The 144,179-nt window shown below is 38.2% G+C and overlaps 1 protein-coding gene and 1 pseudogene across 2 annotated transcripts; one reads left to right on the top strand and one right to left on the bottom strand.

Annotated features, from left to right (window-relative positions):
• Positions 1-36,353: 36,353 nt before the first annotated feature.
• On the bottom strand, positions 36,354-143,662 carry GRB14 (growth factor receptor bound protein 14). Of its 2 annotated transcripts, XM_070422851.1 has the most exons (14): positions 143,457-143,662; positions 142,112-142,244; positions 80,624-80,780; positions 64,877-64,998; positions 62,224-62,298; positions 59,415-59,552; positions 55,400-55,510; positions 55,101-55,196; positions 49,172-49,252; positions 40,998-41,114; positions 40,834-40,906; positions 40,609-40,696; positions 38,026-38,119; positions 36,354-36,540 (listed from the first exon to the last, which is right to left on the bottom strand). In XM_070422851.1, exons 1-14 carry the CDS (start codon positions 143,645-143,647, stop codon positions 36,394-36,396), a joined length of 1,623 nt encoding a protein of 540 aa, XP_070278952.1. In that variant the 5' UTR covers positions 143,648-143,662; the 3' UTR covers positions 36,354-36,393. The 2 variants fall into 2 exon arrangements, with proteins under 2 accessions (XP_070278952.1, XP_070278953.1); XM_070422852.1 differs by lacking the exons at positions 142,112-142,244; positions 143,457-143,662 and adding an exon at positions 96,686-96,865.
• LOC139015942 (U2 spliceosomal RNA) lies at positions 74,999-75,210 on the top strand (annotated as a pseudogene).
• Positions 143,663-144,179: the final 517 nt, after the last annotated feature.

The raw sequence follows: 144,179 nt of genomic DNA, 5'->3' as shown, positions 1-144,179 counted from the left end.
TGATCAACCGTTATATATACATATATGTGTATGTGTATATATATATATATATATGTGTGTGTGTGTGTATGTGTGTATATATATATACACACACATATGTATACACACTCATACACACACACACACACACACACATATTTTTTTCTTCTCTGTTCTCATAGTTACACTTGGAATCCACTAATGCTCTTTGCTATATTCCATGTGTCAGCATGGACGAAAGCCATCTCAAGGCTCTGGAAATGGCAGAAAGTGAATAATTAAGACCAGGCATCAAGACATTGACATGTCACTCACTGGTAACACGGAGGGACGGGATGCCAATAGTACTTTCTAAATATGCCATCAAGGGAGGGATTTCCTAGATCCTTAATAAAATTGGTCCCCATACATAATGGATACAACCAGTCAGTACCTGCTTTCCACTGCATAGCTTATGTCAAAATTATGAAGGGAGAAAAGAAGAAAAAGCTATTGTCCATTTGCTTATGGAATAGACAACTGTCTATTTTGTGAAATTTGAATGGAGTCAGGCAGAATCTGGCCAAAAGTATATCCCTCAATGCCTGTCATCCTGCCTGAAATCCCACCATTACTGACTCAGTCCTTTGTGTCTTGAATCTTTTTCAGGCCTTAAGCAAACCCATTAAAATGCATATATCCTTGAAAGGGCCACAGTCTTCTCACAGATTAGGCCCTTATTTAATGAGATCAGGATAAGCCAGGGATGAGGAGAGTGTTGGTAGAGGAGTGTTTTAAAAATAATATAATACAAATATATTTCTAGATATGGAAAATTTGCCTGGAGACATTTTATATATCAGAATGGTAAGTGGCACTATTCTGGTTGCCTCCAAATGGGAGCTAGGGTCCACATTTCAAAATAGCACACAAGAATTATTAAAGGAATCACGAACAATGGGGCCACACAAGGAACTACAGGAGTTTGGCACCCTTAACAAATAACTAAAACCTGGCTTTTGGAAGGGGGCCCAGAGCAGGTCCTTTATAAAACTTATACCCCTGCTTCCCCTTGCTGGTTGGGAAAAGGTCCTGTTTTAATTCATTCACTCATTCATTCATTCATTCTACATGAGTCCCTATCTGAGATCCACCAGTCAAATAGACTATGAGCTGGAAGCCCACTGTGTGTGGCAGGACAAGCCAAGATGAGTGTCCTCACATTGTACTGCATCTGTTCATTTGACCACCGGTAAGTGTGCAGGAAAAAGTCATCGAGATCCTTTGTAGGAAACCCAAATTATAATTGGATCAAACCTGGACTGGGTTGAGGACACCTCCCAGTATCACAGAGAGAATTGAGTAAATCATAAATGTAATAGGACCTAATATATACTGTTTCTGGCAAAACCCTGTCAGTTGGACTGAATTGTGATGCATCCCAGTAAGCAGCAGCTCACTTGAAAAAAAAAAGATGTTCTAGGACCCCCAAAGGAACAGCACTGCCCCCAGGGACAGATTCTACAAACCAAGACAGACAGAATGGAGAACGACTCTGCTCGTTCACTGGAATTTCCTGACACTTCCATAAATGTCAATAAACACTATATGATGTTTCGATATATTTTGGTATAAAAGTTGTAACCAGGAGTGTCTTCAAATAAAAGTACTGGAGGGAAATATGTGCCTCTGTTGAGAAAGGTTAGGCCATTCTCAAAGGCAGTATTTGACTGCCAAGGGGGGTTTAAATCCCTTGAAGCCAATCAAATAATCTGTTTCATTGATACAATTAATAAATCATTGATTAGTGTGCTGAGTGGTCTCTGTGGGTGGTCTTTATCACAGGTGAATTGTAGCCATCGCCAGCTGTTTCTTTGGCAAGTTCCTCAGCTACAGAAAAGCTGGCGTGGTGCCCAGATGCAGCCTGGGAGTCCCACTGCTTCAAAGTGTTTTCTCTTTCCCCAGCGAGTGCTTCCCCCTGTCATTACATGGTTTCCCTGAGCTCTCATCACTACAATAATGGACTCCATAACACCAAACACAGAAACAAAGGGAGAACTCATTGGCAACTAATGAAACACAGAAAGATTGTTCAAGTGGTATAAACGCAGAGGAACAAACTACTCATATTCCATTGCACCCTATGGTTAACGCAGGCGTGAAGGCAAGTGTCTCAGCTTCATAAAATTACACCATCTTTTCTTTGAGGTCTGCTCTCTTCTTGCTCCACATCTCAAACTCTTTTGGAGTGCTGCGCTGCTTTCTGTCCACTTGTCCAAATGCTATCCGTCTATCAAAGCTGGCTTATCTCTTAGCTTTTCTAAGAAAGTTTCCTGTTACAGGAAGCTCTGCTGAGCTTTCCTTTCTCTTCATGCCTCCAATGGTTTAGGTGTGTGTCACATATTTGGCCAGCAGGCGCTAGGGCAAGTATGGGACATTTCAAGAATCCATGCTACACCACAAACAGACCAACGCACTTCCCTCTGATCCCGGATGTGTACTCAGAACCTTTCTCAATCCAATTCCCTCCATCAATTACTCATCATTGGCAGCTGAGATGAAACCTGTTTGCCATCCCTAGTGCTGAGGAAAGAGGACAAACCTCAGCATCCGAGGAACCAGCATTCAAACCCGAAATCTAAAGTCCAGCATATGTGCAACGATGGATTTTGTGTTTCCTTTTAGTCCCCTGAGATTCAGTGTTTTAATCCAAGGGACAGAAATAACATGATCTTTTTCACCTGTGAGTTGTGCCCAGCAGCTGGCACATAGTAAACACATCAATACTAATAAAAGGGTAATATGCTAATTAGACCAGACATCCTTCCGGACAAAGCCACAGTGGCAGGGGCCAAGGCAGAGGGGGTTAGGGGTGATCAGGCAGTCAGGCAACCAGCGGTTAGGAGCCAGCAGTCCCGGATTGTGAGAGAGATGTCCGTCTGCCGGAATCTGCCCTAAACTGGCAGTCAGATATCCCCTGAGGGGTCCCGGATTGGAGAGGGTGCAGGCTGGGCTGAGGGATCCCCTGTGCACAAATTTCGTGCACCGGGCCTCTAGCAATACATAAACATGTCCTATAATTGTGCGCCTACCAAGGGCATTCATTACTGTGCACTGTTAATCAGGTCTTTGATAGTAAGTTCCTTGAGGAAAAGGCTACAGAAGGTTCTCTTCGCCAAGGCTAAGGCTGTATACATACATAGACTATAAATTTTTTTTACCTTTTCCCGAAAAAAATAGGTATAGGTTGGAAGAAATGTAGGTGACTTAATTAATGAAAATAGGGGATTAATGTGCTACCACTTTATCTCTAGATTCCATGATATAGAAACGTTATAGAATAAAATAAAGTCCTGCCCATTTTTGACCCGGAGTTATAACAATCTTAACAACCTGCTTGTAGATTCCTGTCTGAGAGAATTCTGATGCATTCTTTTAATGTCTCCATAGAGTCGGGAGATGAGCACCCCAGTTGTGTTAGGCACAGTATTGATAAGCAGCCAACCTATTAGCCGGAAGCATTCTGCCAAATTCTGTTTGAGAACCATTTTGAAAGAAGATTGGCGTTAGCACAGAAAGCAGGTTATTTTTCTGAGAGAAGAACTAACCTATCATGAATTTGAAACTGTACCTCTAACCAGGGCCAGCAGGATTTTTCATGCTTCCATGTCCTGCCCTTACAACATATCATTAAATGGGCAAGTTGCTATCTCTGGTGCAAACTATTAGAGGTCAATTTTTTAAATTCAAACATCTTTCTGTCTCTCTTTTGTAATCCAGCTGTGATGCAAATAAAATTTCAAATTTTCCAATTTCAAAGTCCCCATTGTTTCTGCATATAGTAAACGCAAAACCTCCAGCCACTGAGCAATAGATTAAGCAATCATAGAATCATATAGACTTGTCAGCGCTGGAATGGACCTTAGAGATCATGTACTAGTAGTCCAACCTCCTCATTTTAGCAGATGAGGAGACTGATGTCAGTGGAAGATTATGGCTTCAGGGGTAAACCCGAGTTCATTAACCCATCTTAGAAAAAACCTGTTTTGTTGTTAGAAAAAATGATTAAATGATTCCAATTTCATGCCATCTCCTTTATTCAGAAAGTTTACTGTTAGCCTTTTCCTTTTTGTCTGTGTAACCATGACAATTGCTGGAAATAATATAGCTTTCAGTATAAAAATAGCTTCATTAGCATCAACGAGGAGCTCACCAATCAGCTTGGACCTATTAAGGGCTGGATAGCCATCTTCCCTGCCTTAAAGTTTGCAACTCACATACTTTCCAGACTCCTCCCTTAGGCTGGCTCTTTCCTCTAAGGCTCTGTCCATCACATTTTGACAGCTGGGATTTACAAGTGGAATCCTACCTGAGGAAGCCCTGCTCTCAAGCAGGCTCAAATGGATCTCACCCTGGGATTTCTGTCCTGCCTCTGCTTTTGAGAGCCCCTAATGTCATATCTAAAGCAAAAGTGAATATTTTCCCTCTGTGTCTACAGTAGACAGACAAAAAATAGACATAATTTTAGAAATGGACACATTCATTAGCAGAATTTCTTTAGTGAGGGTTTGATGTTTATTTCGGCTCTTGATTTGATTTTTCCACTGCCACTACTTATCCCACCATGAGCAATTTGACAAGTTATGCCAATTTCTATGGGTTTGTAGGCAATAAAATACAGTTATTCAAGACATTCTCATCGCATCTGCACCCACCTCCCCAATAAGCACAAACCAAATAGAAATGAAAACTAGGAAACAAAACTGGCAAAAGGTAGAGAGAGATTTTTGACCCATTTTAAATTGGGTCAAAATTCACTTTGGGTAAATGTCACTGAAAGACAAAATTAAACTGAGTTGTCCAGTTGAGCTATATGGAAAGAGGGGGAGACTGATAGAATGGCACTCAGCAAACTGCCTTGAGAATTAAAAGATTTCAAAATGTACCACGGCCTTTAAAATAGATAAATGGATCAATGGAGCAGAATGGAGAGTCCAAAAATAGATCCACATACATATGATCAATTGATTTTTGACAAAGGTGCAAAGGCGATTCAATGCAGAAAGAATTGTGTTTTCAACAAATGGTACTGGGACAATTAAATATTCATACCCCAAAAGATGAGCATTGATCCATATCTTTCACCATATAAACATTTTTACTCAAAATGGGTCATAATTCTAAATATAAAACCTAAACCTATAAAACTCCCAGAGGAAGCAGAGAAAAAATTTGTAATCATGAATTAGGCAAAGATCCATAAAAGATAAAATTGATAAATTGGACTTCATCAAAATTAAGAATTTCCCTTGAAGGCGTCATAAAGACAATGAAAAGACAGTTACAGACAGGAAGAAAATATTTGCAAATCACATTTCTGAAACAGGATTTGTATCCAAAATATATAAGTAACTCTAAAAATTCAATAATAAAAAAACATAAAAGCCTAATATGCAAAGTTTCCCCTTGGGAATTCAACTGGGAGACGAGAGTTCGATCGCCTGCTATGATGTGCGCTGACCACCAGGGGGCAGTGTAGAAAGAAGGAAGGCTCTTGGGGGCAGCCAGAAGGCCCCAATCGGCCCTGATTGCTGGCCAGGCCTAGGGATGCTACCTGTGCACGAATTTCGTGCACTGGGCCTCTAGTCTAATATAAAAAGGGGAGCAAAATACTTTAATAGTCACTTCACCAAAAAAAGATATAAGGACATCAAAGGAACACAAGATAGTCATTAGGGAAATTAAAATCACAGTAAGATATCACTATATCACTCTTTGAATGGCTGAAACAACAAAGGTCTAACATATCCAGTACTGGTGAAAATATGGAGCAACTAGAACTCTCATACATTGATAAAAAGAATGTAAAATGTCATAACCACTTTGGAAGCAATTTAATAATTACTTAAAAAGTGAAACCTACTATAGGACTTAGTCATTTCACTTCTATTTCCCTCAGAAAAATGAAAGCATATGTCCATACAAAGACTTTTATTTAAATGTTCAAGGCATATTTATTTGTAGTAGCCCCAAACTAGAAACAAGTCAAATATCCCTCAATATGTAAATGGATAAATAAATTGTTATATCTATAAAATGAATACTACTCAGCAAGAAAAAGGAATAAATTATTGATACATGCAACAACATGGGTGCTGCTCAAGTATAAAATCTGCCTCTACTGGGGTCAAAATGTTGACTTTAAAAATAAAACTCAAAATAATTATGCTGAATGAAAGAAGACGTATCAAAACCACACACACACACACACACACACACACACACGAAAGAGTACATATTGTATTATTTCATTTACATAAAATTCTAAAAACTGCAAACTAATCTGTACTGACCAAAAGCAGATTCGTGGCTTTCTGGGGATGCAGAGGTAGTTTGTGGGAGTAGAAGATAGAAGGGTAAATGGAGAGATTGCAAAAGTTCTCAAGAAAACTTTGGGGGGTATGATAGACATGTTTATTATTATAATTGTGGCAAAGGTTTTATGGGCATAAATGTATCTCAAAACATCCAATTTTACAGTTGTTTTAAAAATGGAGGGGTAATAAAAAATAAATGCACCATGATCTAATTTATTGATATGATTCCCTTTGATGACTATAGAATGTCGCTTTTGAGGTATGGGTTTAAGTAGAAGTAAGGGAGGAATGACTAAAGAATATTTTTAAAAGGGTCATATAACATTACCAGCTTAGTTATGAAGTTCCTTATTTCAGCTTAATTTGGGATCATTAGAAACTGTACTCACTAGTTTAATAAGCAATATTTCCAATTGTTTCTTCTTTTAATTTATCCTCATCACTTCAAGTATTACTTGTCACTGAGCACTTCCTCTGTGCCTAACATCTTATCAAACACATTACATGTGTTTTCTCATTTAATCCTCCCAGAAAGTGTTATTGTACCCATTTTACAGATGAGGAAACTGGAGTTCAAAGAGTAAAATAAGGTGTGCAAAGTTATACGAACAGTAAATGACAGGCAGAACCAGGATTCATAAGCAAGCCTGACTGCAAAACCCCATGCTCTAACAAAATAAAGCAGAAATCATTATTCAATAATATTTTCTAAAAACACCCATGCTCTAAAATGTTTCGATGCATTAAGAAGATAGAAGGATTACAGATAGGTACTCAAGTAGGGTCTTATAGGCTATGCATAAGTTTAAATTTGCATAGCCTATAAGATCCTACCTACTTGATCTATCTTTATACTCAAATTTAACCTTATGCATAACCTCAAATTCTTTTGGCTTATTTATTCTAGCCCCTTGAAGGGGCTGCCCTGTCCCAGTACATAATCTCCTCTCCAGGCAGTTCAACTAAATGCAATTTACTCCAAAATTTTGAGTGGAATTTCCTCTTCAGGGCTGGGTGGACTAGGGGGAAGCCTGCTTCTCTTTGATGGTAGAACTTAAACTTTAGTGTTAAAGGCATATGCAATCACGGATGAAGGTCAGAAGAGGTAAGTTAGTACAGATAAATAAGATAAAGAGATGAGGCCCAGAGCCAGGAAAGGTTGTCACGTCATGTACGGCTGTGCAAATTGTTCACTGTGTGAGGGCAAGGGACTGAAAGGGTAAGAGGGGCTTTGCACCTGGACTTCATTCACCCAGCCTGAACCTGTGTCCTCGCCCAGGGCTTTGCTACTAGAGGGAAGGGCACTTAAAAAAAAAACTGCACAAAGCTACAACATGAGCTAAGAGTGGCCTTGATGAACAGATTTTCTTAGTTTGTCTTTTCTTCCTTTACAATCTTTCAAACTCATGGCATTACATTACTTGTCTGGAATTGGCATTATTCATGTCAAATCTGCTAAATAATATGTCCTAAAAGGCATGATCTTAGCCAAGGTAGCTCACATAAAAAAGAAAAAATAATGGCATAAATGATAAATGAAATAAAGATTTTTAAAGAAATTTTATGGTATTTAATTAATCTACCCGTTTTACTAAGTTGCTTTCAAGTGAAATGGCTCTTTACCAGTGCCTTTTGAAAAGGTTAGAAATGAATTCCCTGAGCTACAATCATTAGCATATAGATGTCTCTAAGTGTTAATTTCTGTTTTCACTGAATGAATGTAATTTAAAATGAGGCCCTTTCAAATCAGTTAACTTCGGCCATTTGAGAAAGATAAGAAAAATGGACTCCAGCATAAACCCCAGAAGAACCTGCTTCTTCAGGATAAGTACTGCATGCCACAGCCACGCGCTGCTTTGGGAAATTACAGACCTGCTTAGAAAGAGAAAGAGGGGTTGAGGTGAGCAGGTTAAAAGGACCCCAAACATTTGCTTTCGATTTAGTTAATCATGAAAAGGAAATTGACAATGAACGAAGAAATAAATTTTGAAAAATATGGCCCAGTAATGTTGTTGATGACACCCAGCAAAGCCAACTGCCTATTTCTGCACAGCGCTTGGCACATAGGGTACTTTTGCTGAGTTGCATTATCGTTAATGGAAATACATGTCTAATAGCATTCTCAAAGATCATGAAGCCTTTCGTTGTACTCATGCTCCACTGTTCATAGCAATAACGCTTTACAAATATAAACCGGATCCTGTCAATCCTATACTTACAGCATTTCATTGACTCCCCCTTGCTCTTTCTTAGAGTAACATTTAAACTCATGCATAGCCTGTACAACCCTACATGATCTATCTTTATGACCCCCTCTCACTCTCATCCCTACTGGTTTCTCCCAGTCTTACACACACACACACACACACACACACACACCCCTGCCCTACCTCCAGGACTTGCTTTTGCCCCTCTTTAAATGGAGGCTATTCCTGTAAGCTCTCCTCCAGGCAGCTCGTGGTCATCACTCAAGCCTCAGGTAAAATGCCACATGCTTAGGGATGCCTCTACTCACCAACCCAGTGTTTCTATGTTTCAATACTTTCCTGTCAATATATCTCTCAAAATCTGGCACTATAGTTTGTATTTAATGTCTTTTTCTCACATGAATGCAAGATCATTATGAGAACAGGGAGTTAGTCTCTACTTCACAGCACTATCCTTGGTGCCTAGCATACTAGTTACAGGGCCCAATACTGTGTAAAAGATTTCAAGAATATTTCCTGGCTGAATAACTAAAAGACAGACAGATGGATTTTCCAGTCCCCTCTAGAATTTTATGAGGTCACATAGACTTAAAGATGCATAAAGCCGCTTGCTTATACAGAAAAGATTAAGTTAGAGAGATACAGAACCACTGCTTTCAAAGTGCTATTTTTAAAAGACAAGTATTACCCCATAGTTTTTAACACACAGTGTCACAATTGCACTTAACACACAGTGTTGAACTGTCTACCACACTCACATCAGACTTATCTATGTATAGGATCACTCCCATACTCTAAATTATAATATGTGATAGGAAAGAGATCACATCTGATTTAGCTTTGTATCCCCCAGAGTTCCTTGCACATAGAAAACACACATTAAATATCATATAAGTCCCCACCTTCACCGGAGTTCAGACATACTGCCATCTGGAGTTCTTCTCTAAATTGACTTCCAGAACTCACTATTCTGTCATAGCAAGGAGAAAAAGACCAGTCTTAACTTGATGGATCCTCATAAACATATGAAGTTATTGGCTTGGGGTTCCAATTCATGTGACTGATTTACCTAATAGATCTCTATGAGACCAGGTTAGAACTATTGGTTCATTCACTCATTCTTCATTCAACAAATGCTATTGAACACCTACCCACACATTATGTTCTACACGGTAAGCCAAGTGTTGGCTACGCAGTGATAAACAAGGCAGAAATACAAGATCCTTCTTGGAGCTCACCATGTAACAGAGAAGAAAGGCCATACACAAGTGTAAACAAATGAACAAAAACTTATAATCCAAATTATGAAGTTTTATTAAGATATAAGTAGGTCTAATGATAGAGAATAAGATGCAGTTGGGTAAGGTGGGTGGGGAAGACTTTCTTGAGATACTATTTAAAAGGATTTCTTAAAGATGAGAATAAAACCATCCATGCATATATCTGGGGGGGTGCGGGGGTGTTCTGGGTAGAAGGATGTGGGAAAACTCCAGGTTCACTGGGGAAGTTAACAAGGCCCCTGGGTCTGGGAGGATCCCTAGAAGGGCTGTGGATGACACTTATAGGGGAAGCAGGGTCTGGAACATGGAAGACCTTGCAGGTCATAGCAGTAACCTTCTAGCCTATTCAAAGTGCAGTGGACAATGGAAACCATTGAAGAGGTTTAAACACAGGCACAATGGTCTGTATTCTCATTTTAACAGATTATTTTGATTGATAAGTGAAGAATTGATTGGTCATGGAGATTTATAAGTATCTCTTCTTCACATGCCAACATTATCTTGTATTGGACAAAATCTTTCCTTAAATAATGGGACCTCATTCAATACTCTCAGACAACTTCCCCGGAGGTCAGGGGAGGGGAGCGGTTGCCTCCCTTATCTGGATATCTGATCACACCATTGTACTCTCCACGTAGCCTGGGACATTGATGCTGAGCATACTGATGAGTCCCTTGTATTTTGACACTGGGTCTGTAATAGGTTTCCTCATGGACAGTGTCATTCTTTTGAGAGGAGATCGTTCCTTTTTGGCTTCTGTGCTTGCATATTTGTTTACACAGTTTCCAGTTTTATAACTTAAGGTCATAATTTTAAAAGCAAAAACTTCAGAACTATGACTCCTATGTCCCACTCTAGTGCTAAGCCAGCTCTTCAAAAAGTTATTGACAAACGTGATGCCTGGCCCACAACTCTGCACACATGGACACACACACAGTCACACTGGGGGCAATGGATAAAGAGAACCTAGTGTTGTTTTAGTTTTATTTTCCTTTTTTCTAGGCAAAACTAGAATAATACCTTGAAGGTCATGCAGCAACTCTGTGGCTCAGATCAACACTCTACTGTAGATCCTTCCCTCTATTTCAAGGAGCTACTTAAAGGCCTCAATTCTCTCAATGTCTATCCTTTCAGTTCAGAAAACATCTGTGCATTTAAAAAACCACATATCTATTCCCTATGTCCTAAATGATACCATAGGCAGCCTGAGTTTATATATCAACTAAGATAACAAATGCATTACCAAGCAGGACCCTAAGCAAGAGACAACTTAGCAAAGGAAGGGATATGTCTCTGTATTGAAGGTTAAGCTCCGAACTTCAGGAAACAACTGTGTCACCAGTTGGTAAATTCAGAATACAATCTGGCTCAACTGTGCCCTTCATAGCTCTATTTATGCAACAAATATTCATCTACCGCTATGGCATAATACATTCAGAAGATAAAGATAATAATTATTATAACAACTAACCCATCGTGAGCAACTATGTGCATAATACACTTAATCCTTCTAATATAACATTATGAGGAAGCAACTATTTTTATCCCCACTTTGCAGATGAGAAAAATTGAGCTCCAATAGGTTAAATACTTTTCCAAGGTCACATTTTGAGTAAGTGGTAGATTCAAATTTGGACATAGACACACACACACACACACACACACACACACGGTCGCACTGGGGGCAATGGATAAAGGAACTGTTACTTTTATATAAACTTCAATTTCTATGTAATGCTACCCATGCATTTGAGAAGCTCACAGTAGGAGAGCCAAATTGAAATCCACTAATATTCACCTTGGAAGAGGCTATACATAGGGGCTTCAAGAAGAGATTTCTTAGGTAGGAGAAGGGTTTTAAGAGCAAGTAAAGTATGAGCAGAACCTGTGCCAGGGTAGCATAGAGATTACAATATCCTGCATTGTAGATAGATTTTTTGAGTTTTAATTGGATCATCTGACTTAGTGTTCTTTTTTAAAATATACTTTTATTGATTTCAGAGAGGAGGAAGGGAGAGGGAGAGATAGAAACATCAATGATGAGAGAGAATCATTGATCAGCTGCGTCCTATACACCCCTCACTGAAGATGTGCCCTTGACCAGAATCGAACCAGGGACCCTTCATTCTGCAGGCTGACACTCTAACCACTGAGCCAAAGTGGCGAGGGCCTGACTTAGTGTTCTTGTTCAAGTTATTTAAGATGCCTGTGTCTCAGTTTTCCCATCTGTCAAACGGGAGTGAGAATATTATGTACTTTATCAGGTCAATATAAAAGTTTAATGAGTAAAGTGATGTCAATGCTTAGAACAGTATCATATAGTAAGTATGCAATGAATGTTACTAGTTCTTATGTTTATCAAAGAAAATGTAGGAGGTTAACAGCATGGATTAAGTGGTGGAGGTGATAGCATTTAAACTGGAAAAAAAAGCAAAAGCCTGTACAAGAAAGTGTAACAGAATCTAAGAATTTTGGGGCATTCTCTAGGCTGGAGTTCAGAAAGGAGGGATCACTACAAGACAGGAGAGGGGAAGCATACAACATGACATTAAAATAGTCTTGTATATAATTTTCGAATTAGAGATGAACTTTGTTCGCACCAGTAAAATGGAAAAGTTTGATTAAATGATAATATAACCCCTGGCAGCTCTAAATAATTAACAAAGCCTACAGTTCTTACAATATCCTTTGTAAAGTTCTTGTGGAATTTATTCTTGGGTCTTTTTTAATCTAGCTAGCCACCTGGCATTCTTATTATAGAACCCCTAATCAGCTGATGTAAATTCCTGACTTAACATTTAATGGCATCAAGTTTAGTAGTGCCTATACCTCTAAAATGACAAATCTTGAAATTTTGGTAACATTTTTATTTCGGTCAAATTTTTGATGGTTAACCTTTTCTCACTCAAATATTGCCAGGGAATACTTTTTTTAATCTGTGAAAAAACACATATATTCTCCAAAATAATCATAAGCGAAATACTGGTTACATAAAGGGCTAACATTAGTTAATGACACTCAGTAATGTTTACCTAACAAATATGGGCAGTGTACTTGAAATTTCCCCTGGTATCCACTTATTTTATTTAGTTATTCTTTCCACGCTAATGGCAGCACAAGTGCATTTAAATAGTAAATTTGCTTTGTGCCTAACTGTTTACATTAATAAAAACATAAACATTGTGTTTTAATACCTTGTTGACACATTTACTGAGATGGACCCAGAGTCCAATAGCCATCCAGAGGCCTGCTATTAGGGAAATCATTTGTTTCCAGCTAGTCCAATGCTGCAAAAAATAGGAGCTGCCATTGTGCTGTGGATCCGAGCGTTATGTTATTTATAAAGTGCTGCCGGGGAACAGAGCAATGCCGTCCATCAGTATCCAATCAGCGGTGACGCTGGCAGAGGCAACTGGGGTGTACAAGAATGCATTGGCACAGACCATTTAAACTGGCAGATTCCGAAGCTTGCATTTGGCAGTGGTTTTTAAAACTAATTTATTTGCTATTTGCAGGAAAGGGTTACCACTTTGAAATGCACTCCAAAAGTTTCCAATTTCAGGACATTGAAGAGTCAAACAATGTAACTAGCATCTTTCCAGGACCCCCTTCACCCTGTCCACAAATCTGATAAAATGTCATTTCATTCCCTGCCATGGTGATATTTTTTTTCTCATTTCTTATTTCTGTTTTTAAAAATCGAATCCTCTCCCAAATTCTTTTCCATTTTAAACACCACCTGCTCTTCTTTCTAAAGCACCTCTAACACAGGTTCACATCTCCTGAGAGTCCCATTCGATTATCATCAAAGACTGGAGTATGTATCAGTCTTTATTCAAGTGTATTATGTAGACAAAGTCACAATGCCATGGGCATCTATAAAGTCAATGCAATTCTGATCAAAGGCACAATAGGATGGTTCATACACTTTGACAAACTGATTCTTAAATCCATATAGGGAAGTATAGCTCTAAAACTAGCCAGACATGTTTGGGGAAGAAAAAAAAGAACAAGGTTAAAGATGGGCTCCGGTCAAGATGACAGAGTATGTGAATGTGGTACTCACATCCTCCCACAACCACATCAAAATAACAACCAAACTACAGAACAACCATCATTGAGAACCACCTGCAATCTAGCTGAACAGAAGTCCTGTAACTAAGGATATACAGAAAAAGCCACGTGAAGACTGGTAGGAGGAGCTGAGATATCTTAGCCGTGGAGGTCACCCTTGAAGAGCAAAGGGTCCCAGCCCCACAACAGCATCCCCAGCCCAGGGTTCCAGTGCTTGGAAGAGAATCCCCCATAACTCCTGGCTGTGAAAACCAGAGGGGATTGTGGTGGAGTGACACATAAGGCTGTTGGAGTCCCAAACATTTCACTTAAAGGATCTGCACACAGACTTACTCACTCTGAGTTCCAGCACTGAAAAGGCACAAGGAACATATGAGGAGGAACTGAGTTGTCCAGCCAGGGAAGGGACCAAGGCCATACAAGGAGGAACTGAATTGTTCAGCGAGGGCTGAGGGCTTTCTCACAGACAGAAGTGCTGGCAGAGTTCATTGTTCCTTTTCTGAGCTCTTTCCCCACAGAGTCAGCAGGAAGACACAATATCTGAGTCTCCATTGATCTTGCTAAAACTGTTGGCCCACCCTGGTGATTCCCTGAGACCCCATCCCACTCAACTTTTAGGCCAACCCAAGCTATTTCCAGTGGTCTTTCCATATAAATGGCCTGTCTTGCTTCATGCTTGAGACTTTTCTAAAATATCTCAAAAATTAATGAACTCCAAACAAGCAGCATCTGGTCTCTGCATACCCCATGCCTATTGCTAAGTGGCCCCAGGCCCAGCACAAGTGGCAGCCAATCATGGTTCAAAGCTTGGTCTCTCCTGGAACCTCCAAGCCCAGCACAAGTAGCAGCCACCTGAAGATGATATTGTAGCTCATGTCAGATGTCCCTGGGCAAGGCAAAGGCAGAGGCTGACCTTGTCCTTAACCGTCCTGGAGGCCGCATAGCCAGCACACCTGGAGGACAGCTTCAGACCATGCTGGAGCATGACACAACCTCCTCCAGGAGGGAAACACTCAAGAGGTAGACTGAGCGGCGCCAAAGCCCTTGTGAAGGGAATCTTGCTCTGTGGGGGACAACCCCTGCATAAATGATCCTCCTCTAATCCTTGCAGTGGATCACCCTGAGAACAAATCCCTTCCATTCATGTGTCAAGAGCAAGTGGGAGAAGCCCACAGGCTTCTCACCAACACACAGTCTTCTGGCCAGAACAAATCACAGGGTCCATTCAGCCCAGGAATTGGTCTTCTTTGTGCTTGGAAGGGGGAAAATGGATATTTGTGAGTCCTAGTAATGTCTAACCTGGTATAGTTTGGGTTGGAGCTGGGTAGCTAGAGAAGACATCCATAGAAGACAGTCAATGCAAAGTTGAAACAAGGGCTGAGAAGTACAGAAAGAGCAGATTTCTTAATTCCCGCCTAAAAGTATCCCTTATTTGATAGACATACAGAAATTAAGGGAAAAATCATTTCAGTCCAATGCTACTAATGTAGAATTCAGTGTAATAGTTACAATATGCCCTGAATCAGAGACACAGGACACACATTTTCAAGACTTTTTTCCCCCAGACAATTCAAGCCAGATATCTTTTATTCTGCTGATGACTACAATTGACAAGTAGATGCTAAATCTTCCATGGTTTGATATGTTTATGGGAAAACACAACAATCAAAGAATAGTCATTCATCCTCATTCTTTCATTTCTGTTTACTGGATCCAGTACAAGAAAATAAAAATTTGTTGAAGTCCAAAGAATACTCTGTGAAAAAATTTTTAAGGGGATTATGTTGTTTATCTTCAATGATGATAGGGTTTGTGCAATTATGCCTAAAACTAACCTCATTAGAATGAGTCTCTTTATCAAATTCATCTATTATCCTTTAGCCTCCATAATATATTTGATTCTCTTCTGGCCATAGCTCAATTGTAATCATCTATGCTGGCAGTTCTCTGTGTGAAGTTGCATACTAGGTATTTTTATGTCCAAGGCAATTTAATGCCTAAATGTATCCATGTTCTGTAACAAGGGATTCTAAACAAATTTAACAGAGCTTATCTGCTTCTTTTACCTTTTTGTAAAAACTATTGGTAGTTGCAAAAATAACATAATCTGTCTTTAATTATTGTATTTAATTATTCACTCATAATTTTATTAAGTTCAATGCAGCAACTATAATGAGTTTGTGTTCAGTTCTGCATTCAGAATCAAGATCTAGGGATTAAGTAATCGTCTTATATTTCTATTCATAACTAAAATCCAAAAACACTCTCTCAGTTTGATAAACTATAAAACCTCAAGGAAATTGCTGTGGCAATCTAGATATGTATTCTTAATTTTGATAATAGAGATAATATGATGACCATTTTTTAGGATTTTTTTTTCTTACATTTTATTTAGACCTACTACATTTCTTTGCAGATGTGTCCCTGGAAGTATTTTTTGGACTCATTTTTCGCTTTTGAAAAAGAAAAAAAATGTCAGGTAGCAATCCTTCTCCTAGAACAAGAGCAGCACAGCCTTTTAAAGGACCTTCATTACTTTATATGTGGTAAATGTTCACAGCTCTCAAATTTATTGGCATAGCTGTCAACATGTATATTCAGTTTGATAATAATGTTCCAGCTTAACAAGGCCTCTTGGAATTATTTATTATTAAATTTCATTACTTTCTGCAAATGTTCATGCTGATTAAGCCCACCCTTTCAGCCTCTACCTCATGTAGACCAATCACAGTGTGACGAGATGGTGAGATTTAAGCTAACATGCTTTCCACAGGACCTGTCTTGTCAAATCTTTAAATATAATTTAATGAAATGTCTGTTGACGTAACTATGGAAAGTGGAAAAACTCATTTATAAAATCAACCAACCATACCTGAAGAACATTTGCACTCTCTGACATGACAAGAATTACTTAAATATTTAGACTGCCTTTGTGAAGAAAAAGCTGCCACATGTGGCATTTGCCCAATATTCTGTCCATTGTACTGTGTTATGAACATGGTACATCTTTCCTAGAAAAATTACCCCCATGGCTCAGATCTCCATAAAAATGCCTTGAAGAGTATCAGGTGATATAGAAATATAATATGTTATTATCTTTACAGATGTTTACAGTAACAATAGATCTTGTCCATATTCTTGATGATCTTGTAAGGTAATAGCAAATGTCATCAGTCTATATGCCATATTATCAATATTGCCATCAGAGGAAATCTAGATGGTAGTTTCATGCATAAAATGGAGAAGGGCTGTGAAGGAAATATATAGTTGCACACGCATACATGCATATATTTGTAATTTCCAACATGGGATATAAGTGTTAAATTTTTCTGAAGTTAATTCGATAGGAAAAAGAAGTGAAGGGATATAGGAAAGGGTGTGGGCCCACTAAATCAAGATCCTCATGGGCAAGTTGTGAGATGATATTGAAATGTGAGGTTATATGAAATATGGAGTTCGGGGTGCAGACTTCTTCTCGTGGGTCCTTGTCTGATGAAGACGAAGAATAAATTTGTGGACTAACAGATTTGTTTAGTAAAAAATGTAGAAGTTTATTAGAATCATACACAAAGTCCATCTGGGCAGGGGTGTCCCCAAAGGCAAACCCCTGGGAAGGGGCCCCCAAATGAGCAAAACCTGTTCTCTCTCCTTCTCTTTAATGGGAAAAAACTCAAAATCCCCAAAAAAATCTGTGTCGTGCCTCTTTGTCTCTGGTTTATATATGCTGCTGCAGTTCTTTGTTTGAACCTGACCCTTTCTAATTGGACCCTTCCATAAATTAGGACCCCCGTGCTTTCCACATTGGTCATTCTGCTACATAGTATCAGTTTCAAAGCTCAAAGCCCATGTGGTGCCCCCACTTCTTTTTCTCCCCTTATCTTGCAACATTCCTCTATCCTCTGTGACAATATGTTTCCTTCTTCCCAATATCCTGTGACTTTCCTTTATCCTGAATGTGTGTCTTCCTCCCCCCTTATCCTGTGGCATTTCTCTATCCTCTGTACAAGCAATATAAGCATTTTGGCATCTCCAAGCCCCCATCTATGCAGTCCTCTCCCATGGGCCCTCTTTATTACCTAAAACTCCCTGTCCTGTCTCTAAAATTCCTTTCAATATCTTATTTTTAAAAGAGTGGTAGCTGAAAGCAGGTTGAATTTGCCCATTTTGTGTGTGCCCTTTATATTCTGAGTTCTATCACTGCACCAACCATAATTTTATACTTACTTGTTACTGGCTTTGTCCTCCTCCCTTTTCATGGTTCTTTGAGGACAGAAACCTTATGTTCTTTGTGTTTCATTTCCTTAGCACCTACAACAGTATCTAAGACATAGGAGATGATCAAAAGACATTAAAAAGATTCATTGGAGGTAGAGAAAATACTTATGGCCAAAACATTTTTTGAAAATTTTATTACCTACAAATGAGCTTAAAATTAGTTTCATATTCCTCAAAAAAAAAAAAAAAAAGAATAGAGGTACTGGTGATGGTGGAGAAATTTTTTTCTAAAATTCTGGAGAAAGATCTATAATAATAGAAGCGTAATATGCTAATTAGACCAGGTGTCCTTCTGGATGAAGCAAAGGCAGCCACCACAGTGGCAGTGGGGGCCGAGCCCCTTGCATGAATTTCATGCATCGGGCCTCTAGTTGTCTTATATTCTTTCTTTCTGATATGGTTTGGTTAGAAATGTATCTAGTAGTCAAATTAGCAAATATTTGAGTGCCTAACTTACTAGGAAGCATCCAGAGGATGGAAAGTAATACATGAAATACATTTCCATGTAGTGGGTTTCAAACGCATGCTAATTTCACAAAGTCTACTTCATTATAGCCTCAGAGATGTAAAAATTTGAAAGAACTGTGTGCTGTGTGAATCTAATATTTTTATCTTGGAAGGTCTCACGGAAAAGGTATATTTCAAGTTGTACTTTGAAGTACAGCGAGACAGTGAATAAGTGAAGACAGCCTTGGGTGAGAAAAAAGTCTACTTCTGGGGAAGTAGATGTAAAAAGGAGGGCATGAGAGCCGACAAAAAATAAAGAGGCAGTGATCAGCCAAAGTAGAACCCACAGAGGCTTTGGAAACAACAAGCTCATGTTGAAAACTATTTGGGAGGTAGAGCATTAGAAGATTATCCTATATAATAAAAGCCTAATATGCTAAGTGTCCAAACATTTGACCATTCAATCAGTCGCTATGACACACACTGACCACAAGGGGGAATATGCTCTGACCGGTAGGTTAGCTTGCTGCTGGGGTCTGGCAGATTGGGACTGAGAGAGATGGGCAGGACATGCCCTAGAGCCCTCCTGCAGTCCCTCCTGGGCCCCAATTGTGCACCAGTGGGGTCCCTCGGCCTGGCCTGAGCCCTCTCACAATCCGTGACTCCTCGGGGAATGCTGGAGAGCTGGTTTCAGCCTGATCCCCACAGGCCAGGCTAAGGGACCCCACCAGTGCACGAATCCATGCACCAGGCCTCTAGTGATAAGGACAAATGTAAAAAGCAATGGGTTTAAAAGTTATCCATATAATAGCAGTCATTTATCCTTTTAATCAAACCATGTTGAATGATTACTGTGTTCACATAGAGTAAGGAAAAAGGAAACAATTTTTAAAACAGCATTTATTGAGTGATTTTGTGCCAAGTCTTAGGCCTCATGGTTTATATATATTATCTCCATCCTTATGATAATAATTCCTTTTGTAAATGGTAAGTTAAGTACAGAGAAGCTATTTGTCCCCAAATCTCAGAGCTGTTAAGTGGATTTGAATCCCTGTTTTTCTGGACCCAAAGCTCATGGTTTTTTCACCCTCCACCTCCTGCATCTTACATATATACTGCCTCCCATAGGCCCCTTCCAACTGTACATCCAGTGGCGGGGTCCTCTACGCACAGGCTTTATAGTCTGGTTTGGAAAAACAAATGAGATATATAGATAGCTAGGTGTAGGTATAGATATAGATAGGTACATGATTACTAAATAGCAACTGAAAAGCAACACATATAAGCAACTGCAAAATAAAGTAGTTTTATCAAAATCCTGGGGAGGGGGGTATAACACAAACACTAAAATGTGAAGAAATGGGAAACAAATTATACCACCAACATACTTATATATACATATATGCTTCTAAAAATCCAGAACCTTTGTTTTTAATCATTTCACTTATTTTAAATCATTTCACAATTGCTATTTTATCGGCTCACAATGTTTACCCACAGATATAATTGTGTTGTGCTGAGTTTGGGATGACATTAGAGTACACAGTTAATGACAACCCCAATGAAAACTGGAGTTACAAAAGCAATCTTCAGAAAAATGTCTCCCACGGAGGTAGGATTGATCATCAGCCCCAAACAGGTGATGTCCAGGCCTAACAGGCAAAGAAATAGTAAATCCCAGCATTAAATCCAGGATCTTAAGATTGCCTTGAAGTTATTGTTTATCTTCTTCATGTTCTTGCCATCTCTAAGTTACGATGGAAAATTTCTTTAATATTCTTTTTCCTATAGCAATGTGCCAAACTTAATAATGTTCTACATGGCTCTGACTCCACAATCTCTGAAGTGTAAGTCACTGGACTCAATCCTTTGGGTGGGCACAGACCGAGCCCTCTTTGAAGGGCACTGGAGGAGGCTTGTCAAACATTTTCTGTCCAGGAACATTGTACGTGGGCATCAGTGGCACACACATTGCCAGTCCCTTCATCAATGTACTACCCATGGAACACATTAAAGTCAATGCTTGGGCAATGTTTGGCAATGCCTGGGTTTTAGAAAGCATGGCCACAGCAGTATCTACTGAAAAAGAGCCCTTGTGTGGAAGATCTTAGGCATTTCAGCCAGACACTCCAGGATTTAAAAGCAAGCTCCAGTATTTTATTTCTGTTTTCTATTCTGTGATATCAGAATAGCACAACATACCTTCTGAGATATTTTTCTAATGATGAAATGAAGTAAACCATGCGAAGACCCTATGATAGATAGTGCCTAACACTTAGCAGAGCCCCTAAATAATAGTTATCTCTTCCAATAATAGGTATTGTTTGATTCGCCCTATAATACAGCTAAGAAAGCAGAAGTATAATGAGTTTAAATGTTTTTTTCTGCTATCACACAATGGAAAGACCTGGACTGTCTCCAAATCTGTGCTCATAGCAAAAAAGAATCCATGATCTGGAGGAAAATGCATTTTAAAAACATGAATTTGAGGGTCAGAGTTGCAAGGGCAATTTCATAATTTTATAATTAACTAAAAATAGCTTTATTGTAAGCCAAGGGATCTCCACAGCAATCCCAATTTGATCTGGACATCTACGCTTCACTGCTTATACTTCACAACAAACCTTCAAATCAGAAAATTCACTGGAGTAATTAAGATTTTTAATTGGAAGAAAAAGTATACAATCCTCAAAATGTATTTAATTAGACCTCAGACCACTCACTGATCCAACACATAATTTCCAAAAACAATTGCAGAGTTCAATGCATAGTCTTTGCTAAAAAGGAATCACATTTTTAAAACAAAACAGCTAGAACTAACTTATAGGGTAAATGTGCCCTGATTGCATTATATTCTTACTTCTTGGCATTTAGCCCAATTGCCTTTAATATCTCATTTCTTTCTTTAATGCTTTCAAGCTTGTTTTTATTAATTATACAAATCATTAGTATTAAAAGGCAATACAATGGTTTCAAGAAATAGCTTCACAGACTATCTGCATATTTAATCAACTTCCTCTAAATTTTTAATGATTTGAGTCCAGGTTCTTGTCTTAAAGCTTAACTTGGTAACAAACCTACCAACTGGTAGAACTAATTGGTACAGAATCAGTCAATAATTTATAAGAAAGGAGGAAAAAATGGATGTTGCGAACGTATAAAACCACCAGCCTCAGTTATTTCTGAGAGGTAACAGCAAAAAACAAGGCTTGGTTCTACAAATCTGTGGCACACTGGTGACATCCACTGGCTGTCCCCTAGTAATGTTCAGATTCTTTAGATTTTCAGTGTGGCTTGTAAAACAAAAATTGCTGTGTTTTACACATTTACTCTTTCTTTAGTATTAACATTAGTTAGGTTAACCTATACATCAATTTAATGCATAATATATCTAATCTTTAAAAGCGTAAACCATTTTTGTATTATGAGTTAGACTCAGCAGTGGTTCTCAACCTTCCTAATGCCGCGACCCTTGAATACAGTTCCTCATGTGGTGGTGACCCCAACCATAAAATTATTTTCGTTGCTACTTCATAACTGTAATTTTGCTACTGTTATGAATCGTAATGTAAATATCTGATATGCAGGATGTATTTAGGCGACCCCTGTGAAAGGGTCGTTCGACCCCCAAAGGGGTCGCGACCCACAGGTTGAGAACCGCTGAGTTAGAGTGATTCAAATGAAGTTCTTCACCCCAGTGAGCTAAAAATAAAGGACAAACTGAAACATAGTGAGAAGAGAAAACATCTTCACTAGTTATGTGTTCAGTGAAAATCAATATTATCATTTTACAGTAGTGGGAATTTCGTGAATTGTCTTGTTGCTATAATTTTGGAAACAGAGACACATTTGGCATAGACTAGCACTGGGCAGGAATGGTCAAGTGCACTAAGATAGTGGCTCTGAAAGCTTAGTAACATCAGAATCTCTGGACTGCTTAATACAAATGCAGATTTCTGGGCTCTATCAGAATCACTGAGAGAAGTTTCTAATGCAGTTGGTTCACAAACCACACTTTGAGGAACAGTGCACTAAGGGAAAGAACCTCTTATCTTTAATTCACAAAACATGGAATTCCATACAGAATGCAGAAAATTTTAGACAATCTGTTGGAGGCAACATGGGGGAGAGGTTCATCTTTATAAGTGGAACAATTCTTTTAAATTGTCACTTCCCAAAATTTGATCATTAAATCATTCAAAAGTTATCAAAAATGAAAAAATACTCAAATCTTCTAGGCAGTGCACATAAGATAAAAATAATTTGATTGATTATAAATAAAAGTCCGACACCTGGAAAAAAATAATGTTAAATAGGCAGAGCATAACTCATGTGAAACACTCAAAGGCAATACATAACTTATACTCACCTATATCAATGTGTTAGCAGTATTTTGTTCTCTGGGGGTGGTAAAATTACAGGTAAACTTTTTTTTTTACTTGTGTCAGACTCTTCTGCAATGAAGATGTTCTATTTATGTAATTTTTTTTTTTACAAAAGCTAGGTAAACATACAGGTACCGGGGATGTCATGGTTATGCAGGAGGATTCTATGGTGCATTCAGCAGTCTTAATATTTAACCAGTCATCATCATCATTATTATCTTCCTCTTCCCTCTAAATCCCAAAACTAAGCCTTCAACCAACCAGAAGAGTTGTGGATGATTTCAAGAGCCAAGTTAATGCATGAAGAATTTGAGTATTTACTTGAAAGCTATGATTTAATGACTCTAAGTTAATAATTGTCACTTGGAGTAAAGGACACTTTTGAGAAGAACCAAAAAGGTAAGAGACATAAGGCCAAGAAAGCACAAAGGCTAAGCTATTTTCTGTGAGAAACCAAGGAAAATGTATCATAGAGATGGGGTTATAAAATGGGAAGGGCAGGAGAGACAGCATCTAGAACTTAGAGAAAGGAAAACTATTGTTTCCCACTTTTTGAAAGGATTGAAAATTAACCAGATAGAATACAATTCCAAGTAAGTTCTTCCTTTTACTGTAGTAAAATGTCACAGTGTTACAATGTAAGGCAGCAAAAAAGGGATGCCCTTTCAGAAAACATATTCAAACAACCCCCCGGCTCCCAAGGACCTGTGTAGGATTCACGCGTGTCTGGGATAATGTCGCTAGAAGAGGACTTGATAGTTTGAAGCTGACACTTTGTAATCTTTACATCTTTCAAAATAAAAGCTAAAGCTAGCCTAATATGAGAAGATTAAAAAAAGGTCTCTTCTCTTCAACTAGAAGGAAAAACAACAGCATTACGAGGCTCAGAGGAGGCGCAGTGTGGAAAATTTAAAGGTACGGTGGTGCAGTGGTGCGCGCGCAAAGCGGGCTGGTGGCTGAGGACGCGGTTGTCGTTTTCAATCAGGAGGGAGTCTCAGACTCTGGGCTACAGATCCGGGCGAGTCTCTAGGGACCCAGACTCAAACGGGAGAAGCGGGACTGTCTGGCTACGGTCCTTCCGAGGTTTGCAGCGGTTGCTGGGACAGAGAGGCAGAGCCCCTGGGGACGGACTGAGAGCAGCCATAGCTGCTCCCTTCCCCCGCCCTGTTGATCCCGCCCCGCCCAAGCCCTGCAAAGAGCCATTTGCCGGATCGCCTCAGGCAAAGGCTAGATTAGTACCTCCCCAGAGGACACAAGTTTTCCACACAGCTGATTCCTACAGCCAGTCGGCCTGGTGGTCAAATCCCTCTAGTATTAACTACAACAATTAAGGCTTAACTAGAACAAGACTGTGCACAAAGACCACAAGGGGGTGCACCAAGAAAGCATAAAAGATGCGGAGACAAAAAACATGACAGAAATGGAAGATATGGAGCTAAAAATCGCAATTTTGAGGGCTTGCTATAAACTTGAGCAGAGCCTCACGAAAACTAATGAGACCCTCGATGCTACGATAAAGAAATTAGAAAGTAAGCATACACAGACTGAAATAAAGAATATTATACCCAATAGCAGACCAGAGGAGCACAAGAATCAAACCAAAGATTTGACATTTGAAGAAGCAAAAAACACCCAACTGGAAAAGCAAAATGAAAAAAGAATCCGAAAGTGTGAAGATAGTGTAAGGAGCCTCTGGGACACCTTCAAGCGCACTAATATCAGAATTATAGGAGTGCCAGAAGATGAGAGACAGCAAGATATTGAAAACCTATTTCAAGAAATAATGGCAGAAAACTTCCCCCACCTGGTGAAAGAAATGGACTTACAGGTCCAAGAAGCGCAGAGAACCCCAAACAAAAGGAATCCAAAGAGGACCACACCAAGACACATCATAATTAAAATGCCAAGAGCAAAAGACAAAGAGAGAATCTTAAAAGCAGCAAGAGAAAGAGACTCAATTACCTACAAGGGAATACCCATACGACTGTCAGCTGATTTCTCAACAGAAACTTTGCAGGCCAGAAGGGAATGGCAAGAAATATTCAAAGTGATGAATACCAAGAACCTACAACCAAGATTACTTTATCTAGCAAAGCTATCATTCAGAATTGAAGGTCAGATAAAGAGCTTCACAGATAAGGAAAAGCTAAAGGAGTTCATCACCACTAAACCAGTATTATACGAAATGCTGAAAGGTATCCTTTAAGAAGAGGAAGAAGAAAAAGGTAAAGATACAAATTGTGAACAACAAACATGCATCTATCAACAAGTGAATCTAAGAATCAAGTGAATAAATAATCTGATGTACAGAATGAACTGGTGATTATAATGAATCAGGGACATAGAAAGGGAATGGACTGACTATTCTTGGGGGGAAAAGGGGTGTGGGAGATGCGGGAAGTGACTGGACAAAAATCATGCACCTATGGATGAGGACAGTGGGTGGGGAGTGAGGGCGGAGGGTGGGGCGGGAACTGGAAGGAGGGGAGTTATGGGGGGGGGGGGAAGAGGAACAAATGTAATCTGAACAATAAAAATTTAATTAAAAAAAAAAAAGGTCTCTTTTAATGAGAATTATCTAGTTTCTTTGAGTTACAAAGACCATAGCCTGAGAGGAGAGCCTAAATTTAGACTTCTTTCTTTAAGGAATTAGCAGGTGTCCTCCAAGATGCGTGTTCATTGCCCATTGAGAATTAATGGGAAATAACGAATCCACATGTTTTGGCAGAAGAATAGCATGCACAGATTGAAACAGTACATTGGAGGGACAAGACCTCCAATAATCCACATGTGTATTTTACTGGACCCTAATGCCAGTTCACAGTAAGAAATGGCAAACAATTGAAGGAGGCAAACAGAAAAGTAGAGAGTATAAAATGAATTAAACGATTCCCCCTGTGTAGATGTCTATCTTTTTTCTCTAAATTGAAAAGAAATTTATTTTTCTAATTATAAAACACATAACTATTCATAAAAAGCTATAAAAACACATAAAATTCCACTCATTTTATATTATAGGAAGGGCAGAGTCAACCACTTCTACTATCATTTTTGTGACCATCTTTCTCATATGTGCTTGCCAACAAGCACGTGCACATGTGTGCACATGCACACTTTTACTCAAAGATTGTGGATATTTTTTTCTTACAGATATATAATTCTCCATTATGATTATTATGATCAATCCCCTAGGTATTTTCTATTTCCATTTTTTTCACTATTATAAATAGTGCTGCAGCAAATACCTGCTCTTGCCCACTTCCAATCCATTATCCACAAAGCTTCAAGAGTGAGCTTGTTCAAATATAAATCCTATGTTATCACTTTTTGTTTCTTAAAAGGCCATCAGTGGCTTTCTATTACCCTCAAAATAAAACCTGAACTCCTTTTCATGGCCTAACAGGGCCTGTATGACCTGAATGTTACTTGTCTCTTCACTGTCATCTGTACTACTCCTTCCTCACACAACATGCCAACCATTCTGTTCCTCAAACATATAATGCTATTTTTCCCCTTGAGCTTTTGCACACGGTCCTTTTACTGGTTGGGAAGTCCTTCATCCACAGGGCTTTCACCTAACTCTCTTTTTATTGTTTGTCTCCCCTTAAATGACACTTCCCTAGGGAGGTCTTCTCTGGAGTTCTTATGTATTGTACATTACCTATTCTCTTATTCTTGTTAGTAGTTCCTTACAAGTAACTGGAAGCTATTTTTTAATTTGCTTTTCTGGTTTGTGTCTATATCCTTAGTCATAACATAAGCTTTACAAAATCGGTGGCCATTGTCTTTCCAGTGCACCCAGTTGTTCATAGTCAAGCCTGTGATGGGCACTAACAACATATCTGCTGCGTGAATGAGTACGTAAATGACTGAGAAAGTGAATTGATGAGTACATCTTGATGCACTTGACCAGTTTTCTCCTTAGACTAAATTACTAGAAACAGAGTTTCAAAATAAAAGGGAATTCACATTTTCTATTTTACATAAACATTGACAAATATTATCCAGCTATAAAAAATAAAACCTGCCCTAGCCAGCTTGGTTCAGTGGATAGAGTGTTGGTCTGCAGACCAAGGGTCCAGAGTTAGATTCTGGTCAAAGGCATGTACCTTGGTTGCAGGCTCCTCCCTGGCCCAGGTCCTGGTCAGGGTAAGTGCAGGAGGCAACCAATCTATGTGTTTCTCTCACATCACGGTTTCTCTCTGTCTTTCCCTTTCCACTCAACCTTTCCACTCTCCCTAAAAATCAATGGAAAATATCCTCCGGTGAGGATTAACTAACTAACTAACTAAATAAATAAATCCTGCTAATTGTGACAACATGAATGGACCTTGAAGGCATTATGCTAAGTGAAATAAGTCAGACAGAAAGAGACAAATACTGTTTCTTATATGTGAAATAAATTAAAAAAAAACAAAACACCAAAAACGTAAAATCATAGATGTAGAGAACAGACTTGTGGTTGCCAGAGGTGAAGGTTGGAAGGTGGGGGTGAAATAGGTGAAGGTGGTCAAAAGGTACAAGTTATAAGATAAATAAATCCTGGGGATGTAAGTTATAGTATGGTAACTATAGTGAACAATACTGTAACGTATATTTGAAAGTTACTAAAGGAGTTCTCATCACAAGAAAAAAAATGTAACTGTGTGGGGATGGATGTTAACTAGCTTATTGTGGTAATCATTTTGAAATATATAAATATATAAAATCACTATGTTGTACACCTAAAACTAATACAATGTTATATGTCAATTATATCTCAGTTTCTTAAAATGGCAAAAAATATTGCCCAACTGTTCTACCAAAAGTAGGCAACACTTGAAATTCCCACCAGGAACATTGTGGAGATGTTTGATTTTTCTCCCCAGATTCTTGACAATACTTAATACTAAATTATTAGGAAAATAAATAAATAATCAAATTTAAATTTTGATTGCTGAATATTAATGAGGCTAAACATCTTTTTATGGGTGTTTTTTTGGGGGGACTATATATTATTTTAATTACCGGTTCATTTCTTTGCCTTTTTCTATTGGAATGCATATCTTGCTTTTTGATATATAAAGGAATTTTGCATATTAAACTTATTTCTTATTAATAATGTTATAAATATTTTATCCATTTTTTGTTATTAAGCCTTATTTATAGTGGTAATTCCCTTTTGTCCAGATTTTAATTTTGTATGTTTCAAATCTTCTTTTATTTATAGCTTTAATATCATGATTAAATACAACCACAATTTTACATAAATGTTCGTATTAATTTTTCCAGTTTTTTATGACAATACTTTATGTTTAGGTTTTTGAACTATCTGAATTCTAGTATGGCATAGTGATATAGGAAGCTATAAGATAGTAGTTGTTCCATCAAACCTACAAACCTTAGAAATCACTTACTGATTTCTAAATCCATGCCTATTCTCGATTCTTTTACTGGTTTCTCTTTTCCCATTTAAAAGGAATATGAGCCAAGACCGGTTTGGCTCAGTGGATAGAGCGTCGGCCTGCGGACTGAAGGGTCCCGGGTTCGATTCCGGTCGGAGGCATGTACCTTGGTTGCGGGCACATCCCCAGTGGGGAGGGTACAGGAAGCAGCTAGTCGATGTTTCTCTCTCATCGATGTTTCTGACTCTCTGTCTCTCTCCCTTCCTCTCTGTAAAAAAATCAATAAAATATATTAAAAAAAAAAAAGGAATATGAATTTGCTCAATGACACTTACGTGCAACAAGTCTCACCTTCGTGGAAGTTCAAGGCATGGTCCCAGATAATGTGGGCCAGGGCTTGATCTTTCTCTTTGGCGATCAGCACCATGTGGTCCTTTTGCTAAGGAAGGTTGCTGCCATGGGTCTCCTGCCATCAGGTCACTGCTGGCGCTCTGGCCAGGCTACTTCTGACCACAGGTTCTGCCACAGAAGCCCTTGTCTCTAGTCTCAAAGATAATATACTTAAGAGTCTATTCTCGCAGGCATTCTCCAATCATTCACCTCTCCACAGAGCTGTGATAAGGTGGACACAGATTTCTGCTCCTCCAAACAACCCATTTGGCTTCTCAATTATGTCTGAGCTATATTTCTCTCTTCGGTTAGCCCATTTCTTCTTCATGCAACATAAAAATCCCTTTCCTCCTCTTTGAGTACCTTACCCTTTACTACCCTTCAATAGTCCTTAAACAAAAAAAAACCTACGAGGTCTTACCACCTCTTTTCAGATGTGTAGGATATGGATGTGTAAGGGCACCCAGATGTGCACAATCACAATGCTGGTCTCTGTTTCCTGAAGTAAAGAGAGGGAAAGGAGTAGCTTTCTTCTCTGGTGAGTTGTCAGCAACAACAACAAAAACAATTTTAAAATTATTTTAATCACTCTTACTTTACATTTTAATATGTGTGGTAGTAACATCCCACTGTTTTCTAAATGGTCTTGGCTGTTGTATGTTTATTCTTCCTGTCAATTTTAGAATTATTACATCAAGGGAAACAATCCAGTAGGATCTTGATGAGTGCTGAGATTCAGCAATTCAAAAAGTGAAATGGGAAAAATGCCATGCCACTGGCCCAGAAAAACAGATGGCGATTCTTGGACATTTTCGACTGAATTCAATATGAAACCAATTTTAAAATGAGTATAAATTTTCAATGAATTAAAACAAAATAAGGATGGAGACCAAAATGACTTCCAAGCGTAGGTAAATGACCACAGGGTATATCTGAATTCTGATGTTTATTGCATAATATCTGAAACCAGATAGATAGATACATAGCTAGATAGGCAGACTGATAGATAGATAGAAGTAGACAGATAAATTGATTTATATTTCCAGAGGTCTGGAATGATTTCCTCATGGATGTCCCACAGAAACTCCAGTTTTAGGAGTCCCAAAACTGACCTCATATTCTGCTCCTGTACACTGAATTGATTCAGTCAACAAATCGGCATTGAGCACCTAATACCATTCTTATATACTTTGCTAAGTTCTGAGGTGACAATCATGAACAAGACAGTCTTTCTTTGCCAGGGCCTTACATTGAATAGAGAAAATAAAAATGACTTTATGTCAGGTTTGGGAAGATGAAAGGGTATTAAGTTGCAAAACTACAGAGCACACATCAAAAAAATTATGTACTCAATATCCATATTATTAATTCTTTTTGCCACCTGGTCTTTAAACTTTCTCAATGGCCATCTTTCTTCTCAGCTTCCAGCCTTCTGCCATCTTATTAGGCCTCTTGATTCATTCTCTCACTGCCTCCCCTCTTTATTTCCACGACCAAATTCTTAACTTCCGATGCAAAATGAAATCCTCTTAATTTCTTTCTTTCAGCATCAAGCCTTCAGGCCTCACCTTCCTATAGTTTCTAAATAAAACCAATTCTTTCTCTAATAATTCTGATGACATTTGTTAAAATCATAACCTTTTCACCCTCATATATCACCGTCTTCCTAGTTTCTCTGGCCCTAAACCTATTATTTTTGACTCCTCTCTTTGTTTATCCCTCATCACACTCATCGAATCACTAATGATTCCGCCTCCATAAAATTATTCCTTTACACCCATGGCTCTAGAGCAGGCTCTCCTGATTATTGGCAAGATTCTTTCATTGGCTTCTGGATGTGTTACCCTCCTTTTATTCCCTTGCCCATCCTTAGCTTATACACAGTTGCCCTTCTAACTCAGACATGATTGGAGTGCTTCTATCCTCTTATTATTTTACTCATTCATTCAACAGACATTTCTGAGAATTTCCAATATACAGGGATAAAGAGATGAATAAAGCCCATTCCTGATTTCAAACAGGTAAGAATTTTAGTGGGGTGATACATTGAGGAACTTCTGGCTTTCTTTAATTAAATATAAACCACTATGCCTCGCAATGAAGCTCTCCCCAATGCAGCAGGAGCTTGCCTTTCTAGTGCCACTTGCCATGACTTTCATCTCTGTCACAATACCCTGTATACTCCAGTTACAGCGAAGCTATCATTTGCTGAAAAACTCCTACATTCAATCTATGTCCTTTCCATGCTGCCTGGCATTACCACTGTCCCTTTGATGACACTGTACAGTTCTTTCTGCAAGATTTGCTAAATGTAACTCCTCCCGGGCTTTCGGGACCCACCTTATTCCTCCCATCTTTCAGCAAGTGTTGCCAATGTCTCTCTCCCATTGTATTTATAGATACTTACCCAGCCTGGCTTCTAGGACAGGCACTTGCATATCTATACTCTGTTATTCGATCTTACAGGCTCTAAACGTGCCTTTCAAATAATAGGCACTCAATACATGCTGAAGTGAACTTAACAAGCACACAAGGTAAGAACATCATTTTTTTGCTCCTAATCTGATCACTAACATTACAAGCACTTCTCAGGGAAGCAGAATCCACTGTGAGGGGATGACCAGGGACACATTCATCCTGTGAAAGTTTATTAATTCCTCAGACATGCACCAATCACCTAGTAGTCTTTTCAATTTTCTCCACTCAGCCACACATTAGCCCATTTCCTGTGTTGTACAGGTGGGGGTCTCTAAAGCAAGTCTTCTACATTTGGGCACATCATGAGAAGGCAGGGTTCTTTGGAAAAGACCACAATGCTGGGAAAAATAGGAAGCAGCAGGAAAAGAGGAAGACCAAATATGAGAACGACTGACTCCATAAAAGAAGCCATAGGCAGGGGTCTACAGGAGCTAAGCAGGGCTGTTGAGGGCAGAACATTGTGGACATCACACATTTAGAGTCACCAGGAGTGGGAGCCAACTCAACGGCACATAATACACACCTATTTCCTAGTCTGTCAGTCAGTGTGATTTCAGGGGAGGGAGATAGAATGTGTAAAAGTCCCAAAGCTCACTTCATATTTTTAATCAGTAAGAAGAAAGCAGGGGAATCTGTAGGGCTGGTACAGGTGGGCACAGTTGTCCTACAGACGGGCTGGGCACACTCCACACACACACACACACACACACACACACTGTACTGTAACTATGGCTCCTTCCATAAAAGCAGACTTATTGGAAGAACAGAAACAAGAGCAGAGGCACAACATATACTGTACACTGTATTCTTGGCAGGAAGGGCATACAAGTGGTGGGAAGGGCACTCAGTGGTGGAAAGGGCAATGTCCCAGTGAGGTGGGGTTCGGTTCCTAAATGTACAATCACTAATGTAAAAAAAAAATGTTAAGATTCTAGACCGTATGCTACTTTACAGGCAACTTACAAAATGAATGACGATGATAGAAATGAAGAAACTGATTTAACCAAGGCTACATAGCTACCATATAGTGGTCTGGAATTCAAGTCACCAAAGTCCACTTCAGAGCTATAATCTTAACTCCAGTTTCTAATGTCATGTGTGTTATGTGGGGTCAAATTAGGAAGTGGTAAAATTTTTATAATTACAAGAGGAAGGGCATGGGAAAGGACTAGTCACGTGATACCCCAACTGCAGGAACAATTATTTATACCGGTCAGAAATTCATTTGGATACCTTTCTCAAGTTGAGGGATCTCTGTAATGAACTTTTGGGTGAGTAGAGTTATATGCTCAGCCAAGTGGCTGGCTGGCCTTTCTCTTGTTCACATCTGTATTTTGTGCCATGAAGTATTTGCAACTAGAGACATTATAAGCAGTGCCCCAGTGACCAGCAAGCCTAAATGTCCCAGAAGGTAAAACTGTGGGAGCCAGGGCTGCAAGGAGATGATACATCCCACAAGAGGCAGGTATAAAGTTTGATTGGGTGTTCAATGCGTGTTAGGAGAACTCTACCTCTCAAGCATACTACTCTGTGCACAGATCCAAGGCATGAAAAGACTTAAAAGTGACTGCTAATAGAGAGGAGCTTTCTAAATAATAGAACCAGCTTGAAACATCAAATTGTAACCATTACCAATGACAATCTTTCCTCTTCAGAAAAGTCATAATCCATAGTCTGATATAACTACCATAATACAACTACCACAGGGAGAGTTGGCATTGTTGGTGATCAGAAGGCAGAGACCACATCGGAATCTAATTCATTGATGTTGAGCATGTAAAGTAGAGCTAAAACAAAAATCTCCACCTAATATATTCCAATCAGTCAGGGCTTAGACCAGCCGTGGGCAAACTACGGCCCGCGGGCCGGATCCAGCCCGTTTGAAATGAATAAAACTAAAAAAAAAAAAAAAAAGACCGGACCCTTTTATGTAATGATGTTTACTTTGAATTTATATTAGTTCACACAAACACTCCATCCATGCTTTTGTTCCGGCCCTCCGGTCCAGTTTAAGAACCCATTGTGGCCCTCGAGTCAAAAAGTTTGCCCACCCCTGGCTTAGACCATTACATATGTGAAATAAGTAATTATTCTGATTGAAACTCTTATTTTTTATCTTGATTGGATTTCCTGAATGTTTCAAAGTAATCACTTCATTTTTCCATATAAGAACATTTTAAAGACAACGTGGACCAGATGGTCTGCTGTGTTTGCTTCTTTCTAGGAGAGGGAAGTGTGCTAACTCCACCATATGAAAAGAAAAAAGAAGAAAACAGAGCTGATTTGCCCTAATCTCTATCCAAAATGGTGCAAGATAGCAGAACATGGCTAAATTAAAACAAAAAAATAATTCAAAGGTAATTCACATTTTTCCTGGAAAGCCATTTTAATATTGTACTACCTATAAGTGTGTCTGACAATCTCAGATTTAATTTCCTATTAGATTTACACACATATACATTCAAAACGCTTATCAGAGGAAAAAAGGAAAGATAATGTCAACCTTTCCTCAATAATTTTTCTTGACTCATGCTTTAAGTTCAAACAAAGCAATTACATTCAAAATGTGGGTTCCATAATAACTTTAGATTATGAATAAAGTTAGAGACACAAATAACAAAGATAAGAACAAATTGGTCAGTTTAGAGTGTAGCATTTAAAATGCTATATTTTCTGATATTGTCAATTTGAACTGGGTGCAAAATGAGAAAATGCATTTCATTCAAAACACAATTTTTACAAATTGGAAATAAATTAGAAATAGTCAGAGCTCTTTTGAAAGCTCCTCCATTTAGTGGTCCTATGTGTCTTCCAAGCCTTTATAGACACCAGATCTATATTTTACAGCATCAAATTTATGTTCTAAGTTTCAATGTTTTAAGAAATAGGTTTGCATCAGCTAAATAAATAATATTTAAAAATTTAATCAATAATTATTTTCAGCAATAATTAATTTAAATTAGTATTTTATGGATGTTTTCAGATGTTGTTATAAAAATGTACAGCTTTTATCTAACACTAAAATATGCAGTTTTGAAATATTGTTTTTTTAAAAAAATCTCACTTTCAAAAAAACACACCTAATTTTCCCAAAATGTTGTTATAAGAATCTATTAGAAGAAATGGGAAATATTTTGTATAATTTTAATGTTTATTTTATAATTTGTTTCTCTTATCTTTTTTTTAATGAATATCCTGGCCACAGAAAATGGAAAAAGCAGAATCGTAGTATCCCATCAAAAACTTTCCAGATGATCTCAGAGAAGTGATGAGAGATTAGTATCTCACTTCCAAAATCTTTGGCTTCTATATTGATGTTGCCTAGGTGAAATACTGAAGAGGGGCAGGCAAAAATATTAGCACATATTTACCTATTAGAATCTTAATAGAGTTTAAGCCTTTGATTTCACTGATTTTAATCAAACTAATAATCTAGTAGTGTTGTAACAATCTAAGGAGCCTTCATAAAGTTGTCAGCATGGGGACAAATGTGAAATATCAAGGTGACAATGTAACATTGTCATAGATTATATGCTATAAGAAAGCATATGCAAATTATAAAAATTCCCTCTATATTTTGACCATTTTCTCACAAACATACAGTCATGCACTGAATATGGTCAATGATAGTCCACATATGTGACAATGGTCCCATCCTATATAATAAAAGGCGAATATGCAAATAGACCAAATGGTGGAACAACCAGAACCAAACAACCTGTTGCTATGACGTATGCTGACCACCAGGGGATGTGTACAGAACATGGCAGGCATTGGCTGCGGCGGGATGGTGGAGCAGGTGAGTGGTGGGGGAGGTGGGGGGGGGGTGCCAGACCAAGGCAAGGCACTGGTCGCTATCACTGGGACGAGCCTCTGGTAGTTACTGAAATTTTTTGCTCCCGCGTGCCGCGGTCCCACCTGGCGTTCACACCTGCTGCCTGCACCGGCCCCACTTGCATCCATAGCCAGCGCCATCAGCAGGTGCAAGTGGTGGCTGCCGGCCCTGATTGCCCTTGAGGGCTTCTCCACCTCCCCCTGCTCCTGAGGGGCGACTGAGGCAGCAGCCTCCACCCGCACACACTGACGCACCCGCTGACGGCACCAGCCCCACTCGCACCGCTGCTGGCGCTGGCCCCAATCGCTCTGCGCCATCAGTGGATGTGAGCAGGGCCAGCACCATCAGCGCATGGGAACGGTGGCGGCAGGAGCAGGGCTGCGGGCAGACAAAGGATCAGGGGCCACAGCGGGTGGGGGTGCAGAGGATGAGCCAAGACCCACCCCTGTGCCTGCTGCAGCCTCATGGCCCATAGTTCCTTTCAAGGTGCAAGAATTTGTGCACCTGGCCCCTCGTATTCTATGATGTTTGCACAATGATGAAATTGCCTAATGATACATTTCTCATAATGTATTACTGCCATTATGAGACACATGACTGGATAATTCCAGTTAATCACTAAATGAATTTTTTTAATGCAATGAGTAATGTGTCACTAATAGGTGCAATGCCAGTGTAAATATTATAGTACAATTAATAATTTAAAAATGTAATAAAACTCATCCTGAAAAAGTCAATATATTGCACAATAATTTTAAGCTGCTACTTCAAATAGCATTTGATTTTAAGGTTATAGTAAATTCAGAAAATATATAATTAAAAATAGTTTTAGTTTTATTGGCAGGTTGTGGAAAGCTTCTTTTAATTGATAATTTGAGTTTTTAATCATACTTAATATATAAAAAAAGTAATTTAAACTCAGTCCTCAAATAATTCATTCTGAACCCAATTTTTTTTTCATATTTTGCAGTTGAAAGTTCTGATGTTGCTATATTAAGGACAGAAAATTGTTTAAAATACGCATCTTTGAAGAAAATAATATATTAAAGTAAAATCACACAAGAACACATCAAACCATTCTTTTTCAGATGTTTAATTTTAACTAATGAATTTTAAATGAGGAATATAATAGCAACCAAATCTTTGCTTATCTGCAATGCACAAACTATTTTTTGTAACTTGGAGGTGAAATAAATTCTTTTCACCATAGCAATGCTTTCACACTTTTTATGGTCTTTCTTTTTCCTTTTGTATTTTTTTTCCTTGTTTTCTTCACCAGTTTAACAAGTCACTTCTAGTTTGGCTAAAGAGCAATTTTAGCACAATAATGCTTCAACTTGCAAGGAAGAACACCTTTATTGAGTTGATAGAACTCCACCAGCTGGATTAGATCCGTAAACCTTGTGTGGCCATCGTCCAAGGTGTGGAACATCTGACCGTCATCTTCCACCTACAGGAAGAAAAATAACAAACTGGTAAGAAGGGCAAAATATGCAGGAAAATCACATTCCATTGCATAATGTGTCTTTATATGGGCAAAATTAACAAATTTATAAAACTAAAGGACAGTGAAAAAAATGTTATGGCATGCCTACTTTTTTTGTAATTTCATGTGCATTTAAAAGAAATATCATTTGATCCTAGAATAAGCAATTTGGCTGTACTTCATGCAGTATTCTGTAATTGGAATAGTATGACTATTCTGAATCAATATACAGTGAGAAATCTGCACTATTCAGTCTATTAATGATCCCACTTACAGATATTAATTTCTATTTCTAAGTGTTGTCTACCGAACAGGCTCACTTAGTACATTAAAAATGAATATTCACACAATTTGTATCTGTAAATTGATTCTGAAGCAATCAAGCATTATGTTAATGGGATGACAGTGATATTTTTTTTCTTTAGTCAGTGTGATCTTCTGGCATTAAGCAATTCATACTTGCCAGGGACATCATTCACATAATCAATGAAGTAGGAAAGATACTTCATATAGACTTTGGATAATTCCAAAAAGAACCATTCAAAAGGAAACAGTAATTTAGCAATCTCATGTAACACTTTCCTGAAAGTAGAACAATTCTCTATTGCCTACAACCTGGTTCCAATCTACAGATCACATCCATACACACATACATACAAACATTCACACACACACACACACACACACACAAATACACACACACAGACAATAAAAACCCCAAAGCAAGTTGTTCCACTCAGAAGGAGAATTACAGAAACATTTTAAATGTACTCAGAATAGTTTAGCCGAAGCCGGTTTGGCTCGGTGGGTGGAGCGTCGGCCTGCGGACTGAAGGGTCCCAGGTTCGATTCCGGTCAAGGGCATGTATCTGGGTTGCGGGCACATCCCCAGTGGGAGATGTGCAGGAGGCAGCTGGTCGATGTTTCTCTCTCATCGATGTTTCTGACTCTCTATCTCTCTCCCTTCTTCTCTGCGGAAAATCAATAAAATATATTAAAAAAAAAAAAAAAAGAAAGACTAGTTTAAATGACCTCCAGTTCTACAGCACCTACGTATCCATCCACAATGATTAAAAACAAAGCTACAAAAATAACAAACAAAAAAAACATTTGGGGATCAGAGAGAAGGGCTTTAAAATAATGGTTTGTAAAGAATCACCAGTAGAAGTTAGGAAAGAATCTTTAGTGGCCTTTTAACAATAGGTGGCAGTAGGCTTATACAAAATTGCTAAATCGTATTTCATGGGAAAAAGAAAATTTAATTTTTACAATTCCTGTATTTCTTATATAAATTCAGACTCATAAAACCATTTATGCCAACCTTAACTCTAGTCAAAGCACAAGCTCCCAAATTATATTTAATAAAAGGACTAAAGAAACCCAAAGTTTCTGAAAGCTTATGCATTAAAATCATCTCTAATATAGGAATGGGAAATCACAAAATACTTACTGGTAGGATTTGAAAGTGCTTTATTTTTTGTGCATGACTCATTGACAGTACGAAGGTTCTAGGGTTACTCTGACTATCCCGCACCAAGAAAACTCTAAAGAGAGAGAAGGAATTTCAGTATGTTTCTACATTTACTTATGGTTTTCATATAAAGGCAGCATGTACAGAATCTAGAAAATATATACATAAAGGCAGCCCGAGTTTTCTTTCATTGTGTATTCAATGATGGGATTATCCAACCTGGTAAATAATCTGGTATTAACATTACTTTCAACTGTAAAGCTGTCATTAGTGCTAATTTTAAAAGGATAACTATAGAGCCCATTTGTCAGATTGTTTGCTCTCAATAACCAATGTAATGCTATCATGGTATCAATAATTAGTGTTGTGTCCTTTTTTCCACTGGGAATTTGGGTATTTACATGTAACTGTTTTGTACAGAGAATGAATGGGGCATTAGCGTATTTTCATTTTAAGTTCTGGGTCGTAATAGGTCCTGAAAGAGAAAATTATTTAAAATGAAATAATTTTTAACCTCCTCCTCGGGACTCCCTTTTTTCTTTTGCTTCTGGTTCCTACTGTTACATGTACAACAGAAAGTGAGAAATGAATATATTCTAAAAAAAAAAAATCAATCCAGAAATCATTTATTGAATGTTTGAAAATAATATTTTAAGATAAAGAAACACCCAAAGAACATGTACTTTGACCTTGAAGAATACATCAGAAAAGACTTTATAATGTCAGGCTAGAAAAGCACGACATGAAGTAATATCCTAAGAGAAAAGTGTTACCCGGCGCGGATTTGTACTCACTGGCAATACCGTGCAAAACCAGCTTTGTATTACTTGTTGGCACACAGACTGAGCAATCAGTCCCCGCTGGTGGCTCCAGTCCTAATCTCAGTGTGCCCAGGCAAAGAGGTAACCAAATTTGAGACGTCATAGATCTCTGATCAGATTATCCATGTTATCTATGCTGTGTGAGATTCTGACATTGTATCACTGGGAGATGGGACAAAAGGGAGTTTCATTGTGAGTCCCTCCCCATTCCCCAGTAAATCACCACTGCCACCTAGTGGACTATCTGCAGCAGCACATCTTTCCAAAGTGTTAATTAAAAAAAAAACATTTTTTAAAAATGTTTTTAAAAAATACAAAGATACTATAATCTTTATGCAATTATTTCTTTCAATATACAAAAACTGGGTTCAGGAAGAAGGGAAATTATAATCTCACAAAACACTTGATCTGTTCTCTGTGGTTTATTTATTTTCTTGGTCTCATCAGATAGTAATTCTGCTGACTATCCAAATTTATATCTAACAAGACCATGCTCCACGCAGGGAAGCATATTAAAATCTTTTCTTATTTAGAGTCTAGTGGAATTCTGACTTGCTATTAATAATCTTCCATGTGAAGATGCATTTTTATCCAAATGTCAGTATTAAATCACCTTGAAATCTTGTCATCATCTTAAGCCAACCATTGAAAGATATAAGATCCCGTCACCCCTTGTTTAAATTGATGTTGGTTTCATGTATCATCCAAACCTCAATACAACCTCATTAATTTGTATTGCATTTGGGAAGAGAATTTAGCCAGTATTATAGGAAGTATCTGAAATACTTTGAGAAAAAGAAAATTCTTTAAATTATCAATCATTCATAATACATTTTATATTTCTACTATATCTCCCATAGTACCCCACTAAAAGATAACATGAGGAACAGTCAAGAAGTACTCTTATTGGTTTATATTACTTTTCATATAAGCTTTTAAAATTTAGAGAAAAAAATGGAATATAAACAGAAAGAAAAAAAAAGACCATCTGAATATATAAACAACTTTCTACTTAACATACCCTGCATCAAACTTTAACATTAGTGATCATTATTTAAGAAAGTATTAAATCACCTTCACTTATGCACAAATAGTGAGCACACACAATGGAACAGGTATTCTATAGATATTGCTAGGATACATTGGCAACCATCCTTATAGAACACAGTCACTTCTGTTTCAATAAGCTGAAGTCAAAAATTTTTGTGTTGTTGAATAAGTAATTACTGGCTGTAGCAGAAATCAAAATCACGACCATTCGCCTGGCCAGTGTTGCTCAGTGGTTGAATATTGACCTATGAACTAGGATGCCACCCATTCAATTTCCAGTCAGGGCACATGCTGGGTTGTGAGTTCAATCCCCAGTAAGGGACGTGCAGGAGGCAGCTGATCAATGATTCTCTCTTATCATTGATGTTTCTATCTCTCTCTGCCTCTCCTTTTCTCTCTCTGAAATCAATAAAAATATATATGGTCCTAGCTGGTTTGGCTCAGTGGATAGTGTCGGCCTGCGGACTGAAGGATCCTGGGTTTGATTCTGGTCAAGGGCACATGCTCAGGTTGTGGGCTCATTATCCAGTAGGGCGCGTTCAGGAGGCAGTGGATTAATGATTCTCTCTTATCATTGATGTTTCTATCTCTCCCTCTCCCTCTCCCTCTCCTTTCTTCTCTGAAATTAATAAAAATATATTTTAAATAATACTTTTTTTTTTAAATCACGACCATTCAAAATCAAACTTACCCATCCACAAGTCCTTGCTGAATAATCAACCGCTGAGCTTCATCTCTAGAAATTCTGTGGTGAAACCACGGTTGGGACCGGTGGATAACTGGAAAAACAGAGGGAAGGAATACAACGCTCTGCATGACAGGATCACAGTTTAATGATATAAACTTTCCACCATGACCCCTCAGTGACTATGTCTGAATGCCCTCCCGTGCAATCCCAGTGCAGATGCAGACATACCCATGCTTATGGCGGAGCTCTGTGAAGAGGCCTTGGGGCTGCCATGGTTGCCCAGGCGTAAGCACGCTTTTTTCTGCACAAAGAAGGGAAAAACACATTTCAACTTTCTGGGTAAAACAAACTGAAATCGTCAATGATTTTAAAGAACATGAACCGATGTGTACCCTCCATGCGAGTCCTTCTTCAACTGCAACTGAAAGGGCTTCCGTGGGATTGTCTATAACTCTGCTTTTCTGGCCTGAGAAGTCCATTGCTACCAGGGAATTCTCTGATATACTTCTCTGGAAAAGAAAAGAAAATATTTTTTTTTACCAGGAAAATATATTTGAAGTTATCTTACAGTGTTTTGCTGGCAATAGGTTTTCATTCTAGGATGTGGTTCCAAAGGTGGCTAGCAAGGAATTAAAATGTTAAAAATACATATTCAAGATAAAACAATGCTATAAGATAGTTTGGTTAAATAAGTTATACAGTATTAGGTACGGCCATTGAATTGAGTGCTGAGTAAAGGAATTAAAAGCTTTCAAGGTAAGCATGGTTTCTCCTAAAACAACCCTCTCTTCATATTTTCTACTAAAACAGAAAAACACCAATTTAGAAAGGAATTGCTAGCTCTTCCTGTAGCTAAAAATATCCATGACTTCCAAACTCATCTCCCTATTGTGCTTTGACAATTATCATTTAAATATCAAATCTAGCTATTTATGAAACAGCTATATGTTTTGATTCGAGATATGATAAAACTATAACAAGTTGACTTATATCACTTCTTTAGAAAAATAGCACTCATTTTTATAACTGTATTTTATTTTTTAATATATTTTTTATTGGAGAGAGAAAGGGAGACGCAGAGATAGATAGAAACATCAGTGGTGAGAATCATTGTTCAGCTGCCTCCTGCATGCCTCCTATGGGAGACTGAGCTCACAAAGGGGCATGCGCCCTGATCAGGAATGGAACAGGTGGCCTCCTGGTTCATGGGTCAATGCTCAACCACTGAGCCACACTGGACGGGCAATAGTGCTCATTTTATAATAGAACTAAAATATGTATTTAAGTTTATCATCTCAACTTTCATCTAACATAGAAAATAAAATTTAGTAAAATAATTCAGACAAACTCCATATTATTATATTTTATTTAATTTAATATATGAATAATGTTTCATTTTGTGAGGATAAACATGGCAAAATGAGAGCTGCAAAAATAAGTCAATGACAAAAGAACTGATATAACAAGAAGACATCTTTAAACAAATAATATCTTGCTAATTATTTTTTCAGTTACTTTTCGTATTTATATTATTCTGAACATGAAATAAAATATCCAAAACCTGGACTTTATTTATACTTTTTGTTTGTTTAGGGCTCTACTTCACAATCATTTTTTTAAAAGTATGCCACCCACATCGTGCATCTTTAAAAAAAAAAAAAAGACAATTGTCAAAATCTCCAGTCAAGAGTGTTACTCAGTTTTTAAGAATTAAAACTCTGCAAAAGAGCCTGGCCAGTGTGGCTCAGTTGGTTGAGTGTCCCCCCATGCAACAGAAGGTTAATGGTTCAATTCTTTTTTTAAAAAATATATTTTATTGATTTTTTACAGAGAGGAAGGGAGAGGAATAGAGAGTCAGAAACATCGATGAGAGAGAAACATCGATCAGCTGCCTCCTGCATGCCCCCTACTGGAGATGTGCCCGCAACCAAAGTACATGCTCTTGACTGGAATCGAACCTGGGACCCTTCAGTCTGCAGGCCGACGCTCTATCCACTGAGCCAAACCGGCCAGGGCAATGGTTCAATTCTTTTTTTTTTTTTAATTAAATCTTTATTGTTCAGATTACATTTGTTCCTCTTTCCCCCCTCCCCCATACCTCCCCTCCTCTCAGTTCCCGCCCCACCCTCCGCCCTCACTCCCCACCCACTGTCCTCATCCATAGGTGCACGATTTTTGTCCAGTCTCTTCCCGAATCTCCCATTCCCCTTTCCCCCGCAAGAAAAGTCTGTCCATTCCCTTTCTATGTCCCTGATTCATTATAATCACCAGTTCATTCTGTACATCAGATTATTTATTCACTTGATTCTTAGATTCACTTGTTGATAGATGCATGTTTGTTGTTCACAATTTGTATCTTTACCTTTTTCTTCTTCCTCTTCTTAAAGGATACCTTTCAGCATTTCGTATAATACTGGTTTAGTGGTGATGAACTCCTTTAGCTTTTCCTTATCTGTGAAGCTCTTTATCTGACCTTCAATTCTGAATGATAGCTTTGCTGGATAAAGTACTCTTGGTTGTAGCACTTTGAATATTTCTTGCCATTCCTTTCTGGCCTGCAAAGTTTCTGTTGAGAATCAGCTGACAGTCGTATGGGTATTCCCTTGTAGGTAATTGAGTCTCTTTCTCTTGCTGCTTTTAAGATTCTTTCTTTGTCTTTTGCTCTTGGCATTTTAATTATGATGTGTCTTGGTGTGGTCCTCTTTGGATTCCTTTTGTTTGGGGTTCTCTGCGCTTCTTGGACCTGTAAGTCCATTTCTTTCACCAGGTGGGGGAAGTTTTCTGCCATTATTTCTTGAAATAGGTTTTCAATATCTTGCTGTCTCTCATCTTCTGGCACCCCAATAATTCTGATATTAGTGCGCTTGAAGCTGTCCCAGAGGCTCCTTACACTATCTTCGTATTTTTGGATTCTTTTTTCATTTTGCTTTTCCGGTTGGGTGTTTTTTGCTTCTTCGAATTTCAAATCTTTGGCTTGATTCTTGCGCTCCTCTGGTCTGCTACTGGGTATAATATTCTTTATTTCAGTCTGTGTATGCTCAATTTCTAGTTTCTTTATCGTAGCATCGAGGGTCTCATTAGTTTTTGTGAGGCTCTCCTCAAGTTTCTTGCAAGCCCTCAAAATTGCATTTTTTAGCTCTATATCCTCCATTTCTGTCATGTTTATTTGTCTCCGCATTTTTTATGCTTTCTTGGTGCACCCCCTTGTGGTCTTTGTGCGCAGTCTTGTTCTAGTTAAGCCTTGATTGTTGTAGTTAATACTAGAGGGATTTGACCACCAGGCTGACTGGCTGTGAGAATCAGCTGTGTGGAAAACTTCTGTCCTCTGGGGAGGTGCTAATCTAGCCTTTGCCTGAGGTGATCCAGCAAATGGCTCTGCGCAGGGCTTGGGCGGGGCGGGCTCAACAGGGCGGGCGGAGGGGGCAGTTATGGCTGCTCTCAGTCCCCTTCCCAGAGGCTCTGCTTCTCAGAACCCCGGCAGCCGCTGCAAACCTCGGAGAGAAAGCTGCCCTCAGATTCCAACTGATGCCGGACAATCCTGCTTCTCCCGTCTGAGTCTGAGTCCCTAGAGACTCGCCCGGATCTGGAGCCCAGAGTCTGAGACTCCCTCCCAACTGAAAACAACAACCGCGCCCTCAGCCACCAGCCCACTTTGCGCGCGCACCTCGGCACCTTTGTATTTTCCACACTGCGCCTCCTCTGAGCCTCGGTTTGCTGTTCTCTTTCCTTCTAGTTGAAAAGTCTCTCCTCAGCCAGCTTACCTGTGGTTCTGGGTGATGTCTGTTCCGTCTTTTAGTTGTATTTTTGAAGTGGTTGTTTGCGGCAGCAGTCTCCGGTGTTTACCTATACCGCCATCTTGGTTCTCCTCCAATGGTTCAATTCTTGATCAGGCCACATGTCTAGGTTCAGGCTCGATCCCTGGTAGGGGGTGTGCAGGAGGCAGCTGATTGATGTTTCCCCTCATACATGGATATTTTTCTTTCTCTCTCCCTTTTCCTTCCTCTCTCTCTAAAAATCAATTTAAAAATATTGTTTACAAAGTTCGCTTTTTAAAATATATATATATTGACTTCAGAGAGGAAGGAAGAGGGAGAGAGAGATAGAAACATCAATGATGAGAGAGAATCATTGATCCACTGCCTCCTTCATGCCCTCTACTGGGGGATCGAGTCTGCAACCCGAGCATGTGCCCTTGACTGGAATCTAGCTTGGCCCCTTCAGTCCGCAGGCCAATGCTCTATCCACTGAGCCAAACCAGCTAGGGCAAAATTCACTTTTTAAAAAATAACCTTTCTTTTTTTATTTTAAAACTTTATTGTTGAAAATATTACATATGTCCCCCCATTGATCCCCTCTCGCTTGCCCCCACACCTTGCCCCAGGCCTTCACCTATTGTCTGTGTCCATGGGTTATGCATAAATGGTTGAGTTCACTTTTAAAAATATAAAATAAAATAAAACTCTCCAAAAGAAAAAAAAAAACCCACAAACATTCAAAAACAGCATGGGCAATGTTTACCAGTTATTCTCCACTAGTTAACAGAGTTGCAAAACAAAAAATGTTGGTCTAACGGTAAATGAGAGGCATTAAGAGACTCCTGGCTTAAGACCATTTTATCTCTCTCCACATGGACTCAGCCATTCCCAGCTTGGCCGAACAGACCACAGTCACATGTGTGTTTTAAACCTTGTCCACACACAAAAAAATCAGGGGGCTCATTTATCCGCACATCACACACTGCACTTTTTAGCATTTGTTATTTCCTCTTCAGACCAGGCTATAGTAGTCCACAATCTTATTAAGGTTCAACTTTATTTCTAGAGACCCGGCCTGCAATCTTTCATTTGTTACAGGAGCCTTTGTAACTGGCAGTTGCTCTTGCCAGACAGATGCTGTCCCTGTAATCTCTATTTTCGGTCACACCTGACTTTGTCCTCCTCACCTGTGATCTTCTGTGCTGGGCTGTGGACCAGTTGGATATACTTCCGCTTTGCCAACTTTAATGAAAAGCCTCTATCTGCTTAAACCACAGAGTACCTAATCTCACTCATAATGGTAGCTGTATCCTTATTATCTCTACTTCACATGCCAAGATGGGCTTTGTAATCTCAAGGTCTCAGTGACATAAAAATACTGTTAGGAGAGGACAATAAATGTACCCAGTGTTCTTATTTTTGTTTCCTATAATATGATAGGCCAGTATATAAAACAAGATCTTATGCTCCATAATTACTTGACATAAGTAGGGAATCTACAATACAAATAAGTCTTTTCATTTGCTACATTACACTAGAAGGAAACACAGGAATATAGCAAATATTTTCTGCTGAATGGCAGGTGGTGGATGAAAAATTAATAGTTTACCTTTGGTGGACAAAGAAATGGAAGTGAAGCAAGATCGAACTTGAACTCAAAAGGTCATTTTCAGCTCAATTTCTCTCACATAGAAAAGCAATGTTGATAACATTCAGAATCGGTGTATTTTTCAAAGTATTTGTCCCTAATTCCAGCTCTTTCTTCCAGTGAGATAAACAGGGCAAGCCCTAAAAAAAAGGGTCCATGATTTTAAGGGCATGCCTCTTTTTTTCTTTTTTTAAAGAAAGGAAAGACCTGGGACGGTCTGGATTATCCAGGCCACACAGTGAGATCAGATCCAGTCCTTCTAAGTGGATATAAAATGGTTTTCAGGCAGCTCAACTAGGTAGCAACTAGTAGCCACTCACTCTCTGCCACCCCATTTAAAAGATCTAGATAAAACTGCAGTGTAGTCCTTAGCAAGAGGGCACAGCATTTCCTCAGACATTATCTCTCATCTGCTTCATACAGAGCCACAAGACATCAGAGATGAAACTGATTCTGAAGATTATTCAACCACCCCCTGTCTATACTGCAGGACACCAGTGACTCCACTAAGGTCACACGGGCAGCTTATGGTAAAAGCAGTGACTGACGGGCTCTATCTAGGGTACCCTTATGTACCACAGAGTGGGGTACAGGGAAGAAACGGTGGCACAGAATGTCCAGCTAAGGGTCAAAAGTGAGGAAGGCCCTGGCCGGTTTGGCTCAGTGGATAGAGCATCGGCCTGCGGACTGAAAGGTCCCAGGTTCGATTCCGGTCAAGGGCATGTACCTTGGTTGCTGGCACATCCCCAGTAGGGGGTGTGCAGGAAGCAGCTGGTTGGTGTTTCTCTCTCATCGATGTTTCTAACTCTCTATCCCTGTAAAAAATCAACAAAATATATTTTTTTTAAAAAAGTGAGGAAGAACAAGAATTTCTATAGACTTTTTTTCCCATCCCCTCACTCCAGCCAGGACTATATTAACAGATGAGCCTTTAAATGAATCCTTTGTTTTCCCTAAAAACGACCAACTATATTTGGCTTCCTAAAATATCTGCTGATGATTCTCATTTCAAAGGCTGATGGGGTGGCTATTAAGTGCTATATGTAGCTAAGAACATGTTTTTCTCATTTCCTTTCTCAAAATGTATCTCTGAAGATAAGATGATACTATTGTCCCTTCAAAAACATAACTAAAATACACTAACTTTTCTATGTTTCTCCGAAAATAGTGCTGGGATGAAAACCAGCAGAGGCAGGTGAGGGGTGCTGGTATACATTACATAGGTCACTGAAAATCTAGAACAATAGGACTCTGTGTGGATAATACAAATACTCCCCCAACATCTTCATCTCCTTCATGTAAATTAGGAAGAGTGGAGCCCAAATCTCAGATGCCCTTTGATCATGACAACTGCCATACAGGACAGACAGGTCCTCACCACACAGACACCTAAACTCCTTCCCCTCCAATCCTATTTCCAACCAGGTTTACTTGAGGAGTGTCATTTCCCATACATGGTGTTGAACAAAAAGAGCCACACCAACCAAACTGTCATACCCATATTGATCAATAGTAGGATCACTTTCAACGGAAACAAGCAAGAATAATAACATACTTGTATGCTAGTGATGAGACCAGAAAGTTCTTTGTGACAATTTTTTCCTGTGATTAAGAGGGCACTAAACAATAATTGCCTTCAAAGCTGGTGTTAACACGCTCATCCTAATAACTTTACACTCTAAAAGAAATGTAGAAGGATTTAGAAAAGGATTAAGATAATAAAATTCATTATTCTTTTTATTCATATAGATTGAAAGATAAAGATAAGCTGACAAATTATAAAAATACCTTAAAGCAGTTGCTTATATAGAAATTCATTACATTTCCTGTTTCTTATTTTAAGGCTTAAAAATAATAGGATACAAAGGTGAGAAGTTACTCTTCCATAACTTATAGTTAAAGCAACATAACTACAGAATTGGAGTTCTTTTTCCGTATTAGCCTATCAGGCTTCATAATCAACATTATTTCATGCCTCATTCCTAGAACTGAGCATTTCATCTGCTACATTACATGTGGGGAAATGTGCCTGCCTTGGTCACAGGCATGCGGAGCGTATTTTTAACCTAAGTGGAAGTGCAGCACGTTAGCTGATTTGTAACACAGGCACATATGTCTGAATTCCTAATATATTCAATGTGAAGACGCACAGGTGAAAACAGAACATAAACTTTAAGAAACAGAGGCGTGGATACAAGGAACAGACTGTCAGAGGTCAGAGGGGTTGGGGATAAGGGGGACTGGATGAAAGAAGATGATGAGATTAACCAAAAAAAATATGCATTGTCTACGGACATAGACAACAGTGTGGAGATGGTGTGAGAGGGAAGGGGGAGAGGGCTGGGTGGAAGTGGGCAAAGTGAGGGAAAGTGGGGGACATCTCAAATAGTGTCAAGAATAAAAATAAATAAATAAACAACATTCTTGTGTTAATGCACAGAAAATTAAAATTGGTCCTTAAGAATAAAGATGTGTGTGTGTGTATGTGTGTGTGTGTGTGTGTGTCTCTGCAAATGAATATCCATGTTGTATTCAGTATAAATCTGAGAAGCAGCAGTAGACTTAATATAATAATGCATGACCTATATTTCAGCTGGCAGTTTCTGGGTTTTCTGTAAAACAATTTGTTTTTTAAGGACATGGAACTTTAAAAATTTTATTGTTAGAGAGCCAGAATGCAAAAAAGTACACATGTGTATAGTACAGCTTTAAAATTTTCAAATATTTATAGTAGACTACTAGTATAACAATTCCAGAAATAAATAAGCCCATACTAAAAATCAATAATTAAGGAAACATTTACAACCCCACAGAAAATATCCCATATATCATCTTATTAAGATCTAATCCTCAAATAATGAGACAAAAGGACTCAAGTAATTCTTTCAAATATTTAAACATTTTCTTTAACATGTAGCTATCTATTTTAATTGAATATTTCATATATACTCTGCTGCTGCGATTTTATCACATAGGCTGCAATCATACAAAATCAAAAAATAAGTAATTCAATATAACATTATGGTAAGATAATGCCAAAGAATTGCTTTACTTGACCAAAAGGAAAGAATGTAGATGTATTATAATGTGCATTTATAATGCCATGTAACTGCAAATTAATATAATATAAAATAAAATATAGGTTTGATAATTTGGAGCTTACCATGGGTGATATACTCTGAGAACTGCAGCCACCTCTACCGTGATACGGATGCATGTAATTCTGGTACAGCTGCATGCCATACTGCAGAACAAATGAATAAAAACACATTCCACCACTTTTACTGCACAGATAAGTCATGGCAATTAATACTTTCATTAGTTAAACACCATCAAAATAAAAACTAAAAACTATAAATGTTCCTTAAAACCAATAAGTTAATAACAAAATTTTTGTAAGATAAGCATTCAGTTCCTTGAAAGGATACATTTAAAAACACAGTGTTTTTTATTTGGCCGCACTCTTAGGTGTAGCTCACCGGTATGAAGATCTGGAACTGACATTTCTATACGTTATTTTTAGCACCCGTAGCACTAAAACTGTTCAGAGGGGCATGTCACTTACTGATAAGAACACTCGCTTGGGAAGGGTGCCAGGCTTTATGCTACAAAGACTCTGCAAACGCCTCCTAAGCAAAACCAGGCAAAATTCACCAATCAGTCATTGACAATGTCTCTGATAAATCCATGGCATGGATCACATCGTCTCTGATCAATCCATGGCAGGGCTCTGTGTCAAAGACCTTTGGCAGTGTATCTCCTCCGGTAACGATACTATTATGACCCGGTTTTATGTATGGCTTTACATTCAGGGAAATCAAAATGGTGGGGAATCAGGCTGATTTCAGACAAAGGGTCACAAAATACAATGTAAATGGCAATAGATAAGAACTGCAGCATCTTTACTTTCGGGGTAGCATCATAAGACTTGGGCTGCCAGGCTGCAACTGGGAAATGGGTATAAACTATAAACCGGATTATTAGTTTGAGAAACATTAAGTATGCCAACTACCATGACCAAACTTATCATGCAGGGGTCCCCATCTGAAACTGGAAGATAACTCCCTAAGATTTAGGTCACTTTATTTTAAAACAAAGGAAGGAAGGAAGCAACCCCTGAGGCAGACGGGCTATTTTTTTTAGGGGGGGGGGGGCTGTTTACACTCTACAACTCTCCATTTCATGGAGCTAGGATGAACTTTAAAGTAGGTCCTCTATAAAAAGAGATTTAAGAGATACTATGGAATCCAATTTTACCTTTGGGGTGAATACCATTTAAACATTCCAATAGTCTTTATAGTCTCTACTATAAAGACTATTTCCTTAAAAGCAATTTCAGTGAGGTGGATAGATTTGGTAATTAGACAGAAAATCAGAGTGGAGTGCAGAAAGTCACTATTTTCAAAATTTTGCTTTCAACCTGAATATAAACCCATATTCATTTAAAATTCTCTGTGCTGACTTCTTTATCCTTTTTTTTTCCTCTCAAAATCTAAAAATTATTTTTCTAATTTAAGGTCTGATTGACATTAATGAGACCTAATAAATTTTATTATAAATCAACTCTAAACCTACAATAATTTTGAAAAAGAAGACAGGGGAGCTTAATTCCTAGTCAAGTTCATTTTGGAGAATATACAATAACCTTCAACCAACCCTTTCACAAGGTGCATGCTGCTTGGCCACCTTTTATTTATCTGCAGTGAAAAGCCCGCTACCGACTAATATGACTGTTTTCTTCAAAGATGTATTGTCCTGGGTGCCTGTGGTGTTAGGTAGTTGCTTCAGTGCTGTTGGAGGTCTTTGGTAGGCATTTAACTCTGGCCGAGGGGTAGGGCATGGGTCACCTTAACACTTCCTTGCCCCTATAGAGGGGCAGGTAAGGAAAAAAAAAAAAGTTAGAGTGAAGCCAGCACAGTTTTAATTGAGGGAAAGGGAAGGAGACATGTAGCTAGGACACTGTACATGAGCAAATCCCTTGCCTAAGTCTCAAATTTTCTATGACTTTCTATAGTTTAGACCAGCCGTGGGCAAACTACGGCCCTCGGGCCGGATCTGGCCCGTTTGAAATGAATAAAACTAAAAAAAAAAAAAAAAGACCGTACCCTTTTATGTAATGATGTTTACTTTGAATTTATATTAGTTCACACAAACACTCCATCCATGCTTTTGTTCGGGCCCTCCGGTCCAGTTTAAGAACCCATTGTGGCCCTCGAGTCAAAAAGTTTGCCCACCCCTGGTTTAGACCCATTTCCCAGTTGCAGCCTGGCAGCCCAAGTCTTATGATGCTACCGCGAAGGCGGTGCCAACAGCCAGGGGAAGGAAGGCCCATTCTTGCACGAATCTTCGTGCATTGACCCTCTAGTTTTATTATAACGTCGAAGAGGAAAAAAATCGACTCCTAGTCAGGGCCACTGTCTACATGGAGTTTGCATGTTCTCCCCATGTCTTTGTGGGTTTTCTCTGGGACTCTGGTTTCCTCCCACATCCCAATCATGTGCAACTGAGGTGAATTAGCATGTCCACATTGTCCCAGTCTCAGTGAGTGTGGGTGTGTGGGGCTGGGATGGAAGGGCGTTGGGCAATGAGCTGCCAGGATGGGCTCTGCCAACCTCAACCCTGAACAGATTGGGAAATCCTTACCTCACTTGTTTTTATACATTTTTCTTAACGGTATATATAGCTCACATTTATTGCAATGGTTAAATGTTAGAAGCATTTTGGGTATTTATTTAGAAATTTGGTGATGTTTTTGTGACTAGAAATATGCCACAGGAACTTAAATCTTATTTTTATTGATTAGACTAAAATAAAATTGGTTTCATTATACATCGTTTCTAAAGTTGAAGTTTCCAAGAAACAATCAAGGACATTAAGTGAGGACTTACTGTGCCATGATAAACTCTGGAAATAACACAATAGACAACTAAAGGAGACCATCTAAAGATACCCCTAACACCAGGCCAGCCCAGTGGCACCAGCCACGGGATCCAACAGAGGCCCCTCTGACCACCTGCCAGGGAAACCAACTCAGTCCTCCAGTAGCATGTCTGTGCTGACAAGCCCAGACTCCTGGCTCTGAATATTTTCAAGTATAAAACAGATCATATCACTTTCTTGTTTGATACCCTTCACCAATTTCTCACTGGCCCCAGAATAAAGGGCCTGACTGGCCCAGCCAGTGTGGCTCAGTGGCTGAGCGTCAACCTATGAATCAGGAGGTCACAGTTCGATTCTCAGTCGAACTTTAATTTTTTGAGGAAACGCCATACCGTTTTCCATAATGGCTGCACTAGTCTGCATTCCCACCAGCAGTGTACGAGGGTTCCCTTTTCTCCACATCCTCGCCAGCACTTGTCATTTATTGATTTGTTGATGGTAGCCATTCTGACAGGGTTTGCTTTTTTTTTTTTTTTTTTCCAAAACTTCAACTTTATTTTGGTTGAACTGGGCAGTTATAAATTGATATTGCTACAACATATGTCTGCAATTTTGCTGCCTATGGAGTCTTGTAGGGTTTTTATGGTTTCCCGTCTTACATTCAAGTCCTTTAGCCATTTTGAGTTTGTTTTTGTGTGTGGTGTAAGTTGGTGATCTAGTTTCATTTTTTTTTGCATGTACCTAACCAAATTTCCCAGCACCATTTATTAAAGAGGCTGTTTTGACTCCATTGTATGCTCTTGCCTCCTTTATCAAATATTAATTGGGTATAATGGCTTGGGTCAATTTCTGGATCATCTATTGACCAGTGGTTCTCAACCTGTGGGTCGCGAACAATGAAAATACATCCTGCATATCAGATATTTACATTACGATTCATAACAGTAGCAAAATTAGTTATGAAGTAGCAACGAAAATAAGTTTATGGTTGGGGGTCACCACAACATGAGGAACTGTATAAAAGTGACGCGGCATTAGGGAGGCTGAGAACCACTCTAATTAGAAAAGAGGATCAGGGTGATTATTTCCGTTCAATATGACTAGAACCATGACAGAGATAAGCACAGGGTAGCACTGGGCCCCAGGGGAGGGCACCTGGCACAGACAGGAAAAGGGAATTAGAAAGACTCTCCTAGAGCACATGCCCTTGACCAGAATCGAACCTGGCACATGCCCTTGACCAGAATCGAACCTGGCACATGCCCTTGACCAGAATCAAACCTGGGACCCTTCAGTCCACAGGCCGACGCTCTATCCACTGAGCCCAACCAGTCAGGGCTCTCCTCCTCTTCTTTTTCCCTAGAAGAAGGAAAGGAGAAAGGCAGGGGGTTTTGAATCAATACCAAAAGGAAGGAAAAAGAGCTCTACATGGACACAGAGCAGTCCAAGTAAGACCCCGGAGGCTTGAAATAGTGTACAAGTTGGGGAATTATGATGTGTTCCAACAATAAAATGAAAGAAAGGATGGAAGGAGATGAGGTTGGAGAAAGGGGCCCCAGGCTGTCCTCACACGGAAGTCATTACAAAGCCTCTCTTTCCCACACTCCCTCCTCTCTCTCTTTCTCCCTTTCACCAGGTTCACCTATTTGCTTTAAAATAACCCCTCAATTGAAAATTGAAAACAATTCAGGAAGGAAGACTTGCAACATAAATGGCATCTGTGAATGCTCTGGAAATTAATCCGTTATATACATCATTCTTTTTGAGGTTGTTTTTTCTTCCTTCTAAAGAGCCCTGACTGGTTTGCCTCAGTGGATAGAGTGTTGGCCTGTGGACTGAAGGGTCCCAGGTTCAATTCTGGTATGGGGGAGGAGAGGGGGAGGAGAGGGCATATGCCTGGGTTGCAAGCTTGATCCCCAGTGTGGCACCTGCAGGAGGCAGCCGATCAATGATTCTCTCTCATCATCATCATCTCTCTCTCTCTCTCTTTCTCTCTCCCTTCCTCTCTGAAATTTATATATATATATATCTAATTTGTTTTAAAAATAGGGCCTCGCTGATGCTTGCCTCCCTCTCCAGCCTCACCTGGAAAAGCTTTGCCATAATTGAAGCAAATAGGGGACATCAATGTGGTAGCAGAATAATGGCCCCATAGATGCCCACATCTGAATCAAATTTACTGTCTTGCACCACTGTCATTCAGAAGTCTTAATTGGCCTAAAAACAAAGTGTCAGCAGGGCTGCATTCTCTGTGGGATGAAATCTAGTAGAAGGGGGAACCAGAAGAGAGAGAACCATTGGTATGTTGTGTGAATAGAACTCGGTGCAGGTTGCTGAATTTCAGGAGAAGAAGGGGCTATGAGCCGGGGAGTCTGGGTAGCCTCTAAAAGCTGGAAAGGACAAGGAAATAGATTTCCTCCCACAGAGAATGCAGCCCTGCTGACACTTTGTTTTTAGGCCAATTAAGACTTATGAATGACAGTGGTGCAAGACAATAAATTTGTATTGTTTGAAGCCATGACTTCTGTGGTAAAGTTGTGTTAAATGTACAAGCATATAGATTTGAAAAATAAATGTTTTCTATACATTTTGGAAGACATCAGTTCTATGTCTCTCTTCTCTACCTACCTTTAGAACATTCTTACTCCTTTCAAAATGCTTACCCACAAATTATGCTTATGAAGTTGTAATTTCTACTTAACACAAAGGTAGATGTTTTAATATTATATCTATAGTAATCTTTACATAATAATTTGAGTTGTACTTAAAATAGAAATCAATTTACACAACAATTAAATGAAACATGAAACCACTACACTGAACCTATCTAGGTGGGCCCGTTTTAAAACGTACTTCATATTGGGTGGATGGCCATGTTTTTAAAATATATACTAAGTCATGTACAGAAGTTTCCATCTGTTCCTGGCTCTATGTGTAATATTCTTAGACAAAATTAAAAGCAGAACATTTCTAAAAATGGAAGACTTACTTCACACATAAAAGATAAATATTAGGTTACTCTACCCCTACTCTGCAAATGTTTATCTTTTAGATAAAAATAAAATACACACATTGGAGGGTGGTGATTTTTCTTCTTCCTCACATACCCACACAGACTCATAGTGAATCTCTGCATTTTGAACTACAGCTATTTTCAAACCCTGATGGTACTCCCAGCATTTAATAGAAACGCCCAACTATGGTGAGATTACCTTGAGCAATCGAATCGCCGTCACCCAGCACATCCTACTCTGCTCTTCTTCCGCACAAAGCATTTTCAGGTCTCGGGGCCCTCGCGCTTTGTTAGGCTAGAAGGCCACAGCACATTGTTTATCGTTAATGCATATCTTGAAGGTAACACCTGTTGAAATAAAAGCCACTAAAATTCTCCCATATATGTAAGAGAAAGCTGTCTCACTCTTTTTTTTTTTAAAGAAATTAAAAAGAAACTCAAGCTTACCTAAAAGGCTGAGGCTTGCTTTATTCATCTATCAAAATATTAAGCCTGTACCTTAAAGCAGAATCCATAGTTAGCTGGTGCTCCATGCTTTTTTTTGCCTGCCAGGGACACATAAATATCACTATTGCCGAATTCGCTGAAAAACTGCAAATGCCGTGGTTCCTAAAAAGAGAAAGTATGTGAGTGTTGACATAGGTATGTATTTTACACTATATCTTGTGCATTTCTATTATAGTACACTAGAGGCCCAATGCACGAAATTCATGCACAGGTACAGTCCCTAAGCCTGGCCAGCGATCAGGGCCCATCAGATTCCCCTGCCTCCCCGCCTCCTCCTTCTCTTGCTCCCTCAGTGCCCCGCCACCATCGCTGGTCACCCGCCATGTTCTGTGCCGCCCCCTGGTGGTCAGTGCACATCATAGCGAGCCATGGAACTCCAAATAATGTCATAGAAACAGAAGGGAAGAAAAACTAAGACATTCTATCCTTAAATAACCAGGGGCTTGACACAATATTATTTAATTTGAGGAGTAGCAACTTTTTATGATTTAACTTCCAATATACAAAAAAATACTATTCTAAAATTATTCCCTTTAACTACCATTTAAAGGATTCCAAAAGACAGAAGCCATAAAGAATGGTTTTTGAAAATGTTTTCCTTTCTGGGTTTCAATCACTGTAGTTCACTAAAGGGAAGAAGGTTGGTTTAAGCTTCTGCAGCAGTTAGAGAAGAAAAAGGAGCCTCAGACAATGATTCCTGCTTCGTTCAGAAATAACCATTCCTCACGCCTGTGTACTGCCTAACACACCACAGCAAGCAACGATAGGAGACATGACTATCTCCCTTCGCTAACAGAAGGAAGCCTGTACCGACAAGTTCAGGGAAATTACCTGGCAATGGGTTGTGTCTGATTTTCAAGGCAAAGTGGAATCCTGAACAGCTATCTCTTCTCTAGAAAATCCATGGGATTTAGAACTGGTCATGGGAAATCACTGGGTCATATTATTCTGCGATAGGTTAATAACTTAGAGAAGTGTTTAATTCTGGGGTTGAGTATATAATCAAAACTGACTGAAATACATTTGTTCTTTACAACCCTGCTACTGGTAGTGTGGTCCTGGACCACACCAGCATTTCCTGGGAGTTTATTAGAAATGCAAAATCTCAGGGTCCACCCCAGACCCACTGAATCAAAACCTACTTTTTACCAAGCTCCCAGGCAATTCTTATGCACTGAGATTTGAGAAGCAATGCTCTAAAAAGAAAGAAAATTTTTAAAAAAAGACAGAAACAGAACATTCAGCAATTTTAGCAACCCATTCAAATCCTAATCCACAGAAATTTCAGTCATTTACCAGCAGGCTATGCTGTCCCTGATGATTGGCACAGTGAGAATTGCTATGCACATAACTGTTTCTCTGCATGTCACTATTCTGAGGCATTTATATCTAATGAGTGACTATAGTTCCAGCTCCATGGGAAAATAACACAGAAAAGAAAATTGCTAAAATAGACCCAGCCCAGGGCCCGTGAAACAGGGGAGGAGAAAGGAGAAAGATCCTCTTATTGGTATGGCCTTTCAAGCTTACTTCCTATAGCGAAACTGATTTGTTAGTAATAAGTGTCTGATTTCTATGAAGATGAAATAAGACCATCCCTGTCCACTGATATACTGTACAAGTCAAGTCATTCGAATGTGAGAAAAGAGAGCTTGAGAAACACTGGAAGTCCATCCAGCCATGATGACTTTCCTCTTTTGATTGATTTTTCCCATCACTATAAGCATATCAAGGCTTAGGACATTATACTAGCAAGACTACAAGACCGAGTTGGCATGGTTAACAAAAGCTAAGCATGTGCATGTGTACATCAGAGGATTTGGAGAGGAGAGCAATTAGATGCCTCCCTATAAATATCAGTCACAGTCATATTCCAAGGCTTACAGCAATGGTTATCTAATTCCCACCCAGCCTATGTCTTTAGAAAGTAAAATAAATTGAGACCCTTTTCACAGGAAAAGGACAGGATATGGTCTCCTTGCCAGGTAGAAATGTTAGTATTAGACATTAGATAATCTCCATAATTTGTATCAGTCATAATTCTTGAGGCTATCTAATACCTCAAATTTATTTTTTGAGTGGAACTCAAAATCATTTTCATGTACAGACTATGGAACATGAGCTCATTGGGCACAGACTAAAGAGAAGCTTTAGTACTGATGCACAGCAAAGTCAAACACTATGTTGAAAAAGCTAAGGTCTAGAGCAGCCGTGGGCAAACTACGGCCCGCAGGCCGGATACGACCGTTTGAAATGAATAAAACTAAAAAAAAAAAAAAAAAAAAAAAAAAAAAAAAAAAAGACCGTACCCTTTTATGTAATGATGTTTACTTTGAATTTATATTAGTTCACACAAACACTCCATCCATGCTTTTGTTCCGGCCCTCCGGTCCAGTTTAAGAACCCATTGTGGCCCTCGAGTCAAAAAGTTTGCCCGCCCCTGGTCTAGAGACTATGAATAGGGATTTGATGCTTAGGATTTTGCCAAGGCAGGGGGAAGACCACTGCAAGGATAAAATTATGAATCCAGGTTAGATCCCATCACCTCAACCCTAAATTACCAAAATTATCATCCAATTAGGATCTGTGCTGCTCATCTCCCTCTTTCTTCCTCTCTCTCTCTCTCTCTTTCTCTCTCTATCTTTCTCCTCACTCCATCCCTCCCTCCCCTGCTCCCTCCTCCTCACTCTCTTTCTCTACTTGATTTTTTTAAAACTCACTATGATCATACTAATCTTACAACTTAATCATTTTATTCTCTTGCTAAAAAATTTTCACTGGTTTCCTATACTGAGTTGAATAATAGTACCCCCAAAAATATGTCCATGTCTTAACCCCCAAGAAACTGTAACTATTTCATAGTATTTGTTTGGGACGTAAATCCAATGAAAAGTATCCTTATAAGAGACACACAGAGAAAGGGAAGAAGGTCCCAGGAAGACAGAGGAAAAGACTGAAGTTAGGCAGTCACACGCATAGGGGCACCTGGATCCATTAGTCAAGACAGCTAACCCTCCTAAAAAAGTAAAGGATCAAATAATGACAATGGGAAATAAATAATGGATGAACATTCCCAGCATAAAAGAAAAATAGGAATTTGAAGATTGAATGCATATGTTGAGAATCAGGCAAGTTTTATTAGAATATATTTGAATGCACCTAGAAATATGACAGACAAATTACTGAACATCAATGGTTATAATAATATTGGAAAACAGCCAGAGAAAAAGGACTGATTACCCATAAAGAATCAATAATGTCATCACTGACAAAATACAATTAAAATAACCTCTCATGAAAACTCCCCAAAGTAGTTTTACTTGAAAGATATCACTGCGTGGCATGGAATGTCAACACTTATAAAACACACACCATATGGCACAGTCTACATCGACTACACTACATAGAAACACAGACTGCACAGTGCCAAGCGTTGTGTGAATTACATGTGTGAGTGCTTATGTATGTGGGTATGGACATCTGCACATGTGTGTCTATGCAACTGTACACATAGGTATACATACTCAAACACACAAACAAATACATCTATCCCTGATCATGACATAATTTCCTCCAGGAGAGAAAACTAACAGACCCAAAGGCATTAAAGAGCAGTTATAGACTCAGCTGAGTGTTACTAATGGCATCAATATCAAAGTTCAGAAGTGGGCAAGATTAGCAGTATGACCTGGCGTAAAAAGAAATCTGTGAACTATATTGGGCCTCAAAATCTGCACTGCAGGGTAAGGAGAAAGGAGGTGAATTCATAATGGGAAAGAGATGAGCAGAAGATGTGGTACTGAAATAAGATCATCTAGATTCCATCAAAGGACGTATCTAGTGGGAAATAAAGCTGCATAGTCAGTTTTCAAACAGATTATAACAAATGTTTGGAATCCAAAAACATTACCAACTCTTGAGATCAAGTAATAAAGAAAACAAAGTAAAACTCATTTTAACTTAAAACATCTATGATTTATAACACATCATTTATATTTCCAAATACCTTTGATGTCCCTTTAGTAGAAAAATATAAACCAGATCTTCTTAGAAGGAAGTAAGTCTTTTTCCAAGACTTCTTTCCCTGTTCTTTTGCATGTAAGAAGCCATGGATTTCAGGATATGTGCTTGAACTCAGAAACATCTGAAAAAAGAAATTAGACACTTCCATACTGTTTTTAAATCAATGGCATTGTAGCCTTATATTAATCATGCTCAGATTTCTAATATGAACTTGTAAAATCTAACAATATCAATACCACCTATATACCATTATAGAAATGACAATACATACACAACAGGAAATAAATCAGTCTTTCAAGCTCCAAGTGAAAACAGGTTTACAAAATATGTTTACATTCTAAGTTATCAATACTTAGCCAAACATTAAAATTATATGCTATTTGAATGTCCCTATGAAAAATTATACCTCATCTATGGAATTAAGTCCTGACACTTTTCACCCTTTTCTATGATTTTTTCCTGAGAACTTATCAATTTCAACTTTATTATGGTGTAGGACCATAATCCTGACTTCAGTTATTCAATTATTGAGAAAGTTAAGCCACGTTCACCTCCTTGATGAGGGTAAAGCAAATTCTATCTCTTTGTCTCTAGGGTTCTCAGTTGTGAGTAGGTATGCCAGGTTATGTTTTCCAAAGAGAACTACAACCATATCTTCTATTCCATGTGTTCTTATGCAAAGTGATCTAGCCACTGAATCACAAAGAGGTGGAATCTGTTTCTTCATGCCCCATGAATTTCAGCAAGGCTTGTTGGTGACTGCTTTAACCAATAGAATTGGCAAAAGTGAGAGTCGGCTCATTCTACTAGTAACTATAGTCCTTAACTAGCCTGATGGCTTCCACTAGTTAACTCCTGGAGGCTAACGGTCACATAAGAAATGTGACTACCCTGAGAAATCCTGGAGGATGAAACACCATGTGGGAGAGACAGAGCGGCCAAGGAAGACCAGGCACATGTAGTGAAAAGCCAACCTACAAGGGAATCTTCAATCTCTCCATGAATCAATGTGTAAGAAATGACCCACCTAGCTAAACCCTTGCAAATTTCTGACCCACAAAATTGTTGGCAAAATGTGAGTGGTACTTAAGCCACTAAGGTTTGGAATAGTTTGTTACACAGTAGTAATTAACTGGCACATGTGGTGGTCAGGAAAAAGACAATGAAAAGGAATAGCTCTGAGTGGCTGTGCTAAGTATCATTAATAAAACAATGGAAATGCATTAGCATCTCATTAGAAGAAGAAAATAAAAATGCCTATTAATAAATAAATGCAAAGGTAAAACTTGAAAGTAAGAGAAATTATTAGCTAAAACAATGGAACATTTTAAAAGGCTACTCAGGGAAAGGCTGCTAGTAGATATTTATGTTCTTTAAGTAAATTACTAAATTTTTTTAATTTAATGAGGCACAGATATTAATTAATTGACATGCAAAACAGGCAAGTACAATTTTTAGTTTGAGTGCTTTCCAAGTTATTAAAGCAAACCAATTAAATTTTTAAAAGGGGGCCATAGAGGTCACACTAGAGAAGAAAAAACATTTTAAAAACTGGAAACATAGCCTCGGTGGACAGAAGAGGTCAGCGCCTCATACAAAACCATCTGATTCCAAGGCTTTGGTTTTTCTTGTTTTTATAATTTAACATTAAAGTAATATAACTACATTATAGGAGAATTTTTCAAAGGTGGTGGAAGAAAAACTCCAACCCACCACCCTGTCTATCCCACTGGTGAGGCCCTGTGAAGGCTGAGAGTTGAGGTGCTGGGTACTGCTGCTACCATTTACCCGAATATTCTGATGGGGCATCTGTGAAAACCCAAAAGCATATAAGTAGCTTTAAGAAATATTTCTCGAGACTAATCATATTTTTAAAATATTTTGAAGTGCAAAATGAAATATAACCTCATAAGAAGCTCACAGAAAATGAATCTGCCATATCCAATATATTTCCTTATCAATATATTTAAAGTAGAATCTATATTGAAAATATTAAAAGTTTTCTTCATTTATGATCAGAAAATATTGAGTGGGTTGGGGGGTGTCCAGGGCTTAGATCAAACAGCACCCATTATAAAGAAATTGCTCACCCTCAACCTAGCAATAACTCTAGAGCTGCTAGTGTAAATTCTACTAATCTATCAACAATAAAATAAAATAACTGAAATCATTATTTTACTATAATGAAAATGACTTGGGAAATAATCATCGAAAGTTACAGCCAGTGTAGAAGAAATCAGCCCAACAAGTGCAAAACCAAGGAGATTTTTAATTAAATAACCAGTACTCTTAATTCAGCTAAGATATTTCAAGTATTTCTGTCATAGATATTACAAATGTTAGTGTATGAAATAGATATATTCTAGATAGTTTTTTTCTCCTCCTATTTACTAGCTAAATATTTTGTTACAAATAGGATTGAGGGCATTTGTTATAAAACTTAATACTAAATACTCATTATTAAAATGACTACATTTTACTGGAAATTTTAATTTTTCAAAAGACTAACATAATCTTTAAACACATCACAGAGCAAAATTGTAAGTTTACTTTCACGATACATATTTGTTAAATGCTTAAAATTCTTTGATAATTGGCCCAAACTGGGAAGAATAATAGGGAGTCTTATTGATTTAAGAAATTCTTTATCCAGATTTTGCTCTTTTCAGTTGTACCTCCAGCAAAAATTAATCATTCAAGGCATAACATTGCAAATTCTGGACATTTATAAATATGGACCTTAAAGTTTCCCTTTATTATTACTTAAATATTTTAATGAAAATGTATTTTACCTGCAAAATCAGTGCGGGGGATATTTCACCATTGGTTTCCGTTGAGAAAGACACCATATGCTCTGGGAAAAAATACTGACAAAAAGAAACAGGTTACATTATCCCAAAACCTGTGCTAAAACAGATTCAATTATGACCATTGTAATCTCAGGCAAAAGTTCTTTAAATCAGTGTGTCGAAAATATGAAGTGCTTTTAAAAATGCCAGTCCCTGGACTCTGCCTTTACGTATTTCAATGAAATAGTCAGAGTAGGACCCAGAGTAGCAAACACATTCAGATGATGCCCATGAAGAGATTTCCATACTTCACTTTACACAAAACACTGCCCTGGAGACAGTACCTGCTCCTGCATCTCTTCCCTGAATCCTGCAACCATTCTAGCAGGTGCTGGTGCTAAAGGACTATCATCTCCATTTTAGAAAGTCAAAGTTCATAGAAGTGAAAAGCATAGTCAAGGTCACAGCCCACAGTGTAGAAGAGCCAGAGAGCAAAAATCCAGTTCTTTCCACTAATTGTTTTTCCAAACTTGTTTAATCATAAAATTTATCCAGAGTAGTTGTTTGATATAGGAAATCTCAGGCCTCATTCCTGAAGAGCCTGATTCCATAGTTCCGGGTAGTCCTGGATCTTGTGTTTTTAATAAGCACTCTCCCACTCCTCTGGATAATTTTTATAATCAGACAAGTTTGGGGAAATATATTCTACACTAGAGGCCTGGTGCACGAAATTCATGCACAGGTAGGGTCCCTAGGCCTGGCCAGCGATCAGGGCTGATTGAGGCCTTCCAGCTGCCGGCGGGGTCTTCTTTCTGGCTGCCAGCCAGGGCCATTTTACCCGGCTGCCGGCTGCCGGCTGCCGGCCAGGGCCTTTCTTCATTCTGTGCCACCCCCTGGTGGTCAGCGCACATCATAGGGAGCTATTGAACTCCCAGTCTTCCGGTTGAACCCCCAAGGGGACACTTCGCATATTAGCCTTTTATATATATAGATTACTTCTTCTAGAGTGGGTTTTTCAACAGTAGTTCTATTAACATTTGGTCTAATAATACTGAGTGGTGAGGGGAGAGGGACTTGTCCTGTGCATTGTGGGATGTTTAGCAGCATTCCTGGCCCCTGCTCACTAGCAGCCCTCCCCACACACTTTGTGACAACCACAAACATCACCAGACATTGTCAAATCACCACCCCAGTTGGGAACCATTGTTATAGGTCTACAAAATGAATGTATAGCTTGTTTACATTTTTAAAAAATAGATAAAACTCAGAATAAACACTAAACCATATATTTATAATTATGACTTTTAAATTCTTGCTTTTTATAAAGATTCATAACAAGAAAATAGTTTCCCTTCAAATTCTAATTCTATTTAATTTTTATTAGAACTCTTATTTTCTTGGTCAAAGATCATTTTGTTTTCATTAATAGGTTCAAATAAAACAGTAAGAAGTCTTTCAGGGTTTGAAAATATTCTATTTATGTTTCGTATCACATATTCTCCTTAAAGGATTATTTCAATCCGATTATCCAAAACCTAGTATAAAAGTGCTATAGCTGCACAAAAAAACACAATTTAAATAATAATCCCAGAGGCTATTCTGACTTCTCCAGATCCCTAGTCTTCATTAGAATGTGACATACATTTATTATCATTTAAAGAGAACTACAATGAAAACAGTATTTACTAAATAATACATTGATCTTTATCTAATTTCTACTTTGCTCAGTGATTACTGCACTGAAAACAAAATTTGTAATATCAAGATGCATGTCAATCTTTTTAAATTGATTTTAGAGAGGAGAGAAGGAGAGAGAGAGAGAGAGAGAGATTTGTTGCATTTATTTATGCATTCATCGGTTGATTCTTGTATGTTCCCTGACCAGGGACTGAGCCCACAACCTTGGCATATTGGGATGATGCTCTAACCAACTGAACTATCCTATCCTGCCAGGGCCAGATTCATGTCCATCTTAAATTTCTGGTTTAAGTTACAACACCCCCAACAATCATCAGTTCATTTTTACTTTAGAAATTATATATATTTTAAATTTCCCAAATTCTCTGAAAACTAATAAACTATAATATTTTGAAACCTGCTTCATCAAGCAGGATATCTAATAATTCATTCCCTAAATCAAATGTATAGAATTTGGTTTTCTTTAAAAGCAAGAAAAAGAAACAAGAGTTCTTGAAAACCATGTATATGAATTTCTGTGATGATGTTGACTAATCAATGTTAGAGTAAGAAGAAATATGACTGCCCTAACTGGGTTGGCTTAGTGGGTAGAGCATCGGCCTGCGGACTCAAGGGTCCCAGGTTCGATTCTGGTCAAGGGCATGTACCTTGGTTGCAGGGACATACCCAGTGAGGAGTGTGCAGGAGACAGCTGATCGATGTTTCTCTCTCATCAATGTTTCTAGCTCTCTATCCCTCTCCCTTCCTCTCTGTAAAAAATCAATAAAATATATTTAAATAAATAAATTAAAAAGAAGAAGAAATATGACTGAAATTATAAAGGACCACAATTCTTACCTACACGTTACCAATTAGGGAATTATATTTTATTTATGGTGACACTTTTCTTCACATAAACTAAAATAAAATTCAACTAATTTATTTATTTTCCACGACTATTAATGAGGATTTCACTTACCATTGGATTTTTAAAGAACTCATATTTGGCATAATTTTTTCTAAAGTATAGCTTATTTTCTTCTTCCATTCCCCAGTTAGACAGCACTTCAACCACCAGTTCATGATCTTCTATTATTCTTTCTGTAAAGAATGTTTTAGTTAGTATGTCAATGGATAGATGGATGGATAAAAATATAGCTAGGTAGACAAATATACATATGGATATATAGATCCATACAAATATATAAAATATATTATGTATATATATTTATTTAAGATACAAAATTTCAACTCAATTCTGAAATAGGTAGATTGATAAAACTTTCTTCAATTTTGAATTAGTAATAACTGATTTTTATACCAAAGCAGACTGGAACCTGAAGAGAAAAATGACAAAATATCACAATGCATTTTTTGCTAATTGTGAACCTTCTTTTATTGCTATTTAAATTATAATATAAGTTTGATAACAAATCAGCATTAAGAATATGGTAGTTATTCTTTTTCTCCAGCTCATCATGCTGCCAAAATTAAAATATTTGCCTCCAGGATGAACAATGCAGCCCATGAAGAGGAGAAAAATTTTGACAGATTCAATACACATTTAAGACACATAATCTGTATAGTTAAGAAAAATTAAAATAAATGCTTTAAAAGGAAAATATTAATTCAAATATATAACATTTTTAAGAAACCTAATTTATTGTGGCACTTTATACTTTCAAAGTAATGCTCAGGGAAATACATATTGTATTAACAATGAAGATAATTAGGTAGGATGGGAAGGCACTTAGGAGGAAAGTCACTTAAATGAAATAAGCAATGACAACTTTAAAGCAGTGAACATAAGGTGCAAAATACCTATTCACTAAGAAACTGTGATATTCTTAGCAGCACTATTCATAATAGCCCCAAAATGGAAAATACCCAAATGCTTATCAACATGAGAATGAATAAATAAGTTGTGTAAAGCACCCAGTGGAATATACAGTGATAAGCAGCTATATGGATAAATTTTACAAACATAATATTAAATAAAAGAAGTCAGACACAAAGAGTATTTACTACATGAATTCACTTACATAAAGTTCGACACAGGTAAAATAAATCTACAGTGTCAGAAATCAAGGTAATGTGGATAGTGGGTGGGTAAGTGGGTGTCTGGTGGGAACCACTGAGCATGGGAAATATTCTGTCAATCTGAGTGTGAATACTCAGGTATATGCAATATCTGAGAATTCATCGAGTTGTCCACATGTGGTTTGTTCACATTTCTTAAGGCATGTCATACTGCAATAAAATGGTAAAGAAACTGTGAAATAACTGATGCAAAACAGGAAATAGAGAACAGCCAAATAAGGAATCTGCTTTTTCTAGGACCTTTTTGAAAGTATCCGTGTCTCGGAAATTCAACACTCAATAGTGATCTGTGACCTCTAACACCCGAACCCTTGAAAGTAATGTCATACTTAAATAGAAGCTTATTCTTCTGAAAGGAAGTTCCTGCAAGAGTGCTCGATGAATATGGATGAGTTTGAGCTAAGTGTGTATCGACACTCTCAGTTCCGTTCCTGACTCTGACTGCTCTTTTTCTGTCTCATTGACTAGCTCCTGTAGCTCCTTCTCCATCCTAAGATGCAGTCCTTGGCTCAATTCTTTCCTTTCCCTTTCTCTAAACTAATTCATGCTACCCTTTTTAGCCAACACATCTGTCAAGTTCCTTGAAGTGAAATCTCCAGCAACAGTTTCTTTCAGTCCCACTTCATTCCTAACTGCTAGACTTCCTACCTCCTCTGACACAGTTTGTCTGAAATCAAAGCCAGTAAGGCAGTTCCTAAAAATATTAAACAACTAGAGGCCCGGTGCCCCAAATTCGTGTGGTTGAAGCTGAGGGAGCAAAAGGGAGACTACCAGAAGAGGTTAGAGAAGTAATGCATTGAGGGGATTGGGGAAAATGCTGCAGTTCATAGTGAGGATCTGGTTTTCCCTCCGAGTTAGATAAGAGGTCATTTCAAACAGAGAATATCATGAACTGATGTGTTTTCATTGGATTACATTGGTTGCTGAGTGCAGAGCTGATTTTAAGAGGCTTAAGGGTGGAAGTAGAATATTATAATTAACAAGGCGATGGATGATGTGGCTTGGATTAGAGTAGCAGTCTACATGTAAAAAGCGGGCATAATCTGGATGTATTGTGAATGTATAGCTAATGGGATTTTCTGACAAGTTTGACATGGAATGAAAGAGAGAGGATAGTTAAGGAAGACACCAAGGGTCTTTGCCTAAGTTCTCAGAAGAATTGCGTTGCCATTACTGAGTTTGAAAGACTGTAAGAGAAGTAGGCTGGGGCGGTGAAAGGGAGGATCCAAGAGTCATTGAGCTGTTGAGTAGGAAGTTTCATCCCTAACAATCTTTCTATCCTTACATATGTCTGCTCACACAAACCCAGCTGATATTTTCAAGCTTATGACATATATGTCCACATTATTAAACATAATATGTGCTAAGCATTATATCTGTATTCTTCCCAATTACAGTGGGAGAAAATGTCAAGGTATTAAGCAAGATAGTTGCTTGTTTGTTTCTTTATACCCATTGCTTCTCTCTAACACTAAGTAAAGCACATGTGTTCCCCTCACAGGATACACTATTCAGAGAGGGAAATGATAAAAAGATGCATTTTCTTTTCTTTTGAGCTTCAAAGTAGACTTTATCAATCTTTGAGAGATAACTGCTTGGAGAGAAAAATACGTAGCCAATCCTCCATTGCCTCTTAAAGGAATCCACCCTCTGTCCTCTGGGGAAGGAACTGTAGTTAAGGAGTTAGTGGAGAAAAGGGTGGAGTGGAGACTGAGAGAGAGCTAGATAGTAGGCAGATGGTGTAGGTCCCAAATGACACTGTATCCTATCCCCTTCCAGAACTAGAGCCCCAGGGTGAGGAGTTGATGGTGAGGAGTTTTTGTGTGGTCCAACCCACACTATAGCCCATGAGACCTCTAGCCTCAAGTAGAAGCCCGGCATCTAGCACGGTAAAGAAGCAACAGCAGAGTCTAATATTGAGACAGATGAGTCCATAGAATCCCAATATGGGGAAAGAGCATTGCAGTGGTACCAAGTGCCCCAGAAGGAGCATGGAAGGGACAAGAGAAAACCATGAACTTAAGGGGCTTTATGGCATAGTCAATAAGCTTGAGAGGAACAAGAGTTTTCAGAACATGAAGAGTTGGACAAGAGTTGGGCAAGAGTTAAACAAATACCCCTCCTGGGACTTAAATGCCCAACCAGAGTGCTGGAGGAGTAAAAGTAGGTCTAATTCTTCAACTGAGAATATTTTAAACTTGTATGCAACTCCTTTCTAGAACCTGAATTTATTATTTACCCCAACAAGACTGAGAACAATCCATAAAGCAAACAAATAAAGATTAAACTGTCTGCTGTTAAGAAGACAGGAGACAGAAGGTCAAAAATGTATTCAATTATAGAAATAAAAGAAGTTATATATCTACAAATCTCATTCTGAGGCCTTTTTCATTATTGTACTTAATTCTTATAATATCTGCAGTAGGCTGAATACTGCCCCAAAATAGTTCTGAATATCTGGAACCTGTAAATGTTATCTTGTATAGCAAAGCCTTTATAAATGTCATTATCTTAAAGATATTGAGATGAGGAAAATATCCTAGATTATCCAGGATGGCCCTAAATCCTAACACAAATATCCTTATAAGAGAGAGACCGAAAGAGATTTGACAGAAAAGAGGAAAGGGCCCGTGACCACAGAGGTAGAGACTCAGGTGATGTGGCCACAAGCCAAGGAATGATGACAGTCACCAACAGCTGAAAGAGACAGGAATGGATTCCCCCTAACACCCCCAGAAAGAGGATGGCCTTGCCAACACCTTGGTTTCAGGCCAGTGAAATTAATTTTAGGCTTTACCTCCAGAATCCCTAAAGATTACATTTCTGTTGCTTTAAGCCACTAGGTTTTTGGTAATTTGTTACAGAAGCCTTAGGACACTAGTACAATAATCTAATGAGCAAGTTATATCTCAATTTTATAGAAAATAAAACTGAAGTTCAGAATAGAAAATCTCAGGATTTGAATGGCATCACATGTCTGGCCTCAATTCAACACTCTTTGCACAGAGTTATCTCTGCCATCACTCGAGCTCCCACCTAAGGGAAACCTCAATCACCTCTGCTGAGTCTGTTTATATCCTGCTCATTCCTTTTATTTTTCATCTAAAATCACTCTCATGTTCCTGTGGTTCTCATGTTTCAATTACCTCCAATTATTTTATTTTGAAATGTGTTCAATAAATATTTACTAATTAAGTGAAAATAAACAACCACATTTTGAATGGAAGAGGAAAGAAAATAATAGGCAATATTTCCAACTATATCAATCTTAACTGTACATAAAAGTAACGCAAATCATTTTAATCTGGGAAACATCAAAAAAAAGAAAAGAAAACAACAAGAGTAGGAAATCCAAGTGCTTTTTAAGAGCTCTAGCAAACATGTAACAAAAGAAGAATGAGGAAAATACACGTGATCACCAAAGAAGCTGCAGTCTAGCCAGGGCTTTGCTGACTACATGCAAATAAAGCCCAGCATATCAATCCAGACAGGAAAAATAAGGGATATGATATCTATAGAAAATTTCAAAGAAGTATAATACCACATGTTTAAATAATGCAAGTACTAGCATCAGGAAAACCTGCTGGTAATCTTCAGAAGAAAAATTTCTTCAAATAAAGCTAGCAAATACTACAGTATGTAAGAAAGCAAAAGACATACTTTCCAATCCCTTAAATAAACTTCTGGATACCATTTTTAAAAAATATATTTTTATTTATTTCAGAGAGGAAGGGGAGAGAGAGAGAGAGAGAGAGAGAGAAACATCAATGATGAGAGAGAATCATTGATCAGCTGCCCCACACTGGGAATTGCGCCCACAACCAGGGCATGTGTCCTGACCGGGAATTGAACGGTGACTTCCTGGTTTATAGGTTTACACTCAACCACTGAGCAACACTGGCTGGGCTCTTGATACTATTTCATTGAAAATTCAGATAACGTATAAAAAAGCAAATAAAATCCAGAGAATCAAATGCAGCTACAGGTTCTTACCTCATATATGCATCTGGTAATGGAGTTAAAACTTCCTTATTACAGAATCTGGCTTTTTAAAAATTATATTATATTAAAACAATCTTTTTAAGTTTATGTATCTCCATCCCAATTTGGATACACTAGCATATTCCATCCCCCCAACCAAGTCTCATTATGTTAAATAATTAATGCTACAATAATTCAAATAACCCCAAGAGGCATAATTGATGATCAGGTAATCACATCTTACAGAAAATTAGTGGGGCTTCTTTTTAGAGGCAAATATCCAACTAAATACAGACCTTAATAGGGGAAAAGTTCACCATGAAGATACAGGATGCCTAAATGGATTACTTTGAGAGGAAGAGAAATATGCTTAAAGGGGAGGTAAAGATTTACAGAAGACCAGCTTTGTTTTTCCTGAGCCTAGGCATAAGACACCATCACCAAGACCTAAGAAAAAGAAGGAAAAACAAAACAAAACAAAACAAAATACCAGTCTAGATGGCTTACAATACACTTTCTCTTTAGTCTTCCTTAGCTCCATTCAAAAACCAAGCAGATTTTAACCAAGAAATCCTAGTAATTTATAATATATTTTAAAACGTCTAAATAAAACAAATAATTATTTAAACAGGGGGCTCCTTGTTGCAACATTTCAAAACAATGACATTAGAAACTATCACACAGAATGAACTCAGATACTTTTTGAGTAACTATTTGAAAAGCGACTCCAGGCAACTTTCACATAAATTTACCATGATTATTTTAAATATCTTATTTTTAAAGCTTCATAAATCCATCTAAAATACTACTTTAAAATAACTTATTAAAACTTTAAAGATATAGCTATATTTTCTAACGTTTTTAACTTAAGAGAAGTATTTCTCAAGCATTGGAAAGTGAATTACAAGGATCAAATACCACTCCTACGTTGGTAAAAGAAAACAGGAGAGAGGCCCTCTTAAATCACTTCAACACAGCCACAACCAAAAAGGAGGAAGAAAAGAAAGTCTCCAAAAGAGTAAAAAAATATATATATTTTTTACAACAAAAACAAAAACTTCATATTGCTTTAAATGTAATTTTTGTTTCTAATAGATCAGTGTAGTATTATGGTAGCAAAATGAAATTAACAAATAATGATAACTACATATAACTGTTTTCTATTTAATTTTCAGAAAGGTTTTCTTTATAAAAAAAAAAAAAAAGAAGAAGAAGAAGAAAAGAAAGAAGTTCCTTCTGAAACAGTTTATTTAACTTGAAAGTCCTTTAAAAAACCTCAATCCTCCCAGTATGGAAAGTGTTCACCTGTGACCTTCTGCCGGGATTTCTTCGCTGAATCCACTGAAAGTACAGCGTGGGGCTCAAATAGAAACCTGAGTCCCTACTCTTCTCCTCACTTGATAAGAGAAGAAACAAGAGTGGCTTTTACCTCTAATTCACCCAGAAAACAATTCTCTGTATACCTTTGTTACAGGAAACTCCAGGAGACAAATGGTCCTTGTACTTCTCTCTGTGCGAGGTAGAAACTACACACATTTTGTCAATCTTATTTTCAGATAAAAATGAACAGCCTCTGACCAAGCAAAACAAAAACTGGAGAAGCAAAGACTAAAACAGGGCTCGGTTTCTAAAAGGTTCCTTAACCTAAGAAAACTGCTTAATACCAACAAGATCCCTTGGGAAATCGCCACGCCAAATTCAGCTCTCCAAGTCCAAGGAGAGAACAATCTTGATATTTCAGCTTGATGGGTATAAAGGCCTGTGGATAATTCCTCAGCAAATCGAAATAGTCCTCATATTAACTCAGACCCAACGATCACAACTTGTATTCATAGAAAACCTTCTCTTCCCACAGTGTTCGCATATACATTATCTCAAGCTGCCTGCTAATAACTGAAGAGTTAAGAAACGGCTCCTATGAATTCCAAGTCACCTAATGCATGCTTTAAAAACTCACAGTACATTTCCATGTGGGCCCGGCATGTTGGTTTCTTTTCCAAGTCTCTGCCTTCTGTATACGTTATAATCCATCCTTTGAACTGTTTGATATAAATACCTTCCAGTTTAGTACAGCTTAGTTCAAAAGCCATTTAGTTGTCCTAAATCCTGGGTTACAAACATGTATGTATACACAGAGTTCCAGCTCTTATGGAATTACTGTCTCGTTGCAATAATATGAGCACTATGAAAATAGTTGCAAAAGTGTTATAGCAGCACAGAAGGAGGGTACTTGCTCCAACTTGGACTTCTGGAAGATGTCTAAGTCTTTAAAAATCTCTTCAATAGTTTTTAAAATTGTGTTTATCCCCCTTTCCCTGATTACTACAACAATACATTTCCATTGCAGAAAATTTGAAAAATACAGACAGCTGATAACCATAATCCATCTGTAAACCTGTCAATCAGGAATAAGCAGTTAACATTTCAGTATATTCCTAGCTTGCTTTTTCTCTGGTAAATATATACACATATATATAGCTGTGTATATGTTTTCCACAAAATTTGGAAAACACTGTATACATGTAAACATATATGTATATGGATATATATATAATTCTTACATTTGGTAAAAATACGTATTTTTGTTCAATCATCATCACTATAATTTTAAATGAGCCCATATCAGTCATCAAAAGAAGAACTCCAAAAAGATAAGCAGAAGCTGCATAATGTACATCCTATGGGTATACAAAGTTTATAACATTCCCCTATTATTATACACTAGATTTTATTTTTCTAATTTCGGAATCTCAGAGGGAAGGTGGGGAGGGTGTGTGGGTGGTAATCAACCAAAGACCTTATATGCATATATGCATAACCCATGGACACAGACAATAGGGTGTCGAAGGCCTGGGGAGGGGGGGGGGGGCAGAGGCAGGCTGGAGGGGGTCAATGGGAGAAAAGGGGGGCATATGAAATACTTTCAACAATAAAGAATCATTAAAAATAAATAGATAATCCTGCTTGAGCAGCCTAATGATATGTATTTCTTGTCCAAATTTCCCACGCCCATCAATAGCGTGCACCTGTGGAAGCACCGCTCCCAGGAGGCCGTTCATCATTTCCGCGCCTAGTGCTTTCTGCACCACTCTGTTATATGGGGGATTTGCAATTCCCTAAGGGATGTATGAGAAGGGTCAGTGCCAACAAGTATCCTGATTGCCTCAAGGAACAGCTTTTGAGCAGCAAAAGCCTGTGCCCAGGGGCTGGGCACATGGAAGAAGCAGTTGTGTCTTCCTACCCACTGTCATAAGGAAAGGGCCCCTCCACGTCAGAAATCTGAGTGTGGAATGCCTCCCAGTGCTTTTCTCTCTCTCCTCTCCCTAGATCAGCGGTTCTCAACCTGTGGGTCGCGACCCCTTTGGCGGTCGAACGACCATTTCACAGGGGTCGCCTAAGACCATCCTGCATATCAGATATTTACATTACGATTCATAACAGTAGCAACATTACAGTTATGAAGTAGCAACGAAAATAATTTTATGGTTGGGTCACAACACGAGGAACTGTATTTAAAGGGCCAGAAGGTTGAGAACCACTGCCCTAGATGGTAGCACTAGGTTAGCTGTCAGTAAGCTTGGGCAGCTGAGGGTTTTCTTCTTACCTTGTCTTCTTACGTATTTTTAGGAAAAGGCCAAGGGTTATACTTTATTGATATTTTTATATAAAATTGCAAGTAAGCCTTGGAAGATGAACAGCCATTAGCCAGGTAAAGATGGGCGACAAAGACTTCCTGAGAATCTCAACAGTATGAGCAAGCAAATCAAGGAGCAGAAACCATAGCATATGCAGCAACTATAGGCAGTTCTCTAATAAATAAACGGGAGAAAGGGAGGGTGAGACCGAAGGCTGGGAACAGGAGGAGCAGTCAGGGCACAGATGCCCTGCAAAGGACCTCGAATTGAATGCAAGGAGAACCGGGCCTGCATGCAGATGGGTAAGTGGAATAAGCAGTGGCAAGAGGGAGATCTGTAAAACAGGATAACAGGAGGCAGACAATGAGATCTGAACTCAGGCTATGAGAGTGAGAAGAAAAACCAGCTGGACCAGGAGGCAGATTTAGCGATGAGCACTCTTTGCTAGTGTCATATTTTCCATCTCTAACCTTAGTGTGCTATCAGGACACCGTGTCTCCCAGAGCTCGGGTCAGGGCTCCAGAAGTCTCAGCAGAGAGGGAGGCACACTGCCATGCGTCCTGAAGGCCTCACAGGTACTTCTGCTGGTGATGAGGGTAGTCACAGCCTAATGGCTGGTAGATTCCAAACAGCACAGAAAGAACAACTGCACAGCAGCTCCACACAACGGAACAAAACACTTGAGCTGCTTTTGTAAGAAAGAAAGAAGTGAAGGAGCAGCTTCAAAGCAGGTGGCTGTGCAGGGTTCCCTCGCTGCCACTGTGCAGCGCTTCTGTCTTAAAGAGACCACGTGGGTCTAGCTGCGCACATAAAAATGGTATCATTAAAAGCCTCCAGTCATTCATTTTGCTTATTAAAGCCACTCCACAATGAAATTCATAATGGAAATCTCAGCTGTCCCTAGCAAGGACACTAAAATACAATTAATTCCTCTTCCCGAGGAGTCCAGAGGTATGCGCTTGAGGTATTGTGTTAATTGCCACTGCTTCATACCATGGCTTCAATTAGGAATCAGAACGGGAGCAAGACAAACATGGACCCCATTAAGTTCCTGAGGACTGAAAACTGGAGTTTTCCTCCCCACCATTCTCTTAACAATGATTGTAAAAGCTGGGGACTCCATCTGGGGGACTATAGTGACATCCAGTGGCTGTGAAGGCAAACACACCAGTTACAAAACGCATGAGAAGAGGAAATATTTGTTGATATGCTGATATTTTAAATTCAATGCCTCTAAAATGTAGACAACTATAAACTCATACCAGCATGATTCAAAATCAGGCACATCAGCAATTCATAACAAAATCAGGATGTTTAGCTGCCTTTGATGATTTAGTCCTGCCTATTTAAATTCTCAGCAGTATTTATTAATAATTATGGATGGCATCGCTTCTCGGCCTTTTGGCTAAGATCAAGTGTAGTATCTGTTCTTATCAGTTTAATAATTATGGGTGGAGGCTATGAACTATTGATATTGTATTCAAAGCTCCAAATAGCATATAGCCATTCGGATTGCGTATAAATTAAAGGACAAGTCATTTCCAAGGTGATCCTCTGACTCAGTCAATACATTAATGGCTGATATCAAGTGAACCAAGTTGGATCACTTTGATCCTAATGGTTTCTTTCTCTTTTTTTAAATAAATATTTATTGTTGAAAGTATTTCATACATCCCCTTTTTTCCCCCATTGACTCCCTCCAGCCCACCCCCGCCCCAGGACTTCAGCATCCTATTGTCTGTGACCATGGGTTATGCATATATGCATACAAGGTTTTTGGTTGATTACCTCCCACCCACCTACCCTCCCCCACCTTCCCTCCAAGATCCTGCACTCTGTTCCATGCTACCACATCTCTGGATCCACTCTATTCATCGGTTTATTTTGTTACTGAGATTCCACATAAGTGTGATCATATGACACTTGTGTTTCTCTGACTGACTTATTTCACTTAGCATAATACTCTCCAGGTCCCTCCATGCTGTCTCAAAGAGTAAGAGATTCTTCTTTTTTACTGCTGCATAGTATTCCATGGTATAAATGTACCACGGCTTGGGCACTTGGGCTGTTTCCAGATCTTAGCTATTGTAAATTGTGCTGCTATGAACATAGGGGTGCATATATTCTTTCTGATTGGTGCTTCAGGTTTGATCCCAATGGTTTCAATACTACCTCTGTAAAGAAAATTTATCTGAAAATGTTCTGGAGGATTCAAAATTTCAAATTTTCTACTTATATTTATAGCACCATTGAGAGACACAGATGGGGAGTGTGACAGAGACAAACTAACCATGGAGTCCCAGGAACATTTGCCTGACCTTTTGGGGTAAGGAGAAACCAACGTGCTTCCATGGAAAATGCATACACTTTAGAATCTGACAGAACTTAGATTTGTATAATATTTGACTCTAGGCAAGGTACTTCATCACTTAGTCATTATATTATTATAAGCAAAATGGGTACAATGAATATTAAAAAACACATCTTGGAGGGTTTCTATGAGATGAAGTATTAGCAGCATCTATCAAGATTAATGTAAAACCTCTCACTCGGCACCTTGCATGTAGAAGATGCCCACTAACAATAGCTATCACACATATACATTCACATCAAAAATACTAAGAAGATTGAGGTTTCCTTTGCCACAGTAAAGACTCTGAAAACAGACTTTAAAATTCATAAATATACCCGTACTATATTTTGAATGTCTTCCTAACTTTAGTAATTTGAAGTGTGCTTTAAGGGATCAGAAGCAACATTTACTTACAGAATGTTTCTGAAACTTTTCCAAGCTTATCTCTGACATTAAAGTGAACTTAAGTGCAGAAAACCCTCAACACTCCTCTATCCCATAAGTCAAAATGCTCTTGCCCATAAGGCTTCGGGACCTTGCAAACACTAAACCCCATAAGTGTGCCAATCGCCATGCAAAGATGGCACAGTGGAGCCTGCACAACTAGCAGAAATGAGAGATGGGCAAAGACCAATCCAGGAAGCCACAGGGAGTTTGATGTAAATGCAAAACTAACTTGCTCAGTCTCCCAAAGGTCAAAACTTGTCTCCTGGCCTCCTTAGAAGTATACTGTAAAAACCAAATCAGATCACACTGCTCTCTGACTCAGACCTCCAATTCTTTTCCTCTCACTCCGTGCAAGTCAAGTCCCCTCCAAGCTCTATGAGACCTCGATGAATTGACGTGCGCCATGGCAGCTCCATGAACTCCTCCTCCCATTACTTCCCATCTCACTGACTCCACTCCAGATACACCCACCACTTGGCTGTTTCCTGCACACGAGCGCATTGCCTCGTCCAGGCCTTTCCACTTGCAGTTCCCTCTGTCTAGAAATATCGTCTTCCATTTAACTGCAAGGCCAGCTGCTGTCTGCTTTTGGTCTCTATTCAAATGTCTCACTGTCAGAGAGGCCCTTCCTGGTGCCTCTGTTTAAAGTGCATCTCCTCCTTCCCGGCTCTCTCCCACTCTGTCCCTCTCCCCCGCCTTCCTCTTCTCCCCAGCGCTCATCATCACCTAAGGGACCACACATTTTAGTCATCTTTCTCTCTCTGCTCAAATGCAAACTCACAAGGGCAGTGCTTTTTGTCCACTTTTTTCATCTGATGTCCCCAGGATCCACACACAGAATGTGCTTGGTACAAAATAGTTAATAGATATTTGCTAAATTCTCTGAGGAAGGCAATAGGGGAAGCGAAGTCAGGGAGAGTTCCTAGTTTTTTTGGAATCTATAAAGTGAAAAAAAAAAGCTAAAATACTCAGAATGTTTTTGTAGTACACCCATACACAAAAAGAAGTAATCTACTAAAGTGAATATACAGTATAATTAGTGATAATGTTAAAACTAGTCAACATCATCTCAATGTTATAAAATTATGGATAATATTGCTTCTTTCTTGACATTGTTTCTCAGGTACTTACAATGAGCTGAATTATTTTTGTATTGAAGATATTTTTTTAATAACAGGTATCACCCCTCTCTTTTGGAATTCTATTTATTGAAAATTCGTTATGTCAATCACAAAGAGATCAATGGTGTCTCCTCAGCAATATACAGAGCTGACAAGCTGGTCATCAAAATTTTGGCAAATCGTTTGTCCTTTAGTTCTTTATATCAATAGCACTCACAGCACATTAAAGGTGATGGTGTCAGTGATTCATTCTATTGACAAAGAGCATCTGCGCTTCATGTCACATTTAAGGGAGGAAAACCTGTTCCAGTTCTTTTCATTCATTTTAATATGCAAATGAAGAAAAAGTTACTTAATATCACTATTAGATTGATGGGATATTGCAAGAGTATTTATAATCTACAGACACACACACGCAAATTAAATGTGTGTAAATAAACAACTTGGTTTTATATTTTATGCTGAGGAAGGCCAACAGTGGTTATGCTGTTATATTGTTAGATGAAGAAATGGAAGCTGGTAAATCAATTACACATTAGTATTTGGGTAGCATTAGTGTCTATAAGTTTTTTACTGTTGTAAAGTATAATCTGTGTAAAAAAACAGAAGTATACAAGGAAGCTCTAGAATTAAATTTCTTTCTCATGAACTTTGGTCTAATGCATGGTTGATGAAGCCATGAGACAATATTCTCACACCTTTGATTTTATTTCAGTAGTTTCCAGGAAATATAGTAATGGAGAAATTTATTTCAATTTGATGTCTAAAAGCCTAATTTAGTATGTAGCTCAAATTACTTCTCAGCATTCCATTTTAAGCCTCTACATTGAAAGAGTTGTGCATTATTCCTTAATATAACTTGCATTGGTCTCAATGAAAACTGCTGATTTACAGGATTTTTATTACTTCAAGCTATTTGTTAAGGATACATTTTAGTGACTATACAAAAAAAAGATGTGTTTAAAGTCTCACCAAAGGAAAAATTTAAGAATCTAAAATACTGTAATTATATATTATTCTAATTAAGAGCTATGTTCCGACAAGCATAAGTAAGTGAAATGGTTTGGAAGATGGCAGGTACCTATTGAGAGTTAACACCTTATTTCTAGGAGATGAATTATCATGAATAGAATTAAATTAGTCACAAGTGGCAATGAAGAAAGTATAGGTGGAGCTTTTTCTGCCCGGGGAATGTGAGACTACATCGCGTGGGCCAATGTAGTATATGCCTTCAGAATTCAGGTGTTCCTGGCAGGTGCATGCTCAGCTGTCAAGATCAGCTGACATACTGCAGCTCATGGACCATTAGCTGTGACTAGGGTGGGGGATGGGCTGGGGTTCAGAATCACTGTGGACACAGTCGGACTACCAGCCTCTTTCCCTCGGGCTCCACTCTGTCTTCTCCCTGAGGTTCTGGCATGCCCTAAGACAACAGTCTTCAAACTGAAGTCCACAAACACTTTCTGAAGGGTCCAGGGAATGCAGGGAGGTTTAGAGGAACCACTTTCCAGCATCTTTAAAAAGCAGAACTTGCCTTGTCTGCCAGCATCATCTTTACTCCATTTCATAATACAAAGGTAAGCCTCTCCTCTGAACTGAACCTTACGTTGGCTATTGCTCTGGGTAAACACCCACTAGGCATCAAACAAAGGCAGCACTTTTTATATATTGGTTGCTAGCTTTGCAAGAAAGTGAATGACTCATGACTAAGGTATACAAGTCTCAATTCTTTAAACAAATGGAAGGAAATAATGTAGCTGTCACTACAAAGTGATTATTTAAAATCACTCTGATAAAAAATAATAAAAAAATCACTTTGATAATTTATCAGTAAAATTTTAGACATATAATGCAAAGGAGTTTATGTCTAACTCCCACCTCCCCATATATATACCTTAATCCCTGGAACCAATGAATGTTACCTTGCATAGCAAAAAAAAAAAAAATGAAATTGAAAGAAGGACTTTGCAGCTATGATTGTGTTAAGGAACTTGCAACGAGCACATTCTCCTGATAATTTGGGTAGACCCTAAGTGCTACTGTTCTTATGGTAGAGAGGCAAAAGGAGATGTGAAAGACAGAGGAGGAGACAGCAACATGATGACGACACAGGTGGCGACGTAAGTGATAGAGACATAAGCCAGGGAATGGCAGCTGCCCCCAGAAGCAGGAAGATTCCCTGCTGAAGTCTGCAGGGGAAGAGCCTCCTAACAATACCTTCATTTCAGCCCAGGAATCAGCAATACTGATTTCAGACTCCTGGCCTCCAGACTGCGAGAGAATAAATATTTAGTTGTTCTAAGCCACCTAGTTTGTAGTAATTTGTTACAGTGGCTGCAGGAAATTAATGCAGAATTCAAAGCATTGAACAGCATTGCTGTAACGTCTTCCTTTCTCATCTACTTATTATGGGAACATGTTTTTTAACACTGATATATGCAAAAATAAGAAAGGGGAGACAAAAGAGGAAGGAGACAAAATTGTTGCCAATCCTGTCTCACTCTAGCAGAAGAATGAAAAAAATGTATAATTCATTAAAAGATTTGGAAAAATAAACAAAAGCCCTCTATGAATCACAATACAACAATGCATTTTCAATTTAAAAAAATTTTAAGGTTACTCTTTATGTTTATGATTTTAAAATGTGAAGGAGTTACTTATTTCCTCAAGAAAAGTTTAGGGTGTATGCTCCCTTAAAGAGAACCACCACCATGGATACTCCCCATATCTGTCCTATAATCAATTCAAAAAATAATCCAAATAACAGTTTATTTATTAACTTCTTTAAAAGTGTTAATTGTGCTTCTAAAAATTATTATGAAATATATCCTTCCATCAATGTTCTAGCTCTAAAATTCCCATAAATCATTGTTTAAAAAACAAGGGTGGTAAATGTGTAATATTATTATCCTTATGTCCATTTTGTTCTACGATTTTCATCTTTCAACTGCTAATACCAAAAGTAAAAAGAATAAAGAATTATTCATTATTTCCTTTTATTTTTCTGTATCTGAAGGAAATTTTTGCCATATGATCAAAAGTATAAGGAACAGAAAAGCAATGATGTGACCATGATTCTGTGTCCTTACCTAGACCTAGGAGAGTCAGATGCTCATAAAGGGTCCAGCAGTGGTCATCAACATAATGACACTTCAGGATCAACAGCTGGCAAACATCTCGGGCAGTTATATCACTGGGCACCTCTAAAGCCCTGCTGGTTTCATCTTCGCTGTAGATTTTAATTACCTGTGTAGGTAGAAATAAGAAAATAAGCGAAAATATTATATTAGAAATATTATAGGAAGTCATCAAACTTATTGGTTGAGCTGATTATAAGTTGCTTATACATTTTGATCAACATCTAATTTATGTATACATTAAGTGAATGGTCACTTATCCCAAGACTTGTTTATAACATGTCAAAGTCACTTTACCCAACAATTTCCACTCTTTTCTTCCATGTCTAAACTAGAGGACAAAGACCATTTAAAGCCATTAGCAACTATGAATGATATAATGTTACATGTTAATTAAATTAATTATAAGAAGATGACCTTTCTCTACCACTCTGGTCTATTCAAAAGTTCTGTATCTCTTATCAATATTTTAAATTTTCTATGTCATATTTAAATCCTGTAAATAATCCAAGTAACATGGGTGATTTATTCCCAGATATACTCTAACAGTAAAAGCAGTAAAGAAAATCAGACTTTTTGAAAAGATTTCTCTATTTCAAGTATGGTAGTTTTGCCAAAGACTTGCTAAAAGTTCACTAAATCCTTTTTCTTTTCTCCCTTGCAATTACTTGTGGCCATGAGACTGTTTTAGTAGACGAAATATAAGCCCATTCAATTTTGCACTTCCAAGCCTAGCCCGCAGAAATCTCCTGTCAAATTCTTCTCAATGAGAAACTCATATATAATTTTTCATACTAATAATCCCAGTCAATATTGCCAATCATTAGTGGCAGTTCTGAGTGTTAGTCAGATGTGATTGTCTGAGCTTTCATTTCAGTTCACTTATTTTGTGGTTAATACACGTGGGTCCCTAAGATCCCAAGATCCATTTGGAATCTCGATTGCATGTGGGTAAGCCTTTGCTCTTAAGAGTGTACCTTCAGTGTCTGTATCTGTGCTAGATTCAGAGCACCCTATTGGGACTCTAAAGGATGCTGTCCATATCCATGCTGCTGTGATTAATGACTGGACCGAGCACTGGAGGGTGCTCCTGCCAAAAGCAATATGAAGATGACCAGTCTTCAGAGGACAAGGAGAGCCAAGCCTAAAGACGAGCTATGGTTTCAGTTTCCTCAGACACCAGCTGCACATTCCACACCAGGAAACGGGGGGCTGGGAATGACCTGGTGGCTGCTAATAGGGTTCCCTGCATTTCCTGACTCCCCCTTGTTTTCTTACAGTAAACAGGAGCATGCCTTTTATTTTTCATGCTCTATCTTTTATATCAGAAGGGCTAAGTAAATGAAAAATTGCAAACATTCTGAAGCTTAATCCAAATTCATGAAGAGGGAAGGACAGAGCAAGAGATAAAGATGGGGAAAATGAAAAGGATTCTAACCAACCCAGAAAGCCAGGATTTTCTTCAAACTATGCTGGTACAAATTTGAACAAAATAAGTTGCCAAGAATCAAGACACATAAATTTAGAAGAGCTAGGCCAACTTAAATGTCTGGAATAGGAACAAGTACTCATTTTAAATAAATAACACCTGCTGAGAGCAAAATGTAATAGTTTTCAAACCCATACTTTTCAAAAAATCCTACTTAATTCTGACATTTATCCAAAATATACATTCATCTGTGAATAATAAAATTATATTTTGGTTAAAAAGGAAACATATAATACTTTCAACAATAAAGAATTTAAACAAAAATAAAAAGTTTTATTTTGTTTGATATTCCATGGTAGTAAGTCCCTGTCAGCTCTTAGATCTTTTCGGTAACTATGAAAAATCCCTTACACTACCAATGGGATGCCTTTGTTAAAAGTCTCATTTTATTTCTATTTATTTCTCCTTAAAGGTTATGAAAAAGAGAAAGTTAATCCAAACCTAAACTCTCTAACAGAGTTCAATGTGCCTCTTGCCAAAAGTATCACTTCACTAAAACTTCCTATGTGAGAAAAATTCAAGTCACCAGAAAAGCTACATGACTTAAATAGCTTTTAAAACTAAGTTAAAAGCTTTTGTGATCATGTAAAAACCAAATAACAGAGCTGTTCTTAAGAATCGCTATTGCAAAGCACCAGTCTCCTGTGTTCTTTATACACTGAGAGGTAAAAAAGAGAGTGGAAGATCATATCATCATGGTATTTAACAAAGGGATATTATACATTTCCAGTTCAGTAGCCCCAATTCCCAGCTTACTTTATAACGTTAAAAAATGGGGAGAGAAGAATATTAATCATATCAATTTACCCACAAGATCATTTGAAACTGTATACCGGCAGGAAGAAATACTGCCTAGACCCTAAAGAAGAATAAAAACTCCTTTTGTTTCATCAGTGGACAAACACTTGGCTAGCAAGACAGACATGTACTGATAAGGTCTGTCTACAACATCCCACCAGCATAAACAGAGCGCCCAAGGACAGCCAGCTGTGTAGACATACAGGCTGTATTCTGGAAGCCCTTGCATGTCTCTGCAATCCTGGCTATCAGAGCAACCTTGGCCTGTGGAGTGGTTTACAGATTAAAAAACTGCTCTGGAAGCACATGGCACAGAGCAATGAAAATGTAACACACAGATAGAGTAGCCGCTGCAGGGGGGTGTGCTGGAATGTGGGTGGAGCAGAGCTCTGTTTTGGCTGACATCCTTATCAAGGCAGTTGATACACTTTCTACCCAACTCCCCTCCACTGCCCTCCTTAAAAATTAAGTGGAGGCAAGAGATAAAAGAGTAACATAACCCATTTTTAAAACAGTAGACACAACAATGTTCATATAGAGACAGCAAGACATGGTTAACTTTTCAGGAAAAGTCTTGAGGCCTCTGAAGTCTTGAGACTAAAAGACACAGAATATTTAAAAAATAAGACAAAGGCCATTTCTGAAAAAATAAAGTCAAGAGATCCAGTTTGAAAGTCAACTCAATATATATCATGTCGCTCCCAAAGCACACCAAGTATTTATCTCTACAATCACCGAAGATTCTGATGCTCAGAAGAGACTATAGGAAATGCCTTAGGAAAGCCCTGGGCAGGGGCTGAACAGTCAGCCCTTCCCCTCCTCCCTGCAGACCCCAGGAATGTGATGGCAGGGAGAGCCATGTCCTTTTCCAACCTGGTCCATACAAGGGTATTTCAAAGGTATTCAGTGTTTTCATCTGGTCATTTGGCAACACCATCAAGGAGAAAGGGCACTGGATCCATAGGTAAGCATCTAGCTACTGGATAGCTTCCCCCCATTTATCCAGAGAAGGGAGGAGAGAAGAGGTATAATCATTCAGCAGGTTAAAAAAAAAAGGCTAGACAAAAACTCATATACACAGACAACAGTATGGTGGTTACCAGAGAGAAGAGGTGTAGGAAAGGGTAAAGGGGGTAAAATATATGGTGATGGAAGATTTGACTTTGGATGGTGGGCACACAATGCAATATATAGATGATGTATCATAGAATTAATTGTATACTTGAAACATATAATTTTATTAACCAATGTCACCCTAATAAATTTATTTTTAAAAAAGCATTGATTAAACAAATATATGAGCCAGAATCCAGATGATAAAAGTAAGGGAGAGAAAGAAAGGAAAAGAAAGGAAGAAAGAAAGAAAGAAAGAAAGAAAGAAAGAAAGAAAGAAAGAAAGAAAGAAAGGAAGGAAGGAAGGAAGGAAGAAAGAAAGAAAGAAAGAAAGAAAGAAAGAAAGAAAGAAAGAAAGAAAGAAAGAAAGAAAGAAAGAAAGAAAGGTAGAAAGAAAGAAAGGTAGAAGAAGAAAGAAAGAAAGAAAGAAAGAAAGAAAAGAAAGAAAGAAAGAAAGAAAGAAAGGAAGGAAGGAAGGAAGGAAGGAAGGAAGGAAGGAAGGAAGGGAGGAAGGAAGAAGGAAAGAAGGAAAGAAGGAAAGAAGGAAAGAAGGAAAGAAGGAAAGAAGGAAAGAAAGAAAGAAAGAAAGAAAGAAAGAAAGAGAGAGAAAGAGAGAAAGAGAGAAAGAGAGGGAGGGAGGGAGGGAGGGAGGGAGGGGCTACTGAAGCATTATTATCTTCTGGTCAAAGTTTTAATTTTAAGGTCACAAATTTCATTTTTCCATTAACTACCTTTAAGTACCACATCTAATTCTTATTAAACAGAGCACCCAAATATTAAGTATATTTAATATTTAGCTTAAAATAATTTAAACACCACATTTAATACCAAGATCTTATCATGATGAAAAGTATATATAACTTTTAAATGGAAAAAATCATTCATTTATTATATCTATTAATTATATATATATATATATACATTATTTATATATAATAGAAAATAAGGAACAAGAACCATAGAAACTTGCTCTCAACTATATCCCAAAATAAAGCTTATTTGTACAACTCTTTAAAAGTTTACCATCCAAGTACAGTAGGATTATAAAGCCATCTTCTAATGCTTGTTTTTTTCCTCTATTATTTTAATACAAATGCAACTGTGCCTAAGTCATATGAAATATTTTTAATCGAGGTCAGAGTAGCCCTGGGTTTTTACATTCTTCTAAATAAGGAACACAGTGTCCTAAGATAAGAGTAGACATCTCAGATATTCTGAATTAAGCAACTTATTGTGTTCCCTTGAAGAGAATGGAAAATAATATATTCATCAGTACTTATTCTAAATCTCTAACAGAATGTTATAATTTTTAAGAAAGATTGTTCCAAAAGACCCTAACAGCTCAAGAAAAGCTGTTGTTTCCTACTACCATCCTGAATTATTTTGCTAGCTGTCAAATACTTATCTAGAGTAAAATAGTATATAGTCTAGAGAAATCAAGTAGTAAGGAGTCTTAAATTCTTTCTATCAAGAGATCTTCAACAATACATTTTACTTCACCAGGAGCAGTACATGTCCAATTAGTTATATCAACTCAAAACATACCATCAATATAAATAATACAGAAATTGATTGACACAAACAGGTCCATTCCAAATCCCGGTAGCCCCTTTCAACTTTATTCCCTAGGATCCCTTTCTCATTCTTGATCTCTAACCATACTTTTTCTCAAGTTTCTTGAAATAGTCACAGGACATTTGCATATACTGTTTCTGCTGCCTAGACCACTCTCTCCACCTTCTACTGGGACACTGCTTCTCCATCTTCTCTAAACACCCCATTCAGATAACCGTTATTTCTGCTGGGAAGCTCTCGGTGACTCTCCCAGTTTAGGTCCAGGCCCTTTGCTCCACGTATGCAGGTGTGCGAATATGTAATTACTATGCACCAACCTCAGAAGGCTGCATGATTGCTGGGATGATGTCAATGTTTGCTTCCCATTATATCCCCAGCAGTTAGCACAGCTCCGGGCACATAGTGAACAAACAAACATTTTTCAGTGATGAATGAAACCATCATGTGTAGCCCTGTAGTAAACAATATTAGGGATTCCAAAATAGCAGCTTTTAAACCTCACAAGGTCTGAAAACTTCTAAATATATATTTTTTATTGATTTCAGAGAGGTAGGGAGAGGGAGAGAGATAGAAACATCAATGATGAGAGAGAATCATTGATCTGCTGCTTCCTGCATACCCCCTACTGGGGATCAAGCCTGCAACGTGAGCATATGCTCTTGACAAGAATCGAACCCAGGACCCTTCAGTCCACAGGCTGATGCTCTATCCACTGAGCAAACTGGCTAGGGCAAGGTCTGCAAACTTTTAAAGAACAGAAACATATGGACCAAACAGAAAAGATAGGCAAGGTTTCATGAAATATGTGAAGTAAACAAAGGTGGGCCAGGTGACTTCGATGGTCCATGTCACATCTGGGAATCTGGGAAAATGCAAAAAAAAGAAGAAGGGAGGAGGATATCTGAGTGGGACAAATATTATGAGCAAAGATACTGAGGACTGAAAGAGCAAAATTATGTAGAGAACCAGTACACAGAGCACTATGCCAAGATCAGAGGGACAAAGTTATGAGGACCAACTGAACAATCACAGGTGCCTGTGGAAGAAGCATCTTTGTCCAGCACTGCCGAACACTGGTTCCCATCAGTGCAAACTAGAGAGGGGGTCACTACAACAAGGGATCATTTTTAAGACACATAAATGACAGGGTACCTTTTTTCAATGAATGAAAATATAGAATTACGTTTACTAGTAAATGATAGTTTTACAAGCAGATGATTACAAAGAGGTAAAAAATAAAGGATAAGTAATCACATGATGATTTAATCATTTAGGAAGCAGTCCAGCTGCAAGTAACAGAAAAGCTACCCGACACAATTTAGGTTTCATGTTGTTTCTTCTCACATTCGAAACCAGAGGCAGGCAGTTTGGGGCTTTGGTGATGCGATGTCATCAAGTCACCACTGGCCCAGGCTCTTCCTATGAGTCTGCAATCCTCAAGGTCACAAGATGAATCACCCCCATACCTCCCCTGCAAAAACTGAATTGTGTACATTCCCATGTTACTACATTTCTACAGGAAAATCACAGGGCATGACGGGGTAAAGAGATGAACTAATCCAGGGTGAAAGGACCTGTGTATTGTGGCCCATATTGATCTTACAGGAGTTCTGGGTATGAATTCGTATCTCGGCCAGCATCAGGCCAGGCCAAAGAGGACCAGTATGGCCTCACTACTGGAAATGCCACACTTGGCAGGGCAGAGGATTTAGCATGGCCACACCTGGCAGCTTGGATCAGTGACACTGCCAAATCAGGCCACATCTAGGCGTACAACCAAGAGAAGAAAGACAGTCTGCAGGGACAGGGAGGCCCAGAAAGTTCCTCAGAGCCCCTCTGCTCTACTCTACTTCCCTACTCTGTTCTTTACTTTTCTGCAATCCTTGCCTCAGGCCAAGAGCCTTGCAGACTGTCCCTTCCTTGGGCCTCCTTTCTCCCTAGAGGGGATGAGATGTTACAAAGAGAAATTGGAAGCTCTTTCAGTTTGCTCTGTCATGTGGTTAAAAAAAAAAAAGTAATAAAAAAACACACCACACAGCTCCAATTTCAACATGAAAGAAGTCAAACTAAAAACTAAGTCCAAAACTATCCTAAAGCATGGATGTAGAGGTACACACACATATACATATGCACATTTAAATCTTATCCTAGAACCTATATCCAATATGAAAAATAAAGGGGGTCAAATCCCAAATCCCTCCCTAAAGCGTCCGATGACTCCATCAAAGAACACATTCAATTCCCGCGAAGATGCCAGTGCTGACTAATCCCTCCTCAAAGTGAAAAGACCTTCGCAAGTGTTAATGCGTATTCATATTTAAAGCAAAAAACCACTGGTCATGCTTATGTTGGACGCAGTGTTACCCCAGTGTCTCATTTCACCTTTTAAGCAATCATTTCTTCCCAGAATAGCCACCGGACATGTCTCAGCGAAAAAGTTAAAAACCGTCTCACATGGTGAGAAAGAAAGGCAAGTTGAAGAGGAGAGGACGAGTGTTCAGAAGACAGAGGGGGAAACACCAGGGCAGGAGAGAGATTTATTGGAAGCCAGGACACATCACACTGTTCAATTCCTGAGCTGGCTGGCATCAGCTGAAGCCCTGTTAGGCACTACCTTATCTCACGGATTCCTGTAAGCACATTTTCTCACATTTGACCTCCCTGAAACTTAGATGTAATTTACCACCAGTGGCTGGTCATAGTTTAATTAGAAACATCTAAAATAATGATGCGTCTTATAATTTAAGGTTTCACAGAATCAATGAAACAGGCGGTTTTCAGTCTTTCTGGGACATGTGGGGGTATGATTTTACAAACTTATAATAGCAAACAAAATACCACTTTCTAACCCTAACATTCCCATGCTGTGACAGCATGAGGAAAAAATGATCTGTATATATTTTTGTAATTTTACCTTTGCTTCATTTTCCTAAGTATTTTTACTTTATGTCGGTGTGAAACACGTGTAGCACATATTCCTGTGAAAGAAATGGAATCGATGCTGTTAGAATCTGAAAATGCAACCATTAGAAGGGCTCTTGGAGAACAGGCACTAAAATCCTCTCATTTTACCAGTGAAGGAGCTGAGGCTGGAGAGGGTGTGACTTGCCCAGGGATCCCAGCTGCTCACTGGCAGAGCCGGCCGTGGAACCTGTCTCTGGGCTCCTACCTGATCCTGTTCCCTCCACTCCGCTCATCCAACTTGCGTGCTCCTTTAAGCTGCTCCTTCTACAGAACATCGCAGATGCAAGTGTTAGATAACTGAACACCAGAACATAAAAATGCTTTTGTGTCCCAAAGACCTAGCTTTTTGAATGTCCAAAAATGTTTTCCTTTGTTTCACTTTTCTTAGCATAATTTGCCAGGAAAGTTGCATATACTGTAATAGCCAGCAGAGGGAGTCTTGATTTCCCAGTGGGTGAAAAAAAGAGGAAAAAATAAGATGGTTTGCAAATTACAACTTGAACACTATTAACCCTATGGAGGTCCTGCTTAATATAATTACAAGCTTTGTAATACAGTTTAAATCTGTTTTTAAATATTCTTAATTCTTTGAATTTTTAAGGTAAATCATGTCTACATCTCAAACTTCAATATGAATTTGTTTGTACATACTGTGTGTGTGTGTGTGTGTGTGTGTGTGTGTGTGAAGTCACCTCACCAGGAATCTCAAAGGGAGGTTCTTTCTGGCATTTAGAATGGTAAAGTCAAAATTTTTCTTCAAATCTTGACAGAACTACCTAAACTAATTTGACTTCTGAAACAAAGAGATACTATTCCTGACATGTTCACAAACACAACTGAATGTATATGTCCAAATATGGATGTCCAAGTAGGAAGCTATTATCACTTACTAACAATGCTATTTTTGCCAAAATGGTTTTTTAATTTCTCTTTTGGAGCTGTCTTAAGAGCAAGCATTTTTAATATCCTACAAGGGTAGAAAATCTTTATTCTCTCAGAGGGTTTAATATCTGAAATTACCAAAGGTCTTGCTTCCCTTTTCTGCCAAAAAGAGATTCTTATTTTCTCGATTTGGCTTAGGCTGCTGGGGCACGGCCAGGAGACCAGCCCTAAGACTGCCCCAACAAGAGTCTGAGACTGTTAACCAGCCAGCTATTTTTAACCTGCCTTCACTGCCAAATGTGGACCAAGTGCTGTCGTTTACAAAGTGATATGGGGCACGGGCCCTGTTCTCTTGCAGACTCAGTCCAGGTGCTCACAGCAGTGATGGACGCTGGAGCCCGCTCTGTGAGCAGATCCTAGACCGCCGGCTCATCAGCCACAAGCCTCAGATTCCTCATTCTGGAACATAAACCAACTGCTGGCACACTGATAGCACTCGGTTGATATTAGAGAAGTGCTTTGACATTAATGGTGTACTTTGGGTAAGACACTTACCCTCTCCAAGCCTCATTTTCCTCCTCCCAACTTGTCCCTCAACCTCACAGGGTTCTTATGAGGATTAAAGAGAATGTGCAATCAGTGCTGAACAGCTGATGGCTGTTTTTATCTTTATTGGTGTGTGTGGAAGGCAGTGAGTACACCAAACTGTCCGCAGCAGCAAGCTGGGGCTGGATACGCTAACAAAAAGGCAGGGGGACCAGCCGAGGTGGGCCTTGAGCACATGACTTTATACCACAAGTTATGAAACCCAAGGAAAAATGATGTGAATGCCTCAGACAGACAAACGTAGAGAAGAAAGGTCAACAGCAGGTGAGTGCCAGAGGAGCCCAATTTTATTTTGTTAAAAATTGTATTTGTTGAACTGACAGTAATTTAAACCCACTCTGCACCTTCCCTGTGCCAGACACTTAAGTCCAGTGATGATGAAAAGTGACACAGCCCTGCCATCATGTCACTACATTACAGCAATGACACCTCTGTCTACTGAGACATGTCTACACACAAGGCACAATTCTACTTCTTTCACATATACAACCCATGAGTCCCTACCAGATAGTCCCTAGGGTAGAAAAAGGAGAAATAACAGGACCGCCTATTATCACCTAACAACCACTTATCAGCATCTAATAGTTGGTTTAAATTTTTTTAATTCAAATTAAAGTCCACTCATAGAAATAGGGAGATTTTTAAGTGTTTATGAAACTATAGTAAAACATGTCATTTTACAAATTGGAAGGGGGTTGGCAATTCACATTTGTTGAACTCCTATATGGCAAGTATTTTTAAATATCTACCCTATTTATCCTCACAACTGTTCTGTACAGAAGCATCATTATCTCCAAGACAGAAACACTGATTCTCAGAAAGGTTTAAAAGAGGCACGTTAAGTCATACCACTGGTCAGTGACAGAGCTGAGCTCACACTCAGGACTTCCTGGCTCCAAAACACACGATCTCTACTACACCACTTCTCAAAAACTCACTTCTCAGGAAAAAAAAAAATTGTAAAAACACAAAACCCACTCATCTCAGTGGCACCCTTCCTGGGTGAATATGCAAGTAAGTTACCCCATATCAAAAATTAAAAGGGAAGCAGAAAGATCAAGGTTTGGCAAGAACGAGAGCTCTGGGCAATAATTATACTCACTACCACCTCATGGCCACCTTCCCCGCAAGCCAACCATCTGAATCCAGGGCCCCATATGTGGATTTTCTCTAACTCCCCTACTCAGGAAACCTGCTCTCTCCCCACTCGGCACCCCTTCTACTATCTGCATATAAGAAATAGAAAACATTTGTTCAAAGAGCATAATCATATTTTGTATCTGTCGTAACAATAAAAATCCAAGGGACAAATACATACTGGATGCCTAATACAGCCAAGGTACTCGTAGTGGAGATGGCTAGTTGCCCACCAGGAGCCACGCTTCCCCTCTCCCTTCCTATAATCCTGATTGGATGAGGATTTGAGGAGGGCAATGAGTTGAGTTCAAGACCTACATTTCCTGGCCTCCCTTGTGTCCAGGGTTGACCATGTGACACAGTCCTGGCCAACAGGACATAAGCAGACGCTCCTGGTTATTTCGGAGCAGCACAGTGACATCCCACAGAACTGGCCAACATGCCCTAGGTCCTCCCCATGCTGTATGTCGGGAAGGTGAACAGGATGCCTGCAGATTTGCATTTATCTTTCCACAAAAGGGAAAGGACACACACTAAGGAAGATGTAAGAGAAAGCAAGAAGCTGAGGCTGCCACATCAGCTTTGGACTGATTCTTCCTGTAAGGTAAAAGAAAAATAAGTATCTTCGCTGTTTAATATGCTCCTTTTGAGTTTTATGATTACATAAAATTGAATTCAACCTGTAAATGAGAAAGCAGTTTGTCTGAAGAGCCTTTCCCTTAAATTTTAAAAACCTAGTTGGAAGACAAAAAGAGACAAATTTTAAAAACCACATAGGATAAGATATACAAAAAATACCCAAGATACACAAAGACTTGAAGTCAAATTTGAAAAGCCAGAAAGCATAAGATAGCTAATAAAACTTAAATATCATAAAAGGTAACAATAAAATTGGTCACATGACAGTAGATACTGAATTGAGAAATGAGTAACAAAGGCATGTCCACTGACGCTGAATCGAGATACCATTACAATGGATGAGAAAGAGCATTCCAGGCTTCAAGATGGTACCAGAGCTCAGACACAGGCAATAAGCAACCTTCGGAAAAGCAAACAGAAGCCTGGAATGGTCTATAGGCCACTGAGCACAAGACTGGGAGCACAGAAGGACAAACAGTGAATGCTGCTGGGAGCACAAGGAGAAAAACAATGTGCTGGAGGGAGGTGTCACGTGAAGCTGGGGAACTGCGGTAGGTCCAGGCCTTGAAGCTCAGTGAATGCAACATACATTTGGATTATTCTGTACGTACTTGAAAGGTTCTGGGCAAAACAGTGATAGGATGTTTCATTCTTTGCAAAATCATGTTCAGTTTTTTAAAATATAGCAATGATTCTAATTGTATGAAGGAAATGAATAGAACTATTCTCTTGTATAGAGGGGGGCTGAATATTCTGTTAAATGGCATTACTCCATATTATACTCACGAACTTCATATTTTCAAAAGGATATGAATCTTAAGAAAAATATATTCTAAAAAGTATTCCTTTTCCTCTGAGATTTGAGACTCTTCAGGATTGTGTGTGTTTATCAATATATCTGTAACTAAAGTCTAGATAAAGAATGCAGAAATGCCTGTAAGCATAATCTACAAAACAACATTCATCTGATAGAGGCATGAAACATTTCTACCCACAGAATCAGAATATAGACATCTGGCCTTATGACTTTGCAGCCTTTCTATAAAAAATGCAGATTTTATTTTGCACTTAATGTATACCTTACAAGTTAGTTAGCTTGAGTCTTTAGTTAACTCTTTGGAACCTTAAAATGTTTTCTTGATGCAATGTACCAATCTAGAGCTCTGGGTATAAATTGTCTCTCTAAATATCTCTCTCTCTCTCTCTCTCTCTCTCTCTCACATACACACACACACACACACACAGGCACACAAACACACTCATTCTGTTGCCTGCAATTGCTTTCTGAATAATATGTTTTCTACACTAGAGCATATGGGAGTTGGCGGAGGTACAAAGAAAGATGAAAGAATTTGCCTAAACTACTTTCAGACTAGAAGTTGAATGGCAACTACACACACTATAAGGCAATTTCATTGACATATTAACTTCAGGAGGTAACAGGTATCTAGGAGAAACACACGAAGTCACAAGACCTAGATTCTATTTCTAGCTTTGGCATTGACCTTTTGAGTGACCCTGCATAAGTCACTCAACACCCATGAGACTCAGTCTTCTCATCTGAAAAAAAAAAAGCATAACCTAGTAGTTATCTGAGAAAAAATGAGGTAAAGAATTCATTCCAAACCTTTGGTGAGGATGTGAAAATTTATAAGAGACGCGATAAAACCATCTTCACTAGAATTTCGATTCATTAGAATCAAGGAAATCAGTTCTAAATACAATTAGAGAAAGCCAAAAATTTATTTACAATTTGCTCGACGGGAAATCTACCAAAATACTCTGCTCCTCAAAAATCAAAGTGTATTTGATCTGCCACAAAAAAAGACCCATACAATGTTGAGGGCCATATTTAAAATTCAAGTTCCCAGTCACTCCCAGGAGACTTACAGCCAGATACATTAGCTGGTTAGAAATGTGCTCCTTAGTGCTGCTGAGCATTTTCAGAAATGCCCTCAGCTTTTCAAATGATTAGGATTCCAGTTGGCAAGTTATTTTGCAAGAACTACTCCTTAAAGATGAGCAAACTTTATGCCAAACCTGTGGGAAAAGTACCTGCCTTCTTGGGAACGTAAAAAGCTGCTCCCAAAACACTCTGAGAAATGCTTGTACTGATTTGTAAGAGCATCATATTATGGTGCATACAGGAAATGACAAGTTAATTACAAGTGTGGAATGATTTTCTATCTTGAGGGAGGGGAAAAAAGAAGTATGCTGTAAACCAGAGCAGGTGTATCTTTTTTAGTCAGAAAAATAAGAGGTTTTTAAATTTTTTTGATTTTTTAAATAAGAGGTTCTAAAATTTTCAGAACAATTTTATACACAACTGGAGGCCCGATACACAAAATTCATGCAAGAGTAAGCCTTCCTTCCCCCAGCTGCTGGCACCAGCTTCCCTCTGGTACCCGGGATCCGGGCTTCCCTCTGGCACCTGGAACTGGGGCTTCCCTCCGGCCTTGGCTTCGTCCGGAAGGTCGTCCAGAAGGATGTCTGGAAGCACATCTGGTCTAATTAGCACGTTACGCTGTTATTATTATAGATGGGTCCTTTGGGGTTACAATATCAGGTGAAAGAAGTGCTTTCTGCAAATGACAATGTGCTAAAATATATGAACATTTAATACCTGTACTCAATGGAAGGGAGTAAACATAGATTTGGGCTTAGGGAATTTTGACTTCTGTAATTAATTATTATAGAAACCTAGCAAGAAGCTTATTATCAGAAGACCAAGAGAAATCCCAATGATGTGTCCAGTAGCAGCTCAGAACTAACATCAGTTATAATCACGGCTTCCCAGAGTTATGCTTGGTTTGCTACTCACCAGGCAGAGCCATGGTGTACTCATACCACTTTCCCTAGACCCGAGATTGAAACTTCGTGGCCCATGCGCAGAAGTCAGTATTTTGTGGAAGGGCCTAGACTAACTGCTCAAAATCTTTAAAAATGACAGCACCTTTTTGTAATGTTTTATACTCTAAGAAAATAAAAAAATGGTTTCAATATTTTCTATAACTATGAAAATGCAAAATATATGATTTGATTCACAGGATTACATGCAAATAAGACTTAAGAGAGCACTGCATGAAAATCTCTCAGCTGTTCTTATCCAGGTGAGGAAATAATGTCTCTGAGAGTTTAAGTGACGTGCCAAGGTCACAGAGCCAATCAATGGAGAGTCCAGGTGGTATGCTTTCCACCACACCAGCACACTGTCCAAAAATCCTCATGAGCATTTCATGGTCAATCTACACTGCAATATTAACTGGACAAAGAAGGAAAACGTAAGAACATAGATTTGATATATGTTAATGTGCCTTCTCACATCCCCAATGATTAAAAAAACCTATATGGTCATCATCAATGCACTGCCAATCCTAAATCAAAATAAAGATTCAAAGCAAAATATTTTAAATTAAATTTGCTTAAAATGATAGAAAAGGCCAGTGTTGCTCAGTGGTTGAGCATCCACCTATGAACCAGGAAGGTCATGGTTCAATTCCAGGTCAGGGCACATGCCTGGGTTGTGGGCTCAATTCCCGGGGAGGGAGGGGAGGGGGTGCAGGAGGCTAGTTGATCAATGCTTCTCTCTCATCATTGATGTTTCTATCTCTTTCCCCCTCTTCCTTCCTCTCTGAAATCAATAAAAATATATTAAAAAATAATAATAAAATGAGAGAAAGGCATCAAGAAAGATTGCAAACAAATGTTGGCAAAATTACCGTATACTATTCCAGTGCCAAGTAAAATGTCCGTAGTGAATAAATTGGTGGATAGGATAAGAAAGCAAGTTGAAAACCTAAAAGTTGAAAATATCAAAAGAGAGATACTTCTATTTTTAAAAATTCATCTTAATCGTTACAGTTGTCATTTTCAAATAAATTAAACCATGACCTTTGACTTAGTGGAACACACTAATAGTTAACCAACAGTTAACTATTAAAAGTCAGGCATGGAAATAAATATTGCAGTTTCTAGTAGCACCAAAATAATTCAGAGAAAATATTGCCAAAAATGTGTTTTTGTGCTTTCTTTTTCTATGCAAGAGATTTGATTCTTTAAAGAATTCAAAACAATATTCTTATTTGGTGTAATTTCAAGAGAAGTTTAGTATATTCAGTTTTACTTAAATGGTACATTACACAGTGTATTTATTACCTTATAAAATACATTGCTGCAAGACATGAAAATAATCTTTGCAAAAAACTAACAGAAAAACTATTTTCATACACAGGCTTGATTGCATTAATAATTAACAGAAAGGCCTTTCACAGGGAAATTTACTGGGAAGTTTTTCTTAAGCAAATAGGGAGAAACTCAATCCAAATGGGTAGAAATCACAGAGTAATAAACTGGTGCTACATGTGTAAGCAGTAAAAACAATTATATACAGTCCATACAAAAGTGAAGATGGATGTATAAGAAATTATAGTCAAACAAAGAAACTGTTCCTCAGTAAACAAACAGAAAACATAATAGCTAGCAGATTTCCTATTGCACTAAAGGCAAAGAGGCCTGAAGTTACAATAGAAGGGGGGAAAAAAAAGAGTAAAAGCTTCAATAGTCTCTAAATCACAATGCCCTGAAATGGAGACCAAACTGCTGTTACAGGGAGCTTTTACTACAAAGATGTTCTAGCAAAGATGTTATTTTTTCCCTTAGTCTAAAGCTAATAGCATATTCTTTAATTACCTGTAGCCTCAACGAATTAGAGTCTCTCTCAGGATATGTAACTAAAGTTTCCAACATATTAATAAACACACAGTAACAAAGGGGGGAAAAACAGAAAGGAATAAAGGGAAAGCAGCACATACCCTCTTCTGCAGAACCAAGGGTGTAATTGCAGGCAGAGTGACCCTCCTCCCACTCATGCTCATGCCTGCTCTTCTTAGTATGATCCCCTCTCGTAGATCATGGACGAAATGAAAGAAATCTTTTACAGTGACTCCTTGGGAATCTCAGGGCTCAGTGCAAAGAAACAAGTAGGAAAGCAATAAATGTCACTCTGCTTATGTGATTCCAATCTACCCAAAGCCAATTAAGGATGGCTGCGGGACAGGACCGAGCAGCAACCAATCAAAGCCGGGAAAACTCCGCCTTTGTCCTTGGAAACACATTCTGAAACTTTTGTTGATGATATTTAAAGAGCCAGATTAACAGGCATCTAGTTCACTTAGCTTTTTTTTCCAAAACAATGAAATTCAATGCCATCTTTGTTGACTAGCCAGTTTTGTCTTTACTTTAGTAAAACATTTCAACATATGGCAGATAAGAAACTGTTTACATTGGTCTACCTAAAGTATATAAATAGGCAGATGAACTAAATTTATTTATGCTACTCATAAAATTGATAAATGAGTCAACTGGAATGCATTTTAGAGGGACAAAAAATAATCCTGAAGTTAGAATTGGTCCAAAAGTGCTAATTTACAAGTTATAATAAAAGATTCTTAATATATTTATATGCATTTCATCTCCTAAACAGCTAAAATTTTAGTTTCATGGACCTTTTAGCTATCCGTGAGGTTACACATTTAACTATTCCTGTTGAATATTACCTAAACAATCAACCTAAAAATAATGCTAAATGTAAAAGGGGTGGTAAACTATGAGTCTAATTTTAAAAAGCACAGATATGTGTAAGTTAGCATATTTCATTCAATGAAGACCACTTAAACAATAATCACTGCTCAAAGCAATACCAACATTTTAATGATCATTTTGCCTTTTTTCTTACAATAACTAAAAATTGTATTCTATGCTTCTGAGAGTTGCAGGAGGGTCAAAACTAAACATTGCTCTCTGACAAGAAAAATTTCAATAATATCTAAATAAAAAGTAAAAGGAACACTAAAAATGATCAAAAGTAATCTGAGTTTTTATCATTATAAAATTTCTCCTGAACTGATACTTCAATTAGCACCTACTCAGTGCTCTTCAACCATGACACATGGAAGAACTCCCTGCCTTCATCATGAAGAACTCCTCTTAATTCCTAGAACACAACATAATTGTTGTAGTCACAGGCAAAATGAAAGATTCTCAGCAACTCAGACACAAACTTTCCACTTCATTATCCAGATTGCTTTTAGTCAGGGTTCACTTTACTGCCTTATACTTGGGTGTGTTTTATATGCATGGTGATCTCATATTCCTCAATTAAAAAAGAAAGAGGAACACTACACTCTTCACAAACTCTAGGGTTTCCTACTTTGATTTTCAAAACTTATAATCCCTCACAATGGTATCTAGGGGGAATAAAATTCACCTAATATAACAAGTCACAGATGTACACCAATAAAAAACCATCAGAAAGGAAAACTAAAGAAAAAGTTACAGTTATAATTACATCAAAAAATAAAATAAAATACCTAGAAATAAATTTAACCAAGGAGGTAAAAGACTGTACTCAGAAAGTTATAAGACACTGAAGAAAGAAAATGAAGAAGATACAAATAAATGAAAGCTCATGAATAGGAAAAATTAACATTGTTAAAATGTCCATACTACCCAAAGCAATCTATAAATTTAGTGCAATTCCTATCAAAGCACCAAAGGTGTATTTCACAGAACTGGAACAAATAATACAAAAATGTATATAAAATCACAAAACACACTGAATAGCCACAGCAATCTTGAGAAAAACGAACAAAGTTGGAGAAACACGCTATCAGATAACAAACTATACTATAAGGCTATAGTAATCAAAACAGCAAGGTACTGGCATAAAAACAGACATAGATCAGTAAGACAGAATAGAGAGCCTAGAAATAAACCCAAGCCTTATAGTCGATTAATATTTGACAAAGAAGGCAAAAATATACAATGGGGTAAACACAGCCTATCCAATAAATGGTGTTGGAAAAATTGGACAAATATATGCCCAAAAAATGAGACCACCTCCTTATACCATATACAAGAATAAAATCATAATAGATTTAAACAAATGGGACTACATCAAATGAAAAAGGTTTTGCACAGCAAAGGAAACCATCAACAAAATAAAAAGAGAACCTACTGAATAAGAGGACATTCACCAATGATACATCTAAGAAAGGGTTAATATCCAAAATTTATAAAGAACTCATGCAACTCAACACAAAAAACAAGCAAACAAACAATCCAATTAAAATATGGGGAAAATACCTGAATAAACATTTCTCCAAAGAGGACATACAGATGGTCAATAGATATATGAAAAGATATTCAACATCATGAATCATCAGAGAAGTACAAATCAAAACCACAATGAGCTATCACCTCACACTATTGTAATGGCTATCATCGATAAGGCAGCAAACAATAAGTGCTAGAGAGAATGTGGAAAAAAGAGAACCTTCTTGCACTGTTAGTGGGAATGCAGATTGGTACAACCACTGTGGAAAACAGTTTGGAGGTTCCTCAAAAAGTTAAAAATGAAACTGTCTTATGACACAGCAATTCCACTTCTGGGGATTTATTTAAAGAAACCCAAAACACTAATTTGAAAGAATATATGCACCCCTATGCTCATTGTAGCATTATCTATGATAGCCAAGCTATGTAAGCAACCCAAGTGCCCATCAATAGTTGAGTGAATTAAAAAGCTATGGTATATATATATACAATGGAATATGACTTGGCCATAATAAAGAATGAAATCTTACCATTTGTGACAGAGTGGATGGACCTAGAGTATATTATGTTAAGTGAAATAAGTCAGTCAGAGATAGACAAATATCATATGATTTCACTCATATGTAGAATCTAAAAAATATAAGCAAACAAAACAGAAACAAACTCATAGATACAGATAACAGGCTGTGGTTTCCAGAAGGGGAGTTGGGGGACTGGGTGAAAAAGATGAAGGGACTGAGAAGTAGAGATTGGTAGTTACAGAATAGTCATGGGGATGTAAAGTACAGCACAGAGAATATAGTCAATAATAATGTAATAACTATGTATGGTGCTGGATGGTTACTGGAAATACAAGGGAGAATACTTTGTTAAGTATATGGTTGTCTAACCACTATGTGGCTATACAGTATTTTGAAACTAATACAAAACAATATTAAATGTAAACTGTGATTGAAAAGAATTTTTTTTTAATGTGAAATAAAGAAAAATATCACAGAAAGATCTAGTTTGGGGGCATTCATTTAATCCTTACCTAGTTAGATTTGTCATGGTCTTTAAAAAAAAAAAAACTACATAACAACAAAAATCTACTAATACTGGGAGCAAAGTTTCCGTTTGTGAACTAAAAGATTCTAGTTTAACCTTTTTGTCAGGCCAACAATAACAAAGCCCACAGTAACTACATATTTTCAAGTTTATTACCTATACAGTGGGGCCTTGACTTACGAGTGTCCAGACTAATGAGTTTTTTGAGTGTCCAGACTAATGAGTTTTTTGAGATACCAGCTGTCTCTCGGCCGATTTTTTGCATTGAGTTGACAGAGTAATTTGAGTTAACGAGCTCTTTAACGAGCTCGGTCTCGGAACGAATTAAACTCGTAAGTCAAGGCCCCACTGTATTTGGTTTTTCCTTTCTTCTTTGTTCCATTTAGCCTTTGAATATTACAAAGAAGTATGATCTCCGATTTCAAAAATGGGGTTCCAAAAGAATCAAAGCAATTCATCTACTAATGCATGAAACAAAGTGCCCACGATGTGCCAGGCACTGAGTCAGGCAGTAAAAATACTTGATGAATAAGGTATGGTCACTGCCTCATAGTGGAATAGAGATTATTTGTTTATACAGAGTCCTTGGGTTACATCGGACTCGACGTATGCCATTTCGTGGTTACGTCGCCATCTCCCATTTATTTATAAAAAAAAAGTTCCATCATTTTGACGTATGTACATATGTGCTTTATGTTTTTTGTTATTTATTTACCACAAGTAAAGGTCAGGAATTGTTATCTTTCTTTTAAATTTTTTTTACTGTTTCACTTCATTACTGCTGTGTATGTGTTCCATGTGGGTGACATAGGTGCTTATGTAGGTGGGTTCCGACTTATGGCGAAAATCACCTTACATCATGCCATAGGAACGGATCTCTGACATAACCCAAGGACATACTGTAGTTTGTTTTTTATTTTTTATTTTATTTTATTTATTGATTAAGGTATTACATGTGTGTCCTTATTCCCCCATTGCCTCCCATTGTTCACCCCCCCCCCCCCCCCCGCCACTCATGCCCTCACCCCCCTGGTGTCTGTGTCCATTGGTTAGGCTCATATGCATGCATACAAGTCCTTTGGTTGATCTCTCCCCCTTCCCCTCACCCTCCCCTGCCTTCCCTCTGAGGTTTGACGGTCTGATCAATGCATCTCTGTCTCTGGAACTGTTTTTGTTCATCAGTTCATGTTGTTCATTATATTCCACAAATGAGTGAGATCATGTGATATTTATCTTTCTCTGGCTGGCTTATTTCGCTTAGCATAATGCTCTCCAGTTCCATCCATGCTGTTGCAAATGGTAAAAATTCCTTCTTTTTTACAGCAACGTAGTATTCCATTGTGTAGATGTACCACAGTTTTTTTAAATATATATTTTATTTTATTTATTTTTTTTATAGAGAGGAAGAGAGAGGGATAGAGAGTTAGAAATATCGATTAGAGAGAAACATCGATCAGCTGTTTCCTGCACACCTCCTACTGGGGATGTGCCCTCAACCAAGGTACATGCCCTTGACCGGAATCAAACCTGAAAGCCTTCAGTCTGCAGGCTGATGCTCTATTCACTGAGCCACACCGGCTAGAGCCACAGTTTTTTAATCCACTCATCTGCTGATGGGCACTTAGGCTGTTTCCAAATCTTAGCTATTGTAAATTGTGCTCCTATGAACATAGGGTGCATATATCCCTTCTGATTGGTGTTTCTAGTTTCTTGGGCTATATTCCTAGAAGTGGGATCACTGGGTCAAATGGGAGTTCCATTTTTAGTTTTTTGAGCAAACTCCATACTATTCTCCACAGTGGCTGCACCAGACCACCAACTGACACCATACACAAAAATAAACTAAAAATGGATAAAGGACTTAAACATAAGATGGGAAACCATAAAAATATTAGAGGAATCCACCGGCAGCAAAATTTCAGAAATATGCTGAAGCAATATCTTCACTGATACAGCTCCTAGGGCAATGGAAACTAAAGAGAAAATAAACAAGTGGGACTACATCAAAATAAAAAGCTTCCGTATAGCAAAAGAAACCATCAACAAAACAACAAGAAAGCCCACTGCATGGGAGAACATGTTTACCAATGTTATCTCTGATAAGGGTTTAATATCCAACATTTACAAGGAACTCATACAACTTAACAAAAGGAAGATAAACAAGCCAATCAAAAAAATGGGAAACGGACCTAAATAGATACTTTTTGAAAGAGGACATAAGGAAGGCCAAGGGACATATGAAATATAGTTTGTTTTTTAAAAATTACCCTCAGGAGGGGACAAGTACGTCTAATAGTGATTAAATACCAAATACCAGGAGTGCGCCAAGGTAGGAGAAGTAAGACCATGGCAGGCCTCAAGAAGGAAATGGCATTTGGTTTGAAATGTGGGGGACAAGAATATGCAGAATTTTATAACTGATGTGGATACAGAGTGAGGTTGTCAAAGCTGACTCCAAGTTTTGAATCTGGGTATGTGGAAATCAAAGTTGCTGTTTTATATCACACAATGGAGCTTTTAAGACACTAAGCTGAATCCCTCAAGTCAAAACAATGTCCATAGTTATGTCTGTAATTATTTATTATGCAGCATACCTGCTCTATAAGGGCTTAAAAAACATTACAGACAACTAACTGCTGATGTGTGATGTCATCTCTTTGGAACACTAGTTCATAAATTTTCAGTGAAAATCACAAACAGCAAAATGTGACATTCTGTGACTCTATGTTACCGAAACAGTATCTATCTTTGAAAAACTCACATATACTTTTCATAATCAGCAAGCTAAAAGACTAATGAGATGACTTCCAAACTTAATATAAACAGTCTCATTGTTCAGTAATCCTTCCTCAGTGTTCATAATGACCCTGCTTTATCTTACTTCCTAGTTATTGTAGACACTGATTCAAAATTTAACCTTTTTATCATTACTATAAATGACTTTCACACTCACTAAGCTGTCACCTGAGCCTTCATTCCCTCAGCTGCTGCAAAAATGAGGATAGAAAGCTATGGCCAACAATTTTGGAACTTCTGTGAGGATCAAGGAAATCAAGTTAGTGTACGGCCTGGGAGAGCCCCAGGCAGGTGCTGACAAACACTCCTTGAATTCCTATCGCAAAGTATTGGGTCTAAGGTACATTCTCCCTAGATTGTCACAGGTCTTTATTTCCAAAAATGAAATTTTGACATAACATCATTTTGAACGTAATGTAGCAGGGTCAATAATGAAGCACTGTAGAATAGTACTGTCCATCATTTCAATTTTTGCTCAATATTTTAATAGAACAATTGTGAATTTTGCCACCACAAAGGTGCCTAAGAAGGTTTCCATGTGAATTAATAATAACAAAAATAAAAATTATGATGATCATTAATAATATTTATGTGAGCACCCAATATTAGCCAGGCACTGAGCTAGTTTTCACTTTATCTTCACAACTCTATGAGAGAGGCAGTTATTCAATAGATGGCGAAACTAAGGTCAGAAGAGCAGACAACTAAGAAATGGGCTCAGATAAAAGTACATATTGAACAAGAACTTGCTCAAGTTCATAAGATACATAAGCCAATAAGCCAAGGTGAAAACAGCATCTGGCCATCTCCAAGACACTCTACTATTCCACCCAACAATATTCTCTCTCACACTGTGCTACAGAATTTGATATAATATCAGCACATAATGTCATCCTCAACAGCCCTTGTTTCTGATGTACCTAAGTGTTTATTTTACTAACTGCATAAATATGTATGGAGGGCCTTACTATGTATAACCTATTATGCTATTTGCTATGTGGAACCCAAAGGTGATCAACTTCTGATTCCTATTTACTATGAAGCTAACACATGGTGACATGTAAGCAATTAGTCCGAGTACTGGGAACATTGGGATCTGAGCAGAAGGATGCTACATAAGTACAGCCAACCTCCAGGTTCCAAGCCTCCAGGTTCCAAGCCTGCCTTACAAATCACCTCTACCACTCAATATTAATAAAAGCTTGTTGGAGCTCCCAAAAGCGCATTCTGTATTCCTATTTCTTTGTATGTATGTTCACTCACTAAACCCCACAATCTTTCAAGGCCCAAGACAAGCCACACCCCTTCGGACAGTTTCATTCATCATGCATCCTTCAAGCATCTCTTCTTTCCTCCTTCCCCCACAAACTACCTTGGAATTGAGAAGTAGAACAGGAGAGAGAGAGACAGCGTGCACATCAATTGCCTATCAAGTGAGACACTTTACGTGTTATTTCATTTTATTCTAACACACTTGTCAAGCAGGTATTATTTAATCCCATTTTACAGATCCAAACTATATCCAACTTTTCCATATTGTCTCTTTACTCTTTATAATACACTAGGTTAGCCAAGCTTCGGCTACTGTTTCCTATGTGTATGCACTTTATTATTTTTTTTTTCTTTTCCTCACCAGAGGATTTTTTCCATTGATTTCTAGAGAGAATGGAAGGGAGGGAGGAGGAGGAGGAGGAGAGAGAAAATATCAGCCAGAGAGAGACACATCGATTGTTTGCCTCCTTCCCGTACCCCTACTGAGACTGGGGAACCTGCAACTGAGGGACATGCCCTTGACTGGGAATCAAACCCATGACCCTTTGGTCCATGGGCCGACACCTAACCACTGAGCAAACTTGCCAGGGCTATGTATGCACTTTATATCATTTGAAATGTAGGCTCCTTGAGGGTAGGGACATGTCTAACTTCTCTTTAATCATGATACTATCTACCTGGTAGCTTGATATAGAAAAAAAAAAAGCTTTAAAACAGAAAAGTGTTGTTTTTTTTAGAGAGCATTTCCTATCCCGGTCCATTATCTCCCTCAAAGACTCAGATTAAAACTCACCCCTCCAAGAAGCCATTCTTCCATCTGGAATTATAGCATTCCTTTGTTTTGGACTCTTTTTGAGGCTTAAACTTTTCCATTTTTCATGTCATGCTCTGAACTTATTAATATACTACTTTGATAACCAACAAATCCTTTCATATGCCCTATTTTTAGCCTAACAAAAAAAAATTAAACCTTACAGTCTGGACCTAGTCTCCAATTTCCTCTGCAGAATGTTCTCTCTGTACACAGTAGGCATTATGTTCACGCACAATCAATGTGGAAAGATTAGTCACTCTGGTTACATAGCAAACAAGACTCCTTTCTCGTCTTAACAATTGCTGGCCTTATGATTTATTCTGAATGAAAGCACACAGTCTTCTTCACAGGAACATTTGGATATTCTTTTGCTATGTGACATAGTTCTGCTAATGGTCAGTAGAGTGAGCATTAAGTTTAACTCATCCTGAGAACACGAGTTTCATAAAAATCTTAAAATATTTTGATATAGTAATTGAAAGTCTAAATCTTATATCTAAACTCAGTACCTGCTCAACTTACTCCACTAAGACCCCTCACTTCCCTAGGTAGAGGACATGGCGTTGGTCTTCATACCTGATGAGCTTGATCTGATCTACCTCTATCCTATTTTCCCCTCCATTTTGATAACTATTTCCTTCTGACAGGATTTCTCATTGATGTGAACTATAATAAAAAGTTTCTTCTTTTGCCCTAGCTCGTTTGGCTCAGTGGGTAGAGCGTCGACCTGAGGACTGAAGGGTCCCGGGTTTGATTCCGGTCAAGGGCACATAGCAGGTTGCAAGGTAGCCGATCAATGATTCCCTCTCATCATTGATGTTTCTCTCTTTCTCTCTCCCTCTACCTTCCTCTCTGAAATCAATAAAAATATATTTTTTTAAAAAATTTCTTTTTTCAAAGAAATCACTGAATGACTTATAAGCTCAAGTGATTGTAAGTATTAGCAATCCACAGTTCATTCAAGTATTTTTTCAATGCCTATGTGCCTGGCCTGTGTGGATTTGTGGTTGAGCATCAACCTATGAACCAAGATATCACCATTTAGTTTCTGGTCAGAATACATGCCCAGGGTTGTGGGCTCGATCCCTAGTGGGCGCCGTGTAGGAAGCAGGTGATCAATGATTCTCTCTCATCGTTGAAGTTTCTATCTCTCTCTCCCTTACCCTTCCTTTCTGAAATCAATAAAAATATATTAAAAACAATAAAAATAAAAATATGCTTTCTACACCTGATATTTTTCTAGGAGCATTATGCTACCTACCAAGGAATTATTGTCAGCAGGAGAGCAGATTGACAGTTAAAAATAATTATACCAATATGTTAAGTTCTGGAACCACAAAAGAGAAAGAGTTGAACTTCACCATGAGGTAGTAGACAAATTCCCCAGGAAGACATACATTTCAAGAATATGTGCAATTCCAGGTAAAGGAAAGTATAAAAAGATGAATCTGGAAAAACATGGAGGGCGTGACCAGGCAAGAAGAGTCATGCTGAAGAGCTTAACATTGTCCTTGAAGGCAGCAATATTTGATAGGTTGTGAATTTTACCTCAGTGTTGAAGATGAACTGTGTTATTTCTCGGAATGGTAACTAGAAGCAAGGAAAACAGAAAGGCCTAAATGAACCAAAGAGAGAGAAATCTGTACTACCAGATTAGAAAGAAGTCAAGAGTTCAGAGATAACAACGATGATAGTAGGACCAGGTAGCCAAGTGCATACAAAGGTCATTAAATTTTCCTGTATATAAGCTTACAAAATAAGTTACAATTTTTTAAAGTATAGGCTATAAAAATATAAACATTTTGTCTAAGCTCTTCAGATTTCAGATACTTTAAGGTTTTCTTAAGAAAAATACTCATTGCCGAAACTGGTTTGGCTCAGTGGATAGAGCGTCAGCCTGCGGACTGAAGGGTCCCAGGTTCGATTCCGGTCAAGGGCATGTACCTGGGTTGCGGGCACATCCCCAGTGGGAGGTGTGCAGGAGGCAGCTGATTGATGTTTCTCTCTCATCGATGTTTCTAACTCTCTCTCTCCCTTCCTCTCTGTAAAAAATCAATAAAATATATTTTAAAAAAATAAAAAAAAATACTCATTAAAATTTTACAGAGAATGGGTCAAGAGAACAGTCAGAAAACAAGTGTCTATATTTCCTCATATCACCAAAATCTTAAAATGACAAGAAGAAAAAGAAGGAAGAGGACAAGAAAAAAGAAAAAAAAAATTGCTAAGAAAGAATAAATCCTTTTTTTTTTAAACTGTGCTGGGACATAAGAAAGTTACCTTCAGTAAATCATTAATTTTAAAAATTTCTAGAAGCTAGAAAGTTATTGGGATTAAGTTGAGAAGAATATATGAAATTAAAGCCAAAATTTACATATCAAAGAAATGAGATGAAAGCAGATCCAAGAAATTATACTTAGAGTATACCTAAAGAAAATCCAAGCTCATTATAAATATTATGTGAATACTTAAGAGAAAAGTAATGCAGAGACAGAGACAACCCAGAACTTCCAAGAGACAAGAGATGAAAAATTTAAAAATATATATCTAAATAAATAATTGTACATTAATAGCAGACACGCAAGGATCACTAAACATTTGAAGAAAACAAACAACCTGAAAAAGAATGTAAATATGAACCCCCTCCAAAAATATGAGAAAGATTTGAGGAGAAAAAATGTTTTGAAAAGTCTAACTGAACTCCTCAGAGTTAAGATTCAAGGTGCTATGGTACTGATAAAATAAAATGTTCTGCTATGTAAAAGTAGTAATCAAAAAACCACCCCATTCTTGGATATTATAAATAGTATAGAAATATGATAATGTAAGATATTATTATAGTAAACAAAGTTAAAAACTAATAAGTAGTGTGAGAGATAAAGTTGAGTGTCTCATATAATGTGAAAGAAAAAGTCAAAGAAATGATAAGAAAAAGAAAAAAATCCCCAAAGAGCAGCACATACAGAATATGAATTACAGAAAGAATTTAAAAAAAGAAAGTGGAAAAATAAAAAAAGAAGAGGTAGAAGAGAAGTTCAATGACCTGATGAAAGTTACCACATAGATGGTTAAGTAATTTGAATGAAAAAATAGTAGAAAATGTGACAAATTCAAAGAGAAAAAATAAAATTCTTAACACTTCCTTAGAGAAAAATTAATGTTTACCTGTAAGGTATGAGAATCACACTGGCAGCAGAATATTATCCAATTACTCATCAATATCCCTCATGAGCATAGACCACACACACACACACACAAATAATAATAATAAAAATAATAATAATAATAATAATAGAAACCACAGGAGATCAGAAATCTATCTTTTCAGGGAACACCATACCTCTTAGCAGTGGAAGTCATTATATTAAGAAAAGAGAGAGTAATACCTTTCCATTCTCATTAGCTTAGAAGAAATAAAGACTTAAAAAAATTCAAACACATAAGAGGAAAATATTTTTTACCATGACTGTCTTCCTCAGGATCCTCCCATAAATATAGTCCAAGAAAAACCCACCCCCTTTAAAGATGAATAATAAAACGGAAACAACGGATTGAATCTGTGCAAACATAGTATTAATGAAAAGTGAAAAGGAACAGGAAAAACAAATGGCAGATAAGGGTACTTACAACAAAAGTACTGCCTACAATCAGATTAAGGTAAGATCATATGTTAAACCAAGAATAAAAGAAATAAGCAAAATCATATCTTTCACATACAAAGAAGAAAATTAAAGCATAAGAAACACCGAGATAATAAGAGGGGATGAAGCATTTGATGGCAGAGTTCAAGAGATTGAATTGCTATGTATTGAAATCTATAGTGAAATCAGAGTTGAAGTACATAGATAACAGATACAAGAACAGCAGCCAAAGAGGAAAGAAAAAGTGCTACAAATTTAAGAAATATTAGAAACAGTGATCTAAAGACAAGTAAAGGATATCTATATAATACGTGCAACTGGAATCTCCACAAAAGAAAATCAAAATAATGAAAAGAATAAATATGTAAAGATAAAAGAAAACTTTTTGTAATAAAATACTTATTGAAAATGCCGCCCAGCTCCCCAGAGAAACTCACTTTAATAGTCAACAAGACACCTCATAAAGTTACTGGACTTCAAATTTAAAAAATCCTTTGGAGATCAAGGCAAAAAAGCTCTAATCTATATATATAAAAGCCTAAGCGACTGGCCGACCAACCAACCAGCTGACCACTAGGGGGCACATGCTCAAGGCAGGAGCTGCCAAACAACAGCAACTTTGCAGAGTGCCCTCTCACACTCCAGGACCCCTCAGGGGATGTGGGACTGCTGGTTTTGGTCTGATCCCTGCAGGCCAGGCCAAGGTACCTCACCTGCTGGAGGGACCCTGCTCATTCTGCAGATGCCCTTTGAGCCCTGGCACCACCCCAGGTGCGGTCAGCTGGGGAGGGACTGTGGGAGGTTGGCTCCAGGGCATGTCTGGCCAGTCTTGCCCAGTCCTGCCACACCGGCCACCTTCTAATTAATTTCCTATCAATGTACACGAATCCGTGCACGGGGCCTCTAGTATCTTACAGTGTGTGTACGAGGAGATCGGGGGCAGTCTCTGTTGTAGTATTTCTCCACAACATTCAACAGGTTTCAGTAGACCCCACTCGTTATAATTTCCACTAGATGGAGTAATGCCCGTGAAACCCTTTGGGAAGAAAATTTATATGAGATTTTTAAATCAAGCCAAACTCATTAATCATTAAGGCAACAATGTTCCAAAATTTTGAACATATGCAAACACACAAAATCTTGTTCCCATGGGTCTTCTTCAGGAATTTATTAAAAGATTAAACTGTAGTCATCTAAGAGATGGTTTGAAAAATCAAAGTAAAAGGACTAGAATAAACACTGAAACTAATTATGGAACTAAATCCTTAAGTGATTATGTTGCTATAATAAAATATAAGTAACATAAGCCTTAACAATGCAGAAATGATAAAAATAAAGTCCTTCCCCAATAAAAGAAGGTAAAAGCTAAAGAAGAAAGAACATGAAATGTTACTGAGATCAAAAGATATTATTTCAAACCGATGAATCACAGAAGAATATAAGTAAATTATTTTATGTTACTAAAATTAGCTAGTAGAACAGGGGGAGGAAGAGGGAAAATATTAATTTTGTTATTGCTCCTCAGAGGGGATTAATAGGTAATGTTTTGAAAATAAAGGATTGCCCAGCCAGCATGGCTCAGTGGTTGAGCATCGACCTAAGAACCAGGAGGTCACGATTCAATTCCCAGTCAGGGCACATGCCTGGGTGCAGGCTTGATCCCCAGTGTGGGCATGCAGGAGACAGCCGATCAATGATTCTATCTCATCATTGATTCTATCTCATCATTGATGTTTCTATCTCTCTCCCTCCCTCCTTCTCCTTTCTTCTCTAAAATCGATAAAAATAAATAAATTTAAAAATAAGAGGATTAAGGGTTTTCATGCAGTTAGTCATAATGACAACAGAAATATAACCTTTCTAATGAAAAGAACACAAAGCTAAGAAAGCAGAACAAATTGTGAAATTTTTCAAAATCCATAAATTTTAAAACATACTGTAAAAGAATATAACAGTAATAATACCAAACTTTTATTTATCTCAGTAACTGTCAGAGAACTAAATTCACCTACTGAAAAGAAACAAAGTTTCCATTTGAAGCATAAAGCAGATTGCACTCTAGTCTGTGGGAAAGAGACTCCTTTAACCAAGTGATTCAGAAAATTGGAAAAGAAAGGAATGGGGGCACAGTAAGAAAGGAAGAAAAGAGGGAGCAATGGAGAATGAAATGAGGGAGGAAGGGAAGGAAGGAAGAAAACAATGCAGTGGTCAATATCTTGCAAGACTGAACTCAGAATAGAAAATCACTGCACAACCAATGTATAATGTTGAATGGTGTGATTTACAACAAAGAAATACTGATATGAATATCTAGGTATCATATAATACACATTTGTAAAATATACCTTACAAGGAATGTGAGGAGAACCAAATAGAAAAATATTATTAATAGACTATTATCCATCCCTCTCAAACCATCAAGCAACAGTGGATTAAAACGTGAGTATAAATATAAAAAATATAAAGATTGATATAATTAATAAAATAGATTTAACTGTTACATATTGAACTCTTAAGGTTAAATCAGAGAATATAACTTCTGTTTAAAAGAATGTTTAAAAAAACTTGGTCAAGTTTCAGGTCACAGATAACATCTCATCATATGGTAATTCATATCCTTAAACTTATCTACTAATAAACAAAAGTGAAAATAAATTAATTGACATCCAAAATTAGAAAATATCATTAAAGTAAGTAGATCTGTGAAACAAATCTAGGGGAAAAAAAATAGTACCAGTGTATAAAATGAGAAATAACTCCAGAGAAATAAAGCAATTAAAAGAATATTAATCTGGATGTTTCTTTCAGGTTAAATAAAAAAAAAATTTTTTTTAAATTAAAAAAAAGAATATTAAGATACCACTTCCCCCAGTTTCATGCAAATAAAACATGGATGAGGTGGATAATTCTCTAGGACAATATAATTTATACAAATTGAATCCAGAAAATAGAAAATTCAATTACCACAGAAAAAAGTTGTCAGAGCTACTCTAAAAATAAAGTGGCCCAGTCCCAAATTGTTTTTTTAACAGATAAATTTTATAAACCTTTAAGGAAAAAATAAATTCTATGCTATTCAAACTATTTCAGTGTAAAGAAAATGTACACTTATAGCCAAGAAAGTTAGAAGAAGAAAGTGTTTCCCATAACTAATATACTATAAAACTATAGTCATTCAAATTCTAAAAGGTACTGACAAATGCATGTGCACATACAACAGTTGAAATGAACGGAAGAGAGATGAGACAACCAAAAAAGGCTAACTATTCCCATAAGCATAAACAAAAGATGTAGATCTTTTTACTGTTAAAGAGAAAATCACAGGCCCAAAATGGTATCACCTGTGCTAACCCCATTATAACAAACCTAGGCTAAATACCTGACTTTATCGCAGTTTCAACCTTCACCAGAAATGTAATCTCAATTACTCAAGTATCGAATTTTCTGGTCAACAAGAATGACAAAATCCCTCTCCATCCTCCTGCCAAAAAATTAAATAAATGAATAGATAGATAGATAAATAAATAAATAAATGAAAGAAGATGCAATCTACCCATAAAACCCTGTCCGTCCCCCCCCCCCCCCCCACACACACACACACACAAAACTGTCCTGGCCTAAAAATAATCCTTTGTCCTTTGATAATAATTCCTTGCTACACGCTTCTTCCTATAAAAACCTTCCATTTTGTACAACCCCTTGGAGCCTTCTTCTAGATGGGACACTGCCTGATTCATGATCACTTAATAAAGCTCATTAGATCTTCAAATTTACTCAGTGGAATTTTATTTTTAAAATAGCCCAACATGACACACTCCCAATATTAGAAAACTATAGAGAAATTTCTAAAAATCAACTAATTTATAAACATGTTAGAAGAAATAACTAGAGTAGTTGAATAATCTTCTGGTGAAAAAAAAAAAAACTTTCCTAAATCAGACCTAGAAGCTATGTAAAAAATTAACAAGTTTAACTCATAAATACTTTAATGTTTATAGTATAGAAGACTCGCATATAAAATCCAAATACCGTACAAGGCACAGACTGAGAGAAAACATGTACAACATATTTAAGAAAGAACTAATGTCCTGAATACACAAAGAGTTCCTAAAAATACATCCCAAAAGAAAAATGAACAAAGGGCAGACATGACTACACAATTTACACACACACATAAACATATTCTCTCACTGAATATAGAAACAGAAAAAGATATCGGTCTCAACATCAAAACAAGGCATTTTCACTACTGGACAAAAATATCAAAGACTGAAAACGTCAAATTATGACACAGTGTTAGGAAGACAGCAATACTCTCAGATACTGATGAAAGTAGAATAAATGGGAACAGACTTTGGGGCAACTATAAAAATCTTGAGAAGCCATGCCCTTTGCTATTACTACTTCCTTCCTGTTTCCATAATCTACAGACTAACTAGCATAAATATTTAGAAAGGCATCTGGAAGAATGTTTATTGCATCATTGTTTATAAGAGGAAATTTTTGAAAATAATTGATGGTTAAAAATGGTTACAGATTGATAAAATGTACTGCAGTCAGACTATGGATTGTTAGGTAGCAGTTGATAGAACTAAGATTTGGATTAACAATTAAGGTTGCCAAACATACTGTTGAATTTTTTTTTAATTACAGAACAGTAATTTAGTGTGACCCCATTTGTGTAAAATCAAGCTATATATGTATGTATAGGTAAGCCCATAGGAAAAATACTAGAAGAATCCATGCCAAATTTTTAATTATATTCATCTCTAGTTAGAAAGGTGAGATTGAGAAGAGATGTGATCATGAGCTGGTTATTTTCAGGTATTTAATTTTTATAATTCATTTACTATTCATATAAAAATTAAAATGTAAAAAAAACACCTATAAGATTACTCAAGTTAAAGGTAAAGTACTTAATGAAAGTAGATCTCTCCCCCTTACCCCCACCCTCCCTTACCATCCCTCTGAGGTTTGACGGTTTGATCAATGATACTCTGTCTCTGGATCTGTTTTTGTTCATCAGTTTATGTTGTTCATTATATTCCACAAATGAGTGAGATCATGTGATATTTATCTTTCACTTACCAAAGGACTTGTATGCATGCATATAAGCCTAACCAATGGACACAGACAACAGGGGGGTGAGGGCTTGAGTGGGGGGGGGCGGTAATGGGGGGATAAGGACACATATGTAATACCTTAATCAATAAAGAAATTAAAAGTCAAAAGAAAGTAAAAAGCCACAAGCTCTGACTGCTCTAATACTGACAATGGCTCCTTAAGAATTCTTCCTGTATTCTTTACTTCTGAGTAATTATCTCTGCAGTTGAATTTAATACTAGTACATTCTATGATGCATTATCCATATCTTTACAATATACTAGTATAATATTTAGAAAGTTGACTTTACTCATACAATCAGCAAATATCTGAATTGTCTATGAAGTCCTCTCATGTCACTTAGTACCTGGGAATCTTTTCTAAACACCTCTGGTCAAATGGTCATTCAAAGCTCCCTCAAAACCTCTAGTCAGAGGAAAGTAAGAAACGCCATGTGTTGGAACCTTTGTATCCCTGAGCCTACTGTTTCTAGCAGACTCTCATTAACTACTAGCTAAAGGCAAGAGTGCGCTAGTTGGTAGGGTGGCACTTTCATCTGTGGATCTCCTATCTGTGCTTCTCCCTTCAAGCAAGTGAAACATACTCCATTTTAAGAGGAATCATCAAGCACAAAATAGATTTCCACTACCAAACAAAATATATTTTCAAGTAAATTCGAAAATGTCCCCTTCTTTTCTCTAGAGCCTGTCTCTCCAACTATACTTTGTTTCCTATGGCAGGCTGAATACTGGTTCTTCCCAAAATGTCCATGTCCTTATCCCCAGAAGTTATGCCTATGTTACAGTACAAGCTGGAAGACTTGAATTTTGACCCTAGTCCTCTACCAACTCTCAGAGAATCAATCCTTATCTGTAAAATGAATTATTTACACAAAATGATCTTTAAGTATTTTCTTATTCATAAAGGGAAAAATGTTAATATGAATTTATAAACGTATTCATGACCTGAAAGAAACTAATATATGTGTATATTTATCAGATGACTAAAATAATGCAAGTTCCTACAATTTAAAAGTCATTTTCAGTCCTAGCTGGTTTGGCTCAGTGGATAGAGCATCACCCTGTCCACTGAAGGGTCCCAGTTCGCTTCTAGTCAAGGGCGCATGCCTGGGTTGCAGGCTTGATCCTCAGTGTGGGGTGTGCAGGAGGCAGCCAATCAATGATTCTCTCTCATCATTGATGTTTGTAACTCCCTCTCCCTCTCCCTTCCTCTCTGAAATAAATGAAAAAATATATTTTTTTAAGTCTTCTCCATTGTTTAAAAAATAAAAGTCATTCCAGAAAGTTTAAGTGCGTTTCTCTTAAATATTATCAATGTTGCAAAAATATAAAGGAATACATTGATTTGCCACAAATCAATGTCAGCCTACCAACTAAAGACAAAATTTTGGCTGCTCTTCTCCCAAATATTATAAATCACTCATAACAAACTCCCAGGGGATGTCTTGCCCTACTCCTCTTCATATTCATCAAGAAACCCCAAGTGCCTGTATAAAAGTTACACACTTCTTTACAGGGAATGCTGTAACTTACAGAATAAGATCTTTCAGTATCTTCAACTTCATCAGGGGAAAAGAAGTAGAAGACAGAATGCATTTTAAAATAGACCTCAACTCTCAGCAGATTTATTACCGTCAATCCCAAGTAACAAGTTGGTTTATTTTTTCCCAAGCAAACAAGTTGGGTGGCACAAGAAATTTCATTGAAATGCATACAATATTTTCAGTCGCCAGCAGTATTATATTTAATTTTCATTTTTTTTCATATAAACTATTGAAAACGGACTGAAAACTGAGTAACTATTTCCCAAGTAGCTGACATCATTTCTGTGTCATTAGCAAACACTTAAAATTATTCACACAAAAATAAGAAGTGATCATACAGACAATATAAAAACCTCTAATAAAAATAGTCAATGAAGTACAATTTTGGTCATGTCAGCTCCATTAAAAAACAACAACAAAAGAACAAAACAAAACAAAACAAAAAACTCCAAATTTACTTCTCTCCATGTAAAACATTACTATGCAGTGTGACTGTAATGCATGCATTCATTTATTCATTCAACCATATTTACCTAGCACAGATTATACACGAAGCACAGTTAGACCTAAGCAGATCACAGGTGAGTATGACATAGTTCCGACCTAAAGTCACTTCAGTGTAGTATGTTAAGTGCCAGAAGAGATGCACAAATGATGTGCTTTCGACCGTACAGAGAAAACATTACAGAGACTGACAAAGGCTTCCTAAAGGAAGAGGCCGTGGACCTTCAAAGGGAAGGATTTCACTGGTGGGAGCAGGAGGCAGGGAGAATTCCAGGCATGGAAAAGGAACATGGCATAGATCTGGAAACAGTAATATATTCTGATTACACTAAAGGAATAGGTAGAGAATAGCAGGATACAAGACTGGGATGGTTCGCTGTAGTCAATATTTTGGACACCTAGAAAATTAACTTTAAGAATCTGATGTTAATTTTGTAGGCAATGGGGGTCCAGTGAAGATTGTCGAGCAGAGTGATGTGACTAAAGCTGTCCTTCTGGGGAAATTAATCTGGCACACATTCATCAGGTGAATCCATATGAAAATACTGTAGATACCACTGTTTTCTTTCATAGACGTCTACCTTATAACAAAGTGTCGTGTCACCCTGTCATTTAACATCCTACCTCCTGTTTCCACATATGCTTTGACTCCTCTTGTGCTGATCTCTGAATGTGCCATATAACACAGGCTACAGTATCCAAAGAAGCCTTCAGGAATGAGCCAGTGCTACCTTGAAGAAGAACAGAGGCATGTCCAATAACCTTCATGCTAAAAACAGCCCAGACATCACTTTAGGAGCCAGAAGTCTATATTTAGATTCAAGTGCCTTGATCAAAACGATAAGCCTAGAGGAGCAAGGCATCTGCAGGAGAAAGAATAATTACCATATTGGGTACTGGCCTCCTGGGGATGATAATTTCCACTTTATAGTAATGCAACTGATGATCAAAGATGTTAGAGGTTAACTTGCTCAAAACCACAGTGCTGACATAATGCTTGGCAAAAGTGGGACCCAGAAGGGGAAAACAGAAGAGGGAAAATAATGAAACACATAATGTTCTTTTAGCTAAATAAAGACTGTAGGTTTCAGATGAAATGAGCCAACCAAGCACAGAGCAGGAAGAGTGAATGTTTTAAGACAGTGTTTTAAACATATTTTAGTGAAATGTCATAACTCCAACAATAAGAAAATAAGACTACAGAGCTCCCAAAGAGAAGATTAAGAACCAATAAACAAATCAAGACAAAAAGTCTTACACATAAACAGAAATCAAACTGGCAACAAACTTTTTATCTTCAAAACTGGATGCTGAGGGACAATGGATTAATAGCTTCAAAGTCTGATAGTACATTTATTTTGAGCCTGGAATTCTATACCTAGATAAATTATTAAACAAGAGTGAATGTCAAGAGAAAAAAAATCCTTTAAAATAGAGCTTTTTTCTCAAATGCACTATAAATACCCTATGTGCTTCAGGCATGGTGCTCGGCATTCATTATTTCAAGTGCACTACTCTGACCAAGACAGATTTTCTGCATAAAAAGTTATCTTTCAGTTAATATTTTTTAAATTTCAGTTTATTGGCCCTGGCTGGGTTGCTCAGTTGGTTGGAGTGTTGTCCTATATATATCAAAAAGCTTATGGGGCCCTAGTGGTTTGGTTCAGTGGATAGAGCATCAGCCTGTAGACTGAAGGGTCCTGGGTTCGATTCCAGTCAAGGGCACATGCCTGGGTTGCGGGCTCAATCCCCAGTAGAGGGCTTTGCAGGAGGCAGCCGGTCAATGATTCTCTCCCATCATTGATGTTTCTATCTCTCTCTTCTTCTTCCTTCCTCTCTGAAATCAATAAAAATATATTTAAAAAAAAAAAAGCTTATGGGTCCGATCCCAGGTCCGGGCACATGCAGGAGGCAACCAATTGATGTTTCCCTCACGTCGATGTTTCTCTCTCTCTCTCCCTCTCTCTTCTTCTCCCTCTAAAATCAATAAAAACATATCCTTAGGTGAGTATTGTTTTTTAAAATAAGTTTATTGGAATGCTGTATTCCCCAAACATCCTCATCTCCAATATTTCTACAAATAAGTATTTTTAATACTGGAATTGACACGAATAATGTATTAATGTTTGTACCCATCAACTCTCGTACCACAAACTAACAAATAACTTTACTGGCAATAAAGGGCATGGAGGAGAAGGGATAAGGTGGGGTGGGATGGGATGGGATGGGATGGGATGGGATGGGATGGGAAGGGGGTGAGAGAGAGAGGAGAGAGGAGTCAGTCAGGCAGTCAATAAGTGACGCTCCAGGAAATAATTCAATGCAAAGATACTTACTTTTATTTTCCCCAAATTCAGTCTGCTAAACTTACCATCAGAAACTGACATTTAGCATTATCTTCCAAAGCAAAATTTTACTCTAGATATTAGGACCAACTGTAAAGAAAACTGCGGCTGCCATGACAATATTCTCACAGAAGTAAAAGACCACATAGGGAGTGACATGGAATCATCGCAGACAACATCAGAAGGAGGTGAGGATGCGAAGGGTCTTTCCAAAGATGGTGTTTGTCATGACAACGTCTGATATAAAACATAGAGAGTCCCAAAGACAATCCCTGTATTGTTCCGGATTTCACTCCTACTCATCCCAATCCTTCCCCATTAGAATCACAATGGTCACAAAATATTTCTTAAGCCCAATGAGATGGCCAACTTCTCGTCAATTGTAAAGAGACAAATTTGTGTTTCCAGTCTTCATATCCTCTCTAGGTAACAGGATTTTAAATGTAGAACAACCTTTTAAAATATTACGCCACATGGAGAAAAAATGCATTTAATATCGAAATTATTCATTTAATGGTTTTATAAGGATAAAGAAACTTCCAACGTTGCCCAGCCAAGGGTAGGCAAGAAATGCAGAAATATTGCCAATTTACCTCTTCTTAACAGCAGCATCCTTATGTTCTCTCATTAGACTTTCTTGTGCAGACCGAGTAGAACTACTGAATTAAGCAACGGCCAAAGAATTTCTCTACTCAATGCAACAGACCATCTGGTCGCTATGCTGTTTCTGCCAGTGGTCACAGCAGAAACTTCAAGAAAGCAAATGTGGACATGATTACAGAGCTGTCTGTAGGTGGAGAGAGAAAAAATATTCTTAACTGTAACTGTGGGAGAATATGCATTTTGACCACATGTTCAAATATTTATGAGGTGTGACTACGTGATGATACTGATTTAACAAATATAGCAGAATATATGGATGCAGCAATGAGCAAAACCTCCAAAAGTGAGTGTTGCACCCTGGCTGGTGTGGCGCAGTGATTGAGCGTCGATCTATGAACCAGGAGGTCACTCTTCAATTCTGGGTCAGTGCACATGCCCAGGTTGCGGGCTCGAACCCCAGTGTGGGACATGCAGGAGGCAGCAGATCAATGATTCTCTCTCATCATTGATGTTTCTCTCGCTCTTCCACCCCCTTCCTCTCTGAAATCAATAAAAATATATTTTTTTTAAAGTGACTGTCTCAGGAGTTATTCATGTAGCTCTCATCATGTGGTGCTTCATTCTAAAATGTTTAAAAATAAACCTACATCTTTATTTTCAGCCATCTTTATCCGTTTATCTTTAACAAAGAAGAGACCCTTATTTTCTGGCATAAAGGGAAGGAGTTGTAAGCTATTTTAGTAACATAGTTCTAAAGTCAATGCAGTAGTTCTGAGTTCAGCTTGCTGCAGGAAAAGCTATTTTGAGAAAAAGATACTTTCTGTTTAAACATCCCAGATCTTTATTAAAATCCCCAATTCAGACAAATCGTTCTAAGAAATGTATTTTAAATAAAATTCACATAATGATACATATCAGTGGCACAACAAAACTGAGTAGAATTACAGCTTTTACGTGTTGGATGTACACATCACAGGGCATAGAGGTCTCGCCAGGAGCCAATGTGTATATTTACAGACATTTTAAAGGGGCTGAATCATAAGACTGTATTCAACTGCTTATTTATAGGGATTTGCGGTTATGGTGTGTTTGCTTTCATGATGCTGTCCTGCTAGGATGTATTTAGTTGAAATTACCTTTGGAAAAAATACTATCCTAGTTAAAATATTCCACTTTGCAGTTCTACAGAAGATGTCACAGAAAGTTTTAGACATCCTATGTCCTCATTCTAACAATGTGCCTCTCCACAAGCAGTTTCTATATTCCCCCTAGGGAATACCAAAAAATGTTCAAGTCAAGCAAGAAACGCAGAGCCTCATTAACTTCATACTCTTCCTCAGTTGAGGGCTCATGTCATTCCCCAGAATTGGCTCTCAACAACCTTTTGCTCTTTCTCAAAATCAGACAGTCACAAGGAATTAAGATCAGCCACCCATGGGAATGTTTGTGAAGATTGCTATCAATCTCTAAAACAAGTCAGTTGTTACGAAACTCCTGAGTAGTAACACCATGCCCAGAATCAACATCATCTCCTAGTGACTACCTTGAAGGAGACTGAACTCATTCTGATGTATGAATCCCGGAATAGAATTGGCATTAATAAATAGAATGGAAAAAAAATAAAAATAGAATGGCATTAAGCCACACCCAAATGAAACTGCATTCGATAGTTTGGAGAAGAGTAAAACAACAAAACTATTACTTAGATGATGATCAGGTGCAAATTAATCTATATTCTATATTCAGCACACGGTGCTCTGGCACTGGAGGAATCCTGCAAGATTCAACATGTCTCCTCTACTGCACTGTTTCATCTGCTCCTACAACTGAAACTACTTTGATAGCACTTTATACAAGTAGTTGCACTTTTTTAAATTTTATAAACAAGACACATTATATTCTTCATTGTATGAAAACATTAACTCCATTATTTTGCTATTATAATATTCTATTAAAATCCGTCATGGTGATCTGATCTATTCTGATGGTGACCAGATCAATGGTGACTAATCTATTCTAATCCATATTTGCAAAACTGCCACTTGATTATTTTGCAAACATCTACATCGCATGGGTAATAATAGCATGGCAATACGTGGCTGTAATCCTAATCAATTATGGTTGACCCAGTAAAGTATTTGGCCTTAATGAATTTCTATCAACCTTAAGAAATTTCTTTCAGTTTCAATACTAAACTGATTGGAATAATACATGGAAATTTCTGTATATTTTAATGACAGTTCTTCTCAAACCTCGCAGGGAATGAGATGAGTTGACACTTAAAAATACTCCTCTGTTTTGTTTTGTTTGTAACATTGAGGCTTACCATATACAAATCGAGTGGCAGGCCTCGTATGCTGTGTCTTGTTACATAAAGCTCTTGCCAGAATCTTAGTAAATATAACATTTTAAAAGCTTATCTTTGTATAGTCATAAAAAAATATGGTAAGTTAAACTTAAGTGAGAATTACATTATTGTTTTGTCTGTGTCACTTTACTAAGATTTTGTGCCTCACATCTACTGCTGAATTGTTTGCTCGTTGTGTTAAAAGGAATTGATAAATCATCTTCACTTTACATTTTTATATAATTAGGTAACATGAAATGTAATTTGATGTCTAAGTTTGCCTGTGTGCTAATTGCAATGGTATATGCACAAAACATTTCGGTATGACAAGAAGCTGGATAAATAGCTATTTTACTTAAAAACAAAAACAAAACCTCTTCCACATCAGTCTTGTGTGCAGAATGGTAGACTTGCTAAGACTAGGGATGGAAAAAGTTCTCAGGCAGATTACATTAGTATTTGCTTTTATTGTCAGCATCTCACTGAGGTTGCCTTCCATCCCAGTCCATTAAGTAAGGGGTTTTGACCAAAACATTGCATTGAAAGTGTCTATTGAGGACCAAAAGTCTTGGGATGTTTCAAGACTTTAAAAAAAAAAACCACACAAAACAAAACAAAACAAAAAAAAAAAAACAGTTACCTCCTTTTCTTTGCCTCCACCTTGTGCACATCAATAACACCTCAAGCAGAGCCTTGGGCTCAATGTGTCTTAACAGTACTGACTTTTTTCAATAAAAGAGGGAAAGGGAAAAAGTCATTCTGCCCAGGTCCCCCTGGGTCCTACAGCACCATGTTAGTCGTTTGCTAATCCTCAGAGAACTAGAGGACTGATGTAGGAAGGACTGGGATCCTCCAATCCTCAGGCAGTTAGTCTGGAGGCCAGAGTTTTCCAAAGGCCTCAGACCAGTTCACTTCTCCATCATTCTCTCTAGTTCTCTGAAATCTCTTCTTGATCCCACTGCCTTCTCCAAAGCAGTAGAGTAGCTATTATTCTGGGCAGCTGGGCCCCACGCTTGGTAAATTTGGTCCAGGGCCTCTGCTTCATAGGCTACTACTGATCTGAGAGAGGCTTCTGGGACCAACCCTGAACAAGCCAGCTCTGACTTGGAGGCCCTGTCTCTTGGGCACTGCCAGGCTGGGATCCAAGCAGGTGGCTGGCATCAGCCACTGGGCACACTGTGTTCGTGCAGCCTGCATCTTCACAGTCTGGCATTTGTGTGCATGGCAACCTGCTAACAATCTGAGAAATTAAAGGAAGCGTGGGACCTGCATTCAGTGATACTGTACAAAGATCAACTCAGGTTCTCCTCCTGCCTTCACTCTGGTTGATAAAGGATTACAGCCAAGTACTGGCTAGTAATTCAATTCATTTGGGGCTCAGTCTCCACATTTGTAAAACAAGAAAAGAAATCCTCAATAAAGCCCTTTTCTGCTAAAAGCTTGTGACTCTAGATCAATATATAGTATTTGATAAACATTTTTAAAATTATGTTTAGATGCATTAAAAAGGTAGGAAGGATAGGACAGATACCCAAGACATCAGCAGGAGTTATTTCTAAGCAACACAATTGTGTTTTTAGATTTTGTTCAGTAGTTCTAGTTTTATCTTTTATTTGTATATAGTTCCTAATCTTCTATAATATTTAATAGTTCAAATAAATTATTGAAATGTAAATATAAATTTAAATTATAAATATAAAATAAAATTATATTCTTTCACAAATATAGATTGATGTAAGAAATCAGGCAAGGTTTTATCAAATCACCAAACATTTTTTTTTGTATTGTTTTATGCTGCTTTAGTAGAGCTTTCTTACTTACACATACACAAAGCCTGATGGAACTATTTATTCAGCATCATTATCTGAATTTCTACCAGTAAAGTCTTTGAATAACTGTTTTTGTAGAATGATGTCATAGACGCCTGGAAAGTAATTTCCTTGAAGGCGTCATCCTCATTTTGAATCACTGAATGATATTTATTGCTGACTATACATGTAGGAAGCCAAAAATCACAGAAACCCTTTAAGAATCTCAAGTCTATCAAAACTCTTCAGGATGTGTAAAGGTAGGTATTCTCTTCTGGAAGTGGTAAGACTTTCTGATTCATACTTTGCTATTCACTAGGTATTCTGGGAAGTCATGGTAAGACTAACCTTCTTCCCTTTGCTTTCTTTGTATGCGCTTTATATGTGAAGTATGTACTCTTCAAACTATTTTATTATGAACATGTAGGAATATTCCTCAGTCTCTAAAAGTTGTCCTAAATACCCACCTCCACTTTTCTTATTTCCTTTCCCATTGTGCTACTCCTCTCTCGGCATCTCATGTGCCTGCCGCTTTGACCAGCTATTCCCCAATCTTCTGCATTCTATATTTGGTACCTACATTTTAACTTTCAACTTGGAACATGCTAATTACATATACATTTTTCCCCAAACAAAAGCAATTAGGGACATAACAGTTGCTTTTTGTAAAAGCTATGACATTAATGAGTCAAGGTTTAGTAAAGCAAATAGAGTTAAGGTCCATCTTTTGAAATATTGAGTTTCTAAAGAATTTGTGCCCAATTGGATGTCTAAAGAATCCAAGTATTGCCCTGACCAGTTTGGCTCAGTGGCTAGAGCGTCGGCCTGTGGACTGAAGAGTCCCAGGTTCGATTCGGGTCAAGGGCATGTACCTTGATTTCGGGCACATCCCCAGTAGGGGGTGTGCAGGAGGCAGCTGATGGATGTTTCTATCTCATGGATGTTTCTAACTCTCTATCTCTCTCCCTTCCTCTCTGTAAAAAATCAATGAAATATATTTTTTTTAAAAAAAGAATCCAAGTATCCTTAGTTCCAGATGTCCTAAAAAACAAAACAAAACAAAAAACCCTAAGAATTACCCAGAGCCTCAATAAAATGTTTCCTTACATAGTCTAAGTCTCTCTTAAAATTACTCTTTGGGATTCCTTCATTGCTGTGTTTTCCCTCTTGAGTACCTGAAGGATTATTTAAAGTACATTTTGTCTAGAAGATAAAAATAGAAAATAGTTTAGAATAGCAAGAACAAAAAAAAACACTAATAAATACACAAAGATACCATTTTGTGGAATAACATGTTCTTTAACTTGGGACTTCTTGACATCTTATTTTTACACTTCAAATCAGGCTCAAGGAAACATAAAAAACAAAAATTACCTTGAACTTTAAAGCACAACTTTTGTCTTATCCTTGAGGAAAGCTGGAATGGTCACAGTGCAAATTACTCTGCTTCAGTAAAGAACTATAGTTCACTTGTTATCAAAAACCAGCTGAAAAAAATATTTCCAATATCTAGCCTTGAATCCTTGAAATAACCTACAAAACTTCCATTTACTTAATCTTACTCCAATGAATAGAAATGTCAGATATTCCCCCGATTATTAATGAATTAACCACATCACACCTATGCCTTTGCACAGCTCCACATTTTGACAGTATCATAACAAGAGTGTAAGGCAGTCTCCCCAGACCATCAGTGAGAGTGAACATTAACGGTAAAAGAGAAAACCAAAGGCAAAAACTGACTTTAACTTTCACAGACACTTGCATTAAACACAGAAGCTAGAAATGAGGGGAATGTGCAAGCATTTACAGGATTTCAAAATAATCTTCAGGGCATTCAACCTCTTTCTAGTACAGATATGCGATCATAGAGAGAGGTCACAATTTTAATCTTTATTCATTTATACGATTAATATTGCCAAGTGTTTCAAAATTATGTGAAAATGGATTATAGAGAAAAAATCAAGCTCACCTATAAAGGGTTTACAATCTAGTAGAAATGTCTGTAATTTGTCTTAGTTACATAGGGTGGGGCAAAAGCAGGTTTATAGTTGTTCATATGGAAAATAATACAATAATTAATAATATTCTATTATTACTAAACACTTATTGATGAAAGCATGTATGTAAAAATGCCACATAAAATGCACATATCAAGGTTATATAAATAAAGTATTTACATATACACTAAATCTGGAAGGAGAGGGAAAAAAGTTATAGGATATGGGATTTATTTCAAATGTTTTTAATCATATAATATGACCTGAATTACATATGTCTTTAATTAAGCAAAACACTATAAAACTTTATCAACAAATAATCTATAGGACGTATCTGTCGATTCCAGTTTTATGGTCAACTAACACTTTAGCATATCAGACTCTTATAACTAAGAATAATGGTATCTAGAACCATTGTTCATAATGTATTATGAAAATGTGAATAGAAATCAGATTTAAATACATGATTAAAATACTTTTCCTCAAATAATTAACTGCTAAAGGCTTCTGATCACATGGTCCTTCCTTAAATAGATCATTTATTTCAACGAATGATATTTCTCTAATAGTCTAAATGACATGAATGAACAATACAATCCAGACCAGTGGTTCTCAACCTTCCTAATGCCTTGACTCTTTAATACAGTTCCTCATGTTGTGGTGACCCCCAATTTCATTGTTACAAATTGAACATAATTAAAGCATAGTGATTAATCACAAAAACAATATGTAATTATATATGTGTTTTCCGATAGTCTTAGGCGACCCCTGTGAAAGGGTCGTTCGACCCCCAAAAGGGTCGCGACCCACAGGTTGAGAACCGCTGATCTAAACTAATCTATACTAAAACAATCAGGTCACAGATCCTTTGGGTCATTTAAAGCATGCCCCCTCTGCTGTCTGTATTTGGAACTTAACCACAGACAAAAATATATCTCAACAGCGCCCCTGTGTGACCTACTTCAACAACCACTTTCACAGTCATGGAGCCCCGACAATTCCCATTGCCACTGAGGTTCATTTTCAAACAACAATTTCAAATACAATTTATCTTTTAAAGATAATGCAATTTAAAGTTCAACCAAAAGCTAATCAGCTTTGAAATGAAGCAAAAAATATTTAGACAAGATTTATCCTTTAGAAAAAATATTACAGAACCACAAACATATACTGTATAAAGTACGTGGATGTACAAGTAAGACCACCTCCAGAAGGAAGGTGTATTTCCCAATTATTCCTCTGTTGGGGAAATGCCCTGCCAACTGCTGTTTCAATAAGATTATACCGTGGTTTCCTCAAAAGTGTTCTACAGAGAGCCTGCCTCAGAATCCTAAGACTCTCCAGGCAAGTGCTTGTTAAAAGTTTTAATAACTCAGCCCCACTCCAGACCTATGGAAAGAGACTGCTCAGAAATGAGGACCAATAATTTATGCTTATATCAAAAACTCCAGGTATGTGACATGCTTACAGAGATTTGAAAACTGCCACCCTAAAGCCTTATAAAAAAAAAATTATTTTTTGCCCTGTTTGGTTTGGCTCAGTGGATAGAGCATTGGCCCATAGACTGAAGGGTTGCAGGTTCGACTCAGGTCAAGGGCACGTACCTCGGTTGCAGGCTCGATTACCCGCCTGGTCGAGATGCGTGCAGGAGGCAACCAATCCACGTGTCTCTCTTACATTGATTTTCTCTCTCTCTCTCTCTCTCTCTCTCTCTCTCTCTCTCTTTCTCTCTGTCTCTCCCCCTCCCTTCTACTCTCTCTAAAAGTCAATGGAAAAATATCCTCAGGTGAGGATTAAAACAAAACAAAACCAAAAAAACCCACAACTTTTCGAAGATGAATGGGTAATCATATTGATAAGTAAAGGACTGCTAACTTTTTTTATAATGGAATTTAATTCTATCTCTAAATATTTGAATCATTTTTTATCCCATGATTTAAAACCATTATTCTCTACACTGGCATTATAGTCCTGTAATTATTCTAACGATGGGTGTTGGACTTGTTAAGGTGGCAGGACAGGTCCACTACCAAACATCTACAATTTCTGAGGTGACCTGGGTTCTGTCCAAGAGAAAAAAAGCAAGAGAAAACACATCCTCTTCACTCCATCTACTTCGACCTTGTTCTCTAGGCCACAAGGCAGGACTTTTACTAACTTAAATCTCAATTAAATCCCAGGCAAGGACCTGTCAATGAAAATTAATTTAACACCTCAGAGTATAACTAAACTCTTTCAGTCAAAACACATTCTGATTTGAGAATCATCCAATTTTTCTGCTGGTTTCTAAAAATCATTCAAAATGCTACAAATTAAAAAATAACAATAAGGATTTCTGACATTTTTTGAAACAATAATGAAAAGGTTTGGTCTCCTGAAAGCAATATACCAACACATAGGAAAAAAACTGGAGGTCATGGGATATCAGAATATATTAAGGATGAATTTCATGTGCATCTTAAAGGACAACTCTTTTTATTATTGTCACACTCCATGTTTCACCATATAAAAATCTGCAATATTGATTTTGTGTCTAGTTTTTTAATATAAGTTCACCTATCAATTTTGTGTTAGGCATTCAGGGCTGGAATTGAAATCTGAAAATCTGGGTTCAAGTCCTGGCTCTGTCATGCAATACCGTACGATTTAACCCCGATCTTTGACCCTATCCCTTTCCATCTGTAAAACTGAGATAAAACTAACTCATATACCTACTATAGTCAGATATTCAAAGGATAGAAATGATAACATGTTCAAAAGTACCTTGAAAATTGTATCATCACTAATATAAAAGCAGGACATATGCCCCTTGGAAACCAGCATAAGAGAAATCACACTGCGTTATAACTACACCGACCTCCATAATCCAGGATATAGTCTTAATAATTATTTTTGAAGAATCATTTTTCTCAAAGAAGTAAAAAGCATGTTTATATTTAAATTTTATATGACTACAATTTGATATGTTTACAAGCTAATGCTAAGTGAAAGAAACCTTTGGATAAGTCTAAAACAGGACTGGCCAGTGTGGTTCAGTGGTGAGCATCGACCTATGAACCAGGAGGTCATGGTTCCATTCCAGGTCAGGGCACATGCCCGGGTTGTGAGCTCTATCCCAGTGTGGGAGGTGATTCTCTTTCATCATTGATGTTTCTATATTTCTCTCCCTCTCCCTTCCTCTCTGAAATCAATAAAAATATTTTTTAAAATCTAAAACAGGTTCTGTTCCATCAGGCACATCAGTTATACCATGAAAGTATGATGTCTCAGCAACCCAGGTATGTGTCCTGGACAGTAATGGAAACAGCAACCTTTCAGTGCACAGGACAATGCTCAACCAACTGAGCCACTCCAGTTGGGCCAATATCCTCAATATTAATGACATAGCTACTAATAAAATAAGAGAAGCTTTAGAGATAAAGAACTTTGTCTAGAGAAGAACTGAGAAGGAAAAAAAGAGATGATAACCAAATCTCCTGAAGATTGTAAAGAGCCACTTCCCACAGAACTGAAAACAACACTAATTTTTTTTTTTAATTTTTCCACCAGAACTACTGAATGCAAAAGAAAGTAATCACATAGCCCTGTCCATCTCAGGGTAAGCAATAACTCTAAGGTATTTAATTTGTCTTAAATATACACATAACCTGTGAATTCTACTTGTAAAAATAGGAGTGTGTAAATATAAATATAAATTTAAATATAAATATAAATATAACAATCTATAATAATAAAAGCATTATATGCTAATTAAACCGGACAGCCGAGCAATCTTCTGGACATCCTTCTGGATGAAGCCAGAGCTGCGAGGGCAGAGCCCCTTGCATGAATTTCGTGCATCAGGCCTCTGGTATAAATATAAAACTGTTTCCCCCTATTTTCAATTAAAAGTTATGTTCCAGAAAGATGTTCCATGTTCATCATACAACTTCCCGTACGGCCCTCCCACAATCCTCACACACCCCATGTGCATATACATGTCCCACTGGGAGAAATATGCAGGAGGTGCTTCATTCCACAGGAGTGATGTCCTCTGGAGATCTCTACGGAGACCATCTACCTGAGCACAAGTCCCATGACCCATCAACATTTCTTCCTTCCATTTTTCTTAAAACTACCTCCTTCAACCTTCCAAATAGGTTTTGGGTGCCATGACATTTAATGGCTACAACCAAGTTGAGGAGACTTTAATTGTGCCTCTTCGTCTTTCTTGACTCAAGAGCCATAATTTATCAAGTACTCTTTACCTGGACATCGACCCAATGCCTTTAAATATTTTGGTCACTTTCTCTAAACCTCTCCAAAGGTGCAGACTTGGTTTTGTAAGAGGCCCTTATGCCTTTGGAACAAAGGCAGGTTCAGCCTAAATGAGGTCATTAAAACAAAACATCAAGTTCCCAGTGCCCTAAGACTCCAAGCCAATAACCTACAGAGTGTTCCAGCTGATCTTAATTTCCCTGGCACAGCACAGTAAGAGTACTGTAATATAATGCAAAATGTCTCTAAAGAGAAACTAGATACTGGCCTGAGCCTTGCCAATACACAGTTGAATAATACCAAAGTACCCTTTCATCTGAATACTGGGCTTCACACGCAGATGTCACCCTTCCCAAGAATGAAAGTAATCTTCCACTGTGAATGGGGGTTGAGCGAAAAGCTTTTACTGGACTCAACCCCATAAAGTATACATGCTTCTTAACTGGCACACATGAGCTGGTAAAACTGAAAATGCTTACAAGGGGACCAAAGAGACAAAAAATAGAATTTGTTCTAAGTAAGGATGACCCAAATTTAGAAGGTGCAAAAAGTGACAAATCAATACTTAAATGTTTATCCTGTCTAGGATCTCTTTTAACAACAATATCAGACCCCTCTTGGTAACTAAACTAAGTTAGTTACTTTCACTTCTCTAAGTTTCATTGCAAATTCTTTATCATTTATATTAAACTATCAATAAATTCCCAAATATTCCCTCATTTCTGTCCTTAATAACAACCACTTCTCTGGTCCTTCCCCATTCATTTATTGATTCATTTATTCTTTCATTCAGCAAAATGTATTGAATATCTATTAAGTGCCAGGCATTGCAGTCTCCACTGATTCAGTGATATATAAACCAAAGTCCTTACCCTCTCTTAAGGTTTATGTTCCAAAGGGAAAAGGCAGAGAATGAACACATATATGTGACAACCTATGATGAGCTAGAAAGAAAAATTAATCTGGGTGAGAGAGAAAAGAGTGCAGAGGTGGTGAAAAGCAATGTCAGTTTTAAATTCCACCTGAGCTAGAATCTTTTTAATGATCCATCATCCAGTAAAGCAATTAGAGTCTCTATCAGATAAAGTCCAGCTTTACTTTTCTCAATAAGAGATTATCAATAGGCATTCTGAGAAAGAAAAATCTTTACTGAAAATTACTGACTATATCTTATAAGAGAAATAGCTGAAAGCAATCAAAATTAAATACAGAACTAAGAGTTCTGAGGAGTATGATGAAGTGTCAAAAAGGGCATGAAATTCCTTTGCATGAGTGTCATTTCCACCTTGACTTTCAGCTTTTTTATTTAACTAAATAAAAATCAAGTATAAAATTAGAAATAGCCCCATTAATTGGAAGTACATTGTGATAAAAATGTCTTCATGTTTTTAATGAAAGCCAAAAGGTATATGTTTTTTAAAAAATGAGTCTAGCAGCTAGCATATTTTTTGTTAACAGAAATTAAGAAATATTAAAGTATTTTTTATAAAATAGAATGGGAATTGACTGGCATATGAATAAATATCTCACGATATGATTTCATAAAATGGGTTTTAACCACAATATTAAATAAAATGCACAAAATCTGAAAAAAATCATGTACATATTACTTCCTTGAGTTTTATCTAATTTATGTAAAAATTGTGGTAGTCTCCGAAGGAATTTCTGTTACATTTAAAGGAATCAGTTACTGACTGTGGCAGATGCTGCGGCACACCCTCCCAAACCTTCGGCACTGAAGCACTCATTCTCCCAGCTGTTAGAGTGTCAGCCATGAAGACCTCCCTGCCAGCCACTGCACTAGGCTGAAGAGAGTCCTTCCTGGACAGCCCAGCTCCTCGGCCCTAACTGTGAATCATTCTGTAGGGTCATCCCAGATCCAGAGCTCCTATGGGATTGGTGAAGGTCTCTGCTGTGGCTGCACTGTGTCTATCCCCTGGGTCTATTCCCACAGGTAATGTTTCCATGAGCTCTCCCTAGTAAACTTTCTACAGGCAAACCTACTCTTCAGGTTGGCTTTCCAAGGATCCTCGCCACAGCAGTAACCTCTATCACATCAGGTGTCTGTCAGTGTGCTTTCTTTCAGCTATTGATGGGTCCTAAGTAATGAGAACAGGGGAAAATACATTTAACTACATGACCAAAGGCCACTTTCGGCATTCAATATTTCTCTCTGATGCACTATTGCTTTGTTCTTAGGAAACTCTCCCTCAAAGGTTATCCATTCTCTGACAACAGGAGAGGGAAGAACTGAAGTCAATAATTGAAAGCTGAAAAACAAAAAAATAAATAAAATTTGTCATTACTCCCATCACACCATCATTTATCTAAATCAGAACATTTCAACACTAGCCAAAATTCTCATTTCTAACCCTATCTCCCTTTCAGAGAAATATGTGTAAGGCATAAAAAGATAGGAAGTGCTTCTGATTTGTGGTGCTTTGATTAATTATTAAAAGAAGCTTTCCCTGTATGCGATGCCCTGGAGGTTTACATGCCCCTGGGTAATGCACCAGGTGAGAAGGTTATTGTGAACACTGGTGGGTTCTTAGGAAGATAAGTTTTAGGAAAAAGTACACTGGAAGATGGGGATTTAGAAACAGATTTTCTTAAATCTATGATTTTGTACACCCCTTGGAAAGTCTTATATACTAAAGGGTATGCATTTCCCCATTTCCATATTATAAACACTAAATAATTCAACTATGCCACTAATAGTTAATAATTAAAAAATGTGCTAACACCAATCCCCTGCTCTGAAAGACTTATATTATAAACCCAATGGATATTTCGACTTAACTCTGCTAAATGTGTGAATTTTTAAAAAAAATATATTTTATTGATTTCTTACAGAGAGGAAGGGAGAGGGATAGAGAATTAGAAGCATTGATGAGAGAGAAACACCGATCACCTGCCTCCTGCACACTCCCCACTGGGGATGTGCCCTCAACAAAGGTACATGCCCTTGACCGGAATCGAACCTGGGACCCTTGAGTCCGCAGGCTGACACTCTATCCATTGAGCAAAATCGGTTAGGGCTAAATTTTTGTTAATACACAGTAAGCTGGAAGAAAGTACAGCAGTCCATCAAGCACTTTTCACTTATAACTCTATGAAATAATGTATAAAGTCAGAAATATATCATTACTTTCATTACACATGATCCTATGTGTGTAATGAAAGCAAAATGTATATGCTACTAAATCCAGTTGGTCCAGTATTCTAGCATATAACTTTATCTTTGTTCATAGACTCTGTTAATATAATTGGATATATATTTTTTAATTTGATGAAAAGAGGAAGAAAATGATTGATCATGATTAGAAAAATATGTCAAAATACAATTTGTTAAAATTGGTTTTAATTATCTTCAATAACCCAATATCTATTCTTTTCCCAAAGAACTCCAAAACAATGAACCTACCACACTCTATTTAGAGAGGAAAATAATAATTAGACCCAAAAGATAAAAAAGACAATTTAGATTATGGTAAGTACAGCTAGGAAAATACAACAGGTTGTGTGATGGAGGTGGGGGTGTAATGGCATAGTTGAATTATTTAGTGTTTATAATATGGAAATGGGGAAATGCATACCCTTTACAGATGTAGAGGGATACCTTAGGTAGACTAGTCAAAAAAAGGCCTCCTTGATAAGATGATCTTGTACCGAGAGCTAAGATTAAAAAGGTGTCAGCTATGTGAAGAGTCAGGAAAAGAGGTTCTAGGCAGAGGAAACAATCAAGCCAAAGGCTCTGAAGTAGAAAAAGCTTGCCAAGTTCACAAACGGGTAGGATCGCCCTTCCATGGCTGGAGTATAATGAACAAAGAGTAGAATGCAGGTGAGTTTTAAGAGGTGTACAGAAGCTAAACCATGTACAGACCTATGGGCCAGGATAAGAATTTAGATTTCATTCTCAGCTATAGAAAAGTTTTCAACCAGGGAGTGACATGATATGATCTACATTTCTGAAAGTTTATTGTAGCAAGTGAATGGAGAATAGAGCAAAACAGGCGAAAGTAGAAGCAAGGAGGCCATTTATGAGGCTTTTGTACAGGAAGAGACAGGGACCTAACTTGGGATGATAGCAGTGGAGACAGAGACAAGTTTATGGCTTCCAGTATATTGTGATGAAAGATGGAGCTGTACTTGACAAAGATCAGAAAGAGGTCTCCTAGGTTTCTGGTTTGAGCAACCAATGGATGACTTGAAAGTGGAGAACAGCCAGGTACACACTGGACCTACGTCAGCCTCAAATGTCCACATCTAATCTTATATCCATACATCTAAGTTTAAATATAACTGTACCACCTAATCTGGCCCCACTTCCAGATACACCTTTTCTGACTCTCTAATAGTTGGACCTTGACTTTGACGCACAATCTGTGGTTTAACTAGCCCCGCCTGCCCCCATCATTTGCACAATGGTGGCTCCTTTGCTCCTTGCCCCATGGCACCCCAATGGACTCTTTATCAAAGAGGTGTGGTGACCATGTAGGAAGATCGGAACAGAGGCTTAGAAAAAAACTTCTGGGGCAATGGAACCAAAGAAACCTCCCAAGACTCCTGTACGTACTACATGGAGTCATTAGTTCTTCAAGAGCCAACGGAATCACTTGCTCTCAGAACAGGAAGAAATCACAGTGCTCAAAGGCCCAGAAAGTGTAGGCAACAGTCTCTTCTCACTCACTCATCAGCGGCAGGACCCTATTAAAACTACACACAGAGAAGCATCAATCAGATGCCCGAACCTCAGAGGGAAGGTGGGGGGGGGGGGGGGGGGGGGCGAGGGGGAGAGAGCAACCACAGGACTTGTATGCATGCATATAAGCCTAACCAATGGACGCAGACAACAGGGGTTGAGGGTGAGGGCAGGATTGGGGGGTGGGGGGTGGGGGGGCAATGGGGGGATAAGGACATATTTGTAATACCTTAAAATCAATAAAGAGGGAAAAAAAACTAGGCTTCTATATTCCCAGTCTAATATCTTTTAATCACATCATATTGACTCACCTCTTTCCACAGAAACTTACTAAAAATGGTATACAGGAAGTTGTACATGTACTATTCTTTGGAGCTATTATGGGTTTAAAATTTTTTACTGACTGCCATACCAACCTAACCACCACATGTAACATTACACCTATAGGAAAATGCACGTAAATAAACAGCCAACTTACAAATGATCTTGTGGAATAGATAGAAACAGTCATAAACTTGTTAAGAATATCCTCCTTTGTGTGCTTATTTTCTCTGTGGCTTTGAAAAAATACTAAATAAGTGGGACCAAAGGGAAGGGCAAGAACTAATGGCTGTTCTCCCCATATTGGCTCTCCCATTTCTCTTGTGAATTCATTCCAAAAGTTTCCCTTCGGCTCCCACGCCTTGGCAAAGGCTTGTAGTCACTTCCCAGGTTCTCCCTTGAGCTGTCCTTTCTCTAGGTGCCAAAAGAACAATTCCCAAGTCTGCTTATCCCTGATCAAACGCTTACACAACATAATTTGTTACTATTTCATATAACCTGGCTTATTTTAAAATATATTTTTATTGATTTCAGAGAGGAAGGGGAGAGAGAGAGAGAGAAACGTCAATAATGAGAGAGAATCATTAATCAGCTGCCTCCTGCATGCCCCACACTGGGGATCGACCCCACAACCAGGACATGTGCCCTGACCGGGAATCTATCTGTGACCTCCTGGTTCATAGGTCGATGCTCAACCACTGAGCCAGCACAGCCGGGCATAAACTGATATTTTTGAAACCAACATGCATAGGACTGCTGAAATCTTTTTTATATTAATTAAGATCCACATTGATATTGAACCATGAATGATTCCAATTTTCCTTCTCTTGATAGAACTTAATATATGCCCCAAGGAGAAAACAAACTAGAAGCTGAGCTTTCAAAGAACTGGAAAACAAAACGCATATTGGAGACAAATGTACTACAATGTACACTTCAAATTAACCAAAACTTAAGAGGCAATCTTCGAACTGGAAATAAAACCTTGACAAACAGAATATTTTCCAGGGATTTAAGTTTTAAAATAGGAAGAGACAGCTGTCTTCTGCTACAAATGAAAATAACTAGCATGAATAAGGGAGAAATTAGAGTTGGTAGCTAAGGGGCCTCACTAAGATGCAAGCTCAGAACAATGGCCAAGGGAGTTTCCCATCACTGACGGGTGGCATCAACTGAAACCATATCAAATAAATAGACTTCAAGTGAATTAAGTGATTTGAGGTGAAGAAACTGGTCAGCCAAACCAATCAATGGATCACCACGTCATCCACTTATTATAGGAATTTGTTTTGTGAGACCTTTTTTTCTGGGTCACTAGCTGTCCATTGTTTCCTCTCCACCACTATATACCAGACCTCCTGAACCTGCACCACCAGTTCACAAAATGTGTTCCCACAACCCTTGCTTAGTGAGCCTTGGTCCAGGTCCCTATGTCCCTTTGACCACAGCTGACTGAATAAGAATTTAACACTCTGGGTTAAAATCTCTGTCCAGGTATAGATTCCAGTCAGTTACCAGAAGGAGATATTTTTTTAAAAATATGTTTTATTGATTTTTTACAGAGAGGAAGGGAGAGGGATAGAGAGTTAGAAACATCGATGAGAGAGAAACATCGATTCAGCTGCCTCTTGCACACCTCCTACTGGGGATGTGCCCACAACCCAGGTACATGCCCTTGACTGGAATCGAACCTGGGACCCTTCAGTCTGCAGGCCAACGCTCTATCCACTGAGCCAAACCATTTAGGGCACCAGGAGAAAATATTTATTCCAATCGGGGTGGCCGTTTGGGACACCTGCACTGACAAGCAATCAAGACAAGCAGGACTGCAGAATGTCATAAAGTGAAATCGATGTACACGAAGCAGAGACTATGTGCTATGCTTGGGGGAGAACAAAAGAAAGAGAAGGGAGAAAGTGGCTGTGGTGATTTTTGCTGACTTTCCAGTTTCCAATTCCAATTTCTCATGAGATCAGTGAACTTTTGGCCCTCAGGCACTATAACATAACCTTTCAGGCTAGTTCATGTGAGGTTCTGTTTCCTCCAAACAATCAATACCTGGTCAAAATAGCGACTAAAGTCCATTTGTAATATTCCTACCTTTCACCAACTAAATGAAATTGTCCACAATTTTAAAAAGTCAGACTGCCCCCAGAGTTTGAAAGCAGAGGATAAGAATACCCCTGATTTTGTACATATGTCAAAGAGAAAAATAATAAAAGGTCAAATTCCTATGCCCTTCATAGTGTTATTATTCAGTGGGTTTTGGAACAGGTTCAAGTTTCTATATTTTTCACAAGCATCCCTGCTCATTCTGAGGAAGGTTGGTCTAGTGACTACACTTTGAAAAGTACTGTTCTAAAGCCTGCTTCAATATTGCTACAAAGATCTGTGTACTTTCAAATTCCTCTCCAAGAAAAATTATATTCATCAAGTGCCAACATTCAAAAGTAGTAATTGCTGTTGGAAAGACGTATTTGTTTCAAACCCTAATAGAAGCAAGTATTGTTTCTATTATTCTTTTTTGCCTTTACATGATATCTGCATTTCATTTCACATCAAATAGGATTTTGTAAAATGGCTTGGGTGGCCTAAATATAACTTATAATGTCGTTTCATGTGAAAATAAATTTAAATTTCCAAAGCACTAATTTAAAGACTTTGAAATACAGCCAGTTTATAATTTTAGCATTTGATGTACCATTCCAACTGAGAAATTTGATTCTAGATGGTTGTAAATGAGAAAATTTGATTATAGATGGTTTTAAAAGTAAATTAATGTTTTTGTTAGGGAATAATGGCCTTTTAAGGAAATGTGTGTGTTTTTTCAGAGATTCAGACAAAACTAGGTAAGGATACAATCAATAGTATGTACAGGGTTTACTTTATAAAATTTCAACAAAGACAATAAAAATTTTAAAGAGGAATAAATGAAATAAAGGATACAAAAAATCTTGATAACTGCTAAATCTGATAAATGGGAATATGGGCTATAGTTTATTGTTTTCTATTGTATATACTGGAGAAAAGAGTATATGAGAGTGTGGCTAATGGATTATACACACAGTTTCAGCACTGCACAAAATGGAATAATTACTTAATCACAAAGGATTGAAAGCAGAGGCCCTTAATTTGGGAACAGAGATGAACTTCCTTTTATCATCCTTGACAAATGAAAGGAAAAAAATTCAAAAGCAGAGCATATCGAAAAGTCATTTCTTAATTATTTGGAAGATATTTTTCATTTTTCTGAAGTAACAAAAAGGCTTAATTGCATACAGAATCCACTAGAAATAGTGTGGTGAGAGGCAAAGCACACTGAGACATAATCATCTTTTTGATCTCCTTTTATTTAAACTGTAGATGTAGCCCTAGCCGGTTTATCTCAGTGGATAGAGCATCGGCTGCGGACTCAAGGGTCCCAGGTTCGATTCCGGTCAAGGGCATGTACTTTGGTTGCGGGCACATCCCCAGTGGGGGGTGTGCAGGAGGCAGCTGATCGATGTTTCTCTCTCATTGATGTTTCTAACTCTCTATCCCTCTCCCTTCCTCTCTGTAAAAAATCAATAAAATATATTTTTTAAAAATTTAAAAAATAAATAAACTGCAGATGTACAGGCAGATCACTTCTGGCTTTTGCATTTCCTTTTTTAAAGCTTAAAATTTGGATAAGAGACCCACTTACTGGTGTGCTTGTGAGATAACATCCTGTGGACCATAAACTACATACAAAAGCTAGTTATTAGCAATGCTAATAAACCTTATTTGGTGAGATGACTAATTATTTGGTAAATTTTTCCTGTCAATGTTAGGTTGAAGATGGAGAAGAAAGCTAGAAGGGGAAAACACAATGACATAGTTATCTTTGTCAAAGAATAAAAAGATTCAGGTCCTTAGCTATTAGAATATTAACAAATGGTATTTGTCACCCCTACTCTTGTATAATAGGCAGAGTTATCACTAACAACACTACCATAAGTTTATTATTTGAAGAACGCTTATGGTTCTTCATTTCTTTGGAAATTGTATCTTCCTCAAAAAAAGATGGCCAAAGCCTCAAGAAATCCAGATTTGCCCAGCCAGCGTGGCTCAGTGGTTGAACCTCGACCTATGAACCAAGAGGTCACAGTTCGATTACATGTCAGTCAATATGCCTAGGTTGTGGGCTCAATCCCCAGTGTGGGGCATGCAGGAGGCAGCCAATCAATTATTCTCGCTCATCACTGATGTTTCTCTCTCTCTCTCCCTCTCCCTTCTTCTCTGAAATCAATAAAAATATATTTTAAAAATAAAAAAGAAAGCCAGATTTTGGCCACAGCATTTCTTAGCCTCTATTTGCTCATCTGTAAAAGAAGTTCATTTGACTATCAGTGGTTCTCAACCTTCTGGCCCTTTTAATACAGTGCCTCATGTTGTGACCCAACCATAAAATTATTTTCGTTGCTACTTCATAACTGTAATGTTGCTACTGTTATGAATCATAATGTAAATATCTGATATGCAGGATGGTCTTAGGCGACCCCTGTGAAAGGGTCGTTTGACCGCCAAAGGGGTCTCGACCCACAGGTTGAGAACCGCTGGTCTAGATGATCTTGAAGACTTCTTCCAGCTCGAACATTCCATGACACAGTTTTTCATGGGTTTCTTTTTATCTTTAAAATCTTCAGAGGTTTTATTTTGAATTAGTTTTACTACATAGTCCTGGGAAGCAATTAACCAGAGCTACTATACGAGCCGGGTCCAAGTACAAAAAGATGATACACTTTGAAATTGCTTTATTGGTGAACACAAAGAAATATGCCTGGGAAATATATCTGGCCAATATTATAAAAATACTAGAATGGAAAAGTAAGTGAAGAATCCAGATTTTATCTCATTCCAGCTCTCATTTAAAAAAGAAATACGAAATGCCAACAGTATTGAATACTCTGGGATACTGTATTTGCAAAAAGAGATAAAGTATATCTTATTTGTGGTTTCATTGCCGTTTAACACTCATGCATTATGTAGGCAACTCATATTGTGTGTGTGTGTGTGTGTGTGTATGTATATATATATATATATCCTGTGAAATGATTTGACTGTGGTTTTGAAAAGCCACATAAAATTTAGCATTTCTAAGGGGAGAAAGAATTGCTAAAATGACTGGAATAGTCGAACCAAAAGAAAGAGAGAATATAAAGAAAAGAGACATCGTTCCCTAGAATGTTTCACCCACGTATAATATTCAATAGTACCTATTCCATACTGTCTTTTGCATCATCTCAACCAAAGATCAGAGACAACTGGTCCATCAATACCATCTTGTAAAAGGGTAATTAGTGTTACCAAGAAACAACCTTGGGGAAATCACTGACATAGAATCATGGGTTCCCAAAACTTCACTCATTCCAAAGAACTGAGCATATACAAAGGAATTAAAACAAAGGATAAATTCTTAAGGCAAAGCCACGGTAGGGAGAAGAAAACATTAAAAAAACATATGAAAAAGAACCTTCCTCTTTTCCACTTTGGGACAGCCTTCTCTTCTTAGAGTCCCCAACCCTTGGGCTGGAGGAAGAGATCAGCAGGAACTGTCCTTTCTGGTGGGAACGCCCCTCTGGGACTAGTCTCCAGGACTCGGGCCAGAACTCTGCTCATGAAATGAAAGGGCACAGCTGTCTGTATGGGCGCGGAGCTCTCTGAGAAGGTCACTGGGGAAACAGGGCACAAGGCCTGAGCAAGAAATCAGTCGGAGACAGTAATACAGCACCCTTATCCCATCTTGCCATTTGCTAAGCCGGATCTGAAGAAATGTCCTTCCCCAAGATAAGATGCCTTACTCTGGGATGATGACTAGCCACACATAGGGCACACCTTGGCTTAACCCTCACATCAACACCCACTCTTTCTCTTTTAATTCTATTAACATAAGCATACAATACTGATCAATACTGATTATTTCTCTATTCAAAAGAAACCTGCCCCATGGATGCATCTCTTAGACACAGATATTCTCAATATCCATTCATAAAATTAACCCAACCCCAAATCAAAGCCCCACCTCAGTAAACACCCTCTGAATGGCCTTTTTGCTTAGCTCAGTGACTCAGAGCCTAGGCCAGTGATGGCGAACCTTTTGAGCTCGGCGTGTCAGCATTTTGAAAAACCCTAACTTAACTCTGGTGCCATGTCACATATAGAAATTTTTTGATATTTGCAGCCACAGTAAAACAAAGATTTATATTTTTGATATTTATTTTATATATTTAACAAAGAAAAATCAACCAAAAAAATGAGTTCGCGTGTCATAGGTTCGCCACCACTGGCCTAGACGCAAGGGACATAACAAGCCCCCCATAAACAGGGGAGTCTGTGACACTCCACCAGACATTTCCTTCTCCCATTCTGGGTCACGTGGACAATCCAGAATCAATTCTTCCCACCACATTGACACACAGTCAAATCTGTCATCCATACTTCCGTTTTATATCCCCAAAAGCCAAGCTCTCAACGGGCCCAGACATTTCAGAATGGCATTTTTCCCTCGGGCTCTTACTTTAAACCTCACTCTGACAATAAAGTTCTCAAGAGAGTCTCTTTCTTGTTCATCTCCCCATCCAAAGTCTCAGTCCCACCGCTTAAGGACTAACTCATAACATTCGTCTGCTCTGGGAATGTTTATTCCCACTCTCTCCAGTCCTTATCCAAAAGGTACATGCACCAATTAAATTTCACCCTCCCTCCGCCAAAGAGAAGTACATATGCCTTGTTATAGCAGACTTCTGTCAAAACACAACATTCCATGGATGGAATTACTACCACATGTTACCAAGGATTCATCTCTTTCCTGGGGTATTTCCTCCATCCCTAAAACTATAAACATACATTACCGAACCCATCACAGGTAGTAAAAGTGCAGAAAAAAAAGAAAGGGAACAACAGATGGGCGAAAATGATCTCTCTCTCCTCACTGCAAGCATCTGACTGTTTAAACTGACTGCTTCTACCCTGCAAGAACAAGATACATTTTGCCTAGTGAAGCCTCTCCTTGTTTTCTTGATTCAGAACTGGGAGGAAGAATATTAAGAAGAGACGGGATTATTCTAGAATATACTGATTTTTTTTTTGTTTTCTTTTGCAAAATGTGTAATTGTGATGGATCTCCCCCTAGTTGCTTCAACCTTGAAATCTAATTTGCTTAAGCCGGTCCCACACTAGAAACTCATGAAGAAAGAAAATCATAAAAATAAAAGTCCTTCTTCTAATGATCACTTACAAGTCATCTGCCTTCTGCCTTCAGTAAGAGGAATTCATTGAAATAAAGACATGGGGTCCTAAACTCCAACTACCTTTGCCACAGATTCACTATATCACTTTCCTTTAGTAAATGAGGTTGGTTTGGTATTAAACAACCAGCCAATCCCTTTCTCATCCCCCATATCACTGCCCCCCCCCCTTTCCAATTCCTGACCTACAATTGATAATCTAGTTATCACACAGACTTCTTCCACCTACTCTGTGAATAATAGCTCTCAGACTCTGCACTATACAGATATTTTCTCATTTAAACCATCCAAAAAACCTGACAGCTAAGTTATTTTTTAATATATATTTTTATTGATTTCAGAGAGGAAGGGAGAGGGAGAGTGAAATAGAGAAACATCAATGATGAGAGAAAAATCATTGATCGGCTGTCTCCTACATGCCCCACACTGGGGATTACGACCACAACCTGGGCATGTGCCCTGACTGGGAATCAAACCGTGACCTCCTGGGTCATAGGTCGCCATTCAACCACTGAACCACCCGGCTGGGCCTGACAGGTAAGTTTTAACATTCCCATTATACAACTGTGAAAACTGAGGCCTTAAGGGCAAATAATGCCAAAGAACTATGTCACTCAATAGAGTTATTTAATATAGGCCTTTATTAATATTGCAAGTTATTGAGCATTGTAAAGACTATATAGATTTAGAACTCCTGATAATTTTGAATTAGAAGATTTTTTAAATGCATACCTGTTTTTTCCTTGAATTTGTTTGGGGAAACAGGTCTGTCGATAACACAGATGTAAATGAAGAACAGCATAGCTCAGGAAAAGGGTTTGGAATAGATGACACTTCCAGAACATCAAGATCTTTCTTTTTTCTCCTACACCAAGAGAACATAGGATGAAATTTACATAAAACAGAAAGTAAAATATAATTGCTGTCAGAATTAAAAAGCTAAGGCTAATATGCACCACTCTGTGACAACAGTCTGTGATGTACTTTCTGTGGCTTAAGATAAAAGGCTAATTAATATACAATCATGTATAGTATCCTATCCTTTGGGAAGAGGAGGCGGGTAAAAAGTCACCAGGCATGGAAATCCCATTTCCAGCACTTTGATAATTTCCCTGAAGCCCAAATACATACTATATATTTATGAATGCAAAAATCACCCTTAGGAGTTAGGCATTGTCATGCATCCATTGAATTGACGAAGTCTATAAAAATAGAGTGAATTCATCCCTATGCCATTTTACTAATCACTTTTGGAAGTTATGATTTATTAATTATAGCTGCGGTTCATCTCACTTCAAATTTCATTCACAATGTTGCCCACACACAGTCTGTTGGTTTTTCAAGTACTTATAGATACTAAATCGCAAAGGCAGTGTTTTTGAGGAGGTAAGTGAATAGAAGTTGCTAGTGGAAATATCTAGTCCACTGAAAGTAATTTTAACTTCAGTGAAGTTGAAGCACTTTGAACATCTGGAAGAAGTCCCAATTAAATGTATGAATGTAAAGGACTAGAGAATCGTGTATTGTTACAACCTTTTCCTTTTCTAAAGTGCGTGTAAAATTGTGAACTCTAAAGGCACTTAGAGCTGAATGCTATGGCAATTGGGAAACCTTTCAAAGCCTCTATTCTTTCCTGCTGAACAGCATGACTGCTCAAGTGTCCATCCCCGCTCTCCTCCTTCAGGGTAAGGCTCTATGCGGGAGGTGAACTCGTTTACGGTAGGATTTTTTCAATCTATAAAATAAAAGGCGTTGTTTATTTGTTTTTCGATACGGGGCCAGGCAGAATGAAGGGAGGCGGGCGGTCGGCCTGAAGCTCGGCCTCCCACTTCACACGGATGGGCAGAGGCGCGCGAGACCGGGTGCTCTCCCTGAACCGGCGATGCTATTTATAAGGCTCTGCCAGATCGCAATGTCCCGCCGATCGGGCAGCAGCAGGCTCCGAGGGACTCGTCTTCGGAGACTTTCACAAACTTGGCCCGGCTCTGGGCACATGGCTCACCCCCGAGGACCGCCTCCTCACCCCCGCGCCGGCCGCCGCCCCGGACACTCCCCCGCGCCCCGGAGGGCTGCCTACCTGTCCGCCGCGCAGCCGCGGGGCCCGTCCGGCGCGGCCAGGAGCGCCCGCGCGTGCAGCCAGGGGCCCCGCGCCAGGTCGCGGGCGTCGCCCCTCCCCCGGGCAGCGCCGCACACCTGGGCGGCCAGCGGCGGCTCCCGGGCTGCCGCCCTGCCCGCGGCGCCCTGCCCATCTTGCAGGGAAGTGGTCATCGTGGCCGATCAGGGGGCTCGGGCGTCCGGGGAGACCCGCGCCCGGGAGCAGGAGGTCGGGAGGCGGGAGGCCAGGTGCCCGTGCGGCCGCCGAGCGCGCTGCAGGTGCGGTGGCCTCGCCGCCTGCGCTCCGGCCCGGGCGGCTCCGTCGCTCCTCCGAGCAGCGGGCGAGGCGGAGGGGGAGGGGAGGGGGCGGAGGAGGAGGGTGGGGAGAGGGGAGGAGCGGTGGGTGGGGGCCGAGGGCGGCGGGGCGACGCGCGGAGGGGGCGTGGAGGCGGCCCAGTGCCGGTCGGGCCCCACGCGGGCCGGGGGCGCTCCGGGAGGCCGGCGTCCTTCCGCGGCCGTGCGCGCCTGGGCTTCGGAGGCTGCGCCCCTGGCCTGGATGGACCGCCGCCTCCCCAGGTGGGCACCGGAGCGCGAGGATGAGCCCGGGGTCCGAGTGGCCCCCGCGCGGCCGGAGGCGGGGACCCAGCGAAGCGGCGATCCCGCCTGGCTTGCCTGCGGGCCTGCAGGTGGGGCGGCGTGTGAGCTG

This window comes from Myotis yumanensis, unplaced genomic scaffold (assembly GCF_028538775.1).
Source record: "Myotis yumanensis isolate MYYU_CA2020_CCGP unplaced genomic scaffold, mMyoYum1.0.hap1 SCAF_8, whole genome shotgun sequence".
In the NCBI taxonomy this organism is placed as follows: domain Eukaryota; kingdom Metazoa; phylum Chordata; class Mammalia; order Chiroptera; family Vespertilionidae; genus Myotis; species Myotis yumanensis.
The sequence above is the reverse complement of the archived record's forward strand: the minus strand, read 5'-3'. Positions and strand labels throughout refer to the sequence as shown.

Bases quoted from the DNA above. Each gene is read 5' to 3' on its own strand.
- GRB14 (XM_070422851.1), bottom strand. From the start codon at position 143,647: ATGACCACTTCCCTGCAAGATGGGCAGGGCGCCGCGGGCAGGGCGGCA. The intron at 142,245-143,456 runs GTAGGCAGCCCT...CTCTTGGTGTAG, and splicing joins CGCGGCTGCGCGGCGGACAG to GAGAAAAAAGAAAGATCTTG. The intron at 38,120-40,608 runs GTAAGTTTGATT...CTCTCTCTTTAG, and splicing joins CAGCAAGGACTTGTGGATGG to AGTTTTCTTGGTGCGGGATA.